This window comes from Eleutherodactylus coqui, chromosome 12 (genome assembly GCF_035609145.1).
Source record: "Eleutherodactylus coqui strain aEleCoq1 chromosome 12, aEleCoq1.hap1, whole genome shotgun sequence".
NCBI classification, from domain to species: Eukaryota; Metazoa; Chordata; class Amphibia; order Anura; family Eleutherodactylidae; genus Eleutherodactylus; species Eleutherodactylus coqui.
The window spans coordinates 114,554,912-114,699,090 of record NC_089848.1 but is presented as its reverse complement, the minus strand read 5'-3'; the positions used below and the strand labels follow the sequence as shown (position 1 = coordinate 114,699,090).

General features: G+C 45.3%; 3 protein-coding genes across 8 annotated transcripts in view; 1 reads left to right on the top strand and 2 right to left on the bottom strand.

The window, feature by feature from the left end:
* Positions 1-35,418, top strand: part of SCAP (SREBF chaperone) — a 43,442-nt gene extending 8,024 nt beyond the window's left edge. For both annotated transcript variants that reach the window (XM_066585151.1, XM_066585152.1), the window contains exons 2-23: positions 3,263-3,474; positions 10,036-10,159; positions 12,224-12,381; positions 12,693-12,913; positions 13,018-13,123; positions 13,255-13,427; positions 13,837-13,963; positions 14,462-14,574; positions 14,658-14,752; positions 16,716-16,814; positions 18,542-18,754; positions 20,022-20,467; positions 20,560-20,751; positions 20,856-21,057; positions 21,139-21,254; positions 22,736-23,303; positions 24,119-24,204; positions 30,109-30,191; positions 31,339-31,505; positions 32,403-32,483; positions 32,616-32,822; positions 33,045-35,418. In XM_066585151.1, the coding sequence (XP_066441248.1) occupies positions 3,353-3,474; positions 10,036-10,159; positions 12,224-12,381; positions 12,693-12,913; positions 13,018-13,123; positions 13,255-13,427; positions 13,837-13,963; positions 14,462-14,574; positions 14,658-14,752; positions 16,716-16,814; positions 18,542-18,754; positions 20,022-20,467; positions 20,560-20,751; positions 20,856-21,057; positions 21,139-21,254; positions 22,736-23,303; positions 24,119-24,204; positions 30,109-30,191; positions 31,339-31,505; positions 32,403-32,483; positions 32,616-32,822; positions 33,045-33,290 (3,945 nt within the window). In that variant the 5' untranslated portion in view covers positions 3,263-3,352 and the 3' untranslated portion in view covers positions 33,291-35,418. The remainder of the gene's footprint in view (positions 1-3,262; positions 3,475-10,035; positions 10,160-12,223; positions 12,382-12,692; positions 12,914-13,017; positions 13,124-13,254; positions 13,428-13,836; positions 13,964-14,461; positions 14,575-14,657; positions 14,753-16,715; positions 16,815-18,541; positions 18,755-20,021; positions 20,468-20,559; positions 20,752-20,855; positions 21,058-21,138; positions 21,255-22,735; positions 23,304-24,118; positions 24,205-30,108; positions 30,192-31,338; positions 31,506-32,402; positions 32,484-32,615; positions 32,823-33,044) is intronic.
* On the bottom strand, positions 35,341-43,651 carry ELP6 (elongator acetyltransferase complex subunit 6). Its single transcript, XM_066585153.1, has 7 exons — positions 43,549-43,651; positions 40,350-40,428; positions 40,178-40,248; positions 38,874-39,001; positions 37,322-37,511; positions 36,673-36,819; positions 35,341-35,846 (listed from the first exon to the last, which is right to left on the bottom strand). Exons 1-7 carry the CDS (start codon positions 43,600-43,602, stop codon positions 35,733-35,735), a joined length of 783 nt encoding a protein of 260 aa, XP_066441250.1. The 5' UTR covers positions 43,603-43,651; the 3' UTR covers positions 35,341-35,732.
* A 15,796-nt stretch (positions 43,652-59,447) lies between these two features.
* CSPG5 (chondroitin sulfate proteoglycan 5) lies at positions 59,448-119,533 on the bottom strand. Of its 5 annotated transcripts, XM_066585555.1 has the most exons (6): positions 119,310-119,533; positions 114,807-116,286; positions 79,091-79,279; positions 73,752-73,908; positions 64,973-65,017; positions 62,323-62,439 (listed from the first exon to the last, which is right to left on the bottom strand). In XM_066585555.1, the coding sequence occupies exons 1-5, from the start codon at positions 119,380-119,382 to the stop codon at positions 65,015-65,017; spliced, it is 1,902 nt and encodes a 633-aa protein (XP_066441652.1). In that variant the 5' UTR covers positions 119,383-119,533; the 3' UTR covers positions 62,323-62,439; positions 64,973-65,014. The 5 variants fall into 5 exon arrangements, with proteins under 5 accessions (XP_066441648.1, XP_066441650.1, XP_066441649.1 ...); XM_066585551.1 differs by lacking the exon at positions 64,973-65,017 and having other exon boundaries at positions 59,448-62,439; XM_066585553.1 differs by lacking the exon at positions 64,973-65,017 and having other exon boundaries at positions 59,448-62,439; positions 73,833-73,908.
* Positions 119,534-144,179: the final 24,646 nt, after the last annotated feature.

Here is a 144,179-nt window from a genome sequence, read left to right as displayed (position 1 = left end):
TTGCGGTTTTTCGCTGCGGCCAAACGGCGAGATTTCCGCCGGCAATGCGCCTTGTGGGAACCCTGCTTAATACTGTATACCGTTGACAAAATACGCAATTCCCGTACATGTTTATGTGTTGTGGAGCCCTGACCGTAAGCTGTATGGAAGAAACGCACCTGACTGGTTGGGATGTAGGGAGTAATGACCATAATCTCCCACAGGGGGCACTCACGAAGGGTATAGAACAGAAAGGGTCTTTCGTAGAGTGTCTCTTTAAGATGGGTTGATATTGCCTAATGCTGCTATGTATTATTGTATGTGTCACGGCTTGTAGCACATAAAGGCTAACTATCCCTGTAGTGGCTTTCAGGGCGGGAAGAAAACGAAGAGGAAGGTGTAATGCCAAGAAGTAGTGAGCTTTATGAAGTGAATGTTTGACCAGAGGCCGGAAATAATTTATTTACTATGAATGAGTCGTCTTGTGGTTTTTCGTGTGCACTTGGAGGCATTGAGCCCCGCGCCTCCGCTCTCACTTCTGCTTTTCCAAGGCAGAACTGTCTTCTGTGAAGGAGGACTGTGTATGAGCAGACCACTAAGGGGTTACAAATAGAATGGACCGGCTTAAACACTGGAGTCACTGTGTACAGGCATTACATTACTTACCCTCCACTGATTCTGAGTTACATCCTGCCGTATTCTCCAGAGCTGTATTCAATGTTCTAATGGTGTCGGAGCTGAAATCTCCCAGCATTACCTGCATTTTGTGTGTCTTTATGGAACTTGTATGTGTTCTGGGAAATCTTGTCTACACAGTCCTCTATAGTTAGAAAAAGTACCTGCAGCCCACTGCATTACAGGAGCTAAGCTCTTAGGGGGCTTTCTTGAAAACAAGCTTGCTGACAGTTTCTTGTACATATAGGGAAGTAGTTATATTCATGTACATAGGAGGCAGTAATATAGTAGTTATATTCTTGTACATAGGGGGCAGTATTATAGTAGTTATATTCTTGTACATAGGGGGCAGTATTATAGTAGTTATATTCTTGTACATAGGGGGCAGTATTATAGTAGTTATATTCTTGTACACAGGAGGCAGTATTATAGTAGTTATATTCTTGTACATAGGGGGCAGTATTATAGTAGTTATATTCTTGTACATAGGGGGCAGTATTATAGTAGTTATATTCTTGTACATAGGGGGCAGTATTATAGTAGTTATATTCTTGTACATAGGGGGCAGTATTATAGTAGTTATATTCTTGTACATAGGGGCAGTATTATAGTAGTTATATTCTTGTACATAGGGGGCAGTATTATAGTAGTTATATTCTTGTACATAGGGGCAGTATTATAGTAGTTATATTCTTGTACATAGGGGGCAGTATTATAGTAGTTATATTCTTGTACACAGGAGCAGTATTATAGTAGTTATATTCTTGTACATAGGGGGCAGTATTATAGCAGTTATATTCTTGTACATAGGGGGCAGTATTATAGTAGTTATATTCTTGTACATAGGAGGCAATATTATAGTAGTTATATTCTTGTACATAGGGGGCAGTATTATAGTAGTTATATTCTTGTACACAGGAGCAGTATTATAGTAGTTATATTCTTGTACATAGGGGGCAGTATTATAGCAGTTATATTCTTGCACATAGGGACAGTATTATAGTAGTTATATTCTTGTACATAGGAGGCAGTATTATAGTAGTTATATTCTTGTACATAGGGGGCAGTATTATAGTAGTTATATGCTTGTACATAGGGGGCAGTATTATAGTAGTTATATGCTTGTACATAGGGGGCAGTATTAAAATAGTTATATTCTTGTACATAGGGGGCAGTATTATAGTAGTTATATTATTGTACATAGGAGCAGTATTATAGTAGTTATATTCTTGTACATAGGAGCAGTATTATAGTAGTTATATTCTTGTACATAGGAGGCAGTATTATAGTAGTTATATTCTTGTACATAGGGGGCAGTATTATAGTAGTTATATTCTTGTACATAGGGGGCAGTATTATAGTAGTTATATTCTTGTACATAGGGGGCAGTATTATAGTAGTTATATTCTTGTACATAGGGGCAGTATTATAGTAGTTATATTCTTGTACATAGGGGGCAGTATTATAGTAGTTATATTCTTGTACATAGGGGGCAGTATTATAGTAGTTATATTCTTGTACATAGGGGGCAGTATTATAGTAGTTATATTCTTGTACATAGGGGGCAGTATTATAGTAGTTATATTCTTGTACATAGGGAGCAGTATTATAGTAGTTATATTCTTGTACATAGGGAGCAGTATTATAGTAGTTATATTCTTGTACATAGGGGGCAGTATTATAGTAGTTATATTCTTGTACGTAGGGGGCAGTATTATAGTAGTTATATTCTTGTACGTAGGGGGCAGTATTATAGTAGTTATATTCTTGTACGTAGGGGGCAGTGTTATAGTAGTTATATTCTTGTACGTAGGGGGTAGTGTTATAGTAGTTATATTCTTGTACGTAGGGGGTAGTATTATAGTAGTTATATTCTTGTACGTAGGGGGTAGTATTATAGTAGTTATATTCTTGTACGTAGGGGGTAGTATTATAGTAGTTATATTCTTGTACGTAGGGGGTAGTATTATAGTAGTTATATTCTTGTACGTAGGGGGCAGTATTATAGTAGGTTCTAGTCTTTAACGTATGGTTAAAACTCAGAAAGTAAGCACCCTTTTGCACAGGACATTTATTGTTCAAATAATTGTAGAATCAGGTGAAAACGACTAATCGTTCAATGTGAACATGGCCAATGATTGCGCAGTATTGCATTTGTTTATTTTCATCGTTCACATTATGCAGGCGTAAAAGTGATAGTTCCTCATTTGCCAGTTCTTCCGTGTAAAAAGCGACTTTTTTTTTTTTCTTCTTCAGTCGTTTGCAAACCTTCCCAGACATTTCTAAACTTCCATGACAGAGCAGCGATGGACTGAACAAGCTAGGGCAAAAAAATCCAAACTATTACTTGTGCATGTGAACGGATGTTTGAAAGGGAACTACTCACGCGCCTGTTTACTCTTTTAATGGTAAATTGCTCTGTGTAAAGGGACCCTACGTGAAAACAACAGGTTCTTTTCCTAGCGGCGTCCAGAGCATGTTGGGTATTATGGTGTCGCAGCAGCCGGAGGGCTGTAGGGGGCAGAACTGAAACGTTGTGTTTGATTTTACATGTCTGACCATTGCTTGCTCTCCTGAATGTCTTTGTCTTTTTTCCTGTCTCCCGCAGGTCGCTCATGTTCCTTGGAAGTAAAGCGCCCCCTGTGGAGTAGCCTTGCAGGCACATTTCGTGATGGGGCGCAGGTGACAGCATCTGAGGATGCCCTTCACTGATAAGCTGCGTGAGAAGATATCACAGGCCTTTTACCGCCATGGTCTGCTCTGCGCGTCCTACCCAATCCCAATCATCATCTTCACCGCGCTGTGCATCGTAGCTTGCTGGTAAGTCCCGAGAGCTACCGTCATCTCCGTCCCTACCATCTAACCCGAGGGCCACATCGGAGGTAGTCTGGGTCGCTTTCCTCCCTTTTGGGTTTGTGCCCTTTTATTAAAATTATTGGTTTTAATAGGTTGTCACTGTCTTGGGAAATGAGTGTTACAACAGGTGAAGTCCCAGAAGGGTTTATATCCCTACAGCACTCTGTCATGGACTTTAGGAGGTTTTAATATGGTATTTCCATCCACACCCTTCCTGCTTCTCCTGTCGGGTTGTTTTAATATCTATCGCCAGCTGCGTGAGCGGCTTCCACGACTTTGTAAGATGAGACGCTGCAACAACACCAGCCTTGTTTATCTGATCCTTGAGAATTTGCATAGGAAATAACGAACCTCCAAGTCGTCAGCGTGTGTGACGTCATTTGTGTTTTGTCCCAATAGAGGGCGCAGTCATCTTCTGTAGCTGGTTGAAAAGGAAAGAGGTAAATGACCCCTGAAGCCTTTATAAGGCCGGGCTCACGCGAACGGGTTAGATTCCACATGCGGAAGAACTGTGATCATTCACAGAAAGTATTTCCATACGATCGTGGATGCAAGCGGTTTTCTGCACGGATGTATGATATGCACAGCAGGAAGCTCTCTCTCCCCCTTCCACCCGGCATAGCAGCTTTTCTATTTTCCTCTGTGGTTGCGAGTGTCTCCGCCACTCATACGCAATGTTAGTTGCATATGGGCGATGGAATACTCGCATCCATTGACTTCAATGGGGCCCATCTGTGTGTAATCCGCGCTAATATAGAAAACACTGAGATCCGCAATTGTGAACGAAAAAGCAGAAATGCCCATACTTTACCGTGGATCTCCGCGCGGATGGTGATCACAGATTCTGCAAATAAAATCCGCCCATGTGAGCGAGGTTTCACCTGTGCGCTGATCTCCACCGTTTTGTGCGTTGGGAGATTAAAAAAACTCAGCCGACTATGAGCTTCTATTCTTTTGAATGGAATCCTACATATGAGCGATGCTGCGAGGAAAAAAATCGTGGCATGTTCTGTTTTTTCCACATGCGGCCTTAAATTCATCGCATTGTGCTCGCATGCCGTGCGATCTGAGGTTTCACCTGAAACACTTCCAATCCTCTAATGCAGTGTTTCCCAACTCCAGTCCTCAGGGACCCCCAACAGGTCATGTTTTCAGGATTTCCTCAGTGTTGTACAGGTGATGTAATTATTGTCGGTCCTCAGACATCACAGGGGTTCCTACCATGGGATATCCTGAAAACATGACCTGTGGGAGGACTGGAGTTGGGAAACACTGCTCTATTGCATATGAAACTCGTGCGAGAGAATGGGAATTTCACAGAAGCGAAGCTTGGAAACTGCCTCGCATCCGCAGGTTAAACGCACATTGAGCGCAATATCTTGCTGAGAAACTATGTAAAAGTATAGCGAAGGGACATCATATAGTGCTGCTGGAGGCTCACTCTGCCATTGGGGTCCGTTGTTTGCCTTCTCATGTCTCTGCACACATATGAGTATAATATTTGATGACTTCAGGCAGGAAGGAACGTCCCCTGACGATGTGTTCACCTGCGTCCTCGCTACACGTGTGTCTTGTCCGTTGCGGACATTAACGCTGGTTTTATAGGAACGTAGCTTTGTTCGTCTTGCCTGTTTTTTGTGTTCTGGAGTCATATGAGGATACTGCCAGGACTGCATCACGGGGGAGTAATCCGTAATCGTCTGTGGCAGCTGAGGGTCATTATTCTGCACGATGCCTGTAGCTGCAGTCACAGCCTTCAGTTCAAAGTTCTTCAACTCTTTGACATACTTTGTTTCAATTCCTCACGGTTCTCAAGGTCTTCGCTTGCTGTTTTGCAAATGCAGTCAAACAGCTTGATGCAATGTAGCATGCTGGGCCCATCTCATGGGATGGTCCTGATACCATGTTGGGTTGTACACCTTGAATGTTCCTATTCACTGACAGCAAGCTGAGATGAAAAGTTCGAAATTTTCAATCGCACAACACTTAGGTATGAAATGAATGTGTTTTAGTGCACATATTGTTCTCCTGAATTGCACTTTAATCACCACAGGCTGTATAGGGTTTGTTGTCTGTTACTATGGTAACACACAGGCCTGTACAGTAGCTGTGGAGAAAAACGATAAGACAGTTTGTACAAACTTGTACTTCATTTTAGATGCGTTGGAGCAATAATGGTAGGGGCCGCATCAAAGCTTTATTTTACATTAGACCAGAAAATCACGTTAGTAGTCATTATGATACATTTCCAGTTTTAGCTTCCATTATCTGGTGGAGTTTACACAATGGAGCAGACGAGCTTGATCTATTTTATGTGTGGTAACGGCAACGAAGTGTAGATTATCACCCCGGTCACGCCGTGCCTTATGGTTTTGTTACTGTTCTATATGGTTTTGTTACTCTTCTATACCCAATGCAGGTGTGAGAGCAGCCGAGTTACATCCAGAGAAGGAGCTGACATTTCGCCTCACCACCCTAGGGGCTGATTTACACCTAGGCTGCTGTTACATCATGTATCTTGGGTGTAAAAGATAAATAAGTGAATAAAATGAAAAGCATTGGAGGAGGTCGGTCAATCAGATGACTCAGAATCAGGCAGCAGGATTCCAAGCTCTGAATGCAACTAAAGTTTAAATGTCCTTCCACACCGTCATCCATGAAACACGTTTTTACAGCAAGATTCAGATGAAAAAGTAACATTTCACTGATCTGTGGGCTATAATGGGTAAAATATGCATACGTTTAGCAAGACATACCTTTTTATTTTTTTTTCCGGGATTGAAAAGCGTAGCCTACTATGATTTTCTCTCCTACAAAAAAAGTTAAATATTTGTAGTCCATCAAAAACCTATGGCTGCATGTTTCCATACACGTAAAGGGGTTTTCCCACTACTGAAAGTTTCTCCACAGCCCCTCTGTCCTTCCTGGTTGCTGCTGACCAGCATGTGATTGCTTCGGGCAATTACCGGCTCTAGTCTGACGCTGCTGTGACAAGTGATTGTCAGCAGCAACCAGGAACGACCGAGTGGCTGTGAAGCAATTGTAAGTAGTGGGAAAACCCCCATTTAATGTATGCATTTTTTTTTGTGATAAAATGCCTTAACTCCTTGAGTGGCGGGTTTCCTACCACCCTGTCGTGCCCACCAGGGCAGGTTTTTTAAAATGGCCTAATCATTGAATTTCAACTAATTTTGCAGTTGCGTCTCAAGAGCCATAACTTTTTCATTTTTCCATTGACATGGCCATATGAGGGCTTGTTTTTTGCGGGACAAGTTGTGATTTTTTTTTTTTAAACGGGGGAGGAAAAAAAGAAAAAAAGGGGCCATGTCATTAAGGGGTTAAATAATGTATTAACTTCCTTCTCTGGGTCATTACGACGCACGGATACCACATGTGTGATTGTATTTTTGATTTTTTTACAAAGTAAAGGGAGACAAGTGTTTTTATAATTTTTTTAAATTATTTTTGTACTATTTTTTTTTTTTTTAGTCCCTTTAGGGGACTTCCACAGGGACCCATCAGGACCCCTGATCACATTCCGGGGGTCCGATGGTGACAGCCCTTTACATGCTGCAGTGACAGCCCTTTACATGCTGCAGTCACATAGACTGCAGCATGTAAAGGGTTAACACAGCAGAGATCGGAGGTTTTCTCTGATGTAAGAGCTGGTATCTAGCTGTCCTCTGACAGCCAAGCACCAGCTCTCCCTGCCACAGAGACCATGGGCTTGCGTCTGACAAGCCGATGGTCTCTATGGCAACCTGTAAACAAAGCAGGAGACTTAGAAGCAGGAGATTGCCGGCAGATCGGCAATATCTTCTGCTGGTTTTTCAAAGCCCCTGCTTTGTTCTCAATGGGTCTGTGCAGGCAGAGCACACTGTCACAGCTTGTGGCATTGTGCTCTGTAGCTCCCATAGTGATACATAGCCCGGAAATCTTCCGGGCTATATCACTATCGGCAGTGGAGCTCGTCCCGGAAAATTTCCGGGCGTGCCACTCAAGGGGTTAAAGGGGATAAAAGGCTGAAAAACTTTATTAAGAGAAAACGTTTAAAGTAAAAAACTAATGTTTTCCGTATCAAAATATATAGTGTGCGTATCCTTAAATGCATCTGTGCTTGCATCTCTTTTCATTCGGGTTTTAAAAAAATGTAGTGCAATCGCAAGTGTGAAGGCACCCTTAAAGGGGTTGTCCCGCGCCAAAACGTTTTTGTTTTTTTTTTCAATAGCCCCCCCGTTCGGCGCGAGACAAACCCGATGCAGGGATAAAAAAAACAAACCGGGTAGTACTTACCCGAATCCCCGCGCTCCGGTGACTTCTTACTTACCTTGTGAAGATGGCCGCCGGGATCTTCACCCTCGGTGGACCGCAGGTCTTCTGTGCGGTCCATTGCCTATTCCAGCCTCCTGATTGGCTGGAATCGGCACACGTGACGGGGCGGAGCTACGAGGAGCCGCTCTCTGGCACGAGCGGCCCCATTCAGAAGACGGAAGACCGGACTGCGCAAGCGCGTCTAATCGGGCGATTAGACGGCACCATGGAGACGAGGACGCCAGCAACGGAACAGGTAAGTGAATAACTTCTGTATGGCTCATAATTAATGCACAATGTACATTACAAAGTGCATTAATATGGCCATACGGAAGTGTATAGACCCACTTGATTTCGCGGGACAACCCCTTTAATTACTAATTCCATGGTTAAATCTGCGTGTTTTATGTTTGCTTTGGTGTTTACCCTATGGACTGTAAAGGATGAAATCCTTGGTGAAAATACAGACGAAATGCCTCAGATTTACAATCTGCCCGATAGATCAGTTTGTGTAGGAGTATTGTTCCTCATGAAGGAACGAGTGAATTAGATTTGTGTTACATGTCCACATATTTGTCAAATTTCACTGCCCTGTGACATGTTTGCATAGTACATACAAAGTATTTCTACAAAGTTGAAGCGGACTCCTGTACATGGCAATACTGGGATGGGTAGACGAGATTCAGAGAGCAGCTTCAGTAACCAAATCTCTTCACTTACAACATAAACTGGTATTGTGAAATAGTTTTTTGCTAAAAACTACAGACACAATATAATTTTTGTAATACTGCCCCCTATGTGTAAAACTAGAACTACTATAATACTGCCCCCTATGTACAAGAATAGAACTACTATAATACGGCTCCTTTGTACAAGAATAGAACTGCTATAATACTGCCCCCTATGTACAAGAATAGAACTGCTATAATACTGCCCCCCTATGTGCAAGAATAGAACTGCTATAACACTGCCCCGTATGTGCAAGAATAGAACTGCTATAATACTGCCCCCTATGTACAAGAATATAACTACTATAATACTGCCCCCCTATGTGCAAGAATAGAACCGCTATAACACTGCCCCCTATGTGCAAGAATAGAACCGCTATAACACTGCCCCCTATGTGCAAGAATAGAACCGCTATAACACTGCCCCCTATGAGCAAGAATAGAACCGCTATAACACTGCCCCCTATGTGCAAGAATAGAACCGCTGTGATACTGCCCCACATTTCTTTTCATGTTTATAAGTTACTCGTCCTGAAGCAGTTACATGAGTCTTTGTGCTACCAGATCACACAGGCTTGTTTACTTCCGTCTCCAGGTGAAGTCTTCACCTTTATTACAGTTACTAATATTACTTGCCAGACCACTTTGTAGCGCCCACCTCTGATGTCACATAGTGTTGTGGAGGGTATTTATTACACGCGGTGGGGTTGATGTATTTCACAAGAAACGCTCATGTTGTCATTGAGTGACTTCTGATCATTCAAATTAGTAGGTAGAGAGCTGACACTATTCTTTAGGCATTTCTACAAGTGTTCTTTATGGTGTGGGGTACTTGTAGGATAATTCTGTGTGGTGGGCACACTGATGCCACTGTATAGGTAACCCAAGTGTCCAGTTATTCTGCTGTAAGCACTGCATCGGGGAGCGGTTCTCAGGATCATTGGATTTTCCAGGTCTCGGAACAGAGTATTATCTTGAGATTTCAAGCAGGTCTGATCTTAGCGCTTAGAAGAGGGAATCATCAGAACAACGTGCTACTGCTACTGGCAGCAGGCCAGTATTGTAGTTCCAAAAATGCAGATATCTTCTCGCCCCTGCTATATATAATCTACAGTATAACACAGCATTTACATTGGCTCCCTGTATAATGACATGTCTGTTCACTCCCTGTATATACAGCACCTATACTCCATATGAAGTCCTCATCGTGTGATATCTGACATCACATGACAACCTCCTATATGCAGTATTTGTAGTATCACATAGCCGACCCTCGGACTCTGCAGTGATGAGTACAAGGCCGGTGTTTATCAGCACAAGAATTTATTGCACAAGCAACACATAAAAGTGCAGAACTTGTATTATATTGTGCGACTTTGGCGCAGCGCATCAATAGAAGTATCTGAATAGATACTTTTAGATACATTTTACGCTTTGTATTTTTAGTTACTCAGTAGATGATTCTTTTTATTCACTCCTCCCTCAGTTCTCCTCTCCTAAAGCTGCCTCTACCTGGGACAGGACCCGTAGAGTTCATCACCCCCGTGAAGGACTACTCCCCACCTCCAGCTGAGCCAAGCATAGACGACCGCAATGAGCGTCCAGACTGGGTGAGTGATTATTATGGCTTTTCTGGATCATTCTGGCATTGGGATGATTGACTCCCTTTTATGGATATTTGCCTTTTCGCAGTCTGGGGAAGCCGATTCACATGCTTTATGCTGGACGCAGTAGTCGTTCTCATCCAATTTAGGGTAGTTTTACACGGCCTATCAGCCGAAAAATTGCTCAAATGAGCGATTTTGATATAGTTGTCCCATGTAGAAGTGGGACCCGATAGGGTACTAAGTGAGAGATCGCTCATTAGTTGCTATGTTGCAGCTCGACTTCTCGCTCACTATAAGCAGGCGGTCATTCATCTTTGAGTTACTGCCTGTTCAGTGATTGGAGGTGGCCGGCCGGAAGAGATCTCCAGCCTACCCCGTCTCTAATCCCTGAACTATCGCTCCTATGTGAAAGCCCAGGAGCCGTAGTTGCTGGGACGCCTGTCAGGCTCTTCAACGCCTCATGGTCTTCTCATGTAAAAGTATCCCAAGCAATCAGTCCAGCTTCATTGAATGGTCTCTTACTGCGACTTACACTTTCAACGGAACAGCTATCACTTCCGTACGTTCACACGGGGGCGATAGTCTTTCAGTGAATGGATGAACGACTGCCTGTTTACGCTGGGCAAGAAGTTGCTCATTCGTCGCTTCATTTCAGTGCAATTATTGAACAACTTGACTAAAGGGGAAATGAGAGGGATGGGACTCTATTGTGCGCCTCTGACAACCTGTGGGCATGAGGTGGTGGGTCCAGGTGTGGGAAGTTGTCAGCACTGACCCATGATGTGTCCACCTTTCAGATCTCACTCTACTGAGTTACTTTCATTGTAGACTGTAACGGATCCGTGGATTCACTTTACAGAGTAGCAATGGGCCATAGCAGTGTCATATGTATCCCTGTGTCCTGCACACGCTTTATACAGAAAGGCAACACTGATCAGATAATTCCACAGAGTGACCTTGGCCTTATCTGTCCACGTGTGTTGTGATGTTATCTACACAGCAAGGATCTGATGATTGACCTTTGTACCAAGATATAGACAAGGCAGAAGACTGACACAGCTGACATCATCCCCAAATACTCTGTGCCACATAACACTGGGCCATGTAGACCCAAATCCTGTAATAGGAGCCAGATGGCAGCAAACTGCTGGGTCCAAAATATAGAGTGTTCTGTTCATGTGCATCACAGTGCATGTATTATCTCATAAACCTATCCTGTATTAGACTCCAGAGCTGGACTCACTATTCTGCTGGTACAGTCACTGTGTACATATATTACTTATCCTGTACTGATACTGAGTTACAAACTGTATTATACTCCAGAGCTGCACTCACTATTCTGCTAGTGGAGTCACTGTGTGCATACATTACATTACTTATCCTGTACTGCTCTTGAGTTACATCCTGTATTATACTCCAGAGCTGCACTCACTATACTGTTGGTAGAGTGAAAAATAAATAGTATGTGGCACACTAAAGCTGGGTTCCCACGGGACAGAAATCACGCGGTTTGGCCGCACCATAAAGCCGCGGGAGAGCCGCAGCTTCAAAACCCACAGTGAGTTTTGGAGCCGTTCGGCCGCCGGCATTCCATTGTGGCTTTCTCTCCCCATAGAGAGAGGCCGCAATGAGGAAAAAAAATGGATTGACATGCTGCGGCTGGCAATTCCGCGCCGGTTCCGCTCGGCTTTGCTGCGACGGATTGGCCGCCCCGTGTGAACAAGATTTTTGCAAAATGTTGTCCACATGGCTGGCTAATCCCGGGATTAGGAGCCGCGAGCGGATTTGCCACACAGAAATTCCACACTGAATTTCCGTGGCAAGTCTGTCCTGTGAACCTAGCCTAACTTTCACAGCTGAGGGTTTGTGTAATTGTGTCCAGTCTAAACAATCCTCTGTAGGATTTAGATCCTTGACTTCAACAGATACATTGTGTAAATGCAGGTAAAATGTAGCAAACTATTGTCTGAACTGGGGGAGACTTGATGTAATGGCTCTGAATAGCCTATGCGGTATGACAGTGACTAATGTTAGCCTCTACTAGTATTGGATTGTCTGTCCCTGCAGTATCTCGGCCGGCCTGTCGCCTACATCCAGCAGGTTTTGGTTAAGGGAGTCGTATCACCGTGGGAGAAGAACTTCCTGGCTGTTGATGTCTTTCGCTCCCCGCTTTCCAGAGTGTTTGGATTAGTGGAAGAGATCAGGAATCATGTGCTGCGAGAGAGGTAATGTTCCCAAATATTTATCGAACCAATGACCATTTCAGGTGGGGATGTTCCAATGTGTCACTGTAGGTGAGGCCTGGAGAGAGACTTTTCCTCTTGCCGTGTTTAGTTCACAAACCCGCAACTGTGCAGTCAGGGCAACATCAGGATTTAAGCTAGAATGTTCTTACTCACTGACAGAAAGCAGATATCTTGAATTTAAGGAATTTAAGCACAAATTTAGCTAGAAATTTGCAGCAGATTTTAGTAAATATTCATAGTACTGGGGGAAAAAAAACTTTTTTACTTATTTTTTTCTTCTACCTAACCAGGACCAGTGAGAAAAGCCTGGAAGATGTCTGTCTGCAGGTGACCGACCTTCTGCCAGGATTAAAGAAACTCCGAGACAAACTTCCAGAACATGGCTGCCTCCTTCTGTCCCCGGGTAACTTCTGGCAGAACAACCGAGAGCAGTTCAACATGGATCCCGACCTTATCCGGACCGTTCAGCAACATGAGCCAAAGACCCTGCAGACCTCTGCCACCCTCCGAGGTAGGAGCACCCTGCACATCTCTGCGCTAATGAAGCTTCATTTTTCATAAGATCTGACTGACCCTTTTAAGAGATTATTACCTTTCCCTTTCTCCCTCCTGCAGACTTGCTGTTCGGAGTGCCTGCGAAACAGAGCGGTGTCAGCCTCTACAATCGCAAGCGGATCGTGTCTTACACCATCACACTGGTGCTGCGCAGATATGATGCAAAGTAAGTCATGAGAGCGCCGCCCTGCATAGTGTTCTGTAAAACGCATACTGTACAATGTAACAAACCACCTCCTGTGTATCAACCTCTCATCCAACAATATATAATATATAACATCACTATTTTAATGACAGGTTTCTCCGAAGCCTGAGGACCCGTCTCCAACTTCTCTACCCCAGCAGCAACTGCACTTCCCAAGGGCAGAACCTCATCCATGTGCATTTCAAGGAGGAGATTGGAATAGCAGAACTGATTCCTCTGGTCACCACGTACTTCATCCTGTTTGCATACATCTACTTCTCCACCAGTAAGTGAGCACAATGATGTCACCAGTTACACCAGTTGAATAGGAGCAGGATCAGACTCAACAGGGTTTGTTTGTAGTCTGTAACCATGGAGACGCACAGATCTGCATATGAGCTGTATACAGCAAACAATTGGATATTTTTTATGTGGACTATTAGCATTTTTTTTAAATTTCACATGTTTTGAAAAAAAATTAACAAAAAGCTTTCAAAAGTAAACATGCCCTTTATGTAGTCTAGAAAAGCTAGATCCAGATCTCAGTGATGCTGAGCATCCCTGACTGTTGGAAGTTCACCGTTACCTTTTTGTGTATTCAGATTTTCTGTTTTGAGATTGGTGGATCCTTTAAGCAGTGAGAATGTACTTATTTCTTTTTTTTTCTTTTCTTTTTTTTTTTTTTTCCTTCAAAGGGAAAATTGACTTGGTTAAGTCCAAGTGGGGCCTGGCCCTGGCTGCAGTTGTGACAGTCCTGAGCTCATTGCTGATGTCCGTGGGACTGTGCACACTCTTTGGACTGACACCAACACTCAATGGCGGGTACGTATCACTTAGCTATGTAATAAGAGGTGTGCTGTATACATTTTAAGAGGTTTTCCAGGAAAATACTATTGATTGGCTGGGGTCCACCACTCGGAACATTGACTGATTTAGCTGATCGGGTGATCACTGTCAGAACCACAATACCCAAGGCTGCAAAGCGGAAGCTGCTGCTCCTCCAACCCCTGTTTAGTGGCTGGCACTTGTAACTGCAGGTACAGCTCCTGTTCATTTTAATGGGAGCTGTACCTGCTGTTACAGGCAGCAGCCACTACACAAGGGTCAGAGCAGCGACTTCCGCTCTGACCCCTGTGTATTGTGGTACTGACAGAGGGTGCCTGCTCGTCTGATTGGCTGCAATCCGATGCTTGGGACCCCGGACAATAAATTATTGTTGACACTACTGATAACCTATCCTCACAATAGAAATTTCTGTAAAATCTCTTTAAGGTGATGTTTACTATAGTTGTATAAAGCTTGCCTTGTCTTTTCCTGCAGGGAGATCTTTCCTTACCTAGTTGTGGTAATTGGATTAGAGAATGTTTTGGTGCTGACAAAATCCGTTGTATCCACCCCAGTTGACCTTGAAGTCAAGCTCCGCATAGCACAAGGTGAGTGATCTGTGATCAGGGGGTTCTGGGACTTGTAAATGGACCGAGCTCCAATCTATGGATTTGTGACTCTTTGTGTTCAGGGTTAAGCAACGAGAGCTGGTCCATCATGAAGAACATGGCCACGGAGCTGGGAATTATTTTGATTGGCTATTTCACTCTGGTTCCTGCTATTCAGGTAAGACTCTTCAGATAATGAAAAGGTTATTGATACTGTACCATGGGCAAACTCTAATGTTCTCTGCAGCAATTGTTCCTGCTGGGGATTCCCTCAGCTCTGTGTGCTTAGAGGGGCAGGGGATTTTATCAGATCACATCACATCATGAAGGACCTTGCTCCCTTGCACTCCATGAACCATCGAAGGTCATCGCACTATTGATAACCATCTTCATTTTGTGCAGTGCATGTGCCGGCTCCTACTCAGTCATCAAGTTGTCTTTATTGTATGTTATCATGGAAATTGTTAGTAGGAGCTGAATCACTTGTAGGATTAGTTGGGGGTTGTTCTCTAAATACTTTTAAAAGTTGGTGTTAGGGCGCATTCAGACGACCGTTTATCGGCTGGGTTTTCACACCCAGCCGATATACGGTGTCCCTCTCTGCAAGGGGAGGAGGCTGGAAGAGCTGGGAGCAGTGCTCTGAGCTCCCACCCCCCTCTCTGCCTCCTCTCGACCCCCCTGCACTATTTTCAATGGAGAGGCGGGATGAGGGTGGTGCTAATTCCTGTAACTTAGCCCCACCCCTGTCCAGCCCCCTCTCATTGCAAATAGTGCAGAGGGGGTGGAGAGGAGGCAGAGAGGGGGCGGGAGCTCAGAGCACTGCTCCCGGCTCTTCCAGCCTCCTCCCCCTGCAGAGAGACGCCGTATATCGGCCGGCGTGAATACCCGGCCGATATACGGTCGTCTGAGTGCGCCCTTACACTGACATTGTGGAGGTCTTTTCCTAGGCCTTTGGTTCTCAACTTGTAGCATGTGTACCCCAGGTGGTAAGTGCTATGTCTCTGTACTCACATTGTCTTCTTTCTGTGCTTAGAAGTAGGTATAGCACAGTGTATGATCATAGTCTAGAGTTGCTTTGATGTAATTCATTTGAGTAGGGGTAGTTGGCTTAAAAAAGCCAAAAAGCAGTAATCTAGAACCTTTACAGAAACGGCACTGTGAAAGTCTTTAGGCTTTGGGGAAAGATTGGTGTGCTCTCTAGACTTGGAAAGAGACTGGGGCATTCTTTAGCCTCATAGGAAGGATTGAAGGCGCTCTCTAGGACAATGGGAATGGTCAGGGGTGCTTTCTAGGATTATGGGAACACTTTCTAGGATTATGGGAAGCATCGGAACATTGTCTAGGATCTGGGATGTTCTTTAAGTTTAGAGAATACCCCAAACATCCCAAAGGTCTGGATAGGGTTAAGAATGTTCACTAGATACTGGAAAGAGTGAGAATGTTTTGTATGGTTGACAGTCTCTAGAATGGGGATGTTTTCTAGACTCGGGGTTTGGAGTATTTCTGCAGTCTCTATGTGGACATTGGCCACATTTAGTGTCTAGGCATGCAACTTTAGATAGCTGTTAGCCGAATGCTCGTTAAGCTGACAGCTATTCCCCTCTTATATACACGCACAGCGGCAGAGGGTGCATGTGTTTTCAATGATCAGAGGGAAACAAGCTGCTGCCAGACACCTCCGTTCTGAAGAATAGGTCATAATGAAATCCAACATGCCTAAACCCTCATTACCCTGAATCTGTTGTCTGCAAGACAGCCAGTCCAGCCAAAACTGGTGATTTTGCCCAACTTACATCTGATATGTTTGGGCACCACAAGAATTAAGGAGGGTGCGCTCTTACTAATGGGAAACAAGGGATCCTCTGTAGACTCTGGGAATGGTGGGGGAATAGTCTCTAGACACCGACGTCTGGGCAGTATGATAATCGGACTGTGAAGTATGGGTTATTCTGTATACGATAAAGTATTTGGCCACTCTTCAAACATGAAGGATGTAGACACTGTAGATGATGGTGGTCTCCTGACTTTGACACACGGGGGGCATTGTTTAAACACTATAGAACAGGCCCATTAGTGTTCTGTGGCATCCTCGGCTTTGTCTGGTTGCTTCTCACCTTGGGTTCTTCTGTTTTTTCTCCTAGGAATTCTGCCTGTTTGCTGTAGTCGGTTTGGTATCGGACTTCTTCCTGCAGATGTTCTTCTTCACCACCGTTTTATCCATTGACATTCGCAGAATGGAGGTATGGGCTGAAATCTGCAAGGCTGTGGTTGGTGTGGGAGTTCAGGGAATCAAATAAGTGTTGGCGTATGGGAGATAAGAGTATGGAGATTCCTGCTGCTTCTATATAGTTCCTACAGTGATGCGGACTACACTAACAATCTGATTTTACATCCCTGACTCATAGGGGTTAATAGTGCTTGCTTGTACAGTAATAGGCAGTAATGAATCCTCATGGAGGGTGTCTGTGCTAGGTTGGAGCAATGGTAGGAATTCCAGCATGCTGTAAAGGTTTCCACAATGGCTGCTTTCATTCTGCCTTTTGTAGTACAAGGCCCTTAGGTCCCCAGAAAAGTTTAAACTCGAATGAGTGTTTTGTTGTGCACCTTTTTGGGAACATCTACTTATGTTTCTGCACGTTTTTTATTTTTAATTTTTGCAGCAGAGATGGCATTCTTGTGCAGGCAGGGAGAAATTAAGAATTAATCAACAGAAACTTGATTAGAAGGCTCAGCGCAGATCTAGGGAATCTGCATGCTGCTGGTGATGTAATGTATAGTGTGCAATGCATGCTGGGACTTCTCAGCCGCAAGATATGAAACAAAGCAGTGGCACAATACAGTTAACAAATAGCGGTTCCTCGGTACGCCGTGTCGGAATAGCGGTTCCTCGGTGCGCCGCGTCGGAATAGCGGTTCCTCGGTGCGCCGCGTCGGAATAGCGGTTCCTCGGTGCGCCGTGTTGGAATACCGGTTCCTCGGTACACATAGATTTCCTGTTGCTCATTACATAATGTTCTACAGTAAGGGCGCTCCTACACGGGACGATTTGTCGGGTGCAGATGCCCAACAGGTCATCCCAGCAATAATCGTTTGTTTTTTTTACACAGGAATGACCATCGGTCAGTGAATAGAGGTAGAGTGGGTTGGGCATTGTTCTCTCCTGCCTTCATTCATAGCAAGCAAGCAGGCAGTTCATAAATGAATGACTGCCTGTTCACACGGTCAGATCCATTGTTCAGTTTGTGCATGCAGAAGCTGAATGACGAATAAGAAGTGAATAAACTTTCATTCGTCATTCAGTCCGGGGCGGCCATTTACACTGAACAGTAATCATACAGATTCCCACTGGATACTTGAAGCTGAACTATTTATCGATGCGTGTAAAGGTGCTCAAACATTTTTACCCCAAACGCATACTGTTATCTTGTCTGGCAATCTGCCTCCTAATCCAAAAGTGAGAGCTAAAAAGTCACACCGTTTGTTAGAAGGGGTCACTAAAAATAATCTAAACCCAGGGGGTCCTGCCACTGAGTCCTCTAGTGAACGGCTGTAATCAATGGAGACCTGGCATCAATTGCTCAGCAGCCCTGCTCTGCAGCACCCACCACAGGAGAAGGAAAGTTTTACAGTGTTCATATATATGTGTGCTGTTCAGGTAATGTATGGATTTGCAGCATCCTGCAGAGAGAGATGCTCTTGTAGCCACTGTGGGTAACTGAAAAGGATCCTGAATGGGGTTCCCCAAATAAGTTTCTTCCAGCTTGAGACTTTCTACCTTTTTGTAGGGTGGTTTCAAAACTGCCTCATTGTTTGATTTATGTTGTTCTTTTTTGCTTTATTTGTGCAGCCAGATGTCTTATAGGAGAAGAGAATGTGATGTATATGAGTTTGTGCTTTTTGGAGATAATGGTTATTGGAACATGCCGGGAAGGTGAATCTTGTTGGTATAACACATGTTTCACTTTCAGCTTGCTGACCTAAACAGGAGGATGCCAGCTGAGGCCTGCATGCCACAATCCAAACCTTTGTCTCATACCCCGAAATACGAGCGACAGCAAGCCCTGCGCCCTAACACTCCTCACACCATCACTCTGCAGCCCCTCCGAAACCTGCGCCTGCCCAAAAGACTTCGTCTCATCTACTTTTTTGCCAGGACACGACTGGCCCAGAGGATCATCATGGTAAGTGGAGGAGTTATCAACATTAGTAGTCTCCGTTCTAAAACCACAGTGTTAAAAGGGTTTACCAAGAGTTGGGGAACAAATTGGCTGAGGATGACACAAAATATCACACTAAGCTTCACTCTCTGGTCCAGCGGAGGTCCTCCAGTCCCCATCACTCCAGTCCAGGAAGTCACTAGTGCTTATGTGCCGTCCTTATGGCATATGATCATTGAGGCGGGTGATAGGCTGGTCAATCACTTGGGATCAATGCAGCTGCTCTGGGTTGAGGGAAGGCACACATTTGCAGAGTATGGTTATGAGCTTGTGTGGGCTGCCCTTAGGCTCAATTAACCATTTCTGTTTCTCTGTTCCATTTGAGGAGCAGAGATGGAAATAGAACTAAATGTTAACGTTTTTATTCCCCACTGAAGATCACATGAGTGAATGTTAAAGGGGTTGTCCCGCGCCGAAACTGTTTTTTTTTAAATTCAATAGGCCCCCCGTTCGGCGCGAGACAAACCCAATGCATGTGTTAAAAAAAAACGTTTAGTACTTACCCGAATCCCCGCGCTGCGGCGACTTCTTCCTTACCTTAGCAAGATGGCCGCCGGGGATATTCACCCACGATGCACCGCGGGTCTTCTCCCATGGTGCACCGTGGGCTCTGTGCAGTCCATTGCCGATTCCAGCCTCCTGATTGGCTGGAATCGGCACACATGACGGGGCGGAGCTACGAGGACCAGCTCTCCGGCACGAGCGGCCCCCTTCACCAGGGAGAAGACCGGACTGCGCAAGCGCGTCTAATCGGGCGATTAGACGCTGAAATTAGACGGCACCATGGAGACGAGGACGCTAGCAACGGAACAGGTAAGTGAATAACTTCTGTATGGCTCATAATTAATGCACGATGTATATTACAAAGTGCATTAATATGCCATACAGAAGTGCTGAACCCCACTTGCTTTCGCGGGACAACCCCTTTAAAAAAAATCCCGTTGCAGCCCATAACTTTGTTTATGCTGCTGTTCCAAGTTGACAGGTTCCCCTCTAAACATTGCCTATTTCCAAGTGTGGCCAGCAAAATTTTCAAGGCAGCTCTTGATATGTGAGGAGAAAACAAAGACTTCTGATGACTTGGCATTTCATCTGTCTGGATTCGATAGCATTAAAAAAAATTAACTTGAAAATATTTTTCTCTGTTTTTATACATTTTTTTTATAAACCATGAGGGGGTTCATAGGTATTCGGTGTGGATGTTTGTATTACACCCTACTCCTCTCTATAGGCAGGAACCGTGGTGTGGATCGGGATCCTGCTGTATACCGACCCTGCTGGCCTCCATACCTACCTTACGACCGTTCAAGTCACAGAGCAGAGCCCTCTAGGGGTAGCTGTTGTACCACCCATTCCTGTGCCCGTCATGCCAGCTTCAGACCCCCAGAGCGCTCTCCCTATTCTTCCCACCGGCTCCTCTCAACTCTTGGAGAACCAGTCTCAGAGAGACCACAAGGAGGTGATGGAGACCTTCAGAGAGGCGTTGGAGGGAAATTCCAGACGCAGTTGGGCAGAAGGGCAGCGCAAGGACCAAAGCAAAGTCGGACCAGAGTTCAAAGAGGACCGGGCCCATACTGAAGTCACTTGGGGCCCTGAAGATGAAGAAACCTGGCGTAAACTGTCCTTCCGGCACTGGCCAACACTCTTCAACTACTATAACATTACTCTCGCAAAAAGGTGAGTGTCTCTTTACAGACCCAGAAAATATGGATGGTCTTGAGGGTACGTCATGTGCACTGTATGGTCTCATCACAATGTGCTGGCTCTAGGTATATCAGCATCTTGCCCATGATCCCTATCACCCTGTATCTCACCCCGGAGGACGTTTTTGAGGCGCGCCACCCTCATGAGGTCCAGCACTCTCAAATATTTCAGCCTCAGCAGGACGGCCGTCCAGAAGAAATTAAAGCGGCGCCTTCTACCCCCAAAACTCAAGGCACTGTGGACATCACCTTATACAAGTAAGACTATAAAGATAGATACCCCCTTACCTTTCTCAATGACGGGCTCGGTATGCCCTCAGCATTTCCCCAGCAGTAAATCCATCTTTTCTCTCTCTTCACAGAGTTGGTGCTTTAGGTTTGGCCTCTGGAATTTTGTTGGTTTTACTCCTCTTCTGTCTTTACCGCCTCTTATGCCCTAAGAACTATGGACAGAACGGTCTTTCTCATAGTCGACGGAAGAAAGGGGAATTGCCCTGTGACGACTATGGGTATTCACCTCCTGAAACGGAGATCGTGCCCCTTGTCTTGAGAGGTCACCTCATGGTGGGTGTGACGACTTATCTGTAAAGTACCTGTAAAGTTTCTTCTGTTTTCTTGCTCTCATTCTCTCTTGCTATTTCGCAGGACATTGAGTGTCTCGCCAGCGACGGGATGTTGTTAGTGAGCTGCTGTCTGGCCGGTCAGATCCGTGTGTGGGACGCTCAGACAGGAGACTGTCTCACGGTTATTCCCAAGCCGGGGTAAGATGAGAATATTATTACTGGGTCATTTCTGTACGGTACAGTAAATGTTATGGTATGGAATATGAAAAGGAGCCTGGACATGGAAGTGTGCGGTCTTGGTCAAGTCGCAGTTATGCTAATGAGCACTTGAGTTACCTGGGCTAGAGGAGTTCCAGTTGCTATTCTCTTTAGTGTCATTTGCTGCTTGGCTCAGATCCATCAGGACACAACTATGATCAGTTGTCTGCCTGAGTATGAGGTAGTCTGAAATCCACCTTCTGCCTCATTAGGCTGGGTTCACACGGGGAGGAATTTCCATGCGGAAAGTCCGCACGACAATTCCAGCCGCGGCTCCTAATCCCGGAATTAGCCAGCAAAGTGGACAAGATCTCATTCACATGCTGTGGCCAAGCCGCACAAAAACGGACATGTAGCACGGAATTCAATTCCGCAGCATGTCAATTCTTTTTTCGTTTCCGCAGCGGCTTCTCTCCTCTCTATGGGGAGAAAAAAAGCCGCAGTGGAATGCCGATAGCGAAACCACTCCAAAACAGCAGGTTTCGAAGTTGTGCTCATCCTGCGGAAATTTTGCGCTTTTTTTTTTTTGTGTGTGTGTGTGTGTCCATTCCACAAGAATTCCTCTGAAATTCCATCCCGTGTGACTCTAGCCTTAGGCTGGATTCAGACGGGGAGGATTTGCCGCGGAAATTCCGTGTGGAATTTCGCCGCGGCAAATCCGCATGTGGCCGCTAATCCCGAGATTAGCCAGCCATGTGGACGAGATTTCTGAGAAATCTCGTCCACACAGGACGGCAAATCCGCTGCGGCTAAGCCGGCAGAAGCCGCCGCTGCGGCGCGGATTTGCCGACCGCAGCATGTTCATTTTTTTCCCGCTGCGGCTGCGCTCTCCTCTATGGAAGCGCCGGCTGCAGCGGAAGAGCGAACGGCCGGGCCGCTTCAAACTTCTGCGGGTTTTGCAGCAGCGGTTCTCCCGGTGGAAATCTCGCGGTTTTTCGCTGCGGCCAAACCGTGAGATTTCCGTTGAGAATCCACCCTGCGTGAACCCAGCCTTAGTGGTCCAGGCTGCAGTGCTGTCCGTCCCCCATGCTTTACAATGCATCTTTGCTTCTTCAGATCGACTGCCGTGTATCAGCACAATCGCAGGAGAAAGTCATTGATTTCTAGCAAGGAGAATGACTGACTTGCAACAAGCTGAGTCCTAGTTATCCTTCAGTTGGTCACTGCAGGTTTAATTGTAGTTATTAGAAAGTTGTCTCCTAAGTACTGAGCTAAATGTGTCCCATTAAGGGGAAGACACTTGGAGTTCTGCTCCTGGAGCGTCTCATGAGTTGAAAATGACATTCATCGTCTGGTAATGTGGCCATTTATTAGCTCAACTAGGTCAAATAATATCAAGTTCAAAAGTGGCAATGAATTAGCAAACTATCCTCCTGGTATTGTCTGACCAGTGACTATATCTGACGTTCTCTCCTATCCAGGCTGCGCAGAGACAGCAGTGGGATCTTCGAGTATCAGGACACTTGGGAACATTTCTCCGAATGTAAATACAATCCCGAAGATTCTTTGGAAAACTGTTTGAAGAGGAGACAGCTGCCATCTCAGCCCCCTCTCTTCTACAATCAGCCGGATCTTTCCAATCTGATTGATACGAACTTTTGCGAACAGGTGAAGCAGGAGGAGCCTGAGGGTGGCCAGAGGCCGGTGGTCATGAAGCAGGAACCAGAGTCCAGAGGCTATGACTTCAGCAGTCTGGTGCAGCGTGTCTATGAGGAACATGGTGCCACTTGCAGTTTTCCTCCAGTCTTCTCCCCCACTCCTTATGGACATTGCCAGCTTATGTCAGGCGGACAGAGCAGGTCACCTGGGAGCCGGTCTGATGGCGGCTGTCTCTCTGCCAGGAGAAGGAGCTCGGCAGAAGAGCTGGGGTTCTGTAACGGGACGTCTTCACCAGTTTCCGGTTGGACAGAAGATTTCGACAGTTCGGTGTGGAGTTTGGGACTACAAGGAAATCTCATTGTAGCTGGAAGGAGTAACGGAAAACTGGAGGTATAAAAGGCTTGGTCCGTGTTGGGTTGTAGTGTTCATTCTCTGTCCATGTAAGGGTCCGTTTACATATATCTATATTATTCCCATGACGAGTGTCAGTCAACAATATCAGCACTCCTTTAACTTGGCAATTCACACAGAGCAATTCCGAATGTATCAGGTAAAGGAATGAAGGATTGTTCATCCCCCTATAGTTTCCTTACTGTCGCCAGCATATCCTGTTTACACGGGAAGATGTGCTGACTACGGTCATTTTTGTCGTTGCATGAAAGATACGATCACCCAACAGACAAGCGTTTGTTGTGTGATTGGCAGCACCTTAACAAAGGCAGATGATCAGGTGGATGAATGTTCATTTGTGATTATCTACCCGCATCGTGCATGTTGTTGATTCATAGGTTGATATTTTACATTTGTTCTCAATCTAAAGGCCCTTTTACACACCGATTATCGTTGTGTGTAAATGTGCACCCATCGTGAACTTTTCGTCCATCACTGACTTCAGGTCTGCATGAAATCCTCGTCCCTCAGGACGATAAGATAAGACGGACCCACACGCTGTGTTCTCCGCTGGCAGCGCTGATGACCTTTTTTAACAGGTATTAACAGCCGCTGTTCCGCTGGAGAACAATAGTGATGTATTTAGAGAACAGACCACCCGCTGTTCTCCAAATACGTGCAATGAGGTACTAAAGGGTTGATTAGCCCATTAGTACCTAACGCAAAATGATCGCTCAAAACTGTAAATCCACCTTCAGTTCCAGTCTTGTCTGCTCATTGTTGTCACACATATTTAATATTTGTTACCTTTGTAGGTCTGGGACGCAATTGAAGGGATTCTGCGCTGTAGTAATGGTGACAGTCAGAGCGGGATCACTGCACTCGTCTTCTTGAATCACAGGTTAGTCTTCCCTTCTTTTTTTTTAAATTCGTTTTATTTATCAAATAATAGTAAACAGTCTATGAGATACATATCAAAGAGGATTTACATGGTACATGGTGATGTAAATAAAATCAGGGTCTTGCGTCGGGTTAACATCGTTTTGTTGCTGTATCCTCCAGACTGTCTGATCATATATATATAACAATAAACTTTTTTTTTAACTTATAAGAACAGTAAAAACCAACTTCTGCTCTTTCTTGCTTTGGGTCTTGGGAGTTGAGAGTTTTGGGTCTTCCAGGCGTATGTTAATGGGAAGGGGGGGGGGAGGGTTATTGGGTGAGTGGGAGGGGGGAGGGTTAACGTAGGATAAGTTTAATTTTAGTCAGTGGTTAGGGTGGAGTGTGAGTTTAGCCAGGCTCCCCATATTTTTTGGAATTTGTTCGGGCATCCTCTTTTTTGGTATATGATTTTTTCGTATGAAGTTACCGTATTTACGGATTGGACCCAGTGTGAGATCGAGGGGGGCTCCGTTGCCATCCATTTTATAGCTATTTCTTTGCGGGCTAGGAATAGCGTCTTTTCGAGGAAAATGCGGGTGTGGTATGGCCATGTCTCCTCCTCCAGTAAGCCGAACAACGCCACCTTGGGGTCTAGTTCAATGGATAATGGGGGTCGTAGAAGTGAGTTCATGAGGTTTGTCACTTTTAGCCAAAATTCCTTGACGAAGTAGCACTCCCAGATCAGGTGCCAGAAATCGGCCCCCGGTTGGCGGCATCTCTGGCACGAGTCCGGGGTGGCGCCACGCATTTTATGTAGTCGTTTGGGGGTGAGGTAGGCTTGGTGTATGATGTATAGTTGGATTAGCTTATTGTTTACGGCAGGTGACACAGACAGGTGGGATTCAGAGACGTCTTGCCATTCCTCAGGTGTGAGGGAGGTGATGTTGCGCTTCCATTTATCAAATGCTGGGGGAGGGTTGGGGTTTATTTTGGCTGAAAGGAGGTGTGTATATAAGGCTGATATTAGGCCTTTGGGTCCCTGGGATTTGAGGATGCCTATTGTGGGGAACTTGGTTATGCGGGTTGTGGAGGGGGGGGGAAATTGGGAGTTTAATGCATGTCTCAGTTGAAAGAATCTAAATAGCTGGAGGTGCGGGGCCTGTAACCTGTCGCGTAGTTGTGTGAATGTGGGGAGCGTTCCATCTATGTATACGTCTTTTAGCGTTTGTACTCCTTGGGCAATCCAGTACTGTGGGTCTGGGACGGACTGTAATGCAATAAGGCCGGGGTTATTCCAGAGGGGGAGTTCTGGTACAACACCTTGGTATTGTTGCAGTGTCTTTGCTTCTCTCCATACATTGAGAGCTAGTTTATGAAGTGGAGTTAATTCAGAGGTTTTGGTGTGTTCCGGGAATTCTAGGAAGTTCAGGAGATTATGACCTGTTACTTGCTTTGCAAGTTGTTTGTCTGCTATAGGCAGTTCCCTTCCCAGAACCCATGATCCAATATTTCGCAGTTGTCCTGCTATGTAATAGAGCCGGAGGTCCGGGAGGGCCATTCCGGCTTGTTCTTTGGGTCTTTGTAGAGTTGATAGGCTCAGCTTGGAGCGCGAGGAGTTCCAAATAAATGTTGTGATTAGGGAGTTTAAAGTCTTAAAGAATTGCTTGGGAACACTCACTGGCATATGTTGTAGTATGTATAAGCATTTGGGTTGGATGACCATTTTTATGAGGTTTATACGTCCAGCTACAGATAGTGGTAATTTAGCCCATCGTTTTAGTTTGTGTTTTGTGTTTTCTATAAGTGGGTTTATATTGTCTATTATTGCATTATTATGGTCATATGACATGAACATTCCCAGATATTTAAATGTTGAGACTGGTTTTAGACCATATTTTGCTACATAGGGGTCGTTTTTTGGGTTAGCTTCTGTGTAGAGGATTGTTGATTTGGACCAGTTGACATGTAGTCCGGAGAAGTGGGAGAATCTGTCTATGTGTGTCATGGCTTGGACGAAGGAGTTTGATGGGTTTGATAGGAATAGGATTGTATCGTCTGCGTATAATCCTAATTAGCTTTCCAGGTCTGACCATTTAAGGCCGGTCACGCTGGGGGCGTTTCTTAATCGGATCGCCAGTGCCTCAATGGCTATGGCGAACAGGGCCGGGGATAGAGGACATCCTTGTCGGGTGCCTCTTGTTAGTTGGAATTCCACCGATGGGACCCCATTGACAGTAACGTTTGCGCTCGGGGACTTATATATGGTTTTGACCCACTGTTGAAAGTTGGTTCCGAATCCGAAGCGGATCAGGCAGGCTTCCAGAAAAGCCCATTCCACCGAGTCAAATGCTTTTGCCATGTCAAGTGAAACTAAGGCCCAGGGCATATTATATTGTTTGCCTAGTTGGATGGCCGTTTGGACTCTACGGATATTTATGGTTGTGGATTTTCCTGGCATAAAGCCCGTCTGGTCAGGGTGTATGATGGAGAGGATCACTTGATTCAGCCTGGTGGCCAGAATTTTAGTTAGAATCTTGTAATCTGTGTTTACAAGTGATATAGGCCGGTAGGAGCCGCAGTCCGTGGGTTCTTTCCCAGGTTTCAGGATCACTACTATGGAGGCTTTGTAAAATGAAGTTGGGAGTGTTTTGTCTATTTGCGCTTGGTTTAGTACTTCAAGGAGTTGTGGGCCTAGTTGTTCGAAGTATTTACGGTATGTTTCTATTGGGAGTCCGTCGGGTCCTGGTGATTTATTAAGGGCCATTTCTTGGATTATTAGTTGGATCTCTTCCAGAGTGAAGGAGGCCTCTAGGAGATCGACCTGCTCCTCAGTGAGGGTTGGGAAATTTAGGTCATTTAGATACTCTAAAATGTCTGCCACTGTGTTATTAGAGGAAGAAGTGTACAGGTTAGCGTAGAATTCTTTAAAGCAATTAGTGATGGATGGGGCGTCAGTGTACTCTATTCCGTGCTGGTTTTTGATCTTGAGGATCGTATTTGTTTGGTTTTCGCGTTTGATGAGGCTAGCGAGTAGGTGGCTGGATTGGTTCCCTAATTCAAAGTAGTGTTGTTTGGAGAAGAATAGTTGGCGTTTGGCTTTAGCGTGTATTTGTTGCTTATACAGTCGGGATAGGCTAAGCCAGGCTATTTTGTTGGTTTCGGTGGGGGTTGATATGTATTTTTTCTCGGCTTCTAAGGTCTGATTTTCTATCTCTTTATCAGCTTGGGATGTTGTTTTTTTAATGTGTGAAATGGCGGATTTTAGAAAACCCCTAATGTAGGCCTTCAGGGTGTCCCATTTCAAGGCGGGGTGGGTATTGTCTTTATGGGCATCTAAAAATAAGGAGATGTGGAAGGGCATCTGGTCGTCTGCTCCAATGAGTTTAAGCCAGAATGGGTGTAGTTTCCAAGTGGGCCTTATTGTGATTTGGGGGAATTTTAGGGTTAGTAATATGGGGCTGTGGTCTGAGATGCCTCTCGGGCAGTGTGTTATATTTGAGAGGTGTACCGCTAGTTCTATGGAACTGAATATATAGTCGATCCTTGTCAGTGCGTTGTAACCCGGTGAGTGGCAGGTATATTCCCGCGTTTCGGGGTGATGGAGTCGCCATAGGTCGACCCATCCAACGCTTTCAATTAGTTGTCTTAAGGGGGAGTTTGAAGTGGGGGTGGGGTTGGAGGGAGTATGGAATTTGTCTTTGGTAGGGTCCATTATCATGTTGAAGTCGCCTAGGCAGATCGTCTCCGCCATTGGGTAATGATGTGCAAACGCTATAGCAGTCTGTAGAAGGTGGAGGTTATTGTGGGGTGGGTTGTATATGGATAGGAGGACATATGGTTTAGAGTCTATTTCTCCGTATATGAATATAAACCTTCCCTCAGGGTCTCTGCGGGTAACGATTGGGTTCCAGCGTATCGACTTGTGGATTAGCACGGATACGCCCCTAGAGGAGGAGGTGTGAAAGGAGTGGGAGGCCCATTGGATCCATGGTTTTGAGAAGTTGTCTGCCCTATCTTTGGTGAGGTGGGTCTCTTGCAGGCTAATGATATGAGGGTTTAATTGCTTAATGTATGAAAATACTGTCCTTCGCTTAAGTGTTGTGCCGAGCCCTCGCACGTTCCAGCTAAGACATCTGAGGGACGTCATTGTTTACGTGGGTATAGAGTTTAGTCCCCTTGTGTGTAACTTTGGGGGTCGGGGAGGGGGGGGGGTATTGGCGGGTGTGAGGGGAGGGTTGTGTTAGCGCCTGTTTGTGAAGAGCATTGTTGGAAAACATAATATAACATTTCAAACCAATAAACATTGACATCTTGCTAAAATAGTACCGCAGGTTATCAATGAAAACAACAAAATTAGAAAAGTTGAGAGAGGAGGGAGGAAAGAAAACAGAGGGAGGGACAGGGGTGTATTAAGAGAAAAGATGAAGAAAAGGAGAAGAGGGGAGAGAGAAAAAAAAAGGGAGGGGGGGGGGTTGAGAGAGAGGTAGGGGGGGGGGGAGGAAAAATCAAAGAAGTAAGAAAGACAATTTAGCTACAATCTAATTAGAAGTAGCAGCTGATGTGTTGTTGGGGGGAATCTCTCGATGGCCTTTATAGGCTTAAAGTTGACCGCTGGGCTCCAACAGTGTCCTTAAAGGTGTCTCGGTCATGTTGCGTATCATCTATACGTCAAGGGGGTGTTGAAAACCTAGGTTAGTCTTCCCTTCTTATTGCGCAGAATAGGCAATCCTAAACATTTTTGCAATGTATTGTGCAGAATAGGTTATTTTTTCCTTGAAAAACCCTTTTTGGCTATACAGCTAGAAGGAATTGCTAGGAAGTTGCTACGGAAATCCGTATTCACCTAGCTACATATCGGTAGTAGAGGGCAATCCAGCTGTCCTCACCTGTTCTCTATAGTACTACTGCAGACACAGCTGGTCCCATTATATCCCTTTTATTAATAAATGCTAGATTTATATTTTATTTTTAACCCTCCATACTCGCCCAATGCACTGAGCCCCTCAATGCATCAGATCCAGCAGGAAGCGGGCGCTGCGAAGGGGAGAAGCTGTCTGCAGCATAGAATGGCTTCTCCTTTACAGTACGCCACTGGCTACCGAGCTGCCAAGACAGATGGTGAGTTATAACACCAGAGCAGGGAACACAGGAGTAAATGATTGAAAATCTAGCATTTATTAATAAAGTGTTATAATGGAACCAGCTGTGTCTGCAGCTGTACTATAGAGAACAGGTACAGACCCAGCCGGATTGCTCTTTACTACTGCTATGCAGCTAGGTGAATATGAACTTCCCAACAACATATAGCTGCATAGCAAAATAGGTTGTTGTGTTTTAAGGAAATATGTACAGAATAGGCTAATAAAAACTATTGTAAAAAATGCTTAGAATCGCCTAATCTGTACATTTAAAAGAGAATTTAACTGACCGTTACACTTTGTAGACAGGAGACTGGGAGCTCCTTGGCTTAGCCTGGGTTCCCACACAGCGGAATCCCGGCAGAAATCTCGCGGTTTGGCCGCAGCCAAAAACCGCGAGATTTCCGCCTGGAGAAGCGCAGCTTCAAAACCCGCGGCACTTAGCTGCGGGTTTTAAAGCGTCCCGGCTGCTCGCTCTTCCCCTGCGGCCAGCGCTCCCATAGAGGAGAGCGAAGGCCGCAGCGGAGGAAGAAAAAGAATGAGCATGCTGTGGCCGGCTAATCCGCGCCGCGGAGGATTTGCCGTCCCGTGTGGACGAGATTTCTGAGAAATCTCGTCCACATGGTTGGCTAATCCCGGGATTAGAGGCCGCAGGCGGATCTGCTGCAGCGAAATTCTGGACGGAATTTCTGCGGCAAATCCGCCCCGTGTGAACCCAGCCTTAGAGTCTTTCAGTATATATTTATGATGAGAATCAACATTAAAAGGTTTCCATGTTCCTCCAGGATTGTAGCTGCTCGACTCAACGGCTCCTTGGATTTCTTCTGTCTGGATTCCCAAAAGTCCGCCAGCCAGTTACAGTTCAGAGGTGAGCATCTTCCCAGCTGACCTTGTCTCTCCACCTGAAGGGGAGTTACCAATTAAAGATACTGTTTTTTCAATAAACTTTGCACACATCAATCGTGCAAATGGGTATAAGAAAGCTTTGTAACATATTGTGTTAGAGGACAGTGCTTCTTATCCACTCTCCCTTCCGTAAGACTGATTATTCTTTCTGAAAAACTGCTCAAATCTGCTTCAAGGCATAGCAGCTCACTGAGGGATTAGATTACATGTTGCCCATAGAAGTCTGAGAGGAGGGGGGAGAAGGGAGCAGCAAGAGTGAGACAGATACTGCTAGCTTCAGAAAGGGTTTTAAGGTTCCATGTAGATGAGCCGATTTATCATTTTGAACGAGCCAGCGATGTCCGAGGCAGATACATTGTTGGCTTGTTCAAACGAGAAATCGTTCATCTGTTCACCTTCACTGTATAAGTGACTGAGAGGCACTGAACGATTGCTATATAAACTGAACGATTAGTGAACGAGCCAACGATGGTTTTTATGCTGCATAAAATCAACGCCGAATGAAACATGAGCAATTTTCGGTCGTAGGTGGCTGCGTTTAGACTGACTATTGTTAACTTTCACTCATTTTAAACGATGAGCAATACTCATTTTGTCTAAAAGGGCCCTCACCCCAGTGCTGGATTCACATCTACATCACTCACTACTTCTCTGTAATGTCCTCTATACTGCTGCTTCTTTGTATATGACAGTTAGTGTTAGTTAAGCAGGATCTCTTCTGTATGTGCACCTTTTCTCTGTGGGAGGTGTATAGGAGACATCATAGCAGCAGACTCCGCCCACCAGCTCAGGGAAAACTGAGAATTAGCCCTACGTCCTGCAATGGGGAAAACTGGTGATAAATGCAGGATACAAGTCATATAATGGCCAGGTATAGTGTTATCCCTCATGGGCACAGATGGCAGCTTATTTTAAAAAGTCATATGAAACAACAAGTACACTTTTAAAAGTTTCCCAGTTATAATCTATACAGGATGTTAACCATGTAAATACGTTATTAACTTATATGTTGTCTTCTTTTGTTCACCCTGAGGACTCCATATTGGACAGTGTCTGCATGGAGTTCATAGCACAGTCTTTCTTAATAACGAGGTTCTTGTTCGTCTCAGGAGCGTCAACCCGCAGCGCTGTCCCCAGCTCTCCGCTCTACTCCAGCGATGACATCATTCGTTGTCAGCTGACTCACACTGTGGCATGTGCCCACCAGAAGCCAATCACAGTGTTAAAAGCAGCGGCTGGGCGCCTTGTGACCGGCAGCCAGGACCACACTCTGAGAGTGAGTTTTGTATACAATGTTGGTCCCTTTAGATTGCACAGAAGTCTCGTCTTTTTATTTTAATTCCACATGGTTTGTAAGATCTCTGCTTGCTGCCACTGATTGAGAAACGTTGTTTACTTGCAAATGTTAAAATGATGTCCTGGACACCCAGCTGCACGGCCGATTACAAGTAAGTGCTCCGACAACTGCCATTACATCAGCAGGCTTTCACATGAGCCAAATTCAGAGTCTCAAAACAAAGATCCAACATACGTTGCGGTATTTCCACCTGTTTTCTCACCGGCTCCGTAAAATCGCGAGAAAGGACGTTTTTCCGCCAGGCTAACTAGCGTTTTCTCGCCCATTCACACGACCGTTGAGTGTTGATTAGCAAAAAAAAAAATGTCGCACCCTGGAAAACCCTTGCTCGGCTTTATTCCTCTGAATGACTTCTAATGCCTGTATAGAGACACCTGTAGGCTATTCGCAGGCTCCTCCTCCCTTTTTTCCCCCTGCTCTTATAGGAGTCTATGGGACCTGCTGGAGTATATTGGCCAAAACAGTTCCAGAACTATCTTTTTGCCCACCGTATATGCGTCATATTAATATTGAAGCAACCCTCAGTTTTGGAACAAAGTTTTATCCCGGGGCAGGGGAAAATTACCTACAGTTTCTCTTTACTACCGCCCCTCTGATCCACTGGTTTTAGGCCCTGTTTACTACTATCTAATGCACACTGCACTGCCCTGATTGGCCAGAGCTGGTCACATGATCAGCAGTGGCTAATCAAGGAGCAGGTATAGATCATTGGAAGATTGCATTGGTCCTCTTGGATGGCTGAACACAGGATCTGGGATTTTAGAGTGTAAGTGAAATGACCCCTGCTACAGTGATATATGTCTTATCTTTCTGTAGGTGTATCGCTTGGAAGACGCTTGCTGCTTGTTCACACTGCAGGGTCACTCAGGGGCGATCACTGCCGTGTATATAGATGAGGTGAGGGGATGCGTTATCATTTCACCCATGTACAATGGAGAGAGACATTCCAGACATGCCATATACTCCAGCCTCTCCACCAAGCCTACCATAAAACTGCAAGCACTAAGTTGTCTTCACTTGTACCTACAGACCATGGTCCTGGCCAGTGGGGGGCAGGATGGAGCCATCTGTTTATGGGATGTCCTCACTGGAAGTCGAGTCGGCCACATGCATGGCCATCGAGGAGACATCACTTCACTCATGTGCACGGCGTCCTATGTCATCAGCAGTGGCCTGGACGATGCCATCAGTATATGGGACCGGAGCTCAGGAATCAAACTGTACTCTATACAGCAAGTAGGTTCTGTTATCTACCTGGTCTTATGTCACAGGATAAGCACTTCATAGGGGTCCATATTTATATCCAGTGAGAGCTTATGTTACCCCTAAAGGCCTGGAAGTGGTGGCCTACATCATTCTTAACCCCTCAGTATCTTGTCCATCCCTGTAGACATTAGATCCTCCAGCAGTCATGCCATGTCTGTGCCTGCATCACTCTTTTCTCTCCTCTTTCTACAGGACTTGGGTTGCGGCTCTAGTTTGGGTCTCATTTCTGACAACCTGTTGGTGACGGGCGGGCAGGGCTGCGTTTCATTCTGGGACATCGGCTATGGAGATCTCCTACAGACTGTATACCTGGGGAAGTGTGAGGAAGCTCAGCCGGCGCGCCAGATCCTGGTCCTGGACAACGCAGCAATTGTCTGCGACTTTGGCAGCGAACTCAGCTTGGTCTACGTCCCCTCAGTCCTGGAGAAGCTCGACTGAGTGACTCAGGAAGTGTAGGCCAAGTCTGGCGTCTAATCCCTGCTGAGGATCGGCATGAATGGGGGTTATTCTATCACCAAAAGACAAGCTAAAAACCATGTATATACGAGTTTCTAACTATACTTCCAATGGAATTGCATAATTTAATGCTCCCCATTTTCTCGGGTTCATCCCTCACCTGTCCAGATAGGTTTATTTTGGGGTGCGGAGTCAGGTTGGTGATGCCCCAGAAAATGTAGGATCCCGGAAAGATTCGTAATGAATCGGTAGCACTTCACGGCCGTACGTGAGGGATGGGCTAGAGAGTAATGCTATATATTATCAGTAAGTTATTGTGTGCCACACCTTACATGGGTTGGCAATCAATAACTAGAAAGCGCACCTCAGGGTGGTTCATCAGCACAAGATGAAGGCCCCTCCTAGGTGTGCAGATGACAATGCTGATATGAGGCACCTAGAAAGTGTACAAGAAAAATTAAAAATTTTGGTATGAACATGCTGCACTTTTTAAATGATACTGAGTATCTAGATGCACTTCAGTCCACAGTCTTTAGTGGAAGGAAACCTGAACCGTGTCCCGGACTGTAGACCGATGCCCTTATTTTAAATAAGCCAGTAGACTTCTCCTCAGGGGTAGTTGGCTGCCATGAATGGAATAGCGCAGTGCCCTGCAGGCGTTGGCATAACATATCCCTACAGGCTGTGAGGGAGCACTTACCTGCTGCACGTCATGTACTGAGGGGCCAATGTGCTCTCAGACACTTATATCCATATCCCCTCTCAACTAACTTTTAGAGAAAATGTTCCCTCCTGGAGGGTCCACTTTCTGGTTTGGGTATTTTCCTTAGCATTTTTGTATGGTTGACTCACTCCTGGATAAATCGGGCTGAAAATACAGCAGTGTGCCCGGTCCTGTTAGTGGGGTAGTGGACCGTTGCCTTGTCAAAAGCAGAGTGCTTTTCATGAACGGAGGGGGGAGAAAGAAAAAAAAAACAAACCCTGGTCGCTGCTGTAGTTTAGTTTCACGATTGTTGCTGCTCCATGACACCTGGTTTCCCCACCCCAGTAAAAGGGTGTCAGGTTCCTCCCCTGTAGTCATATGACAAAATATCCAATTATCAGCTGCACCTGATGATCACCTGGGGCAGGCTCCAGTAGTTAAGCCTCTGGTACACTGGTGGTTTTTTTCCCCCATCCGTATGGTGTACCTAAATAAATAAATGACACCCAAGTTATCCTGGGTAGCAGCATGTGCACACTACTGCGGGTTTTCACACAGATGCACTGAGTAAAAAAAACCTCATTGCGTGTCTGGTTCTAAATACATGTGAGTGTGTGAGCCGTTTATGTATCGGACGGCTCCGATGCGAGTTGTCTGAACCTCTCGGGCACAACTTGCACACACAGTAAGTGTATACTCTGCCTTATATATCTGGAACATATCCCATTAGAAGAAAGTATGTAGATTGCCTTTAGGGAAAGCGTCTCCTCCTGCCTGCTTCATAGAGTACAGATTTGTTTGGTAACACGGCAATTCTCTTTTCAATTGCAACTGGAGCTGAACTTTGGTGCTGGAGGAAACCCCTCTGCATTCCTGAAAGCCCCCCCCCCCCCCCCCAACCGGACAGGCTTTGGCCCGAGCCTCCCCATTACCTGCCATGCGAGGTTTTTTTGTACTTAGTAAATGCAATTTCCCACACACAAAAAAAATAAAATGCTCTTCATGCTGATCTCCTGCATTCTAGAAGTGGCGCTCAGCGAGACGCTTGGGGCCAGTAATGTATTATGGACAGTGATCTGTTCCTCAGTTACTGCTCTCTGATTCCCCGATACTGAGGAGAGGTTTCTATTGGTCCGCTGAGCTCCGGCCCGGACGGGAGTCGCTTCCTGCCGGCACGGTTCATGTCGCTACAACAACTACTGTTTAATGTCAAGTCTAACTTGCATCATGGAATAGAGGAAGAAAATATTTTTGGTAAAGGTTATAATTTATTTTGCTGTAGGTCTTATGCTGTGTAGAGCGGATTCGATAAATGTTCGTTGTACAGTCTTAGTTTTCTTTGTATATTTTTAATATAGTTTTCTTTTCAATCCTCTGTAATTTTCTTACATAAAACTTTCTCTCAGACGTCTCATATTATTTCTTGTCCTACAGATAACAATCCGTAGATGCTGGCCAGGTCCTATCTCACTCCTCCTTTCCTCCCACACTAGCACCCCTTTCTGGAGCTGTTCCCCTCACCTGTTACATGTCACCCGTCTTTATGCAACCACCCAGGACCTAGTTCTCTTTTGCTGAAGCTGGGATCAGGTTCCTTAATTTGCTGCAGAGAATCCATCCTCACATGAGGGTCTATATGAGATACCTCCACCCCTAGGTGGGCATGATCCAGTCTGTAATAGTTGTTAGTGCAGGCCTCTGGAGGGGCACGAGCCCACCCATTACAGCACGGCTGCAGACAGTCCTCTGGCGAAGAAGCTGACGGTCTTGTCGTGGATTTTGTACTGGTAGATCACTGGCTTGTCTCGAACCTGGGACCTCCGGGTGATAGTCAGCTGTGAGAAGGAAGAGGATGGGATGCACTAGTCACAACACAAGCTGCAAACTATGAATACTACCCTCCTGGGGCCCCCCGTAAGGCTGGGTTCACATGAGACTGAAATCCCACAGCAATACAAGATTTCCACAGGCGAAATGCAGCTTCGCCCCCTGTAGTCTGCTGTGGCCATCTCTTCCTATAGAGAGGCGGCTGCGAAGACGGGGGAAAAAAAAAAAAATTGACATGCCGCAGCATGCGGATGAGATTTTTTGCAAATCTCACCCACTTTGCTGGCTAATCCCGGCATAAAGTCACAGGCGGAATTCTGCAGCAAATTACACCCCGTGTGAACCCAGCCTTACTGTAAAAGCCCTAGTTGCATGGAAGGGGGGAAAAAAAGCCCAGTTTCCTTTTGCTCCACCACACTTCTCGCAGGTCCCTGACACTTGTTTGAAGTCTTCTGTCAGCGCTTCCACGATTGGAGGTTCAAAATCCCTTCCTCCAGGGAGCGCTGGCTGTGATTGGCTGAGCCACAGCACTGGAGAGCCAATCACAGCCATTCCTGTAGGCTGGGTTGTTCAAACTCCTGACGAGGAAGCTCTGCCAGAACACTTCACACAAGTGCCGGAGATGCGCATGCGGTGTTATTGTTGGTTTTTTTTTGTTTTTTTTCTTCTTCAATGCAGCTAAGGCTTATATTTCAAGGCACCCCCACTAAAAATCCTGGCAAAAGAGTGCTACAAAGTTGCGATATCGCCCATGTGAAAGAGATCTAAAACAGTGATATAGTTATTGGGGTTTTATACTAGGAAGCTGCCCAGGTGCCATCCAGCATCACTCACCTCTCCATGCACATCCTTACAGAAACCGGTCACCAGCCCCTCCACCTGCAGGAGCAGCGTGCTCTGGTGGCACAGAGACTTCAGCAGCCGCTCATTATCAGCATCCTCCGACTCCTCAAATCCCTGCAGCAAACAAACCACGTTCCCCTGCAAAAGAGAAGAACCCAAGGGACTAAGTGCCCAATATACAGGAGCCCCCAGCCCACTGACATCGAAGGTCTTGGCCTAAAATCAACTCACAGAAGTAGCAGAGCTGACTCTAATTCAACTGCTCTTTTCCAATGTGGGGCTTTATATACATAATATAGTAGCTGTTATAAGCAGTCCTATGCAACACCACAGATTATAGTAGCTGCTACCTGCAGCCCTAGGCAACACCACAAAGAACAGTAGATGCTACCCGCAGTCCTAGGCAACACCACAGTATGTCAGATGCTACCTGCAGTCCTAGGCAACATCAGAGTATATTAGATGCTACCAGCAGTCCTATTTAACACCAGAGATTATATTAGATGCTACCAGTAGTCCTATGTAACCCTACAGATAATAGATGGAGTTATCACAGCTATAGCTCAGTTTGATACATCTGTAAACAATAAAATGACTTTGTAGTTTTGCCCTGGCATATACAGGAATAAGGGGCACACACCTGGTACTTGCTGCACACGCTGGCTCTGCAGTAATGGATGAAGTCCAGCACCTGCAGCGTGGTGACCCCCAGGCTCAACAACAGACTAACATCATCTATAATCAGCACTGGGCACTTCCCCCGTTCACCTCCAGATGGCATCAGTGCAGCAGTAATAAAGTCATACAGGGGCCTGAGGTCACTCCCAGTCCTAAAAGAAAGAGAAGAAGTTCCTTCCTCTGACCTTCTGATTTAATTCAGCATTAGAAAAAATATATTAAAGCTGCACTCTGAGGCGCCGCCTCTCTATTGAGGCGCCGCCTCTCTATTGAGGCGCCGCCTCTCTATTGAGGCGCCGCCTCTCTATTGAGGCGCCGCCTCTCTATTGAGGCGCCGCCTCTCTATTGAGGCGCCGCCTCTCTATTGAGGCGCCGCCTCTCTATTGAGGCGCCGCCTCTCTATTGAGGCGCCGCCTCTCTATTGAGGCGCCGCCTCTCTATTGAGGCGCCGCCTCTCTATTGAGGCGCCGCCTCTCTATTGAGGCGCCGCCTCTCTATTGAGGCGCCGCCTCTCTATTGAGGCGCCGCCTCTCTATTGAGGCGCCGCCTCTCTATTGAGGCGCCGCCTCTCTATTGAGGCGCCGCCTCTCTATTGAGGCGCCGCCTCTCTATTGAGGCGCCGCCTCTCTATTGAGGCGCCGCCTCTCTATTGAGGCGCCGCCTCTCTATTGAGGCGCCGCCTCTCTATTGAGGCGCCGCCTCTCTATTGAGGCGCCGCCTCTCTATTGAGGCGCCGCCTCTCTATTGAGGCGCCGCCTCTCTATTGAGGCGCCGCCTCTCTATTGAGGCGCCGCCTCTCTATTGAGGCGCCGCCTCTCTATTGAGGCGCCGCCTCTCTATTGAGGCGCCGCCTCTCTATTGAGGCGCCGCCTCTCTATTGAGGCGCCGCCTCTCTATTGAGGCGCCGCCTCTCTATTGAGGCGCCGCCTCTCTATTGAGGCGCCGCCTCTCTATTGAGGCGCCGCCTCTCTATTGAGGCGCCGCCTCTCTATTGAGGCGCCGCCTCTCTATTGAGGCGCCGCCTCTCTATTGAGGCGCCGCCTCTCTATTGAGGCGCCGCCTCTCTATTGAGGCGCCGCCTCTCTATTGAGGCGCCGCCTCTCTATTGAGGCGCCGCCTCTCTATTGAGGCGCCGCCTCTCTATTGAGGCGCCGCCTCTCTATTGAGGCGCCGCCTCTCTATTGAGGCGCCGCCTCTCTATTGAGGCGCCGCCTCTCTATTGAGGCGCCGCCTCTCTATTGAGGCGCCGCCTCTCTATTGAGGCGCCGCCTCTCTATTGAGGCGCCGCCTCTCTATTGAGGCGCCGCCTCTCTATTGAGGCGCCGCCTCTCTATTGAGGCGCCGCCTCTCTATTGAGGCGCCGCCTCTCTATTGAGGCGCCGCCTCTCTATTGAGGCGCCGCCTCTCTATTGAGGCGCCGCCTCTCTATTGAGGCGCCGCCTCTCTATTGAGGCGCCGCCTCTCTATTGAGGCGCCGCCTTTTCAGTCTGACGATAACCCAGAGCTTCACTGACCTCAGAAAGCGCAGAGGATTGTCGGCTTCAGTCTCTGGAGTGTCTGTAAACAACAACTGGGTGTAAGATCTCAGCCCTTCCAGGAACAGTAGCTGCCCCTGATCCCGAGCGCTCGCCAGGTTCACCCCCTGAAAGATACAGAAGCATAAACCCGTGATGGCGGGCGTCCTCCGGGGATTCACACCGCGCCCCGCAACAATCACCACGAGCAATAATACAAAACCATAAAGAGAGGGACAACATCACCCAGACTGGAGGGATAAAGGAAGCCGTGACCATCGCCTGCATCAGATGACTGTACAAAGGATACTTCCCAGAATGCAAAGCACCAGAGCAAGCTCTATGCAGACCCTGAACAAGCAGGGGGTGCTGCAAGTGTTTAGTTGTGAAACTCGTAAAATAGTGAGTACAGCTCTGGAGTATAATACAGGATGTAACTCAGGATAAGTAATGTATGTACACAGTGACTCCACCAGCAGAATAGTGAGTGCAGCTCTGGAGTATAATACAGGATGTAGCTCAGGATCAGTACAGGATAAGTAATGTATGTACACAGTGACTCCACCAGCAGAATAGTGAGTGCAGCTCTGGAGTATAATACAGGATGTAACTCAGAAGCAGTACAGGATAAGTAATGTATGTACACAGTGACTCCACCAGTAGAATAGTGAGTGCAGCTCTGGAGTATAATACAGGATGTAACTCAGGCTCATTACAGGATAAGTAATGTATGTACACAGTGACTCCACCAGCAGAATAGTGAGTGCAGCTCTGGAGTATAATACAGGATGTAACTCAGGATCAGTACAGGATAAGTAATGTATACACACAGTGACTCCACCAGCAGAATAGCGAGTGCCGCTCACAGGGTATAACTCAGGATCAGTACAGGAGAAGTAATGTATGTTCACACTAACAACCATTTTCATTCCGTCTGCTTGCTGATAATGAATTGTAGCTGTTTACAGCCGTTTACAGCCAGAGGCTGATCACCCCTACAGACCTCTAATATCTCCAGCCTGGACAATCTTCTATGCATAAACAGTCTGGATTCCACACTGATACAATGTATGAATGTAACAAACTATCAGCACAGTAGAGCGATTTGGGCTTCTGATGTCTTCAGCTCATAGAGGATTGTGCAGCCAATTGTAGCAACCCATCAGCTGTGAGAAGCTCGAGGTCAGGACAGTTTCTCAACCTATGGTTGTAAACCATGAATATTCACATTCTCTGATTGCAAGCAGAGATCTTGAAAATGGCGAGGAAGAGAAACAAAGTTTATTAGCGGTTGCAGGACTCACCAGCTTCTGGGCGATGACGTTGTAGTGACTGAAGGACTGAGCAAGAGCCACAAAACACAGGCTACATCCAGCTGTGAGACACAAACGGATCATTACCACCAGTGGGGGCGCTACCAGCCCTGCCGCCATCGCTGTGACATCACAGTCACCATAACGGATCCTCAGCACTCACCCTTCAGGTAATAGGACAGGAAGTGATTCAGTAGGAAGCTGCTGTCCGTCTCATGGCCGCTGATCAGGATGAACTGTTGCTGCAAGACACAAGATGAGGGGAACAGACTGACCCCCGAGGTCTCACAGCAGCTGTGGTGGAACTACAACTCTCAGCATGCTTTGAGGGCCACAGGTAAGATGTTGGGACCACAATGACTGCAAAGGTCAGTGACTCCCGGGTGAGAAGGCTGTGTGTCCCCACCCCCCCATATACCCTGAACTATCCTATATACCGCCTTTCCCCGAAAATAAGACCCTGTCTTATATTAATTTTAGCCCCCAAAGGAGAGTCTTATTATACTTCCCTATCAGGCAGGGTCCAGGTCCTTCCCGCTACTCTTCAGAGCTCTGATGCAGTTCCCGCAGTCCTCGGCCGCCCATGTAAGATCACTTCCTGGTTACAGGATTCATAAATCCCGCCTCCAGGAGGCAATGGCTCTAATTGGTTCTTCAAGCACTGCTCAGCCGATCAATGCGATGGCTGTGATTGAATCATCGTTATTGGACTGCTGCTCAGCCAATCACAGCCATCGCTTTCTGGAGGTGGGATTCATGAATCCCGTGATGAGAAAATGATGTTGTATGAGCGGCCGAGGACTGCGGGATTCTGGGGCGCAGCGGGAGCGGCCTGGACCGAACCTGCAAGGTAATGTATTCCTTTATGCAGTGTAACTAGGGCTTATATTTCAAACCTCCCTGAAAAATCAGGCTAGGACTTATTTACGGGATAGGTAATATTTTCAGAGAAACACAATAGAAACTCCCGCAGTGCCCATTCTGTGGTCTTATTCAGCGATAGCTCCCCTCTGTGGCCTTATTTTGTAATAGTACCCCTTCTGTGGCTCCACTTACTGATAGTGCCCCCTTTGAGGCCCCAAGTAGTAATAATACCCTCCTTTAGTAAAAATGTCTCCCTCTGTGACCTCACTTAAGTTATAGAGCCACTTCCGTGGCCCTCACTTGGTGGTAGTGGCCCCTATGTGGCTCCAACTAATAGGACCCCCACTAGTAATAGTGCCCTCCTCTGTGGCCCCATAGTGATAGTGCCCATAGCTGTGGCCTCATTTTGTGATAGTGCCAACTCTGTAGCCCCCACTTAGTGTCTCTTCTCTGACCCTACTTAGTGATAAGAACCTCGTTAGTAGTAGTGTTCTTTCCTGTGGCCCCTGTATCTACAGCCTCCTGTCCCCGAGAGGCAGGAACTGTCTTCCCTCACATAGTCCTGGTTGGTGCTGCCTGCTCTGTAGGGATAAGATGCCATTCAGGGGCCAGTACACTGGTTTGCAGGACTGGAGGTGGACTGTTACACTGAGAGGAATTACGGACTGAAGAGGGGGGGGGGGGGCCGCTGCGCTCAGGCGCATTACGGGCTGGGGGGGGCCGCTGCGCTCAGGCGCATTACGGGCTGGGGGGGCCGCTGCGCTCAGGCGCATTACGGGCTGGGGGGGGCCGCTGCGCTCAGGCGCATTACGGGCTGGGGGGGGCCGCTGCGCTCAGGCGCATTACGGGCTGGGGGGGGCCGCTGCGCTCAGGCGCATTACGGGCTGGGGGGGGCCGCTGCGCTCAGGCGCATTACGGGCTGGGGGGGCCGCTGCGCTCAGGCGCATTACGGGCTGGGGGGGGCCGCTGCGCTCAGGCGCATTACGGGCTGGGGGGGCCGCTGCGCTCAGGCGCATTACGGGCTGGGGGGGCCGCTGCGCTCAGGCGCATTACGGGCTGGGGGGGCCGCTGCGCTCAGGCGCATTACGGGCTGGGGGGGCCGCTGCGCTCAGGCGCATTACGGGCTGGGGGGGCCGCTGCGCTCAGGCGCATTACGGGCTGGGGGGGCCGCTGCGCTCAGGCGCATTACGGGCTGGGGGGGGCCGCTGCGCTCAGGCGCATTACGGGCTGGGGGGGGCCGCTGGGCTCAGGCGCATTACGGGCTGGGGGGGGCGCTGGGCTCAGGCGCATTACGGGCTGGGAGGGCGCTGGGCTCAGGCGCATTACGGGCTGGGGGCGCTGGGCTCAGGCGCATTACGGGCTGGGGGGGCGCTGGGCTCAGGCGCATTACGGACTTGGGGGGGCGCTGGGCTCAGGCGCATTACGGACTGGGGGGGCGCTGGGCTCAGGCGCATTACGGACTGGGGGGGCGCTGGGCTCAGGCGCATTACGGACTGGGGGGGCGCTGGGCTCAGGCGCATTACGGACTGGGGGGGCGCTGGGCTCAGGCGCATTACGGACTGGGGGGGCGCTGGGCTCAGGCGCATTACGGACTGGGGGGCGCTGCGCTCAGGCGCATTACGGACTGGGGGGCGCTGCGCTCAGGCGCATTACGGACTGGGGGGCGCTGCGCTCAGGCGCATTACGGACTGGGGGGGCGCTGCGCTCAGGCGCATTACGGACTGGGGGGCGCTGCGCTCAGGCGCATTACGGACTGGGGGGGCGCTGCGCTCAGGCGCATTACGGACTGGGGGGGCGCTGCGCTCAGGCGCATTACGGACTGGGGGGGCGCTGCGCTCAGGCGCATTACGGACTGGGGGGGGCGCTGCGCTCAGGCGCATTACGGACTGGGGGGGCGCTGCGCTCAGGCGCATTACGGACTGGGGGGGCGCTGCGCTCAGGCGCATTACGGACTGGGGGGCGCTGCGCTCAGGCGCATTACGGACTGGGGGGGCGCTGCGCTCAGGCGCATTACGGACTGGGGGGGCGCTGCGCTCAGGCGCATTACGGACTGGGGGGGCGCTGCGCTCAGGCGCATTACGGACTGGGGGGGCGCTGCGCTCAGGCGCATTACGGACGGGGGGGTGCTGCGCTCAGGCGCATTACGGACTGGGGGGGGGCGCTGCACTGGGGCTAGTACACTGGATTGGTAGGGCAGAACACGTCGGTGCCAGGATGGAGGAGGCTGTTACATTGGGGGGCAGGATGCATTGGGGGGAGCCGGTTAGTTTGGGACAGGACGGGCTGTAGGAGGATCTCCCCATACGGGGCGCAGGGCCACTCAGGGTACAAGACACGGGCTGTAGTGTGAGGCGCAGGATTAGGGGGTCCCCTGGGTGACTCGGCCGGGTGAGGGGCAGGATGGCACCTGGGGCTCTGAGGGGAGCACATAATGGGGTGCAGGTTATTTGGGGTCCCTCCGGTGTGAGGTTCTATAATAACACCCGTCCTGTTCTCACCCGCTCCGGGCTCTCCGTATCCGCCCCCAGCAGGGCGTTCAGCTCCGGGAACATTCTGCTGTGACCACGTGGTACACGCACCCATCACTTCCAGGATCACGACCCGGCCTTTTCCATCCCGCCCACCGTGTCCAGGGCGCTCCGCCATCTTGTGAGTGGAACAGAGCGCTAACCTGCTCCTCGTAATAGCCGCAACTCACAGTGTGACCGGCAGAGGGAGCCAGAGAGCGGAGGCGAGCCGCTTATACTTAGATACAATGACTCATTGTCGCCCCCTTGTGACAGCAAATAATTCTATTAACCCGCCTTTATATGCACTTGGCAGTACGTACTGATCAGACTGTATGGTACAACTCTGATCATCAGTATATATTAAGGAAGTGCTGCGCCTGCAGTTACCTAATGAAGAAAACGCTTTTAGGTATTCTTTTAATTTGTTTAGCAAATAAGAAAATTAAGATTATTATTTTGGGACAAAAAAATGGAGATTTTAATTTTAGGCCCGGCCCTAATTGGGTCCTCCCAGCGGCATTTGTATCCGGCATACGCTGGATCCGGACTGGGGATCATCTTTTCCTAGGAAAAGGCAAGCAACAGAAAAACGAAACGCAGATGTGAAAAAGTTTTTTTTCCACTTTTTTTTCCTACAGTATTTACCATACAGATGGATAACGTGATGATTTTGTGGTATACAGAGTTTTTAATTTTTTTTGATAATGCCTATGGGGACACATGCCACCGTATGGCATACAGTTGCATATGTCGGCGCGTGTTTGCCATACGTGGAGCGCCCCCAGGTCTCAGTTTGGATGTAGGTTTTATCATTTTTAAAGAATTCTATAAGGTGGGACCCGTATGTGTGAGACCTTTATGGCGAATCCTGTAAAAATACCATAAATATTTCAGAAAGGAAAAGCCACTTTAGTATTTCTAAGGTGACCAGGCGTCCAGATTTACGCGGGACAGTCCCGCTTTGGAACTCTGTGTCCCACTTTCCGCCTGGACCCCAGCGGGACAGCCATTTGTCCCGCTTTTAGGACGTCTGGTCACCGAGAAGGTGATTACCAGCCGGGGTGCAGCACCCAGACTGGTAATCACTTTGCGGCACCACGGCTGGATGCACACATTAACAGCAGTGTGTGCATCCGGGATCTTCCTCCCCTAACCTCTTTTTCCTAGTTCCGCAGAAGAGGTCAGGGGAGGAGGCGCTGCTGCGGGTGCACAGACTTCTGCCGGCAGCAGCGGCACTCAGAAGACCAGGAGGAGGGTAAGTATATGTATTTTGGGGGGAGGTTAATAACTACTGGTGCTACTGTGAGGGTCACTATTACTACTGGGGTTGATATAGGGGATGCTATTAGTAATAGTGTTCCATATATCAGCCCCAGTAGTAATAGTATTACCCTTGAGGCAACTGTGGGGGACACTATTACTACTAAGGGCACTTTGGGCGTGGGGGGGGGGTCACTTTTAGTGTTGAGGCAACTGTGTGGGTCACTTTTACTATTGGGACCACTGTGGAAGTCACTATTACTACTGAGGGCACTATGGGGGGGGGGGTCACTTTTACTACTAGGGCCACTGTGGAGGACACTATTACTACTGGGGCCATTGTGGGGGGTCACATTTACTACTGAGTCTACTGTGGCGGATCACTTATTACTGGGGTCACTATTAAGGTCACTTACTACTGGGACCACTGTGGGGGTCACTATTACTACTGAGGGCAACTGCGGGGGTCACTATTACTTCTGAGGATACTGTGAAGGTCATTATTACTACTGGCGCCACTGTGTGGGTTACCGTTACTACTGAGGATACTGTGAGGGTTACTATTACTACTGGGGCCACTGTGGGGGTCACTATTACTATTAAAGATACTGTGGGGGTCACCATTACTACTGAGGCCACTGTGGGGGTCACCATTACTACTGAAGACACTGTGGGTGTCACCATTACTACTGAGGCCACTGTGGGGGTCACCATTACTACTGAGGCCACTGTGGGTGGGGGGGTTCACCATTACTACTGAGGCCACTGTGGGGGGGTTCACCATTACTACTGAGGCCACTGTGGGGGTCACCATTACTACTGAGGCCACTGTGGGGGGGTCACCATTACTACTGAGGCCACTGTGGGGGGGTTCACCATTACTACTGAGGCCACTGTGGGGGGGGTTCACCATTACTACTGAGGCCACTGTGGGGGTCACCATTACTACTGAGGCCACTGTGGGGGGGGGTCACCATTACTACTGAGGCCACTGTGGGGGACACTATTGTTACTAGAGACGATATAGGGGAGCCTATTACTACTGGGGTTGATATAGGGGACACTATTACTACCGAGACCGCTCTGCACATGGCAGCATACCACAAGCTGATTTTGGAGATGTTTACATGTGGCGAAAATGCTGTGGAATGTCCACAGCGGAAATCTCCGCTGCAAATTCCACAGCATTTCTGCATCAAAAAAACAGTCAAAATCTGTACCATCGGTACAGTTTTTGACTGGAAATCAGTTGCATACCCGCAGCGGATCGCCTGCTATGCGGCGCTCCCCCTTCCCCTCCAATGAAGGCTTCCTGCTGTCGACGCTTCCCAGCTTCTGGTTCCCAGTGGTCTGATTAGGTGCGGTGTTGCTGGTCAGATGAGGCCACTGCAGGCCACTGGGAAGCCGGGAGCACCGACAGCGGGAGGGGGAGGAGGGGAAGCGTATACAGTTCTCCTTTAACAGCGTATGTCCTACTTCTCTTCCCACGTATCCAGTCTCCTTCAGACATTGCATCGACTTTCTTGTAGCCATATTTGCTTTTTCCTGCAGCTTCCTCTCCTGATCATAGAGGGAGGTACTTCAAGGAGAATAGGTGTCTGTGGACCGCTATCTAATAAAGTGCATGGAGAGCTTTGTTCTCCGTCTGTGCATATAATAGAGGTCCAAGGATGTCCCATGGCACTGAGTCTTTACCCTTAGTGGGTGTGATGTTGGAAGTATCATGGGGTGTGATGTACTATGCAGGTTTTTAGGATATGATGGAGCCAGCAGAGTACCAAAAATACGATTTATTAAAAAACACAAAAAATGCAAATAATACCAGTATGACCGTAAATACAACTTATCTCTCACTTTGTGTCCTAATACCGTTTGCACTAACTCAGCTCCTTTGGTAATCTTCACACAAAGAGTAGCGGTGTATGAGAAATATTACTTTGCAGAGGTTTGTTTGATAACACAAAAATATATATTTCCCAGATTGCGATATACAGTTCTCCTGAGAAAGCTTATCCCCTCCCTGCTAACAGTATTCAGCGTCCTTATTCCTGAGGCTCGTGTTGAAGTACAGCGTATGGCCTCTGTCCGTGACCTGTGAGCTATATCCCTTTACGTAATAGTTGCTGCAGGGTCGATAGATGTAATATAACAGGCCTGTTACACTGTCTCAGTCCCTATGAGTATGCACACCCTTACTTGGATGGAGGTCGACCTCACTTACTGTTATTTGTTGACCTCTGTAGATGATTTCTGGAAACTTTATCCAGCACCACACTGTCCTCTTCAGTAGAGCAGTCGCTGTATCTCTTGCAACTCGGAGCCTCCTGGCAGGGTAGTCAGACCGTTTACTCCAGCCGCTGTCCAGAGTCCCTCTCTGCTGCTATCTGCCTCTCAGACTGGACTCTGCAGGCCTCAATGTCTCTGGTCTTTCTGTGTAGGCAGCACCTCTCTCCACAGCTCGCACTGGCATGCTACTTCACCGCCTGTGACAGCAGATACCAGTGATACGATCTACAACCAGTGACATCACTGAATCTGTTTTATGTCACCGCTTGTCACTATGGACAGAATGGCAGAAACGTATGGAGCGCGTGCAGTATATCAGAATGTAATGCTATTCATTGAGAAACACATGTATCACTACATGTATGTATCGAGTTCGCCCGTGTGGAAATAGTCTTAATGAGTATCAGTAGGCCTACTTACAGCTGTAACTAAGGTGCCTTGGCGCCTGCTGGCAGATGATGACTGCACATATAGCGCCGTATACGGCCATTTTCAACTGCTAGAAGGAACTGAAAACTACTGAAGAAGCAGGTGTGCTCTGAAGTAAAAGGCTCGTTAAGTGTGTTTGATATGCCTTTTTACAGCCTTACAGATTTAGCCTGGTACAGATGTCCTTTGTGGTATATAGTACGAATTGGCTGTCTAATGACAGCTGGCCTCCTGCTCTAATGGTTGGGATCGGAGAAATCTCTGGTCCTAACTGTTTAACCACTTAGATGCTGTTGTCAATGGCAACATAGCATCTAAGTGGTTTCATAGTGAGGGATTTACCTCTATACCCCATTGACCCCGCTGCAAAGTGAGCTCACGATTTGCACATGCAAAAAGTATAGTAAAAGCGCAGTTGTGAGCACAAATACACTACACCCATTCCGCAAAAACACATACGCTCGTGTGAATACGGCCATAGGCTGGATTCACACGAACGTATATCGGCTCGGTTTTCACGCCGAGCCGATATACGGCATCTCTCTCTGCAGGGGGGAGCCTGGAAGAGCCAGGAGCAGGACCTGAGCTCCCGCCCCCTCTCTGCCTCCTCTCCGCTCCTCTGCACTATTTGCAATGGGGAGAGGTGGGACAGGGGCGGGGCTAATTCTCGTAACTTAGACCCGCCCCGTCCTGCCTCCTTTGATTGCAAATAGTGCAGAGGGGCGGAGAGGAGGCAGAGAGGGGGCGGGAGCTCAGTTCCTGCTCCTGGCTCTTCCATCCTCCCCCCCCTGCAGATGAGGACGACGTATATCGGCTCGGCGTGAAAACCGAGCCGATATACATTCGTCTGAATCCATCCTTAGGGAAAAAGGCATTAGAATATGGCATCCTGAAGATTTACCTGCTCTTCCGAGAGTTCAGCAAGTTTTTCCATAGGGGCCTTGCTGAAAAAGTAAGTAAAATATGTGCATGAGACCTTAACCCCTTAGTGACGGCCCAATAGTGTTTTTACGTCCTGCCGTTGTAGGCCGTGTATGGAGGGAGATAGTGGCACTATCTCACTCCATACAGTGCGGGCGTCAGCTGTTTATTACAGCTGACACCCGCGGGCAATAGCCGCAATCGGCCGTTCGAGGCTATTAACCCTTTAAATGCCGCTGTCAACTCTGACAGCAGCATTTAAATCCCCCGAACTATGTTCGGGCGTCCCTTACGGTGCTCCTGTGGTGCGATCGGGGGAGCATATTTCTGTTTTCAGCCACACTTAAGCAGCTCTGCTGATTAGAGCCACCTGATTGGCTCTTCGGCACCACGTGACTACACAGCGTGCACGCGCATTGCCTTCAGCAGACGTGCACTACACACTACAGTTAAGCAGACGTGCACTACACACTACACTTAAAGGGGTTGTCCCGCGCCGAAACGGGTTTTTTTTTAACACCCCCCCCCCCCCCCCCCCCCCCCGTTCGGCGCGAGACAACCCCGATGCAGGGGTTAAAAAAACAACCCGCACAGCGCTTACCTGAATCCCCGCGGTCCGGCGTCTTCATACTCACCTGCTGAAGATGGCCGCCGGGATCCTCTGTCTCCATGGACCGCAGGGCTTCTGTGCGGTCCATTGCCGATTCCAGCCTCCTGATTGGCTGGAATCGGCACGTGACGGGGCGGAACTACACGGAGCTACACGGAGCCCCATTCAGAAAAGAAGAAGACCCGGACTGCGCAAGCGCGGCTAATTTGGCCATCGGAGGGCGAAAATTAGTCGGCTCCATGGAGACGAGGACGCCAGCAACGGAGCAGGTAAGTATAAAACTTTTTATAACTTCTGTATGGCTCATAATTAATGCACAATGTACATTACAAAGTGCATTATTATGGCCATACAGAAGTGTATAGACCCACTTGCTGCCGCGGGACAACCCCTTTAAGCAGCAAGGGGTTAGGGTTTAGGGTTAGGTATAGGTTTAGGGTTAAGGTTAGTATTTAGGGTTAGTTTTAGGGTTAGGTATTGGTTTCGGGTTAGGGTTAGTTTTAGGATTAGGTTTAGGGTTGGGGTTAGGGTTAGGTTTAGGAGACCCTAACCCTAAACCTAACCCCGTGCTGCTTAAAGGGGTTGTCCCGCGCCGAAACGGGGTTTTTTTTTTTAAACCCCCCCCCCCCATTCGGCGCGAGACAACCCCGATGTAGGGGTTAAAAAAACAAACCGGAGAGTGCTTACCTGAATCCCGGCGGTCCGGCGTCTTCATACTCACCTGCTGAAGATGGCCGCCGGGGGCTGCTCCCTCCGTGGACCGCAGCTCTTCTGTGCGGTCCATTGCCGATTCCAGCCTCCTGATTGGCTGGAATCGGCACGTGACGGGGCGGAGCTACACGGAGTCGGCATTCTGCACGAGCGGCCCCATTGAAGACAGCAGAAGACCCGGACTGCGCAAGCGCGGATAATTTGGCCATCGGAGGCCGAAAATTAGTCGGCACCATGGAGACGAGGACGCCAGCAACGGAGCAGGTAAGTATAAAACTTTTTATACCTTCTGTATGGCTCATAATTAATGCACAATGTACATTACAAAGTGCATTATTATGGCCATACAGAAGTGTATAGACCCACTTGCTGCCGCGGGACAACCCCTTTAAGTGTCGTGTGTAGTGCACGTCTGCTTAACTGTAGTGTGTAGTGCACGGCTGCTGAAGGCAATCCGCGTGCACGCTGTGTAGTCACGTGGTGCCGAAGAGCCAATCAGGTGGCTCTAATGAGCAGCGCTGCTTAAGTGCAGCTGAAAAAAGAAATATGCATCGGTGGAGCTGTGCAGGTGTCATGGCAGCTGGGGGCCTTTTACCCAGGGCTGCCTAGGGAGACTGCCTATCAAGACATCCCTGTGGGGTGGCTTGATAGACTGCTTGTCAAAAAGCAGTATGACGTAATGCTATAGTGTCCTATAGTGTCCTATAGTGTACTTGAATAAGAAGACATGGATGTGCTACACAATGGTATGGCGCATGGCCTCCTGGGGGCCCCAGAACATGGATTTCAGTTTTGTTTTGTGGCACCTGTAAGAGAGAGAGTAAAACCCAATTGCTAAGTTGAAGTGGATCATGTGAGAAGCAGAAATCCACTTTCCGCATCTCTCTAAGGGCGTATTCAGACGACCGTATATCAGCCGCGTATTCACGCCAGTCGATATACGGCGTCCCTCTCTGCTGGGGGAGGAGGCTGGAAGATCCTCAGTGACATCGCATCAGTGAAAACATCGCAAGTGGGAAAGAAACCATTGACAATCATTGGTTTCATAATCTGCTTTTTAACTGACAATCGCAGCAGGTGAATATTGCAGCAAAAACACGTGTTTCTCTCGCCCGTGTGAAACCACCTTTAGGGCTTTTACCCGCTAGCATATTTTTTTTATCGCTGCGTTTTTTTTTAATGGGACCTTCTAATGTTAAAATTGCAGGAGAAGTGAGCTGACGCTTTATGGAGAGGAAAAGACAGCAGCCTGTATAAAGAGATACAGAGTCCTGACAATGAGCGCTAAACTGATGATTCTACAGGAGGATCAGAAGAGTTGCCACCTGGTGGCGCAACGCAGAGTAGACAGCACAGGGGCATCCTGTCTGATGTGCGGGACACCACACGTTGATATGTGATAGCTAAGATAGTGCTATTCATGAATGAATAGCTAAGCACTATTTGTAATTGGCTGAGTGCTCAGCCAATAGCTAAGCACTAGCTGTTATTGGCTGAGCGCTCAGCCAATCAGCGCAGCCCTTTCAGGAGGCAGGGGTTTTTAAATCCCTGCCTGCTGAAAGTGCTGGATAGCAGTGTCGGGGAGCCAGCCAGAGGACGCATGTGAGCGATGGAGAGGTAAGTACTTTTTTACTTATTTAACCACTTATTGAGGATTTTCAGGGAAGGGCTTATATTTCAAGCCCTTCCCCGAAAATCATACTGCAGGGTTTGCCAAAAACCACTGCTTTCAATGGGACCGGCAGCAGCAGCGATCCCATTGAAAGCAATTGGATAGCCTACTGCACTTCAGTCTGCAGTATTCTCCATATCTTTTCAATGGGGCTAGCGCTGCTGCCGCTGGCCCCATTGAAAAGACTGGCGATATCCCAGTCTCATTCCGGCGTCTTTTTTGCGCTGCGAGGCGAGTGTTTTCACTTGCTCTCGCAGCGCAAGATAGAAAATATCGCCAGTGGGTGTCCGCCCCAAATCTGAGTTAGTTAGAATTGAAATCACATGGCCAGGAGGAGGTCAGGAATTTCAAATAGAAAGGAGTGACTAAACAAGGTAATACTAGCCTACTTATATATACTGAGGGGTAGTTACATGATGAATGGAAAAAAATATCCCTGGTGTGGCCCTTTAAGGAGTCTGAATATATTTAGAGGTCTAAAATTAATTTGGGGAGGTTGTTTTGGGGTTTGGTATTAAAATAAGAGATCTGAATATATTTATTCCTGCCCTATTATCTAAGCAAACCCCTTGTAGAGACCACTCACATTTTGTCAACACCTGTTGCTCAAGTATGACCCTATGAAGGGCTCTCTGTGGTTGACATCTCTGTGGGGGGGCAGTGAATATAATGGGGAGTGGTGGGTATTACAAGGGCAGTCAGTATATTGGGAGGATATTGGGTATATTGGGGAACAGTTAGAATAATGTGGCTGGTGAATATAATGGGGGCAGCAGGTATAATCAGGGGCAGGAAGTATATAGGGGCTGGTGGTAATGGTAACGGGCAGTGAGTATAATGGGGAAACATTTTGCACTTTCACAAACTCTGCATCTCTTTTTGCCACCACTGTCCGATTTTACTGGATACTACTGCAAATCATCAGATACCAGGCATCTGCATCTGATCGTAGAAAATGGAGTAGCCGCCGGATGGTTGCTGTTTTTTTTCTGAGCCATGAGGGTAGTGCTGCTTGATGCTTTTTCACTGCTGGCTGATCTGGAGAATGAAGGGCCCTCATACTGGTCTCATACAGGGATCCATGCTTCCTCAGTATGGCGATGATACTAGAGCCATAGGTTCTGCAGCCAGTGCAATGATACAAAGGACAAGATTAAAGGGGTTGTCCCGAGGCAGCAAGTGGGTCTGTACACTTCTGCATGGCCATAATAATGCACTTTGTAATATACATTGTGCATTAATTATGAGCCATGCAGAAGTTATAAAAAGTTTTATACTTACCTGTTCCGTTGCTGGCGTCCTCGTCTCCATGGTGCCGACTAATTTTCGGCCTCCGATGGCCAAATTAGCCGCGCTTGCGCAGTCCGGGTCTTCTGCAGTCTTCTATGGGGCTCCGTGTAGCTCCGCCCCGTCACGTGCCGATTCCAGCCAATCAGGAGGCTGGAATCGGCAGTGGACCGCACAGAAGAGCTGCGGTCCACGGAGGAAGAGGCCATCTTCAGCGGTGAGTAGAGAAGTCACCGGAGCGCGGGGATTCAGGTAAGCGCTCCGGTGAGCTTTCTTTACCTCCCTGCATCGGGGTTGTCTCGCGCCGAACGGGGGGGGGGTTGAAAAAAAAAAAAACCCGTTTCGGCGCGGGACAACCCCTTTAAGGTGACCAGGCGTCCTGATTTATGCCTGACCGTCCATTTTTCCAGCATTCGGTACACAGGGTCACCAATAAAGTGATTACCAGTCGGAGTGCCACATCTCCTCGGCTGGTAATCACTCTGCTTACTGACGGCAGTGTGTGCACCCAGATTCATCCTCCCCTGACTTCTGCAGGAGGAGAGGAGAAGGGAGGAGGCATTGCTGTGGGCACAAACACTTCTGCTCGCAGCAGCACTGAAAAAACAAGGAGGTAAGTATCAGTCTCAAGGGGGCTACTGTGGGGGTCACTAATAATGCTGGAGCCGATAGAGGGGACACTATTAGTAATAGTGTCCCCTATATAGGCCCCAGTAGTAATAGTAGTACTACTTGGGCCACTGTGGGGGTCACTATTACTACTGGAGCTACTGTGGGGGTCACTATTACTACTGAGGCCACTGTGGGCATCACTATTACCCCTGGAGCTACTATAAGGGTCACTATTACTACTGGGGCCACTCTGCATGTGGCAACATACCTCAAGCTGACTTAGGGTATGCTTACATATGGCGGAAATGCTGTGGAATGTCCAGTCAGTGCCCTCCGGCTTCCAGTTCCCAGGGGCCTGGTAAGGTGCGGCATTGCTGCTCAGGTGCTGCTGGTCAGGTGAGGCCTCTTCAAGCCACTGGGAACCAGAAGCCAGGGATCGCTGACAGCAGGAAATCTTCAGAGGAGGTGAGGGGAGCGCCACATTGTATGAAATCAGCTGCTGACTTCTAGTCAAAATCCACACCAATGGTACAGACTTTGACAGTTTTTTGGATATAGGAGTGCTGCAAAATTTGCTCCCTCCTTTTATTAAGTGGTCGTGTACTTTTTATACGTTGTGATAAGCCCCGCCCCTGGCCACACCCCTCTGTCCCGCTTTGACCCTGGGAAAATCTGGTCACCATAACAAGATGTATCCTGAGGACATTAAAGTTCTTGGTTCTCAGAATATCTTATTACTTGAGACTTGTATCTTCAGGAAACCAGAGCATTTCTCCCCAGATCATCGTAAAACTTGAACGTCATGCCAAGAGCGGCTGAGAGTGAGGAGATATCACACGTATATTCTCAGAGTATTAGAAATACACAGGACTGTGAGGTTGTTTGGGGGCGTCCGTCATGTACAAATCAAAAAACTGATCTCAAGGCGTCTTCTTCACTGCCTACAGCAGGGGGCACAACCTTCTTTGGTCGAGGGCCGTATTGTCAGAGTGTACCACTCCCAAGATGAGCCCAGCGTGGCGCAGATTGTTAAGGCAGGAGAAATGCAGTCCTAAGTTCTCGCTCACGACCAGAGGGTTGTAGGTACAATCCCCACATGGTTCAGATAGCCAACTTAAGGTTGACTGTGTCTTCCATCCTTCCAAAGTCAGTAAAATGAGTAGCCAGCTTGCTGGGAGAGGTAAAAGATGACTGGGAAATGCAGTTTGCAAACCACCCTGCAAAAACAGTCTGCCAAGAAAATATCACAATGTGACATCACCCTAGGAGTCAGTCATGACTCGGTGCTTGCACCAGGGGACTTTACCTTTACCTTACCGCTCCCAAGGGCCACAGTAAAACCTAAATGGGTGTTGCTATCTGAGACGTGTCTAATAGGCTTTACTTCTGATGTCCAAAAAAAACAAAATGAGAACAACACTAGCAGTTTTCTAATGCTGTGTAGAAATGCACCGGAACGTCCAGCCAGGGCACCCCAGAAATAATGTACAAATAAAATAAATGTGATTATGTCAATTCTTTATTGCAGTAGTCGGGGTTGTATTACTCTGTATATGACTGTTGACCACGTGCAGTCTGGATCCTACTCTTCCACCTCTTGTTATACCATGGTTCTATACAGGACAAAGACTTCCCCTTTAATTCCTCTTCACATCTAGAACGCAACCATCTGTAAATCTGAGACCTAACGAAGCGTCGTAATGTGATGACAGAGGCTGCCGCGCCACTCAGTAATGATGGAGGTGACTGTAAAACGCTTATGACTTCAGTACAGATATAATGACCCAGAGACAAAGAGCGAGGCATCCGACTCTATGAAGAATCTGTAGGGGCTGATCCTAATGCCATCAGATACTTTCTGTCAAATTTCCAAAATCCCACACTTGTGCTCCTGTCCAACATTGTAACAAATAAAGCAGGGTTCAGCCCCCTCACCCTCCTTCCAGGGTCAATATAGATCAGACATTATAATTGGGTCCCAGATCTGTCCTATCCTATATATACACATGCACAGCTCTTTTTTTGGGGGGAGGGGCAGATTGGGGGAGGGGGGTGTCTTCTGGTGTCCAAAGCAAATCTGGCATAGTACACCCCCTTGTGTGAATTTTTCCCTGACCTCCGCCCAGTGCTTTGGTGCAAGGTTCTGTTCTCCAGTGGTTTCCTGTTTTGGTGATCTTCCCTGGTATTTAACCCTTTCCAATCCACTGTCTGACGTCTGAAGACACTCTGATTGAAAGCTGTACAGCTACCATGTCGGAAGACGTCTGGCAGGCTATTCTTACTGTGTATTAATGGCCGCTCTGTTGTCGGGGGCCTCTCCATCATGTCCCATACCGCAGTACTGGCTCTAGCCAGCAGATGGCGCCATTGTATAATGGCAGAAAGAGAAAGCCCCCTCTAGGAAACCCTGAATCCAAAATTGGATCGCAAAGGGTTAATGGTTTTGTGGCCTGCAGTCTGGTTGGTTTGTAAGGGATTTTTTACACGAGCCAACAGCCGCCCAAGTAATCGCTCAAACAAGCTATTTGCTGTCAGCCCATGTAAACGCAGGATCTGATGGGAAGTGAGCGAGAGTTCTTCACTCGTCGGAATCGCTAGGTTTTAAGCTCACCTAAACACCAAGTGACTGTTGTGTCGGCCCATGCAAACAGACAGTCATTCATCTATAAACGACTGCCTGTTTACTCTGAATGGAGGTGGACGGCCCTTCATTCAGTGAGCAATCATCACTCCTGTATGAAATCACAGAAGCGATGATCACGGGGATAACTGTCGGGTGTCCAGCGTAAAAGTACCCTAAACCCAATTCCTTGTGACTAATGGTTTATCACAGAGCACTCAGGTCCCTGGGGTTTGGTAGTGCTTCCCCATTACTTGCTGTCCAGTGATTTAATGTCCCAGGGTCTACAGATTCACTGCCCTATTGCCCGATGCCCAGTGTTTCGGTGCCCCAGCCCCCCATGTCCAGTTGCATGTTTTTCCTGTATCTAGTGGCCCTTTTTAGTTCTTGTGTAGCAAGAGTACACAGACTGATACTGGTATCCAGGAAAAAACACTGAAAATGATAAGCACTACAGGAAATTATGAGACTTGTAGTCCGCATTCTAAAAGCAGTTTAATTTCACATTTGTACAAGCTTTATTATGAAGGACACAATTTTGTGCCTGAATGAAGATGTCATCTCCCCATGTTCTGTACTTATAATGATAGATTGTCAGCTCCTGGGGCTTCTCTTTGGTTACAGATTAGAACATGTAACATTTGCAAATCGTACATTGTTTCCCTTTGGGTCTTTTCAGGGGTGGGAGCAGTCTTGTTCTGCTCACTCTTCATTAGACACACACTAATTAGCGGGGATGCCGGGCGCCTGGTCGGGGTAATGCTGCTGTCTGAGGGGTCGTCCTGTCATTTCATGTTACGATATTGTACCCATCAGAACGCCCTCTGATCCTGACACATATTCGCACATCTGACACAGGAAAGCACGCATCCTCGCATCATCTCCAGCTGCGCGCTGATCCACATATCCTGACTGTCGCTATGGAAACACAGCATTCGTCCGACCTTGAAACAGCCCCATTAATGCAAACTGCAGCCCCGTTATAAGAAGCCGAACCTGGAGTAATGGATGAAGCCGAAACATCAGCAAAGCAACCCTATACATAGAGCCGCACACAATGGCATCGCACATAGAGCCGCACACAATGGCATCGCACATAGAGCCGCACACAATGGCATCGCACATAGAGCCGCACACAATGGCATCGCACATAGAGCCGCACACAATGGCATCGCACATAGAGCCGCACACAATGGCATCGCACATAGAGCCGCACACAATGGCATCGCACATAGAGCCGCACACAATGGCATCGCACATAGAGCCGCATACAATGGCATTGCACATAGAGCCGCATACAATGGCATCGCACATAAAGCCATATACACTCTTTGTAAAAAAAAATTGTAAAAAATCAATCCCCTAAAAGGAGTAGTTTCTTGTTTGGCTACAAAATTCGGCATGCAGTTCCATCTCAGGCAGATATGTAAATGATGACAGTTGTACTGTAATTAGATGAACGGTCTTGCCACCTGAGGCCCTAAAAGTGGTTCCCCCCTTGTCCTAGAAGAGGCTCTCGGAGGCTCCTTGTGTGTAGTGACCTCTTCTTCTGCTTGTGTAGAACTTGTTGACCACTAGACGCCTCTACAACACAATCCAGGAGATTTCACCCAGTTAACAGAGTTGTAGAGGAGCCGCATTTTGGTGACCATATTTGAATTGGCTGCATATCCCTACTGCATTTAGTGCTGCTCATTGTGTTTGGCCAGGCGATAAAATTGGATCGATTCATCCCGACCTGATTTTTTTTTTAAGCAAAAATCTGCAGAAAATCGTTTTAGAAATCAGTTGAGTGTGTGTTCCTGTTTTCTATGAATGTGGCTCAGTTGCTAGCACTCTTGCATTTCACTGCTGGGGTCCTAAGGTTCAAATCCCATCAAGGATAACATCTGCATAGGCTTTGAAAAAAACAAACCATCCACATGTTGGCCTTGCTAACAACTGAGCCACCACACTTGTCCATTCTGTTGTGGATGAGAAAAGCAACGAGAATAAACACAAAAGAGAACATAAACTCATCTAGACATTGCCCCTTGTCAGTATTGTACATACAACTCAAGTACTAACGACTGAGGCACCACACTTGTCTGTTCGGCTGCAGAGGAAGAGATAAAGAACAAGCATAAACATAAAGAGAACCTAAAAAAAATTTGGATGTTGCCCTTGGTCAGATTTGAATATACAACTCTAGCACTGCAAGGCAGCAGTGCAAACAAATGAGCCACCACACTTCTTCTTTCTTCTCCAGAGGAGGAGAAGATGAGAGTAAAATAAGAATAATGAACAGAAAACATACAAACTTCATAGAAATGTCCATAATCAGCTGTGAAGGTAAAACCCCAGAGCTACAAGGCACTAGTGCTAATCACTGAGCTACCAAGCTTCTTCCCTGCCTCTTCTCCGGAGGAGGAGAAGGAAAAAAAAGGAGAACAAAAAGATCTTATTCTCCTTGATCTATTCTTCCTTTTCTTTCTACTTATACCACTTATTTTCCTACCACTTCTTCACTCTCATCTTATTTTCCTTCGGAGGAGGAAGAAGAAAGAGGAAGAGCAAGTATAGAATCTCCTTGCTGGAGTTCTAGGTTCAAATCTGCCCAGTGGCAACATTTAGATGGTATTTTTATGTTCTCCTTGTGTTCATTCTAGAGATGAGCGAGCATACTTGTTAAGGGAAATTACTCGAGCGAGTATCCCCATTTTCGAGTACATGCCTGCTTGCCCGGAAAGATTCGGGGGGCAGCGATCTCTCCCCCTTCCCCCACGCTCACTCCCGCAACTCACTGCTCACCCCCGCCGGCCCCCGAATCTTTTCGGGCAAGCAGGCATGTACTCGAAAATGGGGATACTCGCTCGAGTAGTTTCCCTTAACGAGTACGCTCGCTCATCTCTACATTCTTCTTTCTCTTCTCCTTCGCTGGAGCAAAACGCAGAGGTGTGATGACTGGGTTGTCAGCAATGCTGCTTTGCAGTGCTGGATTTGTCGACTCAAATCTGACCAAGGGCAACATCTGGATAGAGTTTAACTTTCTATCCATCCTTCTTGATTAATATGAACATGAAATTCCTTTTATAATTACCTGCACTGGATTTCTAACATTAGTAACAGCAATGTTCTGACAATAGAGCTTCATATTCAGGAGGAGAGATTTCTTGTTGTTGCCTTGAGGATCCATCAACAGGCTACAGGCTGCTGTTTATGGCAGGTAGTAACACAGTACACCTCTGATTGGTTGTTATGAAGTAGGATGTTTCTTGTTAGTATCGGTCCTATACTATTACTAGACGATGAATTTTCAGGACATGGTTAATGGCGTGAATACAGGAAAATAATGTGATACAAATCATTGGCTGCCCATTTTATTCTGAGTCCTTGTCCTGACAGCCTGCCTTTGTCATAGTACTCAATGTCAGTAAAATGCAGCAAAATGCAGAATATCGTTGTACTGAACATCAAATGTTTTTAGTGAAGACAGAGAGTTATAAGTTTAAAAACGTTTTATTTGGATTGTTTTCCTTTTATTCTTTTTATTTTACAGTATTTCCAAAAAAAGTTGGGTGAAAGTACAAAAAAAGTCAGCTGCGCACAGCAAAGGTTTCATTTTTTTTATCATTTTAGAAATCACACATGGCAGTAGTACAAGGGCCAACTCAAGCGGAAAAACGGAACACGCAGGGCACACACACACACGCCAGACGACACTCATTACATGTCAAATGCCTGTCTACTTCTCGTAAGGTGTTGGATGATGGGCCGGGCCTGGACTGGGATCAAGCTGCTCACATAGCTTTGTCTTATTGTGAACCATGGCAGGAGGTGAATCCAGTTACAATGTCATAGGAAAGAGGAAACATTTTCAGGGGGTTGTTGTAGGATTTCTGGTCATATGAACTATCTGCTTCTCACTTGACCAGCGGCACCTCCCAATGATGATGGTTAAAATAAGAACAATAGACCTTTCAAGGGGTTGATTATCAGCACTGATCACCAGTCAATAATCAGTTCTGATTTTTACCACATTTTCCATCATCTGACAAATAATAAATCTGAATAAAGAGCTTCCTGACAATAGGCCAATCTCAGACATGACTACTGCCCAACTTCTCGTCCAGTCAGGAACGTTGAACAAAAGTTAACTTCTCAATCAATCATGAACACTGATTCTTAATCAAAGTCCCAATATCCTTATTCAATATCCTGCCCAGTGGCCAATCGGAAAGCACTGACCACTATAAAATGTCCTGTCCAGTAGCCAATCACCATCCTTGATCACCAGCCAGTGTCATCTCCAGTAGCCAATCAGAAGGCACTGACCACTATACAATATCCTGTCCAATAGCCAATCACCATCCTTGATCACCAACCAGTGTCAGGTCCAGTAGCCAATCAGCAGCACTGATCACTACCCAATGTTCTCTCTAGTAGCCAATTACCATCACTGATGACTACCCAATGTTCTGTCCTCTGGCCAATCATAAATGTAGACCATTATCAAGATCCAGTCAGTTACCAATCATCCAGGGTGATCACTACCCAGCTCTATGTCTTGCATAAAAGCCAGTATCTTACCATCATTGATCAATAGCCAATGTCTTGTTTTTCCCAATAACTTTGACCACAATCATCCATGGTGATTACTACCCAACTTCATCACAAAATACCTCATCTAGCCTCTCGTCATCATCACTACCTTCCAATCATGGACATTGACCGGTGGCAAACTTCCTATCAAGAACATCATAAGCAGTTGTACAAGTTTCCTACAGCCCGGTATCCAGTCACTTCCCAGAACCTTATAGCACCAGATCCCTATATAAGGCTCTATGGGACATAAGGCCATAAACTCTGACCAGAGACTTTTTTTTTACCGTTTACCAGTCTTTGTGAGAGGAACAGACTGATCCATATTATCTGTCCCTATGCAGAAAAGAGGATTACACTGAGATAAGACCGGTAACCTTAAGACTCTGCGCTCCCTTAAGGTAACATGGTCGCTGGCTACAGATTACAGGCTTATCCTCGTCTCATCCATCCTACAGTCTGACATCTATTGTGTGGACAATAAGCTGCCCTCCCAATTCAGCTCCATAGCATATTTCATATATGGCTATTTCAATCACTAAAGCAGTGGTCCTCCAACCTATGCCTCCCCAGCTGCTGCAAAACTACAATCCCCGGCATGCTCTGCTATCTGCAGTTGTAGTTTTGCAACAGACGGAGATCCACATTTTGGATATCCCTTCTGTAGAGTAATATCAGTATAAACCTTATTCAATACAGATCATGCAGTTACTATGGAGCCCACAGAGACAACATATGAAGTTGCTGGGCCCTAATGCAAAGCTTGTAACGGGGCCCCCACTTACCATGTGCCATTTATAACACTGATGTCATCTTATGTGGCAAAGAAACCTTTGCGACCTCTACTTTCCCCTACAGTTTTGCCCCTAGTGGACCATAAAAGGGAAAGGTTTAGGCTAGCCCCAACTCCTTTCCCTATGGGTATTGGCCGTTCTTCTCAACTACAAGGGGTGGGGAAAGCCAATAAGAACCAGGCCCAATTGTCCTGGGGCAGCTGTGATGATAAACTAGCAACAGTGAGGCACGGGGGTAGTGGGGACTTTGGGCCCAACTGCAACCTTGGGATCCCCTATGGCTATGCCCTTGAGGGGGCCACAAGAAAAGAAGGTCAGCTCAGGCTAGCTAAGATTCCGCTAAAAACTTCATATATGTAAAAAACAAACTTTGCAGTTGCGCCATAACTCACCAGACAAAACTAAATGTAATTTACAATCCTGTTCTAGTGTTGTTAGTGCATGTGGTCAGATCATGATGTAAAGCGCACTTGTTGGATGCACATGATGTCACTGGTTCCCAGTGACATCATCGGCCACTCTCTTGTATTGGTTCAGCTTCTGAAAACTGTGCATTAGTGGTGGCACTGGTTCGTAGAGACAATGGCGGCTTCTATAGATACACTTTATCCCGAGTTTAGCCTTTATCAGTTTCCTCTTTGTGTAGTGTTATTTCTCCAGTCTACCTAGACCCGTCCTTCACACACAGGGATCGTTTCTTCAACATCTTCAAATCACTGTTCCATCTTTTTTTTGCATATCTCTGTACAAAATACACCAAAGCATGCCAAGGAATGGGGGCACATTAGAGGGGCGGTGTGGTAATGAAACGTTAAACCCCTGTCAGTGCTGGAGGAAACGGTGATGGTTTTTTCACTGGCTCCTTCAGCACTGAAGAAGTTCATTGAAGATGGCGCACGCATCTTCCAAGTCATTTCTATATATCCGTCTTTCCTCATGTTAAGTTGTTAAGAACACAGTTGACGTCAACAATGTCCGGGTCCCCTTTACCGCTCTCGTGCTTGGGTGATAGAGAGTTCTGTATGTTGAAGGGTTCCTCGTCCTTCAGGCAAGCTTTGGGCAGATCCTGCACCTTTTGAGGAGCGTTGGGATCCTCCTGTAAAACAGACATGTTCTGTAAGTTGCAGCATTAGAGGAAGCAGAACTTAGGCTGAACCTATGGCAGTTCCCAGAAATCAGCTATCCTCATGCGCCGGACGTGATTACAGAGTCGTCTTGAAACAATGTTACTTTTCGCTTAAACCTGAAAATGAAGATAAACGTATGTCACCTGATATACAACGTACTGGGGGGTTCTACCATCGACCCTAATGGTGTAACTATAAATCCTGAGTTCATAGAAGGGTAAATTATATTGTCCTTAAGGGTCATTAAATGGAATTTGGATTACAATGCAGGGAGATAAGCTGTGACCATAACCTACTGACTTCTATGTGAGAGTGTTGTAGGTATGGTAGTCTGTGGCCTGTACATTCTGCAGGGAGGGGGAGGAGATGAGCTGTGACCATCATCTATTGATATCTATGGTAAACTGTTGTGGGCCTGCTCTGTGACATGTGTAGAGGTCATTATGCAGGGAAGGGGAGGAGGTGAGCTGTGACCATTAGCTATTGTGAATGGTGAATCTTGTGCTACCTGGTGTTACCTGTCATTATAATCCTGCCTGTGATGATAAAGATATGACTGCTGTAAATTTTTTTTTCTACAGAGCAACATGAGTTAGATTATTATTAGGCTTAATGGTTAGTGTGAAAACTGCAGGTCTTCTGAATTTTTTGTAATATGGATAAAGACATGGAAAATAAACATATTTTTCTAAGAATTCTTGGTGATACATATTTTCCCATAAGAACTTGATTTAAACAATAGGTCATTTTCTGATGGCACATGCCCTTTAAATCTAAGGTGACTTAATGATTAATAGAAAAAGTCAGCGGTTCAGTAATTCCATCCTCTTTTTGCCTTCTCCTCCCTCATGGTTATCAACCTTAAAATGACCTTCCAGTCTCAGGACAAAATTCTGTCCTGGGACAGTTCTTCTCTGCCATTCCTCCAGTCTGTCAGTTTTGTCCCGTTTTTGGCTTCCAAATGGCAGCAGCAATGTTCTAACTACCTAATGCACATTGTGCACTGCTCTCCCATTGGCCATGGCTGATCACATGATCAGCTCTGGCCTATCAGAGAGCAGGTATAGTGCATTGATAGTCTAACACTACCAATGTACTATAGAGATTAGGTAGTCTGAAGATTGTGTTGGCCATCTTGGATGGCTGAAAATGGGACCTGGAACAGGTGGTTTGAAGGAACAATAGAGAAAACCAACTGTAAGTAATATTCCCCCCTGTGGTCCTAGAATAGAATTTTGTGGAGGGTCAATTTAATAACTCCTCCAACCATTAGCGGAATTTCCGTGTTATTTGGAGATAAGTGGCTGCCATAAAAATCAGGAACTGCTGATCTGCCAATAAAGCCGATGAATCAGAAAGGAAAAGTCCATCCTGTCCAGTTCTTGTGTCCTCCTCAGGAGTCTTTCGGGTGCTGTAGACATTTTGAGAATCGCTGACAACAATTTGTAGTCTACAACCAGCTGTAGGATGGATTAGGAGGCAAGGAATCTCCAAAGTGGACTCCATGTAGTTTTAGGCTTAGTCTTCGCTGAAATAAAGACTTAAAGGGGTTCCCCCTTTAAGGCAGTGATTTGCAACTGGGGTTCCACAACACCCTGGTGCGCCGTGGGAATCCACCAGGGATGCTGCTGCTGGCCAGGCCGGTGATTCTACGTAAAGGCTGGTGCTCGTAATTATTTATTTTTAATAATTAAGCAGCTTGTGGAAACTTGGGCCGCGTAGCATCCCTACTGACCTATTCCAACTTACAGATGCTCTGGATGACTCCTCCCCACCGATCTATATGCGCTCTGTATGTACACCTATTAGCAGTAGCACAGGACTGGGGGGAGGAGTCAGCTGATCGCTTCCCACAGCGGTCGGAGCATCTGTAATGAGTGAGTTGGACTAGTTCACAGACTCTACGGATGCTACTCGGCTGGGGCACAGAGAGGCACAGCATTTATTGGTAGCATCTAAGGCTGGCACTATTGGTCATCTGAGGCCACAAAACTTATGGGGGCTTCTGAGACTGGCACTATGGGTGAATCTGAGGCAGGCACTGGGGGAGCATTAGAGGCCTTGAGGACAGGGTCCTCTAGGAGCATACTATTACTACAGGGACCACTAAGGGGTGCACTATTACTACTGGGGCCACTGTGAGGGTGCGCTATTACTATAAGGGCCACTGGAGGTAAAAATCATACATTGTGATAAACTACACACCCAACCAAGCCCCCTGATCACACCCTGTTTTTGGTAGGGGTTTCCACGCCGTAAAAAATGTGATACGGACAAGAATGGGACACAGTCTGTGTGAAAAATATGCCTAATTGATTATAATGGATCCGTGTGCCGTCCATACCAAGTATACATACGTGTGCATGAGTCCTTAATCCAAGTTGAACTTTTGCTTTGGGGTTGTGGGGGCCATACTTTACACCAACCACAAAGTGTATTAGCGCAGCCTGACAACCACACACGTAACGCCACTTATCATACACTATAAGGGGTTGTACTTACTTTCCATAAGATTTTTTTTTTTTTCTTGTCGGATATGAACAATTACTGCAGTCAATGAGAAAAACAGTTGGTGAGCACATAGTACAGCATCACTGGTGCAGAAGCTAGGGAGGGGAGGGGAGCTTCAATATAGAGACTTCAGACTATAGAGAGACACAAGCAGCAGAGCAGAAAGAAGTAGGAATATTGGGGCCTTTTATAGAGCGGATTTTTATTCAGCAGAGACTGATATGGGGGGCTGCTGCCTCTATATACGAACAAACCCCCAATACAGATCATCACAGGAGACTATTGTCGGCGCCAGCAGGCTGGTCAATAGATGGGACGCAGCCAAAAGGAACATCACAGGCAGTGGCTCCCACTGCAGAATATCAATAGTGAAACCACTGCATGATCCGGACTGGAGCGACATGATTAATTACTTGTCTGTAAAGTATAGAGTTCTTAAAGGGGAATCCGCATAATAATCAGCATCAATGCACAGACCCAGAATAAAGTTCTGTGATACTTTGTAACAAACTTCTCTTAAACTATCTGCACTAACCAGAAAAGCTTTCTACCACTCCTCACTGCTGTTTGGGGAAGGGGAAGTGACAGCCACAGACTTCCAGGTGGTTGTCACTCTTCAGATTCCTGGACTGTTTCCTACGGGGAACATCAGGTTAAGAGACCGAAGTGCTGGTAACATAACATAGGTATCCACAATCAGAACAGTGCGATCTGACGCCATCTGTATAAATGTGCAGTGCTACAATAAGGGCTTCTACTGGTCTGTTAACATTCTGTCTCCCTGCATTCACCACTAGGGGGAGCTCCTTAAGATACACATTTGACGTCAATGTAGAAAACCCTACTCGGTGATTTATAGAATTTGGATGTGCAGTAGGAAATAGTCCCAAAAAAATGTGAATCGCATAATTGTCAACATATAAATTTTTTTCTGTTGGCTTGACAAGGTGTGGTTTATCGGGGTTTGGCTTTTATGGGCAAGGTTTGTTAGGGCATGGCTTATCATGGGATGGAGCTTGCCAGAATACAGGGTTACAGGGTGTAGTCTAAAAGAGTGATCCAGCTTACTTTAGTCATAGCTGTGGTCCCATGGGACTTAGAAAGACATGGAAAGCGGATTTTTGCTTCTTACACGCTAACCTTCAACTTTGCAATTAAGTTTTACTTTTTATATCTTACAGGGGCCACAACACAACATTAAAATCCATGTTCTGTGGCCCATGTGCAATACCATCGTGTAGTCCATCGGTATTATTGTATCTTGACGCCACCGTGAAAGAAGGTGAGAGTTGGCGGTCGCCATGTGTGAGCGGTGGCCGTGCAGTAAGGTGTCAGCCGCCGGTCGCCACATGTCAGCGCTGCAGTGGCGCATGTGAGCGGTGCTGAGCAGCGGTGGGGCGCAGCAATTTGCTGGCAGCGTTGCCGGAGTCTATGCTCCCCAGCCAAAGTTTAGATTGCTTTTAGCCTGCCCAGGAGGGTTAGGGATTACTATTCTTGTTAGCCTTACATTATTTGCCCACAGGAACACCAATCCCTACCGTTAACCCTCCAGGGCAGACAGAAAGCTATGCAGATGCTGCTACTAGGGCCTTTTTCAATATAGCCAATCAGAAGCTAGGAGTGTGACAGGGGCGTTTCCCTGTCCTGCCTCTAGTGTCTGGTGGTGTCAAGATACAATAATACCTCCATGCCTCCCTATTTAAGTACGCTATTGTTATTTCAATATAGGACATCAGTACTGACATATAGAGCTGGAGCAGACTTTTTGACAACACCCTGTATAGGCCTATATTTTTTCCCCAAATTTGCTGTCACAAAGTAAGTTATGGGGCTGAAGAGGAGACGGTGGTTAGGGAGCTGCATCTTATACTCACTGGGTCCCCTGTTCCCAGCACTGTGCCTTGAAAAGTGCACATGCACACAGGTCTGCTCTTTTCATAAGGCTGTTGTGCACACTCTCCCATAGAGATGAATGACAGCGCGGGCTCACACAGCCTTGTGGGAAGAGTCACGCTGTGTGCGCACGCTGATTTCTGAGGGGTGCAGCGCTAGAATGGGGAACAAGGCTAGTATAAATTGTAGCTTCCCGGACGCCCGGTCCCCTTAGCTTTGGGCACCATAACGTAGTTTATGGGGGCTCAAAGGTGATGACAGATGCCCTTTCCAGGACCTTTCACAGGGGACAGAATAGGCTGTAACAGTGTTGTGGAATATGCCGCCCCTGCATTCTGCACCAAAATCTGCACTGCTAACTGTGGATTTTGATGCAGAATTGCCATGAGGATTCTGATATTTTCAATTCTGAATCAAAATCTGCACATTAGCAGGGCAGATTTTGGGGCTGAATATTCCGCAGGAGGGCAGTGATCCCAAACCATTCACTGTGCATGTGACTGCTGCACCCAGCACATGCTGTTCATGAGCAACGCAGCAACTTCTGGCATTGGAAAAGCGGAGACCAGGGATCCAGTGCTGCATGGGGGCCACTTAAAAGGGATGTAGCAAGATTACAAGTTATCTCCTATCTATAGGATAGGGGATAACTTGCTGATCGACGGGGTCCTGTGTCTTTCACTGACTGTCACTGCTGCAGCATTTCAGCAGGCCCACTGAAAGTGAATGGAGGGTCTGGAGCGCTGATTGCACAAGCGTGCTTTCAGTCTCCTCCAGTGAGGAGGACGGGGGACAAGGAACCCCAATTCTCGAGATCAGCGGGGATCTCAGCAGTGAGACCTCCACTGATCAGCAAGTTATTCCCTATACACTACTTGTAAGCTTGGTACGTCCCCTTTAAGAGCCTCTTCACAGGAGTATATGAGCAAAAACTGCAAATGCACTTTTGCACACATCTTTGCGCATTACTATACTTTTTGTGCTCAGTTCACATGGACGAGGTGTATCCCCCCCCCCCCCCCATGACTATTAGGCTATTTAGCCTAATGAGTTCCAGATGTGTTCTTCTTCCCACTGAATTGCGCAGCGCATTGCTCATCTGTGCACGTATTGAGTGCACCTCCTATTGATTTCCTTTGGGGTGCAAATGCCCACAGAAATGGAGAGTGCCGAGTTTTTTTTTTTTTTTCTGAACATGCAAAAAAGAGTAATGATAATAAAAACCATGGGTTATATTCTTCCTGTTTTGCGCGCACAAATATGCATGGCTGAAGGGGCCCTAAGGAGGTAATTATGCCTTAATTCATTTCTTTATTTTGCAGCATTCCTTGCCACAATAAATTTTTTTGAGTTTCGGAAAACTTCTTTAATCCGACCGGTTAAAAAAAAAAAAGCTACGGAATAAGTTGGCGCTTTGCAAATAACAAGATTTTTTTTTTTAAGTGCAGCAAGTAAAAACAGATGAAAAAACGGCATAAACAGAGAACTGGAATAAGACTTCTTAGTCATTAATATTTAGGCGGGGCGGGTGTATAGGAAATAAGCAAGGAATGGTACATGCTGAGAATACGGGACTGCTGGCGCTTGTTGTGCTTCCCAGAGATTAGAAATACCCCCCTCAGTAGGAAGTAAGGATGCGAAAACCAGCAGATTGTCACGCTTGCTGTGTGCTCTACTGGTTCTGGATACGCGGCACTAACGATGGCGCCAGTATGGCTCTGCGGTGACTATGTCACTCGTCACATGACATGACACAACACTGAGTGTTCAGTTTCGCAATTCATCAAGGGAAAATGTTTTACATTCAGAAAACCCAGAACCCGGGAAAACTAAAGGTAAAAAAATCTAAAATTACGTTGGTGAAATATTTATTTAAGAAAAAAAAAAAAAACTAATAAAAACTTGATTTCCTCTCATCACACGCGCTCGTCGTAACGTTTACAATTAAATATTGTCTCAACTCCCTCAGCTTCTGACAGAAGAAGGTTAATTTCATTATAAATGTAAGACGTTGGTGGATGCATCACAGTTCACTCAGACTGTAATTGTTGTCCCTCGGCCTTTTTCCCGCCTGAAGCCTACATCTGGTTGCCTAGCAACTGCCGTCTCCGCACACAACGGTCCAGTAAGCATCCCCCCCCCCTCTCTGAGTAACAGCGATGGAGAGATATTCATCCTGACCATACTGATGGATCGCAGGGCAGCCACGCTCATCGGGGCACGCCGCCGCTCTACTAAATCTTACCCTGTCTATTATATCAGTCTGATAACATTGCAGATAGATTATAGATATAGCAGACCCCCATATAGACCGCATCCCTCCACAAATACGTCGAGGCCATGGAAAAGTAGCCGTACTATTATGAAAGCTGTGGAAAAGAAAATCTGCCTTTGTTGCCCATAGCAACCAATCACAGTGCAGCTTTCAGTTCTTATACTGCTGAGGGAAAATGAAAGCTGCACTGTGATTGGTTGCTATGGGCAACACATACGGATTTTCTTTTAGACAGCGTAGTGTCGGCCTACTTTTCAGTAGCCCACCCTGTATATGGCAGATTGCATTAGCAGCACGTGGTTAAGCAATTTGCAATAGTTGCATGAAAGTTTAAAATCAACTTACTGAACTTTGCTTGCTGTCAGTGACTGGAAACATTCCTGTTTTGGCCTAGTACAGCTTACAAAGCTGATGGTTGTATCAGTCTATACAATATGAGGTATAAAACACAAGCAGAAGCACAAATCTCTCGTGTGCTGGATGGATATATTGCAACAAACCCTCAGCTGTGTGAGAAAGACCAGGGCAGGTGTCCAGCTGCACACTGATGAGGGGCAAACACCCCGAAACAGCTGTCTGTGTATGATTTTCCGGCTTGGTTTCCTATTCTCAAACATTGTTTTACAGACTTGTTAAAAAGTCGTATATTGATTTGAAGGAATGCTGCTATCCAACAGGTGGCGCTGCAGAGGTATTTTTCCATCTTTCTTATTTGCATAAATTACCCAGAGGAGCGTGCAGGGCCTTACAAGTCTCCTCACTCACCTCTCAGGTGTCTTCTCACACCCATTGTGGGTGCTCTACTTGGGGACAGACGATGCCCCTTGAGCCACTCACCCCTTAGGCGTCTCCACACACTTTTTGGGTGCTCTCCTTAAGGAGTGACGACACCCCTCTTGACTCTCAATGTACACAGGGATGTTTCTGGAGGTAACATCTAGACAGGGACATCCTGCTGCAGAGGCTGTCCTGGCCTAGTTGTACCGACACAGCTGAGGGTTTGTTGCAAAATACCGTGTCTCCCTGAAAATAAGACAGTGTCTTATATTTATTTTTGTTCAAAAAGGTTGAACTTTTTTACATGTACAGCTGCCTGGACACTATTTAAATTGACTTTTTAAATTAACTGTTAGCAGGGCTTAATTTTGGAGTAGGGCTTATATTTCAAGCATCCTCAAAAAGCCTGAAAAATCATTTTGCATCCTCAAAAATTCTGGAAAATCATGCTATGTCTTATTTTGAGGGTATGCCTTATTTTCAGGGAAACAGGGTATCAGTCTATTTTCTATCACTATGAGCAGTTTGGCTTGGAGATCTGCATTTCAGTCTCTCCAGACAAGACAATGTGGAATTTGTCACCATGGACTTCCCAATAACGTACACCGAATTCTTCTCCCACTGTTGATGGCCGATCTACACGGTGACGGATACATTACATCTGGTGCAGGTTATTCGAGGATTCCTCCACCCACAGCAGAGGTTGTAGAGTCATGACTGCAATGCCAGCCGTGGGCGCCCAGATGTTGCCCGTCAATCTGAGCGTCGTGCAAAGGGATAAATGTCAGATTTAAGCGCAGACTTGGCAGGAAGCCACAGCTGCTGTTTTTCTGCTGTAACCATATTGCTGCACGCAAAACTCCTTTAACCCTTGATGCTCCTTGGCCATTTGTATTAAGACATCAAAAGTAGTTAAAACATCTTAGTGCTCAAACATAATGAAATGCCAGTCTATATGAAAATGTTGGGCGAGAGCGGTATTAAATCTGCTCCATTAAGGGCTCCTTCAGATGAGCGAAAGCGCAGAAATGCTCGCAAAACCTCGACTTCTTGCACTGTGAAGGTCGTTGCGCTGTTTACTGTACTTTCTGCGATGTTGGGGACCTTCAAATTGGCATGGGACACACCGGAGCTATGATTTAAAGGGTGTGCAACCTAATCAGTGCCAATTTCACAGGGACCGGTGCACATAGCGCACCCCCATAGACTCCTATGGCGCCTTAGGTGCGCAAAAGCACGCAAAAACAGAGAACGTCACACTTTGCTTTTGCGCAAAAGCTAAAGTGTGAATGAACCCATTGAAAACAATGGGTTCTATTCTCTGCGTAAATGTGCTCATGTGATTAAGCTGTTACATGGTGCGATTTGTCAGGCAATGATTCACTAGTGAATGGAGGAGTGGAACCGCGGATCGTTCCAGCCTGATGGCCTCCATTCACAGTAAGCAAGCAGTTGTTCTTAAGTGAATGATTGCCTGTTAACACAGAACGATACAAGAACAGCTTCTCATTAGATGGTCAGCTGCTGCATGCATTTAGGCCTCATGTGCATGGACGGATTTGATTTGCGGAATCCGCGATCGGCACCCACGAGTAAGATTTGCAGTTCAAGCTGTCCATAAAGCGCCCGCACCTCCATGCACAAATGCAGATATCTTTTGCGTATTTTTTGTGCAGAAAAGAAATCGCAGCATTCTCCCTTTTACTGCGGATTCCGAGCGGATGGGTTCCATTGATCTCTATGGAAGCGAGCGATCCGCAATGCATCTGCAATTCAATTGCGGATTTGTAGGCAGATACCTCTCTGGTTGCTTAGAGACCAAGCAGGGAGGCAGTCATTATGGGCTTGCCATTGTTTTTCCGCGTGGATGATCCGCTGTGCATCAAAGTACATCTGTGCAGAAAAACAATTGGATCTGCAATCGGGGGCAAGCATTTAAAAATCATCACTAACTCGCAGGTTTTCCACTGCGGAAATCCTCGTGCCGTGGACGATAATCATTCAAATTTTCGCAGGATCGCGGAAATTGGCACAATATCATTCCATGTAGAAGCACAGACACAGCTATGATATATGACTCCAGTTTGCCTGCATTGTCTGTTCGAGTCTGAAATGTATCTCCTGTCTTATCAAAGCCTCAAACTGCTGCTCTGTGCTTTTCATTCTTTACACTGCAGCTTTGCTCTATTTGGCTCACTTTTGATCAGTAATTTCAACTTAGCTAACCTGTCTGCTGGAACCTGAGATAGTCAAAAATCCATATCTTATCTCAGGATGCTGCTCTATCCACCCACTATGCTTTACACTGCAGCTTTGCTTGTTCTGATTAACTGTTGTGTATAAATACAAGTTTTGCAATTTCCAAAAATCAACGTGTTAACCAATCTCTGTTATTTCAACCAGCATTCAGTGGTAACAACCTTTACATGCAGACTGACATACACAATGCTGATGGGACACCTGATGCTGACCATGAGAGGGTGACAGGAGGGTTGTGGGACACAGAAAAGAGCATTGAGCAGAGAGAGCAGTCGAGCCGGGGTGTCACTGCGGAAAGGCAGGTTCAGAGGGCACCCATATATTATAATAATGGACAAAAAATAAGATCCCATTGCAATGAAGTGATTACAAACACCCGGCACAGGTTGATACATTTATATAGGCTATATCTGAGGATCTCCATAGATGGGGGAGAATGTACCATGTAGCGTATAAGTGAATCAATGGAATCAGCAGTCACCGTTGTATTCTCCAGCTGTATAACAGCACAGGGTTGTGAAGGAAGATGTGACCCTTAAGAGATTCTGTTAGAAGCCGAGTGTCTATCCTCCTAAGAAAACAGCAATGCATACAGGGAACATCAAGAAGAAGAAAAGATGTTCTAAGACACTGTAGTAAGAGGGTAAATGTCAAAGGGTCATTGTAAGTGTGGTGTTATATATTGTAGTTGCAGAGGTTGAAGAAGAAGGTTCAGCAGGTGTAATAGTGCAGATATAATATGGCAGAAGAAGACAATTGTGAAAACAGTAAAAAGTACAAGGGATGGAGAGAATGAGATATAACAGATGAAGAATAAAAGATCCCAGACTTAGGGAACAGGAAAACTGTGTGATAAGGAGGAGGCAATACAAGTAATATTAAGGAGAGGGGTACATGGAATGAAGAGGAAGAGATACAACTGGTGGAGAGAAGATACAAGTGAAAGAAAAGGGACAAGGAATGGGGCAAAGATATAGAGCATAGGAAAAAGATACAAGAGATGGAAATAAGGAGATACAGGAGATGGTGAAAAGGAGATACAAGACACAGAGGAAATGAGACCGTGAAGATGGAGGCAAGGAGATACAAGATATGGAGACCAGGAGATACAACAGATGGAGACAAGAAAATAAAAAAGATGTAGATAAGGTAAGGCAATGAGATAGAGAAAATGGAAACAAGAATATACAGTACAAGAGATAGAGGTAAAAAGATAAAAAGAGATGAGGACAATGTGACAGAGGAAATAGAGACAGGGACATAGAAAAGAGGTGGTGGAGAAGAAGATACAATGGATGAGGAGGCTGGAGAGGACTTGTTTTTCTTGCAGTTAGTAGTTATCATGCAGCATTCGGAGCTCCGTTGCAGGCAGGGGAGGCTATTACACCATCTTCCTTTCCTAGTCTATCAGTTAGTGTATTAGGATATGTCATGCTGTAGGAGATATTGAGGTCCCAGCATACAGATTTCGGATGGCGTGCAGTGGTCCCTGCTCTCTGAACCCACCCTGCTCAGTGGGGAAGGCTTGCAGCATGCAGAAGGGTAGACATGAAACAGACGAGTTACCTGACAGATAACGTTATCATAGTAAGCCATTGCACGAACATGGGGGGACAGTTTAGATGGAGTGTCGCATAATTTCCTTACATTTGGATGTGAGCCTTCCGCAATGGTGGAGAGCGAGAAATTATCGTTGTGGAGCTCAGAAGGAGTCCGGTACCTGCTGTGAGAGAACAACCATTACCAGTAGGCCGAACATCAATATATTCCACATATTAACGCCATTTACCTGTCCTGATGAGGTTCTGCTTTTGAACGTTCGATGATCTAGGTGTGGCGGTGTACACAAGCATTCATTTCATCATTGTACAAGCACCTGCCAATCAGACCTTTACTACTAGAAAAGGAAAGGGGGGGGGGGGGGAATGGCCCAACAGAGGGCAGGAGGATTCTACCGTGGCCCAGAACCAGTGAAGATAATTTGCTTTAACCACAATAGGGCCTATGGAATTCAGGAGAGCTTACAAAGAGAGCTTAATCTCATCCATTCTGGTGGGTCCTCAGTCTCCTCCCCTCTGGTGGGCTTTTAGTCTCCTCCCCTCTGGTGGGCTCTCATCGTCCAGTCTAGCATCATGATGCAGTTTGACATTGTATCATCCCTTCTGGTGGGCCCTCTGTCTCACCTCCTCCGGTGGGCCCTTTTTCTCATCTCCCCTCTGGTGGGCTCTTTTTCTCATCTCCTCTGCTGGGCCCTCTGTCTCACCCCTCTCCGGTGGGCCCTCTGTCTCACCCCCTCTGTTGGGCCCTCTGTCTCACCCCCTCCGTTGGGCCCTCTGTCTCACCTCCCTTCGGTGGGCCCTCTGTCTCACCTCCCTCCGGTCGACCCTCTGTCTCATCCCCTTCCGGTGGGCCGTCTGTCTCATCCCCTCCGGTGGGCCGTCTGTCTCATCCCCCTCCAGTGGGCCCTCTATCTTATCCCCTCTTGTGGGCTCTCAGTCTAGGGGGGCCTTTTACACAAAGCGAGAAACCGTTCACACGAGCGAACAATGACAGAGATCACTTGTTTATCCATTCAGCCAGTTTATAGAGGCAGATAAATCCTTTAAATTTTGTTCGCTCGACTGTTTAGTCATTCACAATCCCTGTACCAGTAAATATGAATGACTGAGCAATTGCGGTTTATACGCAACAAGTTGCAAAAGATTATATTTATGCCTGCATAAACTGAACAACGAATGAGAAGCGAATTAATTTTCATTGATCGTTCTATCGTTGGCCGTGTTTACACTGAGCAATTATCATTCAAATTTGCGTGATCCAACAATTTTTTGAAAAATAATCATTCCCTAAAAAAGGGCTCTTTTCCACTCTTGTGGGCCCCCTAGCCTCAGCCCTGTATCAATCTAAGATCATGATGCAATTTGGCACCGTAGCATCTGCCCTCAGTCCCATCTGCTCTGGTGGGCCCTCAGTCTCACCTGCTCTGGTGGGCCCTCAGTCTTACCTGCTCTGGTGGGCCCTCAGTCTCACCTGCTCTGGTGGGCCCTCAGTCTCACCTGCTCTGGTGGGCCCTCAGTCTCACCTGCTCTGGTGGGCCCTCAGTCTCACCTGCTCTGGTGGGCCCTCAGTCTCAGCCTTGATTCAGTGTAGGATTATGATGCAGTTTGGCACCATGGCATGCCTTCTGGTGGGCCCTTAGTCTCATCCGCTCTGGTGGCTCTCAAGGCCCATTTAGACACAACGATTATCGCTCAAAATTCGCTCAAAAGCCGTCTTTTGAGCTATAATTCTTGTGTGTAACTGCACTGACATCGTGCAGTTTTCGTTAAGCCATCGCTCATCCTTATCAGGAATTCGTTATCAGCGATCAGTTATCAGGGATTCACAGCAGGATACAGCTGATACTATTGTTTTGCGCTGTATCCCGCTCCCTGATAACAGGCTGGGTATGAAGAACAGAGAGGTCCAGCTCTGTTCTCCATACCCGGCACGGAGTGCTCGGCTGTATAACAGCCGGGCGCTCCATGCAGAAAACAGTTGGATGCAGAAGACAAGCAGGGACACCCCGCTTGTCTTCTGCACCCCACGCTACGAGTGCTCGGCTGTATAACAGCCGGGCGTTCGAAGCGGGGAACAGCTGGCAGCGCAAGGTGAACGCTCATCTTGAAATGACACAACGATGATCGCTCAAAAGTCGCTTGAGCGACATCTTTTGAGCGATAATCGTTGCGTCTCAATGGGCCTTTAGTCTCAGCTCTGGATTGGTCTGAAATCATGATAAAATTTAAAAGATCTCCAAGGCCATCATATTCTTTTTCTTCACTTTGGTGTGGAGGAAGGAGAAGTGACAACTCCTGCACTGCCACATGATGGCTCCCAGAGTCATAACTTTACTAGTCCTTCTGTCTAAGTAGGCCTGCGCTGCAGATAAGAGACCACTCCATCAACAACTGTTATCACACACTGTTATCATGCAGTGTGAATTAAAACAATAGTAGCGTTGGCCCTTTAACATGCCAGCAGGGTATATAATTTAGAGTGGATTGCTGCAAGGTCTTTCCCTGCTACCAGAGATAGATCTTCAGATCTGCTTGAAAGTTTATCCAAACTATCTAAAGTTGCAGAGAACTGTCTGAAATTACAACACACAACCCGCAGCATGTGCTGAAATGCAGAAAGCTAGCACCCCCACCTCCGCCAGCACAATGGCCACCTCCGCCTGGCAGAACACCCACAATACACCCCCCACCTTCATCCAGATCTGTAAAGCCCACAAACAGCTGCTGCCCAGCAGGGTCTCCTTATTCTGAGGGCCGACAGATGGAGCTTTGTCCGGAGCCGCCACGAAAAGCTCATACCAACAGCTACCGGACACAAAAACTACAAAGAGCGCCTAAACTTGCAATCCATTGATTAACTTCTCTCTGGATGGAGAAGGGAAAATAAGTTATTGTCCAGCTGGGCTAATCTACAAGGACAGAGCAGATACCAAGGATGCAACAATGTAACTATATGATGGGAGCTGTAGTGTGCCAATCTCTGAGACAGTAGCATACACAGATGTGCGACTCTGAACTTAGATACAGTGGTCCACCAGGCAGTATCACACACGATAGGATTAGATACAAAGGCTTAAGGCCCATTTACACTGGACGACTATTTACACTTTGAGCGATTATCTGCTCGTGTAAATGGGCCTTTAGCAGACATTATTTCACATCACAGGTTTAGGGCTTCTACCCACTAGCGTTTTTTTTTAACTCTGTGATATCGCAGCTTTTTTTTCAATGGGACTTTCTAATGCTAAAATCAGATCGCACAAAAATCGCAAGTTTGTGCTTTTGCGATTTTTGTGTGATACAATTTTAACATTAGAAAGTCCAATTTAAAACAAAAAAAAACAGCAATATTGCAGCGTTAAAAAAAACGCTAGTGGGTATTCACCCGAAGGCTTCTTTCACATGAGCGCATATTGGCCGTCCATTTTACGGATTCCAATGCATCAGATCACTTAGGCGTATTTGTGAGATGTAAAACACCCGGCCGGCCAATATAGCACCGGGCGTTTTTACGTTGAGTGCAAAACATGGTTCTGGAAATATGTTTGAGCCGGAATACATTGGGCTGCTGCATGGGCTCCCATGGGAGCCCATGGCAGCGGCCGTAGGTGGGAGGGAGTTCAGCAGCTTGACTGCTAAATTACCTGCCTCTGTTCTCCTCCCCTTCCCCGTGCAGGCTTACCTATCCTCCCTGCTCGGTCTCTGCAATGGTAGGGGGTAAACGCAGATCTGCCCCGCCTCCTCCCATTGATGGCTATGAACAAGGGGCAGGACATGGGCGGAGCTAAGCAAACGCCTTGTTCATAGCCATCAATGGGAGGAGGCGGGGGTGACCGCCCACGTCCCTCCCCTCCTATTGCACAGACGGAGCGGGGAGGAAGATAGGTAAGCCTGCAATGGGGAGGGAGGGGAAATGGGCGAAGGCCTGGTGAGGTCGGCGCATTTTGCACCGGCCTCACCAGGCCATATGAACGGGCGCACAAATGTTTAATTTGTGCGCCCGTTCACCAGTTTTTTCCCCTACAATGCAGCGTCTATCGGACAGCCGATATATGCTTATGTGAAAGAAGCCTTAGGCTGCTTTTACACCTGTGTAAAGGCTGGTTTACATGGCCCGATGATCGCTCAAAGATCGCTCAAAGGAGAGTCTGAGTGACATCTTTGAGCGATCTTTTTGGATAAAGTATAAATTGGTATATAAGTAGCTACTCAGCCACTTAAATACCAATTAGGTGTGCAAATGAAGCCTTAGCTGAGTGCAGTTAATAGCCGGAGGCTATGAGCGATCATCTTAATGACACAACGATGATCACTCAGAAGTCGCTTGAGCGACATCTTTTGAACGATTATCTTTGTGTCTACATGGGCCCTAAATCTTTCAATCTTTCAGTCCTTTGAAAGATTATCTTTGCATGTAAAAGGACCTTTAGATACACCAGCCTAGCAGATAAGATCACATAAGATGAGATACAGCAGTTCAGCAAACACTATGGCATATGATGAGCTTGGATACAGTGGCTCAGCAGACAGTGTCACACAAGACAAGCTGAGATCCAGCGGCTCAGCTGATTGTATCACACATTATAGGATTAGATACAGCAACTCAACAGACACTATCACACATGATATGACTAGATATAGTGGTTCAGCAGACAGCATCCCACAATACGAACTTAGATACAATGGCTCAACGGACAGTATTACACATGATGGGATTAGATACAGCAGCTCAGCAGACAGTAACACACATGATAGGATTAGATACAGCAGCTCAGCAGACAGTATCACACATAATAGCATCAGATACAGCACCACTGCCAACAGTATCCTACATGATAGGATACTGCGACTCAGTAGATCCCACATAACAGCATTTGATAAAGCACTGAAGCAGACAGTATCAGGCATGACAGCATTAGATACAGAGGCTCAACAGACAGTATCACACATGATAGCATGAGATAGAGAAATTCAGCAGACAATGTCAGGCATGATGGGATTAGATACAGCAGCTCAGCAGACAGTAACACACATGATGGGATTAGATACAGCAGCTCAGCAGACAGTAACACACATGATAGGATTAGATACAGCGGCTCAGCAGACAGTATCACACATGATGGGATTAGATACAGCAGCTCAACAGACAGCATCATACGTGATCGCATTAGACACACAGCTCAGCGAGCAGACTGACACGTTAGGATTAGATACAGCAGCCCTGCACACATTATCATACAGGATATGATTAGATACACCGCACGGTATCACACATGACAGGCTTGCATATACAAGAGGCTTAGATACATTGACTATGCAGGGGAGACGTTCATAGGGGTCACTTACTGTCGTTTGCGTAGTTTGTAGTTCTCGGTTTTGAGTAGATAGAGTTTTTTGGCAAAGAAGACAGTCATCATAAAGAGAAGGAGGACGACGAGCGCTGCTGTGCCGACTGCCACACACATGACCTGGAAGTCGGTGATGATGGACTCGCAGCGCAGTCCCTTGTGCCATATGTAGTCCTGCGTATTACACCTGCAAAACACAAGAGAGATGAGTCACACCCGGAGGGCAGAGAGGTGAGCGGGCAGTACCAGGAACATCTGGGTGCCAGATTTCTGGAATCGGTGTGAACTTTTCTATCACCATGCATTATATGTAGGAGCTTACATGTGACATTTTTATATACAGGTACTGTAGAAGGGCTCACAGTCACTATCATTCCATCACATGAATGAGTTACTAATGAGCATGTAAATACTACTGTACATAGTGAGACGGAGTATATAAATACTACTGTACATAGTGAGACTACTCAGTATATAAATACTACTGTACATAGTGAGACTACAGAGTATCTAAATACTACTGTACTTAGTGAGACTACTGAGTATATAAATACTACTGTACATAGTAAGAAAGAGTATATAAATACTACTGTACATAGTGAGACTACTCAGTATATAAATACTACTGTACATAGTGAGACTACAGAGTATATAAATACTACTGTACATAGTGAGACTACTGAGTATATAAATACTACTGAGTATATAAATGCTATTGTACAAAGACACTACTGTATAGTGATACAACTAAGTATATAAATACTACTGTACATAGTGAGACGGAGTATATAAATACTATTGTACATAGTGAGACTACTGAGTATATAATTACTACTGAGTATATAAATACTACTGTACATAGTGAGACAGAGTGTATAAATACTACTGTACTTAGTGAGACGGAGTATATAAATACTACTGTACATAGTGAGATGGAGTATATAAATACTACTGTACTTAGTGAGACTACTGAGTATATAAATACTACTGTACATAGTGAGACAGAGTGTATAAATACTACTGTACATAGTGAGATGGAGTATATAAATACTACTGTACTTAGTGAGACTACTGAGTATATAAATACTACTGTACATAGTGAGACAGAGTATATAAATACTACTGTACATAGTGAGATGGAGTATATAAATACTACTGTACATAGTGAGACAGAGTATATAAATACTACTGTACATAGTGAGATGGAGTATATAAATACTATTGTACATAGTGAGACTACTGAGTATATAAATACTACTGAGTATATAAATACTACTATACATAGTGAGATGGAGTATATAAATACTACTGTACATAGTGAGATGGAGTATATAAATACTACTGTACTTAGTGAGACTACTGAGTATATAAATACTACTGTACATAGTGAGACAGAGTATATAAATACTACTGTACATAGTGAGACAGAGTGTATAAATACTACTGTACATAGTGAGATGGAGTATATAAATACTACTGTACATAGTGAGACTACTGAGTATATAAATACTACTGTACATAGTGAGACAGAGTATATAAATACTACTGTACATAGTGAGACAGAGTGTATAAATACTACTGTACATAGTGAGATGGAGTATATAAATACTACTGTACATAGTGAGACTACTGAGTATATAAATACTACTGTACATAGTGAGACTACAGAGTATCTAAATACTACTGTACTTAGTGAGACTACTGAGTATATAAATACTACTGTACATAGTAAGAAAGAGTATATAAATACTACTGTACATAGTGAGACTACTCAGTATATAAATACTACTGTACATAGTGAGACTACAGAGTATATAAATACTACTGTACATAGTGAGACTACTGAGTATATAAATACTACTGAGTATATAAATGCTATTGTACAAAGACACTACTGTATAGTGATACAACTAAGTATATAAATACTACTGTACATAGTGAGACGGAGTATATAAATACTATTGTACATAGTGAGACTACTGAGTATATAATTACTACTGAGTATATAAATACTACTGTACATAGTGAGACAGAGTGTATAAATACTACTGTACTTAGTGAGACGGAGTATATAAATACTACTGTACATAGTGAGATGGAGTATATAAATACTACTGTACTTAGTGAGACTACTGAGTATATAAATACTACTGTACATAGTGAGACAGAGTGTATAAATACTACTGTACATAGTGAGATGGAGTATATAAATACTACTGTACTTAGTGAGACTACTGAGTATATAAATACTACTGTACATAGTGAGACAGAGTATATAAATACTACTGTACATAGTGAGATGGAGTATATAAATACTACTGTACATAGTGAGACAGAGTATATAAATACTACTGTACATAGTGAGATGGAGTATATAAATACTATTGTACATAGTGAGACTACTGAGTATATAAATACTACTGAGTATATAAATACTACTATACATAGTGAGATGGAGTATATAAATACTACTGTACATAGTGAGATGGAGTATATAAATACTACTGTACTTAGTGAGACTACTGAGTATATAAATACTACTGTACATAGTGAGACAGAGTATATAAATACTACTGTACATAGTGAGACAGAGTGTATAAATACTACTGTACATAGTGAGATGGAGTATATAAATACTACTGTACATAGTGAGACTACTGAGTATATAAATACTACTGTACATAGTGAGACAGAGTATATAAATACTACTGTACATAGTGAGACAGAGTGTATAAATACTACTGTACATAGTGAGATGGAGTATATAAATACTACTGTACATAGTGAGACTACTGAGTATATAAATACTACTGTACATAGTGAGACAGAGTATATAAATACTACTGTACATAGTGAGATGGAGTATATAAATACTACTGTACATAGTGATACTCAGTATATAAATACTACTGTACATAGTGAGACAGAGTATATAAATACTACTGTACATAGTGAGACAGAGTGTATAAATACTACTGTACATAGTGAGATGGAGTATATAAATACTACTGTACATAGTGAGACTACTGAGTATATAAATACTACTGTACATAGTGAGACAGAGTATATAAATACTACTGTACATAGTGAGACTACTCAGTATATAAATACTACTGAGTATATAAATACTACTGTACAAAGACACTACTGTATAGTGATACAACTAAGTATATAAATACTACTGTACATAGTGAGACTATTCAGTAAATAAATACCACTGAGCATATAAATACTATTGTACAAAGACACTACTGTATAGTGATATAAATACTACTGTACATAGTAAGACTACTGAGCGTGTAAATAGTACTGTAGAGATATTACTGAGTATATAAATACTACTGTACATGCAGATGCAATTATATAAATACTATTGCACATAGTGATACTACTGTGTATATAAATACTACTTTAGGCCCCTGCACACGGGCGGATTTGAATTGATTTGAATCCACGATCGGCACCAGCATGGGCGATCCGCTGTTCAAGTCACCCATAGGAAAGCATGGAGTGTGGGGGAAGGAAGTGCCCGTTTTTTTTTCCGTGCATCCGCACGGAAAAAGCATTGAACTTGTGATCGTCTACAAGCATTTTAAATTAATGTCCGTGGTGAATCGCAGGTCTACCATGGCAGAAATCTGTATGTGGAATCAGGACATGCCATGTGCAGGCGGCTTTATGTAGAGATGCTACTGAGTATATGCAGTGGGTCTGGAAAATCTTCAGACTCCTTGACTTTTTTTTACATTTTGTATTGGCCTTGTGCAAATTAAAAAAATCTGATTTTCCCCTCATCATTCTGCATTCAATAACTTATAATGACAAATCAACAACAGAATGTTAGAAATCTTTGTAGATGTTTAAAAAATGAAAAACTAACATTTTGCATTGACATGTGTTCTCAGACCCTTTGGTATGACATTTGACATTTAGCTCTGCGGCCTCCCATTTCTCTTGTTCCTCTTTGTTTCTACACCTTGATTGGAGTCACCTGTGGTATATTCAGTTAATTGGACATAATATAAGATCTCACAGCTCACAATACATATCAGAGCCAAAACTAAGCCACAAGGAGGAAAGAACTGCCTGTAGAGCTCAGAGACAGGATTGTGTGGAGGCACAGATCTGGAGGAGGCTACAAAAAAAATCTGCTGCACTGAAGGTTCCCAAGAGCACAGTGGTCTCCAGAATTCTTAAATAAAAGAAGTTTGGAACAAACTGGGACTCTTCCTAGAGCTGCCAACCCACCAAACTGTATTTTTCTGACCATAAAATGCATTTTTTTTTAGCAAGAATACATTTTGCTAAAGAATTCTTATGCCCAAGGCCTCATGTCCACTAGGAAATTCGGGCCCGCGTGGATTCTCCATGCAGAATCCTGCAGCGGGTCCTTCCTTTCCCGCGGACATGAGGCCTAAAAAATGATTTACCTCACCTGTGCAGACGCTGCGGGTTCCCGTCTGTCGCGATCAGATCTTCTTTCCCTCTGCCCGGGGGATGTGCTCGGCACGCCGGTAGCGTGCCGCGCGCATGCGCCGTGCACTCTCTCTTTTTTTTTAACTCCTGCTCTCCCGTGCGGAGAGCAGAAATTCAGCTGCGGGTATACCGCGGATCGGGACAGCTTCCATAGGCTTCTATGGAAGCCTGTGGGAGACCCGCAGAAAATGGAGCATGCTGCAATACAGGCAGCAGGGAGAAAACACATCTGCAGGTATTTACTTACCTGCGGGCGTCCAATGCATCACTATGGGCGCGGATCACGCGTGCGGGACACCCGCGCGGATTTCCTAATTCTAATTGTCCAGTGGACATGAGGCCTTATAGTCTGAATGGTCTCTCTCCTTCCCTGTCTGTTCTGTGTCCAGCAAAAAATGCGGCTCCTCCTGAATAACCTTTGAGTGACTGGGCTAAGCCTACCCCAGCTGCAGGTACTGGCTAACCTTTTTTCTTTACGTCTGTCTTCATAGGCCTCATGTCCACTTTCACGCGCGGATTCCACTGCTGAATCTCGCAGTGGAATCCCTGCATGCCCACAGACATGGAGAGGAAAATACAGTTTCTTACCTCTCTGGATCCAGCGCGGATCTCCTCTGTCGCCGCCGTATCTTTTCTCTTCAGCACAGTGCTTTTTATTCTTTTTTAATCTCCTGCTTTCCTAGGAGCCTCCATGCCCGCCCGTATCACATCTTGTATCCAAGCTAGAGGCAGTACAACAGGGTACTAGAGCCTCCATGCCTGCCCGTATCACATCCTGTATTCAAGCTAGAGGTGGTACCATAGGGTAATAGAGCCTCCATGCCCGCCTGTATCACATCTTGCATCCAAGCTAGAGGCAGTACAACAGGGTACTAGAGCCTCCATGCCTGCCCGTATCACATCCTGTATTCAAGCTAGAGGTGGTACCATAGGGTAATAGAGCCTCCATGCCCACCTGTATCACATCTTGTATCCAAGCTAGAGGCAGTACAACAGGGTACTAGAGCCTCCATGCCTGCCCGTATCACATCCTGTATTCAAGCTAGAGGTGGTACCATAGGGTAATAGAGCCTCCATGCCCGCCTGTATCACATCTTGCATCCAAGCTAGAGGCAGTACAACAGGGTACTAGAGCCTCCATGCCTGCCCGTATCACATCCTGTATTCAAGCTAGAGGTGGTACCATAGGGTAATAGAGCCTCCATGCCCGCCTGTATCACATCCTGCATCCAAGCTGGAAGCAAGTACAACAGGGTACTAGGGCCTCCATGTCTGCCCGTATCACATAATGTATCCAAGCTAGAGGCAGTACAACAGGGTGGTAGAGCTTCCATGCCTGCCAGTATCACATACTGTATCCAAGCTAGAGGCGGTACAACAGGGTGGTAGAGCTTCCATGCCTGCCAGTATCACATCCTGTATCCAAGCTAGAGGCGGTACAACAGGGTACTAGAGCCTCCATGCCTGCCCGTATCACATCCTGTATCCAAGCTAGAGGCGGTACAACAGGGTACTAGGGCCTCCATGCCTGCCCGTATCACACCTTGTATCCAAGCTAAAGGCGGTACAACAGGGTACGAGAGCCTCCCTGCAAGGGTTCAGTTTTCAATAAATTTTCCTTGTGCTCTGATATTGTAATCAGTTACTTAAATCAATGTCACAATCACACAGATAAATATTTATTCGATTCCGACAACTTGTAAGTGTGTGACTTTTTTGACAAGGAGTGTACCTACCTAAATGTAAGACCCGGAACTACAACCCTGTTGGTCACCTTAAGTCTATATCCTGTAATATCCTTCCGCTCTAGAAAGACATCTAGTCCCCTCTTAAACGCCTCAATGGATTTTGCCATCACCACGTCCTCAGGCAGAGGGTTCCACAGTCTAACTGCTCTTACAGTAAAGAACCCCCTTCTATGTTGGTGATGAAACCTGCTTTCTTCTAGACATAGCGGGTGCCCTCTTGTTACCGTCGCAGTCCTGGGTATAAACAGATCATGTTAGAGATCCTTGTATTGTCCCCTCATGGATTTATACATCGTTATTTGATCGCCCCTTAGCCGTCTTTTTTCCAGGATGAATAATACTAATAATCGCCCCTATACCTCTTTTAATGCACCCCAGGACTTTATTAGCGTTTGCAGCAGCTGATTGGCATTGGTTGCTCCAGTTAAATCTACAGTCCACTAATACCCCCAGGTCTTTTTCCATATCCCTTTTTCCTAGCAGTACCCCACTCAGTGAATATTGGTGACATCCGTTTCTCCTGCCCATGTGCAGAACCTTACATTTATCAACATTGAACTTCATTTGCCGTTTTTCTGCCCAAGCCCCCAGCTTATACAGGTCCGTTTGTAGCCGCACATTGTCCTCCGTTGCATTAATTATATTGTATAATTTTGTGTCATCTGCAAATATTGATATTTTGCTGTGCAGCCCCTCTATCAGGTCATTGATAAATATATTAAACAGAATAGAGCCTAATACTGAACCCTGTGGCTCCCCGCTAACGACGGGGGCCCAATCTAAGTATGAACCATTTATTACCACCCTCTGCTTTCTATCTCCGAGCCAGTTCTTTACCCACTTACACACGTTTTCACCCAATCCGAGCTGTCTCATTTTATATATCAGCCTATTATGCGGCACGGTGTCAAATGCCTTAGAAAAGTCCAGATATACGAGATCAATAGACTCTCCCAGGTCCAGCCTAGAACTTACTTCATCATAGAAGCTGATCAGATTGGTCTGACATGATCGACTCCTTATGAACCCATGCTGGTGAGGAGTTCTTCTGTTGTTCTCCTTAAGGTATTCTAGGATGGCATCTCTCAGAAACCCCTCAGATATTTTTCCAGTTATTGAAGTGAGACTTACCAGCCTGTAGTTACCAGGCTCTCTTTTGGACACCTTTTTGTACATTGGAACCACATTGGCAATGTGCTTATCCAATGTTACAACCCCGGTCTTGATAGCATCCATAAATATAAGAAATTGCGGTCTGTCTATCACATCACTTAGTTCCCTTAGAATCCTTGGGTGTATTCCATCTGGGCCAAGCAATTAATCAATTTTAATTCTCTTTAACCGTCTCTGTACTTCCTCCTGTGTTAGGTATGTAATATTTAGCAGGGGGTTAGTTTGGTTTCCCCTGCATCTCGTGTGACATTTCCTTTTCGTTCGTGAATACACTGGAAAATAAACTATTTATTAGATTTGCCTCCACCCCATCGTCTTCTATGATTTCTCCTGCATTATTTGTTAAAGGGCCAGTGCTCTCAGTGCAAATGCTTTTGCTGTTACTATAATTGAAGAATAGTTTAGGGTTATTTTTGCTCTCTTTGGCGATTTGCGCTGCTGTAAATATTATAATAGCTATGAGATATGCAGATTTCTCCCTCTAGGTCTTTGTACAGCATTTCTCATGAATACATTGACCTCAAAAGGTAAATCAATGTATGATTTCCCTGTGATTTTCTACATTGATTTGTTGTGCAGTAAAGAGGTCAGGAACCGTCACGAGGAAGAAATCCCTGCAGTGAATTCAGCTTCTCTCGCTTCTCTTTTCCCCGTCAGTATGTGATTCCAGTTCTATGGAATAGGATTATGCCTTTTGAATAAATCATAACTTTCCCATACGGAAGGAGGTGAAGATGATAAAGGCCTCCTTCCATAGTGCAGTCATGCATAACATGGTTGGATGGCACGCTCACACGGTACAGCAGCACCCATTAAATATGAACAAGTTGAGTCCAAGTTCAGAGACTAGAAAGACATCTAAAGCTGCCCATCTACACAAGACAAAAGCCAACAGAAATGGCTGATTTTGACCATTGAGGCGACCATAGTCTGGGAATTATACGTGAACCACCTTCCACTATGTTCAACAGACTAAAATGTGATCAGTCAGGTTGGATTTCTTTTAGCTGTGGTTGGCTGAAGCTATATTTGTATGGCACGATCGCCAGAAGACGAACACTGTGCAAATCAGCCAGTTTAGTCTCGCATGTTCATGGTCAGATCATCGTACAAACGATCCAACGGTCGATTGATCAGCCACATACTGGCCAGTTATATAATAATTATCTCATATGTATGTGAGAGGCGACCTCATTCTCAGTGCACTATATATTCATTTATATTGACAGCTAATGACCCCCAATATACAGTGCGGATTACTGTAAATGTCTATGGGTACAATCACACATTGCGGATTTGTAGCAAATTTTCCGCGGTGGTAAATCAGCATCAAATGGTGCTTACTTTGGTGAGGATTCGGAGCGGATTTCGCCCTTATTTGTAGGGATGAGATGTGCTGTGAGATGCCACAGCATAAATGAACATGCACAGATTAAAGTAGCCCTCTGGTTTTGAGAAAAAATTATATTCCAGAACCGGGGAAGGGGTTTATATTGCCTGCAGTTGTTCTTCTCTGCCATCCCTCTGATCCACCGATTCCAAGTCTGGTTTTAAGCCATTCAAATACAATCTTCAGACTACTTTAGTCCCACACAGTGCATTGGTAGTTTTAGACTACCGATGCCCTGTATCTGCTCTCTGATTCGCGCAGCTGCTCCTGTGATCAGCACTGGCCAATCAAAGAGCAGTGCACAGTGCGTGTTAGGTGGTTAGTAAATTGCTGCAGTGATCTTAGACAGCCGAAAATGGGACCTGGGAATGGTGTTATTGGAAGGATGGCAGAGAAGAATAACTGCAGGTAATATACATTCCTCCACCTTTAGGCCCCCTGCACACGGGCGGAAATTCTGGGGGGACTTAGGCATTAGTACCAAGTTTATGCAAAATGATCACTCAAAAGCCATCTTTTGAGCAATCATCTTTGCAGCGTAAATGCACCTTAACTCTATATATACACCTATAACACAACTTACATAACTCTTGCAGTTTCCACAAAATACTAGAACAAAATAATAGCATACTAAACACATATTACCAAAAAGTCTAGGTTCAGTAACCTGCAGCCATACTTCTTAAATCTTTTGACCTAAAACAAGTAGCTAGGAGTGTCACACACAGCCCTCCACAGGGACTGAATACAAAATTAGAAGCCCCGCCGAGTCGAGTCTCCTGGTGTTTAACCCTTCACACATTGCAGTCAGTGCGACCACAGCATGTAAAATGCTGACATAGGGAGGGGGCTCCCTCTGTCACTCATCAGACCAGCACAATGTGATCGCGGGGTCCCGATTGGTTGCTATGGCACACGGAGGCTTGAATATAGCTTCTAGGTCTGCCAGCTATGGTAGCCTATGAGGCTCAGCCTTTGGCCTCATGTCCATGGGTGGGTCGGATTCTGCATGCTGGAGCTCACAGCGGAATCCGTCTCTCCCCACGGCTTACTTGTCCAGGTCTTCAATGCGGATTTGGGTGCAGAAGCGCCGGCCGCCACACATGCGCAGCAGAGATTTTTTCTTTTTAAAATCATCTGCTTTTCCTCAGAATCAGTGGCCCATCCGCAATTTAATGACCTGCGTGGATTCTGCAAATCAGATCCGCCCGTGGACATTGTGCCTTAGGCTGAGCTTCATAGGCTTTCAACACACTACTATACTGAAGTACAGGAGTGTATCAGAAAGATGATAAGTGACTTGATTATCAGCATCATTTACATTTTTTATGTACTATTAAAAAAGTATTTAAAAAAAAGTCAATAAAAATGAAAATGTCAAAGCCCACCTTTCCCCCTTTACTATGTAAAAAAATATCACAATGTAGTATTGCTGCATTCGTAATAAAAAGAAAATACAAAAAAGCCCATGACGAAAATAGACAATTTTGCATTTCTCACCCTACAAAAAACGAAATAGAAAGTGATCAAAACACCGCATGGATCAACAAATGGTACCATTAAAAAATACAACATAACAAAAAAAAAACAAAAAACCTTTCACAGCACCGTTAACAAAAAGGAAAAATGTTTGGTGTCTTTGAGTGCAGCGATAAACAAAGATACATTTAGTATACAACCTATATAAATTTGTTATTGCCATAACCATACTGGCCAGAAGAATTAATTTAAGATATCATATATACTGCATGCTGAATGCCGTTAAAAATAAAAAAACATGCAAGAATTGTAGATTTTGTTAATCTTGCCTTAAGAAAAAAATTGAATAAAAAGCAATCAAAATGTTACATGTTCCCAAAAGTTGGATAAATGAAGACTGGAGTTCATCCTGGGAAAAAAAAAAACCCCCATAGAACTCCATTGATGGAAAAATTAAAATATTACGGCTCTTGGAAGGTGGCAACACAAAAGCAAATCTTTTTTTAAAAAAAATAAAGGTTTTTTGTGTACCAAAATAGCAAAACATTAAAAAAAGTATAAACTTGGTATCATCGGAATCATGCTGCCCCAGAGAATAAGGTTATCCAATGATTTATTTTGCACACTAAATGCCATAAAAATTAAAACTAAAAGGCAAATAGCAGAATTTTTTTCCCCAATCCCCCTAAAACACATGAATATAAATTATACAATACATTACATGTACCCACAAATGATGCCATTAAAAAATAAATTGTGTCCTGCAAAAAACAAGCCCTCATATGGCTCTGTTGAACGAAAATGTAAAAAGTTATGGATCCTGGATGCGACGATGAAAAAAACCGGAAAAATTAGTTGGTCATTAAGGTGCGAACAGGTGTGTACACAAAGGGGTTAAGCACAATGCTATCATAAGCCAGCCGGTCTTGGGAGCCTACCATGTCACAGGTCCTTGTGACTGTGTTAAAGTCACCCCCTCATAGAAAGGTCCTCGTGGTCCCACTTGGCTTGGGGACCGTAGATTTTAGCTAGCCAAAGCTTCTGTCCCTTCATGAGGACATCTAGGATCAGGCACCTCCCTATTTCTAACTTAATAACCTGTCAACATTCAACCGCTGCCGTAAAAAAGGACCGACACTCTGCTTTATGACTCGGTTGATTGTAAGAGACCAGACAAAAAAGAATTCCCTCTTTGCGTTATGTATAGCTACCAAATTTGGCAGCCTGGTCTCTTGCAAAAACAGATTATTGGCTTCAACATGGCAGTGAAAATCAAAGGCCTCAAATCTAGCCATTTCTGAGTTAATGCTGGCAATGTTAATTGAGCGAGCGTGTGTTGCCATTACTGGTGATTGAGTTAGACAGCTTTCCCCTTAGAGGTAAGTGAACCCTCAGAAGAGAAAGACTCAGCGCCCCCTGTAGGCCTCACCTGTGTACCAGGAACCTTACCCTCTACCGAAGAGAGTTGGGTTTGTCTTACTGTACCCGACACAGCGTAGGGGAAAATATAATATGCCCCTTTTTTTCTCCACCCCTTGCCATCCTCACCCATACTTTCATAGTGGGAGGAATCTGAAGAGGCAGCAGCTCCTGGGCTCCACTAACTCTGCTGGTCCCTCTACCCAAAGAGGCAACCTCACAGCTCTCTTCCACTGGGGCCATGACCGTATTGGCAAAAGAGCGTTGTCAGCAGCTGAATGGGTGACTGAAGTCACCAGACAGGTGACACACTGGTCTTTGCACAAGATGACCTACCTCACCACACAGAGCCCACTTGGTGACTTTGCAGGCGGCATTCAAATTTGTGGGGTCACCACATTTGTGACAGAGTTTCGATTGTCCCAGGTAGAAGGCCAAGATATAATGCCTACCGAAGAAGGCTGCAGACAGTATGTGGACTGAGTTCCCTGAACACTTTAGTTTGACCATAAACGTCCAGGCTCCAGACCAGATGCCGTGTGAAAGCCAGTTCTTTTTGGGCAGGTCCACGACATCAGTACCGATTGAGCCAAGTCATGATGTCAAGGCAAGAGAGTGACAGGTCAAAATGGTCACTCTCTTGACTCCAGTCTGGCGGGTTATCACTTGCACAGCAAAACCCTACCACCCAGGCTCTTCCTTCACCAGTTCCCCCCAAAAGCTCAAGGTCATTTGGGTGTACAAAGTTGGTGTTGAAATCAAACATGCCATAGGGATGGATTAGGGCACAGATGTCATCCGCCCTGAAACCCATCTTTAGAAGAAGCTCCACCACTATGTCCCTATAGTGGCACGCATCATTGCCTCTCCAGTGAAGACAGGCCATGTTCCTACGGCTGGCCTCCTGCCCGGTTGTCCCCATAAGGTCTCCCCACTTTGCTCTCAGAAGGCACCAAATCCATGTCTCTCTACCCAGAGAGCCAAATCCCTAACTCTACCAACTACCTTCATTGTGCACTCTCCCCTCCTCAAGGAGGCGCTATTGCAATGTGTCAAGCCTAGGGCCCGAAGACAAGAAGGACGCTTCCTCCGCCCTCCAGTGGTGACACTCGCATGACTTCTACCAGATGTTGTCGCTGTTGGAGGGGTGACTGAATCTTGGCACAGCTTACTATCTCCTGAACCCATACCTGCTTCCCCGGATGACACATTTCTTAGGGTATTGGGGACACCCATAGTTTCAAGACCCCTGTAAAAAAAAGTGGTACTGCAGGTAACCTCCATCACTTCATCCATACCTCTGCTATTGCTAGTTAGACCAGGACCTGTCTTGGTTTTATCTTTCACTTTACTAATGCTAGGGGGTGAGGGCATGCGCCCAGTACAGTGGGTGGAGGCTGCACCCACCTCCCAGTTTACATTATTGTTGCCAGTGTCCTTGCTGAATGCCTGGCGCTGAGGCTGGAGCTGGAGACCCGCACTGAGATCACCAGACCCCAGTTCCACAGTGCTCCCCACAACACCAGTATTAGCGGCTCAAACTCTGTCCACCTCAGCCGCTCTGGGACCTGTATTTTCATAGTCTCTAGCAGGAGTGGGACTTCCAGAGTCCATTCACCCATCCACTTGGGATGAGTGGGAGGATCAGCTGGTTTGGCAGCCATTGAACCCCATGCACACCTGACAGGCGTTTCAGGGACATAGGGAGGACAGCTAAGGAGCCAGAATCGTCCTCCCCCTCCTACTAGAAAGTGATCAGCAGCGCGGTTGCCTCCAGATTGGCCATGACCCTTCATTCTGCTTTTTCCATTGACTTTCTCAATTAACACTTTCTTTTCCAGTCCCCTTTTACACACCTACCATAGAGGTGCATTATCAAAGCCCCCTATCTGCTGTTACTGCTGGTATCCTCATCCATTTTTTTTATCTACTATAGGAAACAATTGGCAATTCTTGAGCACAATTGGCCAAAAATAGGATATGTTGCTTTTTTCTTTTGTTCTTGCACAAAAAAAAAAAATCACACATGTAAATTAACTCATTGAAAACAATGGGTTCTTTTCACGTGCGATTCCTATGCATCTCGCAACTCACAGAAATCACGTGTGAAACTTGCCATGTATATACACCTTTGGGAAGCCCCAATTAAAGGGGTTGTCCCGAGGCAGCAAGTGGGTCTATACACTTCTGCATGGCCATAATAATGCACTTTGTAATGTACATTGTGCATTAATTATGAGCCATACAGAAGTTATAAAAAGTTTTATACTTACCTGCTCCGTTGCTGGCGTCCTCGTCTCCATGGTGCCGACTAATTTTCGCCCTCCGATGGCCAAATTAGCCGCGCTTGCGCAGTCCGGGTCTTCTCCTCTTCTCTATGGGGCTCCGTGTAGCTCCGTGTAGCTCCGCCCCGTCACGTGCCGATTCCAGCCAATCAGGAGGCTGGAATCGGCAATGGACCGCACAGAAGCCCTGCGGTCCATGAAGACAGAGGATCCCGGCGGCCATCTTCAGCAGGTGAGTATGAAGACGCCGGACCGCCGGGATTCAGGTAAGCGCTGTGCGGGTGGTTTTTTTAACCCCTGCATCGGGGTTGTCTCGCGCCGAACGGGGGGGGGTTTAAAAAAAAAAAAAACCCGTTTCGGCGCGGGACATCTCCTTTAAGCTCTTCATTTTAAGACCACTTTCCAGGCCTTATGGTTAAGTCATGCATAAAATGGCTGGATGGCACGCTCGCACGGAACAGCAGCGTCCATTAAATATGAGCAAATTGAGTCCAAGTTCAGAAACTAGAAACACATCCAAGAGAGACAGCCTCATTCTACAGTACAATGTGCTATATACTCATGTATACTCACTGCTAATGAGCCCCAGTATTCAGTGACAAGGTTCAGACTTAGGGTTACCACCCTGCCCGTTTGTTACCAGCAATGGCAAGTGGCAGCATTTTTGCACAAGAAGATGGTGTGTGCTCAGTCAGATTACTCATTTGGATTGGATTCTCCTCTTTTGCCAGGCTGTCCAGAACTAGGAATATTGGCAGTGCCAGGATTTGGATTAGCGACAATGGGAACTTTGAGCAGACAAGGCAGGAGACACTCACATTCAATAGCCAGACATACGCACATCGCCCTTCTGCGCAGCGCCAAATGTCAGGCGCGGAGGTCAGAGGGGGAGAATATTGACTGAGTTGTAGGGAGCAATTGTTTGGGGCTTCCAGACCTAAGTGTCAATGCAATGTGAAGTTAGGGTGTAATTAAATCTTAGGTGTAATTACAAGTATCAGTTTTGTTGGTTTTTTGTAACAATTTGTACATAATACTGGTCAACACATTTTTACAAAAGTCATCTTACTGAAATAAAGTTAGTCATTTCTTATCAATGTTTATGTGCTCAACAGGAATATGATCGTCAAAATGCAAAATTGGCTCTATTTTTTGTAATCTGCAATAATTGATTACATCACGAAATGCATGCCGATAGTAATAGGCCTATGGGTAATACCTGTAGAAAATCAAGTCATAGACTACATCTAAGATCTCTTGCCTGTCTCTTGTACAGCTGTTCATTAGTATCTCTATGGAGTGTCCAGCAGTAGTCGGCCAGCATGGTAGTGTCCAGCAGTAGTCGGCCAGCATGGGAGTGTCCAGCAGTAGTCAGCCAGCATGGGAGTGTCCAGCAGTAGTCAGCCAGCATGGGAGTGTCCAGCAGTAGTCAGCCAGCATGGGAGTGTCCAGCAGTAGTCAGCCAGCATGGGAGTGTCCAGCAGTAGTCGGCCGGCATGGGAGTGTCCAGCAGTAGTCGGCCGGCATGGGAGTGTCCAGCAGTAGTCGGCCGGCATGGGAGTGTCCAGCAGTAGTCGGCCGGCATGGGAGTGTCCAGCAGTAGTCGGCCGGCATGGGAGTGTCCAGCAGTAGTCGGCCGGCATGGGAGTGTCCAGCAGTAGTCGGCCAGCATGGGAGTGTCCAGCAGTAGTCGGCCAGCATGGGAGTGTCCAGCAGTAGTCGGCCGGCATGGGAGTGTCCAGCAGTAGTCGGCCAGCATGGAAGTGTCCAGCAGTAGTCGGCCAGCATGGGAGTGTCCAGCAGTAGTCGGCCAGCATGGTAGTGTCCCGCAGTAGTCGGCCAGCATGGGAGTGTCCCGCAGTAGTCGGCCAGCATGGGAGTGTCCAGCAGTAGTCGGCCAGCATGGGAGTGTCCAGCAGTAGTCGGCCAGCATGGGAGTGTCCAGCAGTAGTCGGCCAGCATGGGAGTGTCCAGCAGTAGTCGGCCTGCATGGTAGTGTCCAGCAGTAGTCGGCCAGCATGGGAGTGTCCAGCAGTAGTCGGCCAGCAGGGGAGTGTCCAGCAGTAGTCGGCCAGCATGGGAGTGTCCAGCAGTAGTCGGCCAGCAGGGGAGTGTCCAGCAGTAGTCGGCCAGCATGGGAGTGTCCAGCAGTAGTCGGCCAGCATGGGAGTGTCCAGCAGTAGTCGGCCAGCATGGGAGTGTCCAACAGTAGTCGGCCAGCATTGGAGTATCCAGCAGTAGTCAGCCAACATGGGATTGTCTAGCAGTAGTCAGCCAGCATGGTAGTGGAGTGTCCAGCAGTAGTTGGGCAGCATGGGAGTGTCCAGCAGTAGTTGGCCAGCATGGGAGTGTCCAGTAGTCGGGCAGCATGGGAGTGTCCAGCAGTAGTCGGGCAGCATGGGAGTGTCCAGCAGTAGTCGGGCAGCATGGGAGTGTCCGGCAGTAGTCGGCCAGCATGGGAGTGTCCAGCAGTAGTCGGTCAGCATGGGAGTGTCCAGCAGTAGTCGGCCAGCATGGTAGTGAACCATTTTCCTGGTATCCTTGTTCCATTGTTTCGATATCTTGATGAAATCGTTCGCCATGTTCATCACTAGCCATACCACAGTTGTCTGGAGAGAAATCCAGATGGGAATGAAGGAAGTGGATCTTTGGAGACATATTGCAGCCAAGCTTCTGATACTGCATCAGCAGGTCTTGTACTCGTTCCCTGTAGTTCTCTGCCCTAACATTCCTGAGAAAGTTATTAGACATTAGCTTGTTTCGCATCACCCTGCACCAAGTTGTTGAACCGGTCATCTTTGAAGAGCTCTCGAATCTGAGGACCCATAAGAACTCCCTCTAATCTCTGAGTCGAGGGAATTTTTTGCAAAGGTATTGGAAAGCTGGCGAAGTCTGGTCCACGGCTTCCATTAAGTTCTTCATCAAACCTAGTTTGATCTGAAGGGGTGGTAGCAGGAATTTGTGAGCCTCGACTAGAACAGGGTGCTGGATATTCTTCTCTCCAACTGCTACATTTTGTCTGCGACTACATTCCATCCACAAGCAGTGCAATTCCCTTGCTCAGATATCCCACTCACATAGGCAACACATGTATTTTGTATATCCCATGGAACTGGTCTCAATGCAGATGGAATGTTGAGGTAGAGCATTCTCGACTTCTTTTGCTTCAGTATCCCACCGGAAAGAGGAGAAATCAAGCAGAAGTAACAGTCATTTGTGTGGTTGCCTGGCTCTCTCCACGCCATGGGGACTGCACACGGCATGGATAGTCTTTCGCCATTCAACCACTGTGAAAGCTGTGTTGTACATGTAGCACAGTATGTATGCGGGACCTGAGGCTTATCTTGGTCGCCAATCTTGCATCCGAAGTAAGGATGATATGCCTTATTCACTTGAGAAGCGATACTTTTCTTCTGGTTGGCAAAAGTCACTTCCCCACAAATATAGCAAAAATTGTCCACATTATTGACAAACTTTCGAGACATTAGTGTTCTGTATCGTAACTAAATGGATAAAATAACAGTTATATGTAACAGTGGCTTACACCGTATCCCACGGAGTCTGAAATATTTTAAATGCCCAACCTTTCTGACTGGGCTTTATATAGTACACTAGTGATTGGGTGTTAATACACTGGTACTGTGAGAGTTCACATGGTGTACTGGTTATGTTGGGGTTAGGTGTGAGGTAATGAGCTCAGAGGCAGTCACTGATCACATGATGGTGACATCACAGGTCCTGTAAGCACACGGCTGCTGTCTAGCTCAAACTGTAAGTGTAACTGTAAGGATGTTGTTACAGTCCTACTGGATGCATTTACATGGTGAAACACAGAAAATGAAATATCTTCAAAACGAGAACCAATAAAAGTTTTCATGGTCATATTCGTGTTCAGCACACCAAGACACTACAGATTAGGACCTTTTTAGGTTAGTTACAATTTCAGTGTTGACCAATAAATCATTCAAAAAAGGCTACAAAATTGGAACGTATAAATATACCCTAAACTTGGCCAGTACTTTTGGGTAGAAAAGTCACAACCCTACTGGGAGTCCAGGTTACAGCACTGTGCTGCAGGTGGCAACCAAAACAGTCACGTGACTTTGTAGCACCACATGTGAGGATTTTCGGGGGGGGGGGGGTGCCGCTGCAGCTTCTTCTCGGGGTCCCCGTCACTGTTTCTAATTCATCATCTTCTGGCTGGGGTTTGAAAAATTCCCGCCTCCTGGAAGCGCTGTCTGTGATTGGTGGACGCTTAGCCAATCACAACCAGCACTCGACAAATGGCTGTAATTGGTTCAATCACAGCCACTCATTGAGCCGTGGTTGTGATTGGCTGATGTTTAGCCAATAACAGCCAGCGTTTCCAGGAGGCGGGGATTTTTCAATTCCTGGCTAGAAGATGATGAAGAGAAACAGTGCCGGGACCCGGGGAGAAGCTGCTGCGGCGTCAGAGAGCGCTTTTAAGGTGATGTATGTGTATTTTTTTCTGCAGCTAGGGCTTAGATTTGGCTTTGATAATAGGATTTCCTACTGTCAAAGTTGCATTGCACCGCACGAAAATCGCATTTTCGTGTGATGCGATGCAACAGAGAGGAAGGCTTCATAGGGAAACGTGGGCTACAAAACCTCACGAGTCGCATGCATATCGGCAGGCCCGCAAGGTTTTTGTGTCTGGTTGTTGCAAGCTATAAAATATCGCATGTGTGAAGTAACCCATAGGAAAGCATGGGCTTTTCATACATGCGATTTGTAGCATTGTAGCAATGCTACAAAACCGTGCGACTGTCACCCGTGTGAACGAGGTCTAAAGAGGATACTTTTGAAGCGAGGAGGTTTTTTCTCGACAGTCCCAACCTAAGCTCTTCTATTTAGGGCCACATTTTAGGCCTCATGTCCACGGGGAAAATCAGGCCCGCTACGGATTCTACATGGAGAATCCGCAGCGGGTCCCTCCTGCCCCGCGGACATGAGCGCATAAAATAGGAATAGGGCACATCCGCCGAGCCGAAGCAGGAAGATCCGGCCGTGAGGAAGAGAAGACATGCCCGGCCCGCTGCGGGTAAGTTATTCTTATTTTAGGCCTCTTATTTTAGGAGACCCGCACGAAAATGGAGCATGTCGCGTTTTTTTAGATGCTTTATTTTTTTTTTATTCACTTTTATTGACCATCCGCGTATTTATCTACCCGCGGGTGGTCAATGCATCCCTATGGGGTGCGGATCCGCGGGCGGGAGAAGAGTTAAAATCCGCTGCGGACATGAGGCCTTAGCCTTGTGGTTCCGTCATGTATAACACGGTTGGGGCCAATATGCAGAGAAAGGAGTCAGAAAACAGGTTACTGCAAATGCCTATAAAACCAGTGCTGTATCCCCAGGACTTCAAAACTGCCTTCTGTCTGAAGAGGATATAGTAGTTGCAGGTGCCAGGCAGCCCCAGTCTGGGAGCAGACCCTATATAAGGCTGTGTGCTCATATCAAAAATGACTTGCTTTCCATGCCGCTGTGGCTGCTAATAGCCGCATGGTCTTGCAAACTTATCAGTAAGATCGTGCGGCCATAGGCTGCTGCAGCTAGGTGCAGTGCGTCGTCCCCCACGAGCCCAAAGGGAAATATACCTGATAATATAAAATAACAACCGCAGAATATTAACATTATAATTAATAATTGACCCCAATTTGCAATAAAAGCTCCACAGAATCCATGAAGCCTGAGCTGCGCCGCACGTGCCGGAGCCCGGGCCCCTGCTTGCCCAGATTGCGGCTTCGCCAAGACAAACTGTTTCTATAAAAAGAATTTGCTTCCTTTGCACTAACATTCGCGACTGAAACCGTTGTGTTTTGCATCATGAATATTTATGGCCACATTCGTGCAGGAAGCTGAGGCTGAGAGGAGACTTGATAAGAGATTCTTAAGACCCTCAAGGTGATTGCGATGAGAAAACAAACTGATTTATCCAGGGAGGGGAGGAAAAAAGATGGGAAGACAAGGGCAGGGGAAAGACACGGGGTAGGAGGAGTGTTCATCCTTACTAAAATCAATACTGCCCTTGTTAACGTCCCCGTGTGACCCGCGCTGATTACCTTTTGATGATAATTAGAGAGATCCGAGATCCTCAGCTATACAAAACAGCGGTTATATCCAAAATGTCAATAATACAAAAAAAAATAAGAATAGATATATCTAATAGTGCTACACAAAGCCAGGCAGCTGCTGGGCAAAAAAGAAACGGGGAAAGGGAACAGCCCCCCCCCCCCATGCCCTAACACCAAAAGAACCAGTGCAAGACCCATAGTCAATGCATGTTCAAAAGCAAGGGACAAGACCTGAGAGCCAGGAAGGGCTCAATAATATATAGTGTATTTTTGTACATAGGTAGCACTATTACAGTAGTTATATACTTGTATATAGGGGGCAGTATTATAGTAGTTATATTCTTGTACATAGGGGCAGTATTATACTAGTTATATTCTTGTATATAGGAGGCAGTATTATAGTAGTTATATTCTTGTACATAGGAGCAGTATTATAGTAGTTATATTCTTGTACATAGGGGGCAGTATTATAGTAGTTATATTCTTGTACATAGGGGGCAGTATTATAGTAGTTATATTCTTGTACATAGGGGGCAGTATTATAGTAGTTATATTCTTGTACATAGGGGGCAGTATTATAGTAGTTATATTCTTGTACATAGGGGCAGTATTATAGTAGTTATATTCTTGTACATAGGGGCAGTATTATAGTAGTTATATTCTTGTACATAGGGGCAGTATTATAGTAGTTATATTCTTGTACATAGGGGCAGTATTATAGTAGTTATATTCTTGTACATAGGGGCAGTATTATAGCAGTTATATTCTTGTACATAGGGGGCAGTATTATAGTAGTTATATTCTTGTACATAGGGGGCAGTATTATAGTAGTTATATTCTTGGACATAGGGGGCAGTATTATAGTAGTTATATACTTGTACATAGGGGGCAGTATTATAGTAGTTATATTCTTGTACATAGGGGACAGTATTATAGTAGTTATATTCTTGGACATAGGGGGCAGTATTATAGTAGTTATATTCTTGAACATAAGGGGCAGTATTATAGTAGTTATAGTCTTGTACATCTGGGGCAGTATTATAGTAGTTATATACTTGTACATAGGGGGCAGTATTATAGCAGTTATATTCTTGTACATAGGGGGCCGTATTATAGTAGTTATATTCTTGTACATAGGAGGCAGTATTATAGTAGTTATATTCTTGTACATAACTATAGTAGTTATATTCTTGAACATAGGGGGCTGTATTATAGCAGTTATATTCTTGTACATAGGAGCAGTATTATAGTAGTTATATTCTTGTATATAGGGGGCAGTATTATAGTAATTATATTCTTGTACATAGAAGGCATTATTATAGTAGTTTTATTCTTGTACATAGGGGGCAGTATTATAGTAGTTATATTCGTGTACATAGGGGGCAGTATTATAGTAGTTATATTCTTGTACGTAGGGGGCAGTATTATAGTAGTTATATTCTTGTACATAGGGGGCAGTATTATAGTAGTTATATACTTGTACATAGGGGCAGTATTATAGTAGTTATATTCTTGTACATAGGGGGCAGTATTATAGTAGTTATATACTTGTACATAGGGGCAGTATTATAGTAGTTATATTCTTGTACATAGGGGGCCGTATTATAGTAGTCATATTCTTGTACATAGGAGGCAGTATTATAGTAGTTATATTCTTGTACATATGGGGCAGAACTATAGTAGTTGTATTCTTGCACATAGGGGGCTGTATTATAGTAGTTATATTCTTGTACATAGGGGTCAGTATTAAAGTATATTCTTGTACATAGGGGGCAGTATTATAGTAGTTATATTCTTGAACATAGAAGGCAGTATTATAGTATTAATATTCTTATACATAGGAGGCAGTATTATAGTAGTTATATTCATGTACATAGAGGGCAGTATTACAGTAGTTATATTCTTGTACATAGGGGCAGTATTATAGTAGTTATATTCATGTACATAGAGGGCAGTATTACAGTAGTTATATTCTTCTTATACATAGGGGGGGCAGTATTATAGTCATTTTATTCTTGCACATAGGGGGCAGCATTATAATATTTATAGACTTGTATATAGGGGAAGCATTATAGTATTTGTATTCTTGTTCATAGAAAACAATATTGTAGTCATTCTATTCTTGTATGTAGGGGCAGTATTATAGAAGTTCTATTTGTGTACTTAGAGAGCAGTGTTATAGTAGTTACTTTCTTGCACATAGGGGACAGTATTATAGTGGTTCTATTTGTGTACATAGGGGGCAGTATTAAATTAGTTATGTTCTTGAATATATGGGCAGTATTAGAAAAGTTGTAGTCTTGTTCATATGTAGCTGTATTATAGTAGTTATATACTTGCACACAGGGGCAGAATAATAATAGTTATATTCTTGTACATATGGAACCATAATATTAGTATAGTGTTGTACATGGGGGGGGGGGGAGTATTGGGGGAAGTATTGTAGTAGTTCATAATGACTGTACTTGCTGCTCATTAACATTCACCATGCTCTCCATGCTGGGACTTGTAGTTTCCAAGTGTTCTATTTCTCATTCATTACAGTATCCTGCAGCCACTATTAGCATCCAACTTTCTATTCCAGGAACATTTCTGGTTTTTCATTGTTTTCAACATGAAACTTTCATTCCATTTCACAATTAATAGAGGTGGGGGGTATTTGCATCACAAAACTTCAAAAAGCTCCTTGCAGGCCAATAACTGGCAGAGCCTAGACTCTCCAGTCTTTCATGGCTCTTCCAGTTACATGAGGAGGGCTGAGCAGCCCCGGATCTTGCCAAATACAATTAGTATGTTGGCAGCAGCAGTGGTGAGAGCTCTAGGGTCAGTTTAAATCTCCAGTGATTAGCTGTCTTTGAGGCCGTCATCACCACAATGCCAGTCTGTTTCTGGTACAATGCCACTGAGACCCCTTTCATAGCGTGGCTCCCATGTTCTCGGCACACATCCAAAATTACCCTGGATATCACTGGGTAGAAAATGGCTCAATGACAAATTGGAGAATGGAAAATAACCTAAACTTAACTGAAGACTAGGAGGAGGAGGAGAAATGGCTGCTGGGAAATGCGTCATATGCTATATAATACACAGATAACTAAGACATTATAATACATGGCCACATGCACGTGTATACAAGCACTGCCCATCTCTCCTTGTGGAAGTCACCAGTCAAAGACTGGCTCATGTTGTCCCAACTACCAGAACTCACTTATTGGCTGTTCATCATACAGCTAACTAGGGGCCCATTTTTCTGGCATTGTGGCTGGTACACGTGTGCCCTTTATGACAGACACTTGTGGGGCATATATGATCAAAAGGTTTTTTTTCGGGAAAGAACTACTGATGATCTTTTTTCAGGATAGGTCAATAATCACTGGGGATTTCGTCATCGAGGACAGGAGTGTCAGTGATCATTTATCCCCATAGGCCAGTTATATATCTCCCTGTTCACACGGGGAGATGTACCAACAATCAGCGAGCATATAAATGGTCATATAAATGAGTTGATCCGCCCACAGATAAGGCTTGCGCCTCTTATGCCAGCATATAAATCCACACTTGAGTCTTTGTGGATTTCTCATTTTTCTGCCCTCTCATCTGATTGCCTGTCACACTCTGGAGGTCTATTATGTATATTGCAGTCACTTCCATGCAGTGCAGCCTCCTGCCCGATACTTATCAGGAACCATCTTCATGGTGAGATTTTTGCTTTCACATCAATCCCATGATCCATCAGCACAGTATTGATTAGAGGCTACACAATTTCTGTCTGCTTGTTGGTCAGTATAATTACCTGCAATATTCTTCTAAATAAGCTGCAGACAATAAGTATACAGTCAGGAGGATGAGCTGTGATCTCCTCTATTATAACTGTGTGACAGGAGCTGTGTGATCATCATCAGTAACTGTGACAGGAGTGACTATGTCCCTCTCTAGGCAGTTTCTATGGTAGGGTCCATATAATAGCATCACACAGATTGAGAAATAGACTAGAAACTGAACACATAACCCTAAGTAAATCTGAGCTGGTCAGAATTGAGATCACATGACCATCTGAGGAGAAAGAGGCTTGGAGTTTCAGATAGAAAGGAACAAGTAACCAATAGAGATGAGCGAGTATACTCGCTAAAGGCAATTGCTCGAGCGAGCATTGCCTTTAGCGAGTACCTGCCCGCTCGAGACTGAAGGCTCGGGTGCCGGCGGCGGGCAGGGAGCTGCGGGGGAGAGCGGGGAGGAACGAAGGGGAGATCTCTCTCTCCCTCTCTCCCCCCCGCTCCCTCCTGCTGACAGCCGCTACTCACCGCTCCCCCGTGCCGGCACCCGAACCTTCAGTCTCGAGCGGGCAGGTACTCGCTACAGGCAATGCTCGCTCGAGCAATTGCCTTTAGCGAGTATACTCGCTCATCTCTAGTAACCAAGGTAATACTAGCTGACATATATATACTAGGGGGCTAGCTTCAAACTGAATGAAAAAAAAATTCACCGGAGTGACCCTTTAAGAGTATTGTAGCTGATGCTTGGGTCCCTGTGGAACAAAAAACTTTGTTACAGCAGCCTATGTGCACTGTATCTACAAGTCCTTCTTAAGTATCCGGACACCTTGGGGGCATCTCAAAATACCATTTCTCTATACATGCTGGGCGAAATTGCCACTAAACCTGAGATCACACCTTATGGTTCAGACGGCCGTAATTCACTGCGCGCCCCCTGTGGGAGACACACGTGCGGCACACAGCAAGTACCCAATGACACTTGTACTTGCTGTGCACCGCCAATTGCCATGCACTATCTTGGCGTGTATGCACGCATAATACGTGCCAAGGTATACCATGCTGCAGTTTTTCTTGCATGCGTATTTCGCACAATTCGTGTGAGCAGCAACATTGCAGCTTATGGCAGTTTGATACAGCGTATAGTGCGCAGAATACACTGTAATATTAGGCTCGTGTGAGAGAGTCCTATGGCAGAGGGCTGTGTGGCCCCCGTGCAGGCCAGAAGAGATACATTGATGCATTACTGTAATTTTCATTAGTACAAGCGAAGTTACTTTGTATCCAGGTCAAGGCACCAAATCTCTCCAAGTCAGTAGCAGCTCATCTCCTGCAGCCTTGTGTCTATTATAAGGGGTCCTTATATTCATATTATGTCATCTCAGTAGAGTCTGGCAAAGTCTCACAAGGCAACTTTCCCATAAATCGCATATCACATTTTTTTTCTTTCCAAGGAAGTCAATGGGAAGTTGCGGTCAGACAGGTTTTTTACAGCAATGACTATTTCCATTGATTTGTAGCTCACTTGGCACATAGCAGTATCATTTTTCCTCGAAGGACAGGTGAATGCAGTATATTGTTCCCCGTTATCAGCCATTTCAGGCTGGCTGGCTGGGGAGAGAGTGTATAGCAAATGCATTGCTATCTGTTACTATCTGTTATTGCCATTCTGGGCTGGTGGGGAGCTGACTGTACCACAGGTGACTGCAAGCTATTGCTTTCTGATATCCGCCATATTAGTCTAGCGAAAAGCTGACAGTAAGGGTGCCTTTACACTGGCAATGCGAGAGTCAGTGAAAACGTAGAATTATGAAACCAATGATTTTCAATGGTTTCCTTCACCTTTGCGATGTTTTCACGGATGCGATGTCGTGAGAAAAAAATCATGGCCTGCTTTTTTTTTAATCTCCCATGTTTCCCTATGGAACCTCCTTTTTATCGCATCGCAAAGCACGAACTTGCGATTTTCGTGATTTGCGATGCATTTTAACGATTTTGCGCTAAAGAAACTTCGGGCGAGAAAATCACAAGCGGCAGCGATATTCTTGCGAGAAAAAGCAGCGCTGCCGCTCAAAAAAAAAAAAAAAAAAAAAAGAAATCACAGGAAAAAAAGTTGTGATTTTGCCACGATTTTCTCACGGCGATATCGCGAATGTGAAGGAGCCCTGAGACAGTGATTAAAATGATTAAATGACGGTGATTGAAATCCGTTGTTCCCTACAGAATTCTCAGCTATTTCAAGCTGGAGAGAGGGTGACTGCACAACAGTAGAGTGCCAGCTATTGCTCTCCATTACCAGCCACTTCAGGCCGAAGAGAGGCTGGCTGTAGGACAAGTGAATACCATCTATCGTCTTCTGTAATCAGGTAATTCATTCCGTGTATATGAGAGAGAAGTATATACTGCGCTCAGGCCAATTTTCTTTTGTTCAGTTATTCTCCTCCTGCCACAAAACAGCAAACAAGTCTGCAGCTTCGGCAGGGTCTATGATAATGTGCCTCTCATCATGGCGGTGGAATTATCATGAGATCATACGTAAAGTATAATCAGTTCAACTTAAAGTAATTACTTCCCGAGCAATCACCGGGGTTTATTATAGAGTAATAGCATCTCCTACTGTTATATAACAATGTGCTATAAATGTGTCTGGTGCCTAACTGCTAACCAGCGACAACTTTGCTCCAATCAGAGAGAGCGCAAATTAAAGTATGGCCACACCCATTGTTTTCTGAAGGATGATAACAAAGGGCAACTGATTGTTAGGAATATGCTGATTGTGTAATCATTCAGACTCCATTTTGCTTCTTTCAGCCATGTATGAGCCAAAGAGCTATCACCTGTCCTAGAGAAAAAGCTTAAGTCCATGCTTAAAGCCCCATTTACGCGCAATGATTGCCATTTGAGCGCAGAACGACTTAACAACGTTTTTGCTTTCAAAGGTAATCGTTTGAAATCCTCGCTATTTACCTCATTAGCTAAGTAAACATTGTATTTGTTGTTTGCTCAGGTCGGCGTGTGTTTATGTGAGGAATTTCCTGGAGGAAGGTTTTTAATTAGTGAGAAAAGAGTCATTGTGCTTAGCTGGGCAAACAATCACCACTCCCGTAAGGTCGTTTGAAAGACTGAACGACTGAGCGAATGCCATTTAAACCTAATGATCATTTTTATGTAGGCTGAAACTCAGCAATAAGCGACATGTGAACGAACGGTGCACGATGGCTTCACGTTTACACGTAACGATTATTGCTCAGTTTCACTCATTTGAACAAAGTGTGTGAGATAATCATTGCGAGAAAATGGGCCTTAAGGCCCAGGAGAGGTTTCAGACTTTGCCCTGTGTAGCAGCACAGAGTATGTCACAAGCAGTAGGTAAACTGCAGCCCCCTACAGGTAGCGATAGAGATAATTGGCTGTTGATAACTAATGGCCCATTTACATGCAACGATTGAGCAAACAAATGAATGAGTGACTCAACGTCTTTCATAATCGTTGTGTGTAAATTGGCCTTTAGAAGTCGGTCAAGAGGGGTGTCATCTTTCCTTAAGAAGAGCACCCAAAAAGTGTGTGGAGTCACCTAGGGGTTCAGTGGGTCGGGGGATGGCATCATCTTTCCCCAAGGAGAGCACCCAGAAGGGGTGTGAGAAGACACTTGAGAGGTGAGTGAGGAGACTTATATGGCCATGCATGATCCTCTGGGTAATTTATGCAAATAAGAAAGATAGAACAATACCTCTGCAGCGCCACTTATTGGATAGCAGCATTCCTTCAAATCAATATACGACTTTTTAACAAGTCTGCAAAACAATGATTGGGAATAGGAAACCAATCCAGAAAACCATACACAGACAGCTGTTTCAGCGTGTTTGCCCCTCATCAGTGTGCAGTAGGTTTCTGGCTTGGCTGGTGAGTGGCCTGTGATGTGGGTCAAGGGGGGTGTCATCTCTCCTTAAGGAGAGCACCCAGAAGGGGTGTGAGAAGACACAGAGGTTTGGCGCGGTTCCCGCAGTCCTCAGCCGCTCGTACAATGTCACTTCCTAATTATAGGACTCATAAATCCTGCCTCCACAACGCGATGCCTGTGATTGGTTTTTCGACTGCTGCTCAGCCAATCAGTGCAGCGCTGGATAAACCAATGTGATGGCTGTGATTGGCCGTGGCTCAGCCAATTCATTCATTATGCCTCTACAATGTGATGGCTGCTGATTGGCTGAGCAACGGTGGAAGAACCAATCAATGCACTGCTGGATAAATCGATCACAGCCATCGCAATGGTTCATCCAGTGCTGCATTGATTGGCTGAGCAGCGGTCGACGAACCAATCACAACCATTGTTTCCTGGAGGTGGGATTGATGAATGCCATAACCAGGAAGTGATGTTGTATGAGCAGCCGAGGACTGCGGAAGCGCGTTGGAGCTGTGGAGAGCAGCGGGAGGAACCTGGACCAAGCCAGCTAGGTAAGTATAATAAGACCTCCCCGGAAAATAAGACCTAGTGCCTATTTTGGGCAAAAATTAATATAAGAAAGTGTCTTATTATTGGGGAAACAGGGTAGAAGCCACTTTTCCTCATATAAAGGTAAAAATATTATTTTCAGACTCCAAGTCTGGCAATCAGAATAATCCCTGGATCACCGACCCTCCTGAAGTAATCAGTGACTATAATATTGTAATGTGCAAGAAATTCATCCAGGCCCCTCTTAAACACTTTTATCAAAGTCGCCATTACCACATACTCAGGCAATGTGATGCAGGAAAACACAGCTTGTGTATATGACTCTATTCAAAAGAATGGGGTTCATATTTGCGCAAACTTTGTGTATCTCGCAACGCACAAATCTTGCGTGATTTTCTCAGCCATGCTCGTACAGTAAAGAACCCCCTTCTATGTCGGTCTAGAAACCTTCTTTCCTCTAGACATAGAGGGCGCCCCCTTGTTACAGTCGCAGTCCTGGGTATAACTAGATGATGGGAGAGATCTCTGTATTGTCCCCTTATATATTTATACATAGTTATTAGGTCGCTCCTCAGCAGTCTTTTTTTCTAAACTAAATAACCCCAGTTTTGATAACCTCTCGGGGTATTGTAGTCCACCCATTCTATTTATTACTTCAGTTGCCGTCTTTGTACCTGCTCAAGCTCTGATATGTCCTTCTTGAGTACCGGTACCCAAAACTGTACAGAATATTCCATGTGTGGTCTGACCAGTGACTTGTAAAGAGGAAGAACAATGTTCTCATCATGTACCCCTAGACCTCTTTTGATCCTATTTGCCTTGGCAGCAGCTGCCTGACACTGGTGGCTACAATAAAGCTTACCGTTAACTAAAATCCCCAAGTCCTTTTCCATGTCAGTGTCCCCAGTGGTTTCCCATTTAGCATGTAATGGTGACATGTCTCCTCTGCCCATGTGCAGAACTTTACATTTATCAGTGTTAAACCTCATTTGCCACTTTTCTGCCCCCAACTTATCCAGATCCATTTGTAACCGCATTCTGACCTCTCTTGTGTTAATTACTTTACACAGTTTTGTATTATCTGGAAATATTGATATTTTACTGCACAATCCTTGGGTCATTAATAAATATATAAAAAAGAATAGGGCCCAGTAGCCCACTAGTAACCCCCCTCTGCTTCCTATTACTGACCAGTTACTTTCGCACTTACACACATTCCCACCCAGACAAAGCATTCTCATTTTATATGCCAACCTTTTATGCGGCACAGTATCTGTGGGCCCTAGTGAGGTGATAGAAGAAGAACACTACTATAGGGCTGATACCTATGGTCAGTGGGTCCCTGGGGAAAATTCAGCAACCATCATGGGTGCATCAGCTTTTTCTTATGGGAAATGAAGAGGTCTCATATTTACATGTTATTTCCTATGAGGGGAGGTCTGTCCTTTTAATAGGTGAACCCCCAGAGATCCCATGCAGTCACTGAGGCACAATTAGTGGTCGATGACAGGTTCCTGTTTTGGTATGATTTGCCAGGGACATACATGGTAATATCACACATTACATATTATACTTCTTAACCCTCTTCACTTGTCCAGAAGTGTCCCCAAAGAAAATGGGGAACCTGACAGACGCACAGGAGGTGCTGATGACTTATCATCCAGGTGGAAATTGATGACATTGAGGAGAAGAAGGAGACAAGTCTACAAGCTGACATCTTAGAAGCAGCGCACAACTCGCAAGTGGTATGAGAGGCGACAGCAGCAGGAAGGAAATCTGGTTATAATCAACTGCAAGGGATTGATAGCAAAACGTGCAGCCAGTTAACTGTGACCATGTAAATCCACAGCTGACTCCATATCCGGAGGTTATAATTTATATCGCATGACGCTGAAAGAGCTGGAGATATTCGCTCTGTCTGGCACTTGTCATTGGCAGCAGATACATAAGGATCATATCTGTGTGCCTCACCTAACCCTGTATAGAACATTATGTGCTATGGAGTACAATACACTTATTGCTTCTTATAAAGGTTTCTAGAAGAGTAGTGGTCTCCTATCAGCACAGAGACATCACTAAAAATGCAGCCTATCATTTTACTACAGAAAAGTGGTGACATCACTAATAATGCAGCCTATCCATTCACTAGAGAGCAACAGTGACATCACTGACAATGCAGCCTATCATCTTACTACAGAAAAGTGGTGACATCACTAATAATGCAGCCTATCCATTCACTAGAGAGCAACAGTGACATCACTGACAATGCAGCCTATCATCTTACTACAGAAAAGTGGTGACATCACTAATAATGCAGCCTATCCATTCACTAGAGAGCAACAGTGACATCACTGACAATGCAGCCTATCATCTTACTACAGAAAAGTGGTGACATCACTAATAATGCAGCCTATCCATTCACTAGAGAGCAACAGTGACATCACTGACAATGCAGCCTATCATCTTACTACAGAAAAGTGGTGACATCACTAATAATGCAGCCTATCCATTCACTAGAGAGCAACAGTGACATCACTGACAATGCAGCCTATCATCTTACTACAGAAAAGTGGTGACATCACTAATAATGCAGCCTATCCATTCACTAGAGAGCAACAGTGACATCACTGACAATGCAGCCTATCATCTTACTACAGAAAAGTGGTGACATCACTAATAATGCAGCCTATCCATTCACTAGAGAGCAACAGTGACATCACTGACAATGCAGCCTATCATCTTACTACAGAAAAGTGGTGACATCACTAATAATGCAGCCTATCCATTCACTAGAGAGCAACAGTGACATCACTGACAATGCAGCCTATCCATTCACTAGAAATCTGTGGGGACATCACTCAGAATGTAGACTATCCATTCACTAGAAACCACTGACATCTCTGAGATTGCAGTCCATCAATTCACTAGAGAGCAGCGGTGACATCATGGAGAATACAGCCTATCCATTCACTAGAAAGATGTGGGGACATCACTGAGAATCTAGATTATCCAGTCACTAGAAAGCAGCAGTGAAATCACTAATAATGCAACCTATCCATTCACTAGAGAGCAACAGTGACATCACTGAGAATGCAGCCTATCCATTCAATAGAGACAAGTGTTGACATCATCGAGAATGTACCCTATCGATTTACTAGAGAGCACTGGTGATATCACGAAGAATACAGTTTATCCATTCACTAGAGACCACCGATATCACTGAGATTGCAGCCTACCAGCTCACTACAGAGCAGCGGTCACATCACTGAGAAAGCAGCCTATCTATTTCCTAAAGAGCAGCGGTGACATCAATGAGATTACAGCCTACCTATTCTCTACAGAGCAGCAGTCACATCACTGAGAAAGCAGCTACCTATTCCCTAAAGAGCAGGGGTGACATCAATGAGATTACAGCCTACCTATTCCCTAGGGAGCAGCGGTGACATCACTGAGATTACAGCCTACCTATTCTCTAGAGAGCAGGGGTGACATCAATGAGATTACAGCCTAGCTATTCTCTAGAGAGCAGAGGTGACATCACTATGATTACAGCCTACCTACTCCATAGAGAGCAGAGGTGACATCACTGAGATTACAGCCTACCTATTCCCTAGAGAGCAGAGGTAAAATCACTATAATTACAGCCCATCTATTCTCTAGAGAGCAGGGGTGACATCAATGAGATTACATACTAGCTATTCTCTAGAGAGCAGAGTGACATCCCTAAGATTACAGCCTAGCTATTCTCTAGACATCAGGAGTCACATCCCTGAGATTACAGCCTACCTATTCTCTAGAGAGCAGCACTGACATCACTGAGATTACAGCCTACCTATTCTTTAGAGAGCAGCACTGACATCACTTAGATTACAGCCTACCTATTCTCTAGAGAGCAGCGGTGACATCACTTAGATTACAGCCTACCTATTGTCTAGAGAGCAGGGGTGACATCAATGAGAATGCAGCCTATGAGTTTAGAGAGCAGAGTTGATATTACTGAAGCTTTTTTAAGTGTCTCCTTGCAACATATAAGAAGATCCACTCCAGATATTCTAGTTCTCCTTACAAAGTCAGTTTGAAGTCTGTAGATCCGGCAGAGTTATTAGCTTACACCAGGTCCAGCCAGGAGATGTCAGAGTACAAGAAATTCTTTCCACGTGAAGTAGACAAATCTGCAGCGGGGGTTCAGGAGAAAGTGATGAAAATGTATTTGTTTCTGTTGGTTCTTCCTTTCAAACTGAACTGCAGTACAAAGTATTTCAGGAATATGCCTGTTCAATGATGTAAGTAGTACTAGAACCATATATAAGTGGGATTCTGGGTTTGGCTTTACAAAAAAACAAAAATAATCCTTATTGTTCTTGACATCCTGGCCATCCTCCCTGTAACTACCGACCCTTCATGTGGCAGCAATCATCTAAAACACATTATCATACCCTCCAGCTGTAAATCATTACCCATCTTAAAACCAGTTTTGAAAATATTTTACATTAACCCAGAAATAATTCACTGCACAGTACCATTTCTGTTTGCATACAAACGTTATCTTTTCTCCTTAGTGAGAGCACCTAGACGGTGAGTGAGGAGACTCAAATGGCCATGCACGCTCCTCTGGGTAATATGCAAATTAGGGAGATGGAATAAAACCTCCACAGTGCCACCTATTGGAAGGCAGCATTCCTTCAAGCCAAAGTAAGACTTTTTATACAAGTCTTGTAACAATGACCAGGAATTAAAAGCAAAGCAAGACTCCATGTACAGACAGCTGTTTCAGAGTGTTTGCCCTTCATCAGCGTACCTTAGGAGTCTGGCTTGGAGGTTTTATTCCATCTCCCTTATTTGCATATTACCCAGAGGAGCGTGCATAGCCATATGAGTCTCCTCACTCGCCGTCTAGGTGCTCTCCCTAAGGAGAAAAGATAGTGTTTCTGACCCCCCCATCCCAGGCCTCTCACTAGCGAAGTCAGACTCCTACTGTATGCTGGTGATGGGCAAATACTATGAAACAGCTGTCTGCACATGAAGTGTGGCTTCACTTTTAATTCCCGGTCATTGTTACCAGGCTTGTATAAAAAGTCAGACTTTGTCTTGAAGGAATGCTGCCTTCCAATAGGTGGCACTGTAGAGGTTTTATTCCATCTCTCTTATTTGTCTGTATACATGGATATTGCACAGTAATACCTCTGTTGTCCTGTATACTCCATGTAATTCTTAGTATCTGCTCTTAGGCCTCCCTCACACATGAACATGGCAAAGCACTGCAATTTAAATCGCGGCCTTTTACTTTTGTTTTCGGCCAGCTTCTAGCACTCCTCATCATTGATGAGAAGCGCTAAATGCCAAAAAATAGAACAGACTCCGCTCGACAATCGCGGCGCTTCGAGCGGCTGTCTGAGGCTATATGTAATTCTCAGCATCTGCTCTTATCCTGTATATATGGACACTGCACAGTACCACTTCTTCTGACCTGTATACTGGGTGTAATTCTCAGTATCACCTCTTATTCTGTATATATGGATGCTGCACAGTACCACTTCTTCTGTCCTGAAAACTGGGTGTAATTCTCAGTATCTGCTCTTATTCTGTATATACGGACACTGCACAGTATCACTTCTTCTGTCCTGTATACTGGGTATAATTCTCAGTATTTGCTCTTATTCTGTATATATGGACACTGCACAGTATCCCTTCTCCTGTTCTGCATACTGGGTGTAATTCTCAGTATCTCCTCTTATTCCATCTATATGTATATTGCACAGTACTACTTCTCCTGTCCTGTATACTGGGTGTAATTCCCTTATCTACTCTTATTCTATATATATGGACACTGCACAGTACAATTTCTCCTGTCCTGTACACTTGGTGTAATTATCAGTATCTCCTCTTATCCTGTATATATGGACTCTACACAGTATCACTTCTCCTGTCCTCTATGCTGGGTGTAATTCTCAGTATCTGCTCTTATTCTATATATATGGACACTGCACAGTACCACTTCTCTTCTTCTTTATACTGAGTGTAATTTTCAGTATCTTCTCTTATTCTGTATATATGGACACTGCACAGTATCACTTCTCCTGTCCTGTATGCTGGGTGTAATTCTCAGTATCTGCTCTTATTCTATATACAATATATGGACACCGCACAGGACCACTTCTCCTGTCCTCTATGCTGGGTGTAATTCTCAGTATCTGCTCTTATTCTATATATATGGACACTGCACAGTACCACTTCTATTCTGTATATATGGACACTGCACAGGACCACTTCTCCTGTCCTCTATGCTGGGTGTAATTCTCAGTATCTGCTCTTATTCTATATATATGGACACTGCACAGTACCACTTCTCTTCTTCTTTATACTGAGTGTAATTTTCAGTATCTCCTCTTATTCTGTATATATGGACACTGCACAGTACTACTGCTTCTATTCTCCTGTATACTGGGTGTAATTTTCTGTATCTGCTCTTATTCTGTATATATGGGCACTGCACCACTTCTCTTGTACTCTGGTTTGTAGCAGTTGAGGGGTTCTGGGTTATTCGTGATGGTTAATAACTGTCATGGGGCCTGGGGCATCTGTGTGATGGTTTAGTGAGTTTTCGGCCCCCCGCAGTCCATTCACAAACAGAGACAAAGGACCTGAAATTCCTTTACATGGGGCTGGAGGGATCGCTCATCAATGCTCTAGAGATCTCCAATGGACACAACAACACATCCAGGGGCCCATGATCCCCCCAAAGCCATGCCCTCTGTCTGCAGCCTTCATAACTGGCCTATAAGACAACACAGTCTGTTGTAATGGCTGCTGCACAGATATCTGCTGAGGATTGGACCAGATAAAGACAAGCTGCAATGAACAATAGAATCTGATATGTTCTTGTAGGAGAGTATGGTGTAACTACAACTCCCAGTATGCGGCTGTCAGGGCATCCTGCAACTTATAATGTCCCCACAGTTGGAGGGCTGCAGGTTGTAGACCACTGTTGTAGGGACTAAATAACAGGTAAGTAATAATTAATAACTTGGCAAGGGGATGGATATGAGAAGGTTTATAATATAGATGCATTTAAAGGGCCAGTACCCCTAAAATCCGGAGTTTATAACAGTACAGGAGATTTATAAGAGGGGATGCTGATATCAGTCGCATATAATAGATGTAAATGTAAAGGATGTAAAGGATTTTACGTTTACAGTCACTCATGCCATTGAGGAACACTATACTCACAGCCTCTTCCTAGCCTGAAATGGCTGAAAACAGGGAACAATAGATTGCATTCACCTGTTGTTTAGTCAGCCACTACCATATTTGAGATGGCTTATAACAGGGAGTAATAGATACTCAATTACACAGCAAATGGGGAGAAGAAAAACTACCACTGAGGTCACTGACTACTGGCAAGACATGCAGCATGGTTGATGTTTTACCTGCAGAATGCTCCCGTGTTCTCCACGATGTAGCACTGGCCACCATTGTAGCAGTAGGTCGGGTAGATGTCACATAATGACTTGCACGAATTGTTGCGTCGCACATAGCCGCTTCTGCACTCTGTGCTGTTTTCATGGGTTCCTGACAATCCATGGGTTTGATCTCGATTAATGTCAGGACTGGACTCTGGAATCTGTATCTTTGGAGTTAAGGTAGCAGTCTTAGGGATGTCCCCAACTCCTCTCGCAGTGATATCATCGTCGTCATCAGATTCCTCAAGATCATCATCTTCATCGTCATCCTCAATGCCTGTTTCTTCATAACCATCTGCATAGAAAGAAGGAGTGGGGTAGAAAAGCGTGTCATCAAAAGGTGGGAAGTCATCATAATGGCCCGTCTTGTGCCAAGGGTCAAGTTTATCATGAATGGACTTGGTAGAGTCCCCACCAGTGAAGGATGACTCCGGAAAATGAGGAAACCTCCAGTCGTCCTCTATATCAGAGTGCTCGTTATAGTCTATGTCTCGGAAGTCAGTAGGGGGCTCAAAAGGTTTTAGTGGACCATTATGTGAGATGCTGGTAGAAGAGAACTCTTCTTGGGGTTTTTCTGTGACTAAAGTCTTATCAGTGCTCCCTTGGGCTCCCAGTGCTGTTGACCCATCAGATGTTTTCTCCATAGTAGCTGACTGAGATTTCCCTGCCTCAAAACCTGAAGAAGATGGAGGCTGAAGAACTGTTTCTCGAGACACTTGTAGGAGATGGTCAATCTCTGCAGAGTCTGGACTGATGGCTTTTTCTGTAGAAGGGATGAATGGGGTGATGTTGCCAGTCGTCGATGTCTGTGAAGGAGTAGAAGTCTCCATGTCCATAAAGTCTCGTAAATCCATTTCAGATCCAGACCGCGAGAGTTGACCTGGAGGACCTTTAACGTGAGGGTCACCACTTCCAGAATCTTCTTGACTTTCAGTCACAGAAGGTCTATCTCCTTTAACCACACTTTTTCTAAAGTCAATGGCACCTTGGCTGAGAGGCCACACGAGGCCGGTTACTGACTCCACATTGTCAAAATCATGCTCAGACAGCAATGATCTCGATGGAGGTTTCTCATTGTAGGTTTCCTCACCGCAGTCGACACAAGTCAACGAGTTATTCTCTGCCTTTACTGCAGTAGAATGATCACTCAATGTACCTTCCGTAGAGGCCACCTTGGCTTGGCCATTAGGACCCTCTGAAGACACTTGATCTCCTGTGGAGGAAGCAAGCAGAGCTGGTGGCTTCTTTTGAGATTTTTTGGACCTGCCGACTCCCCAGGATTTATTGTTTATAACCGAGTCTTCTCCACCAGATCTTAGGATCTTAGCTGATGCCTCCTCCACATCTAACACCCTCTTCTGAAGTAGAGAATGAAGGACTCTAGCAGCTGATTCCTTGTTGAAGTTTTTTTCCTCGACATTGAGGCTCAGGCTTCCATTTTTTCGATCTGATGGTAGTGGAAATATGATAAAAAGCAAAAAAAGAAAATAAAACAAGTTGTTACTGAACAAGGATAATGAGAAGAAGAGGTTGTGATTATCTAGTCATGTGACTCTTTTAAAGAAGCAGCGAACGTCTGGGAACATCTACTTTGCCCTCAATCCATGATGCCCCATCCCCCTAGAAAAGACGTTACTCATTGGCTTGTTTCACTGTTGAGCCATATTGAAAAGAATTGTGAAATTTAGGTCATGTGAATTCTCTGTATGGTAATGAGACACAATGAACACGCCTCTTCTTAATGGAAGCATAATCTCCCTTTTTATCTGTGTTATAGGCAGGATTGATATCTTCTTCTAAGGGTCCTTTTAGAGGAGACGATTCTCGTTCGAACAAATGAGTGCCTGACGTCATATCTAACTCGTTCGCACTCATGCAGTTTGTTTAGACAAGCAAATTCATCATTGGCTCGTTCAAAGCGCGTTATAAGTGAATCAGAGGGACTGAACGATAAGCGAACAAGCCAACGATGATTTTTAGGCCTGCGTAAAATGAACGACGAACGAGAAGCGAGCGGTCACATTTAGACCGAACGATAAACGTTCCGTTTAAAGCTCCCTTACAGCCCAGGTGCGAAGGTAAACTAGAAAACCTTATGTAGAATGAAGACAGGTGCAAGGAGTTCTGCACATCCCATTCACATGAGTGAGACAACATGTATATGTCATTTGTGTGTACATACATGTACAATATGTATCTGTATAAACATATTTGTGTTTGTATGTTTAGGGCCCGGCTTACATGATCGTGTCAGTACAGTGTATTCTGCGCACGTAATACGCTGTACCAAGCTATCCAAAGGCAGCCATGTTGCCACTCACACAACTTCGCATGTCCTATCTTGGTGCGTATTATTCGAGCATACACTATAAGATAGAACATGGTGATGAGCTGCATACAGCCAGTACACAATGACATTGTGTACTGACTGCGTGCAGCGCTCGTATATCTCGCAGTCTGTGCGGTGTGGGATATGCTTGTGTGAGCCCAGCCTAGCTCATGTATGTATTTGTAAGTACAAGTTTGTGTGTCTATTAATGTATCTTCATGCAGCTGTATGTGCTCTCTTTGTATATTTTTAGATGTATGTTTGTATATATGTATCACTTATGTGTCACTTTGGGGCCTCATAATCAGGATTGAACATATTATTCTGCTCCTCCACTTCCCCCTCCTCTTCTCCAAGGAGTCTAGAAAATGCTGACCTTTATTGACAATCTCAAAATAAGTGACATCTCAGGGTCATCAGAAGCATAAAGTTTCCAGGGTTATGGTGACCAAGAAAGTCATAACAGCTACAAAGTATCATGACCTGGCCTCAATAAACAGACAACCAGTGACATCACTCATGCCTCACTGATTATCGCTACTGTTTGCCTCCAGATCGCTTATACTTGAGCTACATAGATTTCATTTTTAAATAATGACCACCCTGAATATGAATGAGAGGTGGTCACGGCTCCGCCCCCTTGAATACTATCCAGTGATACAATGTTTCTATTAAAGGAAATCTCTACCTGAAAATGACTTTCTACCCAATGGTGTTCTTAAGGTCCTTGGACAATGGACCCATCAATATGGTAGGTCCATTCACAATAATCTGCACTATAAGGGTCCCACTTTTTGGGGGGCATCAAAGACAGGGACAACCAGAAAGATAGTAATATTACGCAGCCTGGTGCAAGTTACACTTTCCATCCCCTCCATGTGGCAGCAAGAGGGAGCAGATCTGCCCTGCTGGGGGGGATGTTTGCAGAATTCATTCGGGAATACAATCAATCATTGATGGAGTCTGTGAAATATGAACTTATCTTTTAAGGGATTTACATAGTGAATGGGAAGAGTAGAAACATCAAGACAGACCCTGCAGATCTGGAGGAATTCTCATCCATCTTCAGTGATGGAAGCCAGCGCCCTCAGCCACTAAGCAACCACCAACATGTATGGACTCGGTCATCCAAAAACAAATCTGGTACCCGGGGGTGAGTGACGAGTTGGACTCCTTAGGGACCTCCCTTCATCGTTTGTCACTGTCACCCATTGTACTTGGCTACAGAGCGCAGAGGATATTTGTATAAGTGGCAGCAGGTGATGGCGTTCTGCAGCCATTGGTGTACAGCAGCATGGCCCATCGCCCCTCACTCCAATAAAACATGACTGGGTGTATAAGCGATTCAGGGCACGTGTCACCACCTATACATCAGTGACCATGTGATGTACCTTCTCTGCCTAGTTACTGGGGTCTGCACTGCCCCCCAAGTACTGGTGCTTGGTCCCCCACCCCCTTGCATATGGAGGGATGTTCTATGAAAAATTAGCTTCATGATACAAATCGAGCGTGATCTTATGAAGGCAGAGGGGCAGTGGGGGGGGGGGGGGGGCGGTGACAGCTCAATTCCCATATATTTCCTTACTGCATCGATTCATGTGCAGAAATCCCAGAAAAAAAAATGCATGAGAATTGTGGGTCTGTCTGGTGCCCCACCTCCTTGAGGTGTAATGCTGCCATTTTCTGCCATCTTTCCACTGTCTGGAGCTCTTTAACCCCTTCTATTCCATGTTATCCATTGCATGTAACAGTATTCTAGAGACTACAGCCCTGTTGCTAGGGGCTTGCGGAAAGATAGGGAGTGATCTCAGTGATGTGTCTTAACTACTCTACCCCCACCATCAATATGCCCACATCCAGTATAGAGCTATAGCTTCTATCCCCAGCATCACGGCCACTAGAGCAACCACCACATTGCAACAACAACAAAAAATATGTACCCCCTTTTGGAAGCCCAGGCTGCAGCGAGCACCTGATCCCATAAGACTCCACCAGTGTTTGCAGTGTCCACCAGTAGACATGCCATTTATCATGCAGCCCAATGCACCCTCACAGGTAAATCTCTGCAGGTGCCCTTTCTAATACTACGATGTGCTGCAGCCTATGTCAGCAGGTACTCACAGTAGACCATGGTCACCTACCTCCTGCGCTGCACTGGATGAACAGGGAGCAAAGCAGAGTGGCCAGGCTCCAGCACTGCAGCCAGGAATCCATTGTGAGCTACTGCTGGAGAGTCACTGAGCTCCTGGGCGTCTGCTGAAGGTGGTCAGATCTCCTGCATGGCCGCTCCACTCTGAGCAGGGACAGGCTGGGGGGACATGCTGAGGATCCCACTTCTGCGCTGCAGCTCCGAGCTCTCCCTCTATAATACTGCTGCTGCTGACGGAGGGGGAGGGGATGGAAGGAGGGGAGGGGGCTGCCGGCTGCAGGGGGCTATGGACCACTCACTCACACACTGCTCTAATAAATTGCTCTTTAATTAACTGCCCATTAGAGCTGCAGCCTGCACTAGAGTGTAGAAAGGCAGCGCTGCCAGGGAGGGGGCAACACAGGTGCCATAGCCGTGCCCACAGATCCTGCGCTATACACCTGAGGGGGCGGCTGCACCTGGATGGAGGTAATACTGCAGCAACCCCACGACATAGCCATGCCATAACGTGATCTCCGCTGGGAGCTGCAACTCATCCCCAGAATCTCAGCATCCATCATAGATGAAGAGGAGGCACAGTACAACTTCATGTGTCCGACATACTGCTGCAATTCTCAATATCTGCAGACAATGCACATACAACCTCTCGTGCAATAACAAGGTGAACAGTATCTGCTGGGAGAAAAGGAAGAGAGGAAAACAGAGCTTCACAATCACACAATACAACTCTAGACTTCACTGAATCCTCCCATTGCAAATCCTGACATAAAGTAGAGTTCATGTAATCCGCATATGTATTATAGTACGCAGGGGCAGTAGTAGTAATAAGCTTGTACATAGAGAGCAGTATTATGGTAGTTATATTCTTGTACATAGGAGGCAGTATTATAGTAGTTATATTCTTGTACATAGAGGGCAGTATTATAGTAGTTATATTCTTGTACATAGGGGACAGTATTATAGTAGTTATATTCTTGTACATAGGGGGCAGTATTATAGTAGTTATATTCTTGTACATGAGGGCAGTATTATAGTAGTTATATTCTTGTATATAGGGGGCAGTATTATAGTAGTTATATTCTTGTACATAGGGGCAGTATTATAGTAGTTATATTCTTGTACATAGGGAGCAGTATTATAGTAGCTATATTCTTGTATATAGGGGACAGTATTATAGTAGTTATATTCTTGTACATAGGGGGCAGTATTATAGTAGTTATATTCATGTCCATATGGGGCAGTATTATAGCAGTTATATTCTTGTACATAGGGGGCAGTATTATACTAGTTATATTCTTGTACATAGGGGGCAGTATTATAGTAGTTATATTCTTGTACATAGGGGGCAGTATTATAGTAGTTATATTCTTGTACATAGGGAGCAGTATTATAGTAGCTATATTCTTGTATATAGGGGACAGTATTATAGTAGTTATATTCTTGTACATAGGGGGCAGTATTATAGTAGTTATATTCATGTCCATATGGGGCAGTATTATAGCAGTTATATTCTTGTACATAGGTGGCAGTATTATAGTAGTTATATTCTTGTACATAGGGGGCAGTATTATAGTAGTTATATTCTTGTACATAGGGGGCAGTATTATACTAGTTATATTCTTGTACATAGGGGGCAGTATTATAGTAGTTATATTCTTGTACATAGGGGGCAGTATTATAGTAGTTATATTCTTGTACATAGGGGGCAGTATTATAGTAGTTATATTCTTGTACATAGGGGGCAGTACTATAGTAGTTATATTATTGTACATAGGGGGCAGTATTATAGTAGTTATATTCTTGTACATACGGGGCAGTATTATAGTAGTAATAAGCTTGTACACAGAGAGCAGTATTATAGTAGTTATATTCTTGTACATAGGGGGCAGTATTATAGTAGTTATATTCTTGTACATAGGGGGCAGTATTATAGTAGTTATATTCTTGTACATAGGGGGCAGTATTATAGTAGTTATATTCTTGTACATAGGGGGCAGTATTATAGTAGTTATATTCTTGTACATAGGGGGCAGTATTATACTAGTTATATTCTTGTACATAGGAGGCAGTATTATAGTAGTTATATTCTTGTACATAGGAAGCAGTATTATAGTAGTTATATTCTTGTACAGAGGGGGCAGTATTATAGTACATATATTTTTGTACGTAGAAGGGGGTATTATAGTAGTTATATTCTTGTACATAGGGGGCAGTATTATAGTAGTTATATTCTTGTACATTGGGGCAGTATTATAGTAGTTATATTCTTGTACATAGGAGGCAGTATTATAGTAGTTATATTCTTGTATATAGGGTGCAGTATTATAGTAGTTATATTCTTGTACATAGGGGGCAGTATTATAGTAGTTATATTCTTGTACATAGGAGGTAGTATTATAGTAGTTGTATTCTTGTACATAGGAGCAGTATTATAGTAGTTATATTCTTGTACATAGGTGGCAGTATTATAGTCGTTATATTCTTGTACATAGGAGGTAGTATTATAGTAGTTATATTCTTGTACATAGGAAGCAGTATTATAGTAGTTATATTCTTGTACAGAGGGGACAGTATTATAGTACATATATTTTTGTACGTAGAAGGGGGTATTATAGTAGTTATATTCTTGTACATAGGGGGCAGTATTATAGTAGTTATATTCTTGTACATTGGGGCAGTATTATAGTAGTTATATTCTTGTACATAGGGAACTGTATTTTAGTAGTTATATTCTTGTACATAGAGGGCAGTATTATAGTAGTTATATTCTTGTACACAGGGGGCAGTATTATAGTAGTTATATTCTTGTACATAGGAGGCAGTATTATAGTAGTTATATTCTTGTATATAGGGTGCAGTATTATAGTAGTTATATTCTTGTACATAGGGGGCAGTATTATAGTAGTTATATTCTTGTACATAGGAGGCAGTATTATAGTAGTTATATTCTTGTACAGAGGAGACAGTATTATAGTACATATATTTTTGTACATAGAAGGGGGTATTATAGTAGTTATATTCTTGTACATAGGGGGCTGTATTATAGTAGTTATATTCTTGTACATAGGGAGCAGTATTATGGTAGTTATATTCTTGTACATAGGGGGCAGTATTATAGTAGTTATATTCTTGCACATAGGAGCAGTATTATAGTAGTTATATTCTTGTACATAGGGGCAGTATTATAGTAGTTATATTCTTGTACATAGGAGACAGTATTACAGTAGTTGTATTCCTGTACATAGGGACAGTATTATAGTAGTTATATTCTTGTATAGAGGGGACAGTGTTATAGTACATATATTTTTGTACACAGAAGGGGGTATTATAGTAGTTATATTTTTGAACATAAGGAGCAGTATTATTGTAGTTATATTATTGTACATGTGGGCAATATTCTAGCAGTTATATATATATTTTGGCATATTCGCTTTATAGGACGCAGCAACTCCCCCCCCCCCTTTGGAGGGGGGAAAAGTGCGTCTTATAAAATGAAAAATACGGTAGTTATATTCTTGTACATAGGGGGCAGTATTATAATAGTTATATTCTTGTACATAGGGGGCAGTATTATAGTAGTTATATTCTTGTATATAGGGGGCAGTATTATAGTAGTTATAGTCTTGTACATAGGAGGCAGTATTATAGTAGTTATATTCTTGTACATAGGAGGCAGTATTATAGTAGTTATATTCTTGTACATAAGGAGCAGTATTATAGTAGTTATATTCTTGTATATAGGGGGCAGTATTATAGTAGTTATATTCTTGTACATAGGAGGCAGTATTATAGTAGTTATATTCTTGTACATAAGGAGCAGTATTATAGTAGTTATATTCTTGTATATAGGGGGCAGTATTATAGTAGTTATAGTCTTGTACATAGGGGGCAGTATTATAGTAGTTATAGTCTTGTACATAGGGGGCAGTATTATAGTAGTTATATTCTTGTACATAGGGGCAGTATTATAGTAGTTATATTCTTGTACATAGGGGGCAGTATTATAGTAGTTATATTCTTGTACATAGGGGGTAGTATTATAGTAGTTATATTCTTGTACATAGGGGACAGTATTATAGTAGTTATATTCTTGTACATAGGGGGCAGTATTATAGTAGTTATATTCTTGTATATAGGGGGCAGTATTATAATAGTTATATTCTTGTACATAGGGGGCAGTATTATAGTAGTTATATTCTTGTATATAGGGGGCAGTATTATAGTAGTTATAGTCTTGTACATAGGAGGCAGTATTATAGTAGTTATATTCTTGTACATAGGAGGCAGTATTATAGTAGTTATATTCTTGTACATAGGGGGCAGTATTATAGTAGTTATATTCTTGTACATAAGGAGCAGTATTATAGTAGTTATATTCTTGTATATAGGGGGCAGTATTATAGTAGTTATAGTCTTGTACATAGGGGGCAGTATTATAGTAGTTATATTCTTGTACATAGGAGGCAGTATTATAGTAGTTATATTCTTGTACATAAGGAGCAGTATTATAGTACAGTAGAACCTCAACTAACGTCCAGAAAGCAATGGACTTTAGTACAAATCAATGTTAGTTGAGTACATCATTTTCATAGGAATTAATGTAACTCCAATTAATTGGTTCTAGATGTTCCAAAAAACACACCAAACCCCCTTTAATAGAGAATAACTCTGTTTTTTAATACCAAAAACAATAGCAATACTGAATGAATATAAGACAACTGTAAATAATAAATTAACATTGCAGGGACATTATTATAGCAGTACGTATCTCTGTGTTATCTGTGCTTTGACATAGGACTGCAGGGACATCATTATAGCAGTATGTATCACTGTGTTATCTGTGCTTTGACATAGGACTGCAGTATTCATTTGCAAACGTTTCTTTACTGTACTGTACTCATCTGTACAGTACTTACACTTTTCAGTACAGTGGGGATTCAGGAGGCAGGCAGCGTTCAGCCGGCACTTTGGGGATTCAGCTGCTGTACTGTGTCAGGTGTGCGCCAGCTCACTGAGCGGCACCCTGGGTCATGGAGCGGACGGCGCCCTTATCTGCGGAATGCAACTTCCCTGACACATTGACTTTAGTTGAAAACAGCTTTACTTAAGAGCAATGCTAATCAAGGGTTTACTGTAGTTATATTCTTGTACATAGGGGGCAGTATTATAGTAGTTATATTCTTGTACATAAGGGGCAGTATTATAGTAGTTATAGTCTTGTACATAGAGGGCAGTATTATAGTAGTTATATTCTTGTACATAGGGGGCAGTATTATAGTAGTTATAGTCTTGTACATAGGGGGCAGTATTATAGTAGTTATAGTCTTGTACATAGGGGGCAGTATTATAATAGTTATATTCTTGTACATAGGAGGCAGTATTATAGTAGGTATATTCTTGTACATGAAGGCAGTATTATAGTAGTTATATTCTTGTACATAGGGGGCAGTATTATAGTAGTTATATTCTTATATATAGGGGGCAGTATTATAGTAGTTATATTCTTGTACATAGGAGGCAGTATTATAGTAGTTATAGTCTTGTACATAGAGGGCAGTATTATAGTAGTTATAGTCTTGTACATAGGGGGCAGTATTATAGTAGTTATATTCTTGTATATAGGGGGCAGTATTATAGTAGTTATATTCTTGTACATAGGAGGCAGTATTATAGTAGTTATATTCTTGTACATAGGAGGCAGTATTATAGTAGTTATATTCTTGTACATAGGAGGCAGTATTATAGTAGTTATATTCTTGTACATGAAGGCAGTATTATAGTAGTTATATTCTTGTACATAGGGGGCAGTATTATAGTAGTTATATTGTATATAGGGGGCAGTATTATAGTAGTTATATTCTTGTACATAGGGGGTAGTATTATAGTAGTTATATTCTTGTACATAGGGGACAGTATTATAGTAGTTATATTCTTGTACATAGAGGACAGTATTATAGTAGTTATATTCTTGTACATAGGGGGCAGTATTATAGTAGTTATATTCTTGTACATAGGGGGCAGTATTATAGCAGTTATATTCTTGTACATAGGAGGCAGTATTATAGTAGTTATAGTCTTGTACATAGGGGGCAGTATTATAGTAGTTATATTCTTGTATATAGGGGGCAGTATTATAATAGTTATATTCTTGTACATAGGGGGCAGTATTATAGTAGTTATATTCTTGTATATAGGGGGCAGTGTTATAGTAGTTATAGTCTTGTACAATCTCCGAATCTTTTACGGAAGTACTCGAAAATTGCGGTGCTCGATCGAGTAATTACTCGAAATGAGTATATTCGCTCATCTCTAATAAGGTGTTAATGGACACTTATATCCATCAGCACTTTATCAGCTTCATTTGCGTGTAAAGGAGCCTCCAGGAGCTGTTTGCAGAGCACAGCATGTGGTCTGAGCTCTGCACACAGCTGCTTTTTTTCTCGCATAGGCTGTCAACTGAATACAATGTAATCTTCGACTCCCATGCCGAACACAGCGTGCGGTCCCTGTTATCTCTCTCCAGCTGAATGATGGATTTTAAGCTCACCTTAAAATCATCGATCAGCTGAAAAGCAAACAATGGCAGCATTTACACGCAACAATTATCGTTTATATGCCATCGTTTAAACGAGTTTTGCGTTGCGTGTAAATGGGCCTTTACATGTGCCAGATTGAAACCCATGCCAGCTCTGGACTGGCGTAGGTTTTAGCAATAATGCATGCCAGTTTATAGCATACATTTTAGTAAATCTGACAGGCCACATGCAGCCAAGCCCCCTAAATCTAGGGCTTGCCCACATTTTAAAAACCCAGTGTAAAAAGACTAAAAAGTTGAGGGATGATGTGTGTGATGGTTGCATTCTTAAATGAAGAAGGAAAATGCCAATGGTGAAGGATAGGTTCAGTAGATGGGTGAGTGCTTGGATAAATACGGTAGTAAGGGCATTTCTGCACGCGCCTCAGCGCAACATCTTAGTGCTATGAATGAGGCTATTTTTGCGTGAGCATCAGGTTATTTTACTGCACTTTTTGCACTCGCAGGGCATGGTGTTTTGCACACAGGGATATAACCATACACCAATTAAAATGCCTAATGAGTACCAGATGTGTTCTTTTCCCAGTGCACATTGTGCACATATTTGCACACACCCGCATAGACTTCTATGGGGACCTTTGGTGCGGAAAAATGGTCAAAAGAAGAGCATGTTGCTTTTTTTCCCGCGTACGTGAAATATGCACGTAAAAAAAGGAAAGGTGAGGAGACCGATTGAAATCAAAGGGTTCTATTCTCTGTGTATTGCATGTGCAAATTTTGCGCTCGCTAAAATGCATGCGGATACGCCTGTTCAAAGAAGCCATAACATCGATGTGGTAGGGTGCTGGGATTGGGTTGAGTACGCTGGAGGTAACATGCAATTTAAAAAGTAGAGTGGAAAGTTTTTAATTAGTAATGGTGGAGAAGTAGGTGATGGGGGGGCACTGAGCAGTTGTGTAGAGGATGCTGGGACTGTAGGGGGAAAGGTGTTACGGGTGGTAAGCAGTTATGAAAGGCAGAATATTCTAAGAGCAGTTGTCATTTTCCTTTTCTTGCTTTGTTCAGCAGCTTCATTGTTCAGTGACAAATGCTATATTAGTTGATTGTAAGCTCTTGAGCCCAGAGATGTGCAGGTGCAGCTCTGGATTACAAGCCGCTGTAGACTTGGAGCAGAATCTTGGGAAATGTTCAATGTTATGAAGACTGAATACAACGTGCAGCTTGTCTGAGCCACGACGGCAAACAAACCTCCAACGCAACAGATTCTGTCAGAGCCCCTCGTTCCCTCCCAGACTCTGCAGAGGAAACTGCTCCCACGCTGCTGGACCAGCTCATGACTGCTTCATCATCTCCATTCAGAAACCATCAGCTGCCTCCCCAATCCTGCTTCCCAGATAGCTCACTAATATGGAGTGAGAATGTTATATATAACACCCATGTGACCAACAAACAACCAATTACAATCTAGTTTGACGAAAATGTATTGGATATTTTTAAGGAAATTCTGACATGTGCTTAGGATTTGACGCCTGTCTCTTGGCAAGTGTTCTGGTAATGGCCCTGTGTATATAATTCACATTATACTTGGATTCAAGATATAGGGATTTTTGGGGAGTATTTTCCCTCCTCCCTGTGACAACACTTCTGGCTCTTTTTCCTTTGCGCGTTGTATTACGTGTGAGAAGATTCCATCGCTGTTCCCTTTATGTTGCAGACTGTGCAACTTCAAATGTCCCCTTATTAAGGGAGATCCTGGTCCCCCGTGGACTCCATGAACTCTTAGTTTACCGGTCATGGCGCTCATGAAGCTGCACAACCCTCTCTGTTCCCTCCCTACGCCATGAATTATGAGGAAGCTCAATGCATTCAATGTTCTATTTTCTGTAACAACTGCAACACCAAAGCCTAATGGTGAGTAGGCACTAAACACCATATATGAAACATTAACCCCTTCACTATCCTAGACCGCCAGGGATGCAGTCATTAGCACATTCTTTGCCCTCAACTACCAGATGTGTAATCATTAACACCTACCCTGCCCTACACCTCCAGGATGTAGTCATTAATATATTCTCTGACCTAGACCACAGTAAGGAGGAGATTAAATGGAGCGGCGGTCCCACATTCACTTTTAATGGGACTACTGGAGATAGTAGAGTACAAGGACTTTGCAATTTCCAGCAACCCTTTTGAAATGAATGAAGTGGCAACCACGCATGCGCAGCCAGCGCTTCCACACAGTTAGATGTTACTGCGGATGGAAGAAGTGACCCCACAATGATGAGAGAAGGGGACACAGGACTCCTGTTCTTTGAATCGGTGATAGCTGATCATAAAGTTATCCCCCATCAGGGATATGGCTATTAAGGCCTTCTCCGCTCTAGACCATCATTGGTGTAAATAATAATGCCTTCTGTGCCTTAGACCACCATCAATGTAGTCATTAACAGCATTTCTGCCCTAGATCACCAGGGATGTAATGGTTAACACCGTATATTCTCTCCACCACAAAGATGTAGTCAGTAATACCTTATCTGCTCTAGACAACCATGAATGTAGCTATTAACCACTTATGCTCTATACCACCAAGATGTAGTCATTAATAGTGTTGCTGACCTTGATTGATCCCTTTTGCAGGTGCGGCCTCCAGCCATCCGGTGTCATGTGTGTTGCCAGGTGGGTAATGCCTGACACCTTTCCCTTTATATCAGTTCAGTGTCTGACTTTTTCCCTTTGGTGTGAGGACACTTGCACGGTACTGGTGCATTATGTCTCCACCGGAAGTATGGGTGGAGACATGGGTTAGATACAAGGGATGGGCAGGTGACGGCCAAGGTGGTAATTGGCTGATGCACGCTGTCACTTTGGCTGCTGGCCTCCCATCCCCGCTCTGTAACCTGCCTTTAGTGTCCCATCTACGCTGTCATCAGTGTCTTGGCTCCCATTTCCTCTGCCGACACCGCGGCTGTCAATCTTCCATGATGAACCCGCTGCTGTCAGTGTCTTGGCTCCCATCTCCCCAGGCAACCCTGCTGCTGTCAAGTGTCCCCGCTAGCCCTGCCATCAGCAGCGGCTGTGCGCCTGGCCCTGCTTTGACTCTATCTGGTAGCGGACTCCCAACTCAGCTGTTACTCTGGTCCTCCCCGCTACCCTCCCATCTCCGCTACCTGCCCCGCTGTCACAGTGCCCTGTGCTGTACCGTGTGTCAGCTCATGGGCCCGCGGTCAGTCTCCCTGCCAGCCTCCCCTCTGTGCTCCTAGCTTCACTGTCAGTGTTCTTCTCGCCCGCCTACAATGGATGCACCCTCCCATCTCTGGTCCCGGCCCCGCTGTTACAGTGCCCTGCCTCATGCCATGTGTCAGCTCATGGGCCCGTGGTCAGTCTACCCATTGGCCTCCCCTTTGTGCTCCTAGCTCCGCTGTCAGTGTCCTCCCTGCCGGCCTCCAATGGATGGCCGATTTCCGACAAGTTACTGTGGGGACGGGACAGCAGAAACCAGGGGATTACCTGCAGCTAAGGCTGGTCAACCCCTAGTTTCCGGTGGAGACATAATGCACCAGTACCCACTTGCACTACCTATTGTTTAATAGCTGTATGCATGAGAGTTCTGAGTGGGGTTTCTGTCTGTTGTTGGTGTGAACAGTGACATGTGTCTGTGCAGGTGGCCAGACATTAGTTGTGAACAGTCCTGTTCTGTGTGTATTTGTGTGAACAGTGATGTGTTCCGGATGTCTTTGTAGTAAGCCGGACATTTGGTGTATGAACAGTCCTGTTCTGTGTTGTTATGCATTCTCTGGGATCGTTTACCATCTAGGGCACTAGGTACTTAGGTTCCAGCGTGGGGCCATCCCTATTGGGATAAACGCTCTGTATGCAGGCAGGTTTCATGTGGGAGTTGCCTTGTGAGAGTAAGGACACACGAGACAACGAGGACCCTTGAAGCAGACTCGTGGGCTTAAGTATCTTGGCCAAAATACGAACTAATACCTCTTTCATATTATAGCAATTGCATATGGTTATATGTGCAGGTATGCAAGGTGAGTGTTTTGGTCGGTTGTCAGTCACTGTGACATGTCTGCCCATTTTAATTCAGTTAAGGTGTAGTTGGAGCAGGTTGGAGCCTCTATCCTGGGTGAAAGCTTTTGACATTCAGCTAAGTTTTTATCAAAATGTGCACTTAGAAAGTAGCATTTTTATATGGGTAGTAAATATAACAGTTTTTAATTGAGATATTAAATCTGCGCATCAGTGCTGTTGCCACATGTACTTTCCGGTACTGTTTAATCAGACATATGTGACGTTGTACATTGTAACGCCTCTTCACCAGTGAGATCATGTGACACCCATGGCTGTGACACGACCTTGGTTGACAAAGCAATTTTACATAGCCGTTTATAAGCCCCATAAGCCCACATAAAACTGCACCCTTTCCCCTCCACCAGATTTATAGTGTGTATTGTGGGATCTCCTCGCTGTGCGTTACAGCTGCGCCGAACAATGCAGCAAGTCACAGGTCTCCGGATTCCTCTGCACTGCGAGCCCCTGGGAACTAAACCGAGTGTAAAGGAATCTGCGTCTGGCTGGAAGCAGATGGCTCGTCCCCTCCTCACTACTCCAAGCTAACAATGGCAGCTCGCCCCGTCACCCTCCCCACCCCGCCACTCAGGGGGCAGCTGCGCCTAAATATTATCACAGACCCCGACCGCTTCTGATCAGAACAAAGCCTGAGCGATTTAAAGGGCATTTCTATCTACAGCCGGGTAATTAAAACAATCAGTTATCGCTAGACACGACTACTTCTGCAGTCTCAAGGGTCAACCGACACTCCGACCCTGTTCACACCGTGCTCAAGAGCTGCAGATGTGTAAGGGTTCTTTTAGAGAAGCCGATTCTCCTTTGAGCGAGCGAGTGACGTCATCGTTAGGTCATTCATGATAGTGCAGCCTGGTAGATACATCGTTGGCTCGTTCAAACGAGAATCGTTCAGTCATTCACATTCGCTGTATAAGTGAATGAGAGGGAATGAATGATCTGTATTTAAACTAAAGTGAACGAGCCAACGATGGTTTCTATGCCTGCAGAAAATGAGCGAAAAGCGAATGATCCTCGTTCAGTGGTTGGCTCGCGTTTAGACTGAACGATTATTGTTCCTGTTTGAAAGCACAGGATCAGTAATTGGGCCGTCTGACGGCGCCATTCATGCGTGATTTTCCTGTCCGAAAAAGATCGGACTGAATTTGGTTGGAAGTAAGCAAAAAAAATTTAAATTGGAACATGTCCTATTTTGCTGCAATTTTTGGAAGAAAATAGCCCATTTAAGTATATGGATGCGTTTAAAAAATGGATGCGATTGTGATCCGTTTTTAATGCCTGTAACCATGGTGATCATAAAAAAAAACAAAGAGAACCAGGAAGTGCAGAGCCTGGATATTTCTGGGTATTTTTTGCGTTTTTTTTCTACATGCATGTGAAAATCTGATGTAAAACGGATAAAAAAATGTGCGGGTAAAATACAGAAACACATAAAAACCTGTATAAAATTCACACAAATGATAGGCCCATTTTATACGGATCACAATCGCAAACGTTCATGCAAATGTACCCTAAGGCCGGCTTCACAAAGGCGTCAAAATCGCGTGAGGTTTGTGCGTTGCTAGATGCAGATATCTCGCACGAATATAAACCATACAGGATGTTTGGCCGCATAACGATGCAATGCGGGAAGCAAATCGCGGCGTGTTCTATCTTGCTTTTAGTGGGGCCGGCGGCAGCATTGCACCGCGTGCTAGGTGCTCCCTGTGCGATGCGAGGCCTTCCGGTGTAAACAATGGGAGAAACTCCGCGAACCGCAGCCGCAGCCGACAGGCTATTTTTACATGAAAATGCCTCGCATCCTCTTAGGTTTCACATGGATGGCGAGCGTGATATGGGGGCGGGATTCACAGCCCCATATCGCGCTCGACCCGTGTGAAGTTAGCCTAAGGCCGTCGTATTCACACAAGCATATGCACATTTGCGCCACATCTTTGCACATTGTTGTGTATCCGAGCGTGTAACTATGGTTTTTACTGGACTTTTTGCGCACACAAATTATGCCCATTCGCGTGCGCAAAAGAAAAAACCACACAGCCACAGTCCCAGCTATTGAAATGGCCAATTAGTGTAAATATGTTCTATTTCCTTGTGCAAATGCGCAGGAAAATAGGATATGCGGCGTACTTTTTTGCGTGACGTCATTGTGCACGCAAAATCCTCGCTTGTAAACAAACTTATTTAAATCAAAGGCTTCTATTCACTGCGTGTTGTGCGCGCAAATACGGTCGCGTGAATCCAGTCTTAAGGCCCATTTACACTCAACATTATCGCTCAAAATTCATTCAAATGAGCGAATTTGAGCGATAATCGTTCAGTGTGAATGCGACAAAACTGCTCACTTGTCGTTAGCGGCCGTTTAAGCTGACTTTTCAGTCAGCTTTAAAAGCCTTGTTAGCTTGCTCGCTTTTCGTTCCATGTAAACGCTCCCTGCTCAGTCATAGGAGGTGAAGCGCTGAGCGAGAATCGGATGAGAAGCCCGCGAGCCGACGGTAAGTCGTTTGCGTGCTCTGCACGAGCGCTGACGACCTTAACGATGCCCTTAGCGCTCTGCAGTCACCCAAAAAACTGCCAGCCCATGTAAAAGGGCCTTCAGGGCTCGACACACGGGGTACAATCCACCCGTGTTTCTGTACGCTAAGACGGCCGCACTGCAGAACACATGGCTGGCAATGGAGCCAGTCATGTGGAGATTCGTCCGCACGCGGTGCAGATGTTTTATCGTACAGAAACATGGGCGGATCGGCGCCCGTGTGACTGAGCCCTAGATCTTACAAACATGAGGTGAACACAATCTACTGTTCTCTGTTATCAGTCGTATTTCAGGTTGGGAAATGATTTGACCACCTTCACACAGGCAGTAAATGCTGCGGTAATTCAGCAGCGTTTACGGCACAAACCACGAGGCGGAGATTTCAGAAATCTTCACACACTGTCGAAATTTTCCGCGACGAATCCGCATTTTTAAAAAAATGTCTACTTATGCTGCGGAATTTAACCCCCGAAATGCAATTAAAAATGGGGCCAAATCCGCAGCATTACGGTGTGGATGGTGCCACCACAGACGTCCTGCGGGCATTCTGTCGCAGAATGCCCGCCGCGCTTACCGTTAATAACGTGGCGCTGTGACACCCTCCGCCAAAAGATGGAAAATCAGAATTCCTCTTTGTGATTACCTGATAATCTGGAAAGTCTGATTTTTCAGAGCATGAAGGTCTCCAGACGGCCGAGCTCCTGTATGGGGTCGTCCGATCCTCTAGAAAGTCGGATTCAAGATCACATAGTAGTTTAGAACCAGGAATATCGAATTACTGAAAATCCATGGGGATCTGGGATCCTACAGCAACCAATCAGATCTCTGCTTTTACGTCCCAACTTGTGTGAGAAAGATATAAACTAGAAGCTGATTGGTTGCTACGGGTGACGCTTCTCTTCAGACATGAGGCCTTGTATTTGGTCCCTGGTATTTTACTCCTCTTCCTCTCTGGCTGTGGAGGGTCTTCACAGCTCAGCGGGCCCCCTTCTCTCTCCATATTCTGGTCACGTGTATGGGGGGGGGGCTGTGACAGACCCCCCCCACCCCGCGCCGCTATGATCCTCACCCCCTCTCACTGCTTCTTTCTATAGAGAAGACATGAATGAGATGAATAGAGGTTCTCACACAGCAAAGAAAGCACTGAGAGACCCTCAAGCTCGCCGCCACCTGAGCTGATTGGACATCTCTTATACCCAGATGAATTAATCACCGCGACAAAGTTCAGAAGACAAAAAAAAAATAAAAAAATCACAATTTACACTTTTGCTGCAGTTGTCCTGAGGAAGAAAAAAGACCGCACTGCACCTTCCAGTAAATACGAAAAAAAAAAAACATGCGCCTCCCTATTCATAAGGGCGATTGCAATCCGTAAAAAGGTCTGATTTTTCGTGTGACTTTCTAGCTATTTTCATGTGTTTCAATGATTTTCATTCATGTTTGCATTTTTTTCACGTGCATAAAAAATAAATAAATTCAATATTGCGCTCATGCGATTTACTCGCGGATAAGGCGTTTTTCGAGTAAAAACACATCGCATCTGTGAAATCCCGATCCTCTCGCGTGATAGAGGATTGCAAGTGCTTCCCATTGATGTCAATGGCAAACCTCACATCACACGGAATGCGACAGCCATGCGATGCATTAAAGGTCCCACTGAAAGCAATGGGTGATGCGTTCCGAGGAACATGAAGAGGCAGGACATGGCTCATGTATAAGGCTCCATTCAATAGAATGGGGTTCACATTTCCGAAAAATATATGTGGCTCACAGCGCACAAATTTTGCGCAAGTTTCTTGACCGTATGAAAGCGTCCGAAGGCTAAGACTCTGCCCAGCCGCGGCTGCCAATAGTCGCATGATTTTGTTGACCTTATCCACAAGATCGTGCTTCCACTAGCAGCCGTAGTTGGGCGGAGTCTCAGCCACAAGCGGTACCTGTCACATGGAAACGCACCGTGAGGGTATATTCACACTGGCAATTTTTGTTAATTTTTTAGGCCTGAAATATCAAAATAATGTAAATGTAATAAAAAACGCATCGCAATTGCATCAAATAAGCGCAATCCGTTTTTTTAAGGTACCCATTGACTTTAATGGGCAATTTTTGTCTGCAAGAGTCCAGGCAGGATGGGCGTCATAGTCTTACAACAGATCCATCTACTGATCCAAAACCCAATGAGTGCAAATAACAGAAAAATAAAAGGCGCCATCTGCTGTCCAGAAATAGTAATGCAACATGGACACCTAGGTAACACGGCAACTGAAAATAAAAGTTAAAGAAAAGTGGCAATAAATCATTAACCATGGCGAACGTGTTGTAAGGTCACTTGCAACTATTTTTTCCATATAGTCCTATATGACCAACCCTTTTCCATATTTTGATAACAGTACTGTTCCAGAGTCTTGTCCATCAGTTCTTCTGTACCTGAGCCTTGTCCAGCAGGGTATCTTGTACTTAGCAGGAGTGGAGTGGGATACAAAGATATCAGAATTAGTCAAGTCAATTAATAATATTGTCTTACACTTTGTTGGTCTTGGGTCTTATGGAGACTAGCAGAATATCAATGACTTCAGAAGGGAAGACATCAGAAGTCAAATTTCTCCTCCCAGCCTATTGAACATGCTGTCAAATAAAATTTGGTGGGATCCGATTGTAGAAAACCCTTCTGAGACAGGAGGTATTGGGGGTTGGGAAGCTTCAGATAGCTTTTTCAAGTGGAAACTAGCAAGAAAGAAAACCAAGTCCTCCTGGGCCAAAAGAAGAGTAATAGCTCTAACGGAAGCCCTCTCTGTTGTTCTTCTCCATGAGACAAGGAACTAGGGGAAAATAAGGAAAGATTAATATAAAACTTCCCTTCACAGTTAATGGAGAGACCATCCAGAGTGGAAGATGATCTAGGAACTGAGCAAGTAAAATCTCTAGATCTTTATGTTCTCTCCTGAAGCCATGATATCTAATTCCAGAATTCCCATTCTGTTGGATACTTCAAAGAAGACTTGTAGATGGAAACTACTGGTCGGGTTCCTGATGAGACAACTTGGTGTGATGTGAAGAACCCTTTATGTGTGTTTAAATAGTTGACTTGTTGTCTGAATAGACCTCTAATTGTCGATCAAGACAAGATGATGGAAGTGGCATAGTGCCAACATAATAGCTCTTTATTCCTTCATACTGGAGAACATGCTTATTTCGAGTGGCTTACCAAGTTTCCTCGATCCACTGCGGCTAGACGTGTGCATCCCAACCAGCTCCTGATGCATCGGGGTGAGGACTGTTTGCAGAAAAGTATGGAAAGAACTCCCTGTAAACTGGAGGGCAGAAAGCCATCACCTCAAATTCTGCAGGGCACAGCTAGTGATTTGTACAATTCTGTCTAGAACTTAAGAAGAATAGCACCACCAGAATAGGATAGCTGTCTGAGATGAGCTTTGCCCAAGGAATTACATCCATAGATGATGTTAAAAGTCCCAGAACCCTCATGGCCTTTCATACTGTAGTTAGGAGATGGAAACTTCATGCTGGTGGTGATTTTCAGAGATCTCTTGCGATAGACTCAAACAGGAACTGAGTATCTGTGATGCACCCCAAGAACTTTGCTTCTCATGTTAATTGAGACTTCTTGACATTAACTAGAAAGCAGAGATCTTTCATTTTCAGTAGATGAAATAGTAAATCCCTGGAGCAGGCTTCTACCAGCTAGTCCAGATAAGCACCTAAATTGGATATTGAGAATTGTCTTTCCTAGCAACTTGCAGAAATTTCCTGTGGACTTTTAGCATATGCATACGAAGTTGCGCATCCTGAAGATCTACCAAAGCCATGAAAAACCTCCAAATTTCCCTTTGGCCAAGAAGCTAGTCAGATACGCCTGATGCAGTATTAGGGCAGTCAACCTATCGGCCCCATATCTTAGCTAATTTGGCAGGGCAGCCTCGGGCCATATATGTCAACTTATATAGAGGGATGACCCCATTCACTTCATGCTGCCAAGCAGCCCTAGTAGGATTTTTTGGATGTTTCCAGTTAAGCAGTCTAACTTTTTTTAGCATAAAAGAACAGCAATTTATATAAAGTTTGTGTTACTGTGTCAACCGAAATGTCCCCCCCCCCCCCCCCCCGCCCCCCAAGGCCAAATTTTAGGATGCAGGATGCACGGGGCCCCTAGGTACTCCTCCATAAACTCAAGGATCTCTCTCCAATAGGTCTGCAGAATATGGCATTCCCAAACCACATGCATGATGGTGCCTGCACTCATCAAGCATCTTGGGAAGTCTGCATTGGGGATTAGGCCCATGGTACACAAACGGGTGTGGGTATAGTAGATTCTATGTAGGAACTTGACTTGGATTAACTTGTCTCTTGCACTGATCAAGGGCGGCCCTTAGCTGGCCAAAAGACCATCTCGGTCGTCCGAGTCTAGGTCTAATATGTCGGAGCCCCGCTTTTCAAATGTCCAGTCTCTCAGTGAGGCAAGACCCCTTGTCAGTTGTCTCTAAAAACAGGAAAGTGGCTTCATAGTGTTGTCCACCTGTGCCAGCTCCTTTATAGATTCCATCTTAACCCTCTTCTGCAGAAAGGGTTTGGTCAAGTCTATAGACATCCTGAACTTGTCCCTTTGTTTGCAAAGACTTCAGAATCTCCGCTGCTTGGGAACTTGTTCTTTTTCAGAAGTTTGTTGCAGAAGGGCAGAACAACTACTTCTGGATCTCTTTTAGAAAGACGTGATAAAAGGTAAATTCTTTCAGGTCTGGAGAGCAACCCCTTGATGATCGAAGTCATCCAAAAGTCAAAACCGCTCTTTAACCAGACTGGAAAGTAGCAGGACGTCTTGCTCCTACAGGGTAAAAGGTAGACCTACAACTGATTGTCACTCTTCCCATCTTTATAAAACGTGTGCATTGTGAGGGACTATTTTTTCTGAAGAAGTCTCTGTTGTCTAAAGTAGACGCCAAAATTAAGCTTCAACACCGAGTACTCCCCGAAATGAGCCCAGGATTGCCTGCAGGAGAAAAGTCTGCCAGCACAAGGGAAAAAAAAGCTTTATTAAGTTAAGGACTAAAACCAGTTGCCAGGATGGAAGGACAAAGCACTATTATTATTCTTATTTCCAATGCATCCACAGCCCACTGTTTAATCCAAGGGGCACGCATTTCCAATTGGAAAGACACAAGCTTCTGGCAGCGAATGGCATGGAGTCCAGGGAAGAATTACGGAAGAAGTCTGCTGCCTTTCTTAACATGGAAATGTTCCGTAGAATGTATTCCCTCCTGCAGATCATTAGGTAACTGACGAAGCCAAATACATATTATTGAAGTCATATACTCCAATACATTAGACACCCCAAGGCACTGAATTATCAGTATTGCAGAAATGTCTACGGAACAATTTAACCATTTGTGTTGTATCATTTCCTCAATTAAATGTTATTGACCTAAATGTAGTCCGCCTGTGAGGTCCTAATGCACAGAGTCCACGCCAGGGATATCGCTTTCATTCTAAGTAGAGATGAGCGGGGGTACTCACTAAGGCAAACTATTTGAGAGAGTAGTGCCTTATGCGAGTACCTGCCCGCTCGTCTCTAAAGATTCGGGTGCCGGCGGGGGTCAGGGGAGAGCGGAGAGGAACAGGGACTGGGAGATCTCTCTTTCTCTCTCCTCCCCCCCCCCCCCTCTCCTCCCTGCTCACTCCCACAACTCACCGCTCTCCGCTCTCCCCCGCCAGCACCCGAATCATTAGAGACGAGCGGGCAGGTACTCGCATAAGGCACTACTCTCTCTCGAGTAGTTTACCTTGGCGAGTACACTCGCTCATCTCTAATTCTAAGTCTTGAAGGAGTGGAGTCCAAACTGCTTCAGCATCACAGGGGCGCCCGTATGGATAAAGACAAGCGTGTCAGTTTTCTAAACCCGCTTTCACGCGGCTGAGAAAATCGCGCGAGATTTGTGTGCTGCAAGAATAATAAATCTCGCATGAACATGAACCCCATTCTCTTGAATAGGGTCATACACATAACAGATTTTTTCCTGCATCGCATTGCGATGGGTGGAAAAAAAATCATGCCATGTCCTTGGCGTGCGAGGTGGACACAGAGACATCGCGCATTGGAGAATGTGATATCGCATTTGCCCGTATGAAATTAGCCTTAAATTGAGATAAATGAATTTAATAGGGATTCACTACCTGCACACGTGGTGTTAAAGAAAAACCCGGCCCCCTCCAACCCTTTCTGCCGGCCATTCCATCTCCGGATTTTGTGCATCTTTCCCACCAATATCAAGTAAGTAAAAAATAGCAAAGAGCCTGGTGGACCAGAACATTTGACAATATTGTGCACAAGTGTCAGCTGCTCCCAAGAACTATTGCAAATGTTCATGCAAATATCGTGCCAACATTTGTGACAAATGTATGCCAGAACATTGGCGCATGTAATTGGCTACATAGTTTTTAGCTAAAACCTAAAATAATATTTATATATAGATCTATATACACAGTTCCATATCTGTTTCTCCTGCGCTATACCTTTTGTACCAACTAAATAGTACATGGCGTTTAGGGCGAATATCAGAGAACAAGGGACTAAAAAATAAATAAATAAAAAAAACACCATCAGATTTGCAATGATTTTGTTAGGAATGGCTGTGGGGGAGGGGCAACAACTCTCACATGGAAATGCAGGAAAAATCATTGTGGTGTCATGATGACATCACCCTCAATTGCAGTGTTCCCTAACTCCAGTCCTCAGGGACCACCAGCAGGTCATGTTTTCAGGATTTCCTCAGTGTTGCACAGGTGATGTAATTATTGTCAGTGCCTCAGACATTGCCACAGGTGTTCTTACCATGGGATATTCTGTAAACATGACCTGTTGGTGGTCCCTGAGGACCAGAGTTGGGGACCCCTGCTCTATTGGACTTTTGGGGTAAGGTCTGTCAGAAAGCGGTCATACTCCGCTTGGCCACTAGATGGAGCATTTGTCTAAGGTGATGATTTCCCTACCTGCAATATGAGCTTCTCACCCTTGCTGTGGCTCCTCCTCTGGACAGGTTGGTGGACCATCATTTGGCTTTAACCATAGTTTGACTGCTGGATGATCTCTGCCTCCCAAGGTTGAGTTGCCCATGTTCAGTTTCCACTGCGTCATGACATATATATAGGTTGGAACTTCATTGCGATGTGTGAATTCCGGGGGATTCTCCAGTGGACCCTCGCCTTAAACACTATTGAAGTCTAGTGGCTTCAGTTCCCACTGGGCCCGTCCTCCCTAATACTCTGCACCTCTCCAGCCTCTGGAGGTTCGCAGTAGAAAGATCACTTGCAGCATGTGTCCAGTGTGTTAGGACTTGTCACATCTCCGCTTATGCAGGGGTGCAGCTAAAGACCCATGGGTCCTGGTGCAAAGTTTCAGTTTGGGCTCCCATAAAGATGCAGGTTCTCTTTATGCTATGTGTGGCCCCTAAAAGTTATATAGTAAGGGCACGGTCCCATGGGGTCTACATAATATGAGTTTTCAGGACAAAGCTCTTCCTATATTCGGTGCCGCCCGTGTGCCACAATCTAAGGTCTACTCCCTCTCATTGCTGGTGTAGTTTTCCACTACAAGTTGCATCAATAGCTGGCACTAATTCTAGTGAATGTGGCGTGAGCCGCTTTGCCCCTCCGGCCAAGTCCCAACATCACTTTTATTCATGTACCCTAAAAGAACACTATAGTTGTATAGCACTGCGTCTCCCATAATTACCATTGTGTACAGCACATATATAACTTTTCAGGTTGGCCCTTACTGCAGATATATGTCTGGGTATACAACCCAATTATGAGACGCAGTGCTTGTGATTTTAAAAATCACTATAGTATTCTTATAGGGTACATGAATAAAGGTTGTTTTATGGGGGTAAGGATTCTGGTCAGCATGGCTTCTTTAGACAATTGACATAACCCCAGAGGATCCTCCAATGGGCGCCAGCATCAATTACTACCCCGTAAGTTATATAGTAAGGGTAATGCTGTGGATTTCATATGGAAAATCCTCAGCTTCTGCAACAAAAACCACATGGATGACGTTTTAAAAATCTTGTCCGGATGGTGCAAAAAAAATTCCATTTGGAATAAGCAGAACACTGTGGATTTTAAAGGGAGTCTGCCAGCTAGAAACTGCAGGAGCTGAGCAGACGGATATCGTGTTTCCTCAAAATAATAGGACCATCTTATATTAATTTTTGCTCCAAAAGAGGTGCTCGGTCCAGGTCCCTCCCACTGCTCTCCGGAGCTCCAGCATATCCTGCAGTCCTCAGCTACCCACAGAAGATCACTTCCTGGTTGCGGGATTCATAAATCCCACCTCCAGGAAGCAATGGCTCTGATTGGCTGAGCAGCAACCAATGCTTGATGAACCAATGTGATGGCTATGATTGGTTTATCTAGCGCTGTATTGATTTGTTCATCGAGCGCTGCTCAGGCAATCACAACCATCTCATTGTGGAAGCAGAATTTATGAATTGGCTGAGCCGTAGCATTGATTGGTCAATTCATAAATCCCACTTCGACAATGCGATTGCTGTGATTAGTTCATCCAGTGCTGCATTGATTGGTTCTTCGACCGTTGCTCAGCCAATCACAGCCACCACATTGGTTCATCAAGTGCTGCATTGACTGGCTGAGCAGCACTTGAGAACCAATGAGAGCCATTGCTTCCTGGAGGCGGTATTTAAGAATCCCATAACCAGGAAGTGATCTTCTGTGGGCGGCCAAGGGTTGCATCACGTGTGGCGGAGCTCTGGAGAGCAGCAGGATCCGGATCGAGCCTGTTAAGCAATGTACTCCTTTTTTAATGTAATGGAGCCAGGGCTTATTTTCAGGGCAGAGCTTCTATTTTAAGCCTCCCCAAGAATCACCCCCCCCCCCCCCCCCCAAAAAAAAATCATGGTAAGGTTTATTTTTGTGGTAGGTCTTATATTCATGGAAACAGGGTATACAGTTTTATGAGGGAAGAGTCAGTATAACTTGTATTATATTCATTTATATCTCTGCTCATTCCGAGTTGAGCAGTCCATTGGGAAGTCCTGTCGTAATGAGCCAGCGCAGGAGGGCTTGTGTCACGGTGGCTAATGCCTGTAACTCCCACCCAGCTCCACTACAGGGACAACGAGGGGGGGGGGGGGGGGGGGGACGGGGGACACAAGATTGTGCATGCTGGTCTCTGCTCCTGGGGCCGATGTTGCGGTGTAGTGTGGTGCAGGTCCTGCAGTGGGAAGGAGCTCCAAGATCAGGAAGGGATTAACAGCAAAACTTACTTTTATTGTCACTTCAAGTAGCAAACAGGGTGCCTTTCCATGCAGTCCATTCTCATACATCCAGGCTCAGAGGTGGTGACCGGAGATACCGTTGTTTCTATCCAAAACTCCCATACTGCTTATCCAGGTTTTCACTGGGGCCCCTGGGCAGACTGATACAATGTTGTATCTGGAACCTCCGCTGCAGATTGTTTTCCTTAACCAGCTGCCTGCAATTGTTACTACAACTACAGTACTCTCTGCATTGAAGCTTCTGGAACTATAAAAGGGTTTTATAAACTTCTAGTGTCCTCCAAACAGTGTAGAGCGCAGGGGCTGAGAGGCGGGACAAATACACTAAATAATACTGAGAAAAGGGTCATTAACACGAGACGATTACTGTTTAGAATCATTCTAGCTCCCGGAGGAATTTGACCACGTCATCCCCTGTAAATGTATACAGCGACTGAGCGAGAGTTGTTCAGTTTCTGCATGCAGAAAACTGAACAACTAACCCTTCAGTATAAACCGCAGTCATTCACTTCTGAACAACGGTCTGCTTACAAAGAATGGAGGTGGGCGAACGCTCCCCAGCCGGCAGCACTGCAAGCGACCCAGTGATACTCACACCTGTGTAACAGCACAGAAGCGAACAGCACTGGGATGCACAGTTGGCATCATTTGCCCGAAAGCTCGTCCTGTCTAAATGGGCCATAACGGAGGTTGTTCTGTCTCTCTATAGTACACTCCGATTCCCCCAGTCATCCAATATACACACCAATTCACCCCATACAAAGAGGATACTTAAAAATATTAAGAGGACCCTACCTAAAGCACCATAAACTAAGTGATGGCGCTGTCAGGCAATGTGACAGGCAGCAGTGAGCTGTATTTTCATACTCCTCCCACTCGCCGGTTCCCGATGCTGAAGTCTGCGTGACGGACGAAAATTCAACTCTCTACCCGTGTGCACCCTCTCCCATGGGCTTTATAGGACAGTGCAAGCATGGGACTCTGAAAAAAGTGTCCGATTTTCAACCAGCAAGCAGACTTCAGAGAGGAACACCGCAGGCAACGTATGAAAAATACATCACCCGGCTCCCCCGCACCTGCCCCAACTGCGCCATCACTTAGTTTATGGTGCTTTAGTCAGGTTCCCTTTAAACCGACAGACCATGTAAAACACATTTATCCTACTTTCACAAAGTAAGATTAAAACTTAGTAGTGACCCAGAGTTGTCACTACCATCAGTGAACTACTCCTACTACTACTGCGTCTGTCAGTCACCGACAGGCCCACCTCCATCCTTGTGGGTGCAACATATGGGAGACATCATAACCGCTAGGCTCCAGTCACCAGAATCAGAAATGAAGCCTGCAGAGGAAGATGGTAAAAATGGCATATATAAACCATATGATGGTCAGAAATAGTGGTGCTCCTTCTGTACACAGCAGCTTATTTTGAAAAGACACCGCAAGTGAAAACACACTTTTCCATCATGGCACCCCTCCCCTGACTGCCTGGTACTATGTATATTGTAATTACTTCAATGCAGTGCAGCCTCTCTGATATTTATTGGACTTCTCCCCATTTTCCATTCCTGCATGCTGCGCTACAATCTCCTTATACATCATCTGCATAACATCACATGACCAGCTAGAGGCAGTACCATCTCTGCCCGCTTGGAGGACAGTGGATTAACATTATGCTCTATACTCACCTAAATAAGCTAAAAGACCATGAGCAGACAGTCAGGGGGATGAGCTGTGATCTACTTAATTATAACTTTCTGCAGGAGCCTCTAATCATTAGTAACTGTAATAGGACTTTCTGGCCCCGCCCCCCCTTACCGCTTGTGTGGCACAGTCTATGCAGTTTCATTATGCAGAAATTCTGGCTTGAGAGAATAATCAATAATTCTCAAGTGGTCACATGACCCGCCTGAAGAAAACGACTGCAGGAATTTTCAGACGGAAAGGAATAACTAAACAAGGTAATACTAGGTGACTTCTATGGAGGGAGAGCGACTGTTTACATAATGAATTTATAAAAAATGTCTTGTGTGGCCCTTTAAACTGGAAAGTTGTGCCAAACTTAATTCTCTGCATAGCCCTAGCCTGAATATATACTAAGAAACATTCTGTAGATCTCACATATTATAACTCTACATATTCACAAGTAAAGTAGCTCCGGGTACGAGAAAGCGGGCAATGAAAGGTTAACGGGGAAAATGGTCTGTCCTTGTTACTTCTCATCCAAGTCTGGAGAAATCTGCTCTTCCCATTTGGCGTCACAACATGAGACTCCAAAATCTTCATTTTCCACTATGGAGGTCCGAATTTTTTTTTCTTTTTCCTGGCTTGGCTGAAAGGTCGGCAGCCCTTCGTTGCTCCAGCGCAGGAGTACAGACACAGAAGGAACACATTGAT

Bases quoted from the DNA above. Each gene is read 5' to 3' on its own strand.
- CSPG5 (XM_066585551.1), bottom strand. From the start codon at position 119,382: ATGGATTCCTGGCTGCAGTGCTGGAGCCTGGCCACTCTGCTTTGCTCC. The intron at 73,909-79,090 runs GTAAGTGACCCC...GTTCTCTCACAG, and splicing joins TACAAACTACGCAAACGACA to CAGGTACCGGACTCCTTCTG. The intron at 62,440-73,751 runs GTAACTCGTCTG...TCTGTTTTACAG, and splicing joins ATGATAACGTTATCTGTCAG to GAGGATCCCAACGCTCCTCA.
- ELP6 (XM_066585153.1), bottom strand. From the start codon at position 43,602: ATGTTCCCGGAGCTGAACGCCCTGCTGGGGGCGGATACGGAGAGCCCG. The intron at 40,249-40,349 runs GTGAGTGCTGAG...TGTGTCTCACAG, and splicing joins CCTGTCCTATTACCTGAAGG to CTGGATGTAGCCTGTGTTTT. The intron at 37,512-38,873 runs GTCAGTGAAGCT...TCTTTCTTTTAG, and splicing joins AATCCTCTGCGCTTTCTGAG to GACTGGGAGTGACCTCAGGC.